Source organism: Rattus norvegicus, chromosome 14, assembly GCF_036323735.1.
Source record: "Rattus norvegicus strain BN/NHsdMcwi chromosome 14, GRCr8, whole genome shotgun sequence".
In the NCBI taxonomy this organism is placed as follows: Eukaryota; Metazoa; Chordata; class Mammalia; order Rodentia; family Muridae; genus Rattus; species Rattus norvegicus.
In genome coordinates this window covers 98,343,111-98,472,344 of record NC_086032.1, presented here as the reverse complement: position 1 = coordinate 98,472,344, position 129,234 = coordinate 98,343,111, and the positions used below count along the sequence as shown (strand labels likewise).

General features: G+C 47.4%; 1 protein-coding gene, 1 long non-coding RNA gene and 1 other non-coding gene across 5 annotated transcripts; 1 reads left to right on the top strand and 2 right to left on the bottom strand.

The window, feature by feature from the left end:
- Window positions 1-9,430: 9,430 nt before the first annotated feature.
- On the bottom strand, window positions 9,431-9,511 carry Trnap-agg79 (transfer RNA proline (anticodon AGG) 79). The gene has a single exon. It is a non-coding gene; the product is annotated as a tRNA-Pro (tRNA).
- A 10,690-nt stretch (window positions 9,512-20,201) lies between these two features.
- On the bottom strand, window positions 20,202-121,768 carry Spred2 (sprouty-related, EVH1 domain containing 2). 2 transcript variants are annotated; one of them, NM_001047094.2, is given in 6 exon segments: window positions 20,202-23,482; window positions 26,319-26,456; window positions 35,635-35,699; window positions 38,010-38,178; window positions 44,498-44,675; window positions 121,259-121,768. In NM_001047094.2, coding segments are annotated over 6 exon segments (1,233 nt in total). In that variant the 5' UTR covers window positions 121,285-121,768; the 3' UTR covers window positions 20,202-22,825.
- A 2,419-nt stretch (window positions 121,769-124,187) lies between these two features.
- On the top strand, window positions 124,188-127,788 carry LOC120096681 (uncharacterized). 2 transcript variants are annotated; one of them, XR_005493442.2, is made up of 3 exons: window positions 124,188-126,392; window positions 126,734-126,848; window positions 127,641-127,788. It is a non-coding gene; the product is annotated as an uncharacterized LOC120096681 (long non-coding RNA). The 2 variants fall into 2 exon arrangements; XR_010057744.1 differs by having other exon boundaries at window positions 126,734-127,788.
- The last annotated feature ends 1,446 nt before the right edge of the window (window positions 127,789-129,234 follow it).

The following is a 129,234-nucleotide window of genomic DNA, read 5'->3' as shown; positions in this document are numbered from 1 at the left end:
TTATGCCTTCTTCTTCTTCTTCTTTTTTTTTTTTATGCTTTCTGAGCCAAGGTCTTACTGTGTAGTCCAGACAGATCTAGGACTTAAGTGATCTTCCTTCCTCAGCCTCCGCACGCGCGCACGCGCGCGTGCACACACACACACGCATGCACACACACACGCATGCGCACACGCACACACACGCATGCGCACACGCACACACACACACACACACACACACACACACACACACACACACACACACACACACGAGGGCATTAGCTGTGCCCACTGTACCGCTCCCCGGCTTACTCTTTTGGGACTGAAGTTCAGTGAAGAGTTCAGTGAAGAGTTCTCACTGAACCTCTAGGCATTTGCAGCCATGCCTGCCTTTTTAGGTGGGTTCTTGGGATTTGAATCCAAGTCCTCAGGCTTGCCTTCCAACTGCTCTTACCCACAGAGTTATCTTCGAAGCCTCAGAGCTCTGTGTTTTTAAATAGGAGGCAGTGAACATACAGTGTGTCTGTCTGTGAGCGTAGGAAACGAGGCTGTCCTCCATCTCCTAAAACAAATGAAGAAATGTGAGTGATTCCCTAGGGAGCAGACCTCATGGCTCTGGCAGCAAGGGATCAACACTGCCTGAGAGACTGCAACTCTCTGTATGTTCTCTAACCGTGGGCCACGCTAGAGCCCAAAGGTCAGTCAGCTCCTGGAGACTCCCCGCTCTGGGCAGATGCCTGGTGGCCCCTGCCAAAGTATGCATCTGTCTCAGAGCAACGCCTGATGTGTAGGAAGTTGGGTAGGCTGCATCCTACAAAGACTCCTCTTCCTGGCCTGGCCACCATCCTTGCTGATGCAAACTCTGTCTGAGGCTGCCTCAGGCACCCTTAGTGAGCCCCACCAATCAAGATTTCTAGGCTCAGGTCAGACTCCAGAGAGCATGGGTTTCTTTCCTTTCTATGCCGTGGCCTTTGTGCCCATAGTGCAACTGACCCACTTCTTCGTAGAGAAATGGAAAATCACCCTGTCGGATGAGAGGAGATGAAGCAAATGCTTGAACGTTCAGACATAGCTCTCCTGAGGGAGGGCGGTGAGAAACACTGGCCTTGTCTCTTCCCAGCATTTGGGGGGAGGGGGGACTTCCAAAATACCAGAGGATGAGGGGTAAGTGCAAAGCAGTCTGTCTTCTAGAGAGGGATGAGTCATGCAGAACACGTGAATCTCTGCAAATGTATTCTTATTGAGTGTCATTTTACATGTGCACCTTAGATCTCTCCCTGCCCCCCACCTTCTTCTCCCTCCCTGTGAAATCAAAAACACCAGCTGAAAACCCACTGCTTCCCTCCTGTCTGCTCCCCTCCCTGTCAAAACTGCTGTGGCAGGAGGCGGTGGCAGCGGATAGCCAGGCCCGGTGCTCTGACTCAGGCCTCCTTCACGGTTGCCTGCTTTCTGCAAAACAAACTCAGAAGCTGATGAATGGGTTTTCGGGGCATGTATGCATCCAAGGAGGCGAGACATATGTGCACAGGTGCACATTAGGCTTGCGGACTGGAAGACCCCACTATGTAAGTCTCCGGGCTCTGGCTACCGTGATGTACTTTCAAAAGGGCACTAGGCTGGTGTGGAAGCAAAGACAGTCACTAAAAAGCATCATGTAGGAGCCACACCACACTTCCTGGGCCCAGATAAGGAGACTAAGAAGGACCAGTTGCCCAGGGCCCTGACTGTCCTTTCTCTGTCGCTGCATTGAACAGGATGATTTTGTGATGCTGTAATTGTCAGCTTTTAAGGTTGGGCAGACAGGATCGATTTTCTTTCTTTTGGCAGGGAGAAGGGTTTTTTGGAAGCTACCCAAAAGGCAACCATAGTTACCGTAGGAGCGTGGCAAGCATGAGACGGAGGTAGTTATTATCCAAGCCTGACAAAGAGGGAAACTACGTGGGTTGACTTTTGCATCAAGCCACAAATATCAATCCCAAGGGCTCCCAGAGGAGTGTGGATGCAGGGCAAGATGCACCTGATACAGCTCAGGGTATGCCTGTCAGACTGCCAGGCATCTCACAGGAACCAGAGACCTGGCAACAGCCCTCAAGCAAAGACAGGTCAGGAGCCGGCGTCCCGGCGTCCCGGCAGGACATCCATTTACTGGATTGTCTTGGGATTCAAGCAGGAGAAGAGTCTCAGATTTCCTGCCATTCCTGCAGCCCCTCTGAGCCAGATGGGCCCAGGGGTGAAAGGACCAGTTTCATTTCACCCAATCCCTTGGTTGATGACCATCTTCCTCCTGGGTAGAAATTATTTTCTCCTGGTGTTTTCTCTCGTTGGTTGTGGTGCTAAGGATCAAACCCAGTGTTAAGCGCACACTTTACCAACAGAGCCATATACCGATCCCCCCACCCTTCCCTCAGAGAGCTAGCTTTGAGCACGTGTCAGCTCCTCAATTTGTTTGGTTGCCAAAAGAAGTGAAAGACATAAAAGAGAGGTTAGGGTGTGGAAGGCAGCTGCTCAAACAGGACAGGAGCTATACGGAATGCTCTGCCTTAAGGATCCCAAGAGATGGGCGGCAGATCCAACTGTTGGCTGACTCAGAAATATCCTGGTAACAGTCCCAGGCATGAACATCAAAACTAAGCAGGCATAAATCTACACAAAGGAGCTGCAGGCACCCATTCACATTTGCCTTGTCTGATGACCAAGGCTGAGCCACATGGGTCCCTATGCAATGGAAAAACACCAACAAAGGGCCAGCAGAAAGATAGCAGAGCTGTCCTCAAGCCCCGGAAGTCACACATCTCCCTGAATGAACTAGATGCTGGGTTCAGATAACCCCGTTGTGACAGCTGCGTGATGCTGGACCGGAACTCAGTGGACTTAGAACACAGAACTAACGGTTTGAGATAAGATACAGAGAGCAGAAGTGGATACAAAGTAACGAGAACCAGAGGAGGCAAAGCCACTCTCCATGCCAAGACAGCAAAGAGCAGAATTGACTGAATGCAGAATCACCTGTCTGTAATCCCAGCATTTGGGAGACTGAGGCAGGAGGATTAGGGGCTCAAACCCCTTCCTTCTTGGCTACATAAGGAATTCAAGGCTAATCTGGGCTACAGGTGACCCCGTCTCCTAAAAGGATGAAAAAAGGAAAAAAAAAAAAAAAAGAAGGTGGAGGGGATTGTTCTCTGGAAGTAAAGTGCTTGCCATGAAAACAGGAAGTCCTGAATTCAGATCCCCAGAACCCACATAAAAAGCCTTGGGAGCAGGAAGTTAGGGGACCCGGGAGACAGGTGGATGGCTGATGCTCATTGGCTAAGAGATGAGTTCTAGGATCACGGAAATAACTTCTCAAAAAGGGGTGTGGTAGAGAGAAATTGACACCTAATGTCAAATTCTGGAAGGACACACACACACACACACACACACACACACACACCAAGAAAAAAAAAGAGGGGTTGGAGATTTAGCTCAGTGGTAGAGCGCTTGCCTAGGAAGCGCAAGGCCCTGGGTTCGGTCCCCAGCTCCGAAAAAAAAAAAAGAACAAAAAAAAAAAAAAAAAAAAAAGAAAAGAAAAAAGAAAAAAAAAGAAAAGGAAGGGGCTGGAAATGATCACAAAATAGGAAGAGGACAGAATTTTTTGTTTACAATATATTTTTATATTCCTAAAAGTTATTAAAAGTTCCAAAAGCTCTTGTGTAGGTACACACAGATATTTTATAATTTACGTTTTATTATTTTATGTGTGTGGTGGCTTGCTTGCATGTGTGGATACCATATGTATACATTGCCCAAAGGCTCCAGAAGAGGTTATCAGATCCCCTGGAATTAGAGTTACAGCCCATTCAGAGTCACCCTGAGGGCTGAGATTTAAACCTGGATCCTGCACATCCAGTCCCACAAGACACAGAGGAAGCCCAACTCCCAGGTGCTCTAATACACCCAAGATCACAGTCGCGGAGGCCACAACAACTGCCCCAACACCTGGAGTATCTGGGACCCCTGGGATCCAAGGACGAAGGAACCCCCACCAAGCCAGGGGCACAGATTCCTTCCGGTTTGAACCTGCACCGGGAGCGGACCTGGGGTGCTGGCTCTGCATCCACTCTTACAGCAACCAGAGGGAGCATGACTCTCAGTCACAGGATCACAGGATCACGGGATCACGGGATCACGGGATCACGGGATCACGGGACCACGGGACCACGGGATCACGGGATCACGGGACCACGGGACCACGGGATCACGGGACCACGGGACCACGGGATCACGGGATCACGGGATCACAGGATCACGGGATCACGGGATCACAGAATCACAGAGGAAGTTCGGTTTCTAGGAGATCAGACACACCCAGGAGCACCGGAGCTCTGACACACTCAAGATCACAACATCTTTCCCAACAACCAGAGTAAGTAGGACTCCCACAGTAACTAGGGAAACACAAACCATCTCCAAGCCAGAGGCACAGGTTCCTTCCAGCTTGCACCCGTGCCTGGAGCAAACACAGGACTCTGACTCCCTGTTGGCTCCTGCAACACTCAGAGAAAACTTGACTCCCAGGAGCTCTGACATAACAGAATCTCACGAGCTTGGTCACACCAGGATTTCAGGAGCCCAGAGGTGGCTTGACACCCAGCTCTGACAGCCCCAGGATCTCAGGATCATAGGGTCCCAGAATCACAGGATCACAAAGACAGCTGGACTCCGAGGAGTTCTGACACAACCAGGATCACATGAGGGACAGGCTCCAGTCAGAGACAGCAAAGGCAGGTAGCACAAGAGATAACGAGATGGTGAGAGGCAAGCACAAGAACGTAAGCAACAGAAACCAAGGCTTCTTGGCATCATCAGAACCCAGTTCTCCCACCACAGCAAGATTCACATTGAAAAAAAAGCAAGGGCTGGAGAGATGGCTCAGTGGTTAAGAGCACCCGACTGCTCTTCCAGAGGTCATGAGTTCAATTCCCAGCAACCACATGGTGGCTCACAACCATCTGTAAAGAGATCCGATGCCCTCTTCTGGTGTATCTGAAGAAAGCTACAGTGTACTTATATATAATAAATAAAAAAATCTTTAAAAAAAAAAAAAGAAAAAAAGCAAGATTCAGATATAAAATCACATTTCATGATGATGATAGAGGACTTTAGGAAAGACGTAAATAACTCCATTAAAGAAATACAGGACAGGGAGGGAGAGCTGGACCTTCGGAGAGGCAGACACGCCTGGGAGACCAGAGGAGACTGCACTCTGTGCACATCCAGACGCCAGAGGAGAACACCAAACGCCATCTGGAACCCTGGTGCACGGAGGCTCCCGGAAAGAACGGCGCAGATCTTCCCGGTTGCTGCCGCCGCAGAGAGGACTTGGGCAGTACCCCGAGAGCAAACTTGAGCCTTGGAACCACGGGTAGGACCAACTTTTCCCCTGCGAGAAACCTGCCTGGTGAACTCAAGACACAGGCCCACAGGAACAGCTGAAGACCTGTAGAGAGGAAAAACTACACGCCCGAAAGCAGAACACTCTGTCCCCATAACTGGCTGAAAGAAAACAGGAAAACAGGTCTACAGCACTCCTGACACACAGGCTTATAGGACAGTCTAGCCACTGTCAGAAATAGCAGAACAAAGTAACACTAGAGATAATCTGATGGCGAGAGGCAAGCAGGAACCCAAGCAACAGAAACCAAGACTACATGGCATCATCGGAGCCCAATTCTCCCACCCAAATAAACATGGAATATCCAAACACACCAGAAAAGCAAGATCTAGTTTCAAAATCGTATTTGATCATGATGCTGGAGGACTTCAAGAAAGACGTGGAGAACTCCCTTAGAGAACAAGTAGAAGCCTACAGAGAGGAATCGCAAAAATGCTTGAAAGAATTCCAGGAAAACATAAATAAACAAGTAGAAACCCATAGAGAGGAGACACAAAAATCCCTGAAAGAATTCCAGGAAAACACAATCAAACAGTTGAAGGAATTAAAAATGGAAATAGAAGCAATCAAGAAAGAACACATGGAAACAACCCTGGACATAGAAAATCAAAAGAAAAGACAAGGAGCTGTAGATACAAGCTTCACCAACAGAATACAAGAGATGGAAGAGAGAATCTCAGGAGCAGAAGATTCCATAGAAATCATTGACTCAACTGTCAAAGATAATGTAAAGCGGAAAAAGCTACTGGTCCAAAACATACAGGAAATCCAGGACTCAATGAGAAGATCAAACCTAAGGATAATAGGTATAGAAGAGAGTGAAGACTCCCAGCTCAAAGGACCAGTAAATATCTTCAACAAAATCATAGAAGAAAACTTCCCTAACCTAAAAAAAGAGATACCCATAGACATAAAAGAAGCCTACAGAACTCCAAATAGATTGGACCAGAAAAGAAACTCCTCCCGTCACATAATAGTCAAAACACCAAACGCACAAAATAAAGAAAGAATATTAAAAGCAGTAAGGGGAAAAGGTCAAGTAACATATAAAGGCAGACCTATCAGAATCACACCAGACTTTTCGCCAGAAACTATGAAGGCCAGAAGATCCTGGACAGATGTCATACAGACCCTAAGAGAACACAAATGCCAGCCCAGGTTACTGTATCCTGCAAAACTCTCAATTAACATAGATGGAGAAACCAAGATATTCCATGACAAAACCAAATTTACACAATATCTTTCTACAAATCCAGCACTACAAAGGATAATAAAGGGTAAAGCCCAACATAAGGAGGCAAGCTATACCCTAGAAGAAGCAAGAAACTAATCGTCTTGGCAACAAAACAAAGAGAAGAAAAGCACACAAACATAACCTCACATCCAAATATGAATATAACAGGAAGCAATAATCACTATTCCTTAATATCTCTCAACATCAATGGCCTCAACTCCCCAATAAAAAGACATAGATTAACAAACTGGATACGCAATGAGGACCCTGCATTCTGCTGCCTACAGGAAACACACCTCAGAGACAAAGACAGACACTACCTCAGAGTGAAAGGCTGGAAAACAACTTTCCAAGCAAATGGTCAGAAGAAGCAGGCTGGAGTAGCCATTCTAATATCAAATAAAATCAATTTTCAATTAAAAGTCATCAAAAAAGATAAGGAAGGACACTTCATATTCATCAAAGGAAAAATCCACCAAGATGAACTCTCAATCCTCATCTTCGGTTGGTTTATATACAAGTGCGCAATTTCTAGGCTTGAAAGTAAAATGATGCTATCTGGTGCTGGATAGAGGAGCATTATTTTTTATTATGGCAGCTTGCTATTTTTGTAACATGGTGATTTGGTTGAACACAATAAAGTACAGTAGTAACTGATCTCCCCTTCTTCCTGGATGAGTGAGCAGATGATTAAATGTTGATGTCAGCATCCTTGAGCATATTCAGATGAGCTTCTGCTTCTGTTGAAAATGATGCTGTGTTTGATTGTGGTCCGAAGCTTTGAAGCACTACTTGGCATCTCCTTCCTTGGAGGTCTCACTGTTTAAACATAACAGATTTGATAGCTTGTTGGTAAGGTGAGGTCCAGCTTGTCTCCACTAGGTCATCTTCATGTGAATCCGGTGGTTATACGGTTTTGTTTTAGGGATATTTCATTTTTTTAATAACGGTTTTAGCTGACATTCATGGAGAGAATGAATCCTTAGAACTGTGCCACTAGTGAAAGGAAATCCTGTCTAGAGTATGTTTTTTTACAAAGCTATGTCACACCATCCTTTGGGCCCTCTGCTGGAAAAGTAGAATCAAGTCTCAAATAATGCCTTTTAAATTGTATCCTCTAGTATTATAGATGTAGGACAGTACTGTATCATACCTCTGTGGATGTAAAATAGCTTGTACCTGCTTTATGATATGTAGTAGTGACCGTGCTTTATCAGAGCTGTTTTTAATGATGTTGCTCAGAATGTTTTCTTCCCAGATGATGATTGAGAAGCTAATTTAAAAAAAAAAATGGTGCCAGGTACCACAAGAGTAACAAAACTGTGCTGTTTTCTCGGGTTTTGTTTTTTTACTTTTTTTTTTTTTAATGGAGTGTGCTGGATGTCTCTACAGTTTTGTTCAGATGACTGCAGAACCTGGAAAAGCTGTTGCTGCTGTTGATGCATAACACACTGCTATTATTGGTCTTTTTATATAAATATAAATATATATATACAGATATATAATTTGAATTTTTGGAAACTTTAGCTGTGCTGTCAACTATGGAAAAAAGTATCCCCGTTTACTGTGTTGAGTTGGCACTGTACAGAAATTAACAGCCATATTGGTCTAGAAATGTTGAACTTAAGTTTTTTCCATTTGTACAGGGGTAACGCACTGTATTAAATATGTAAGGTCTTATCTACGTGGGTTTGATTACAAAAACTAATAAAGTATTCTCTAAATAAAAAAAAAAGAAATACAGGACAACACAGGTAAACAAGTAGAACCCCTTAAAGAGGAAACACAAAAATCCCTTAAAGAGTTACAAGAAGGGGTTGGGGACTTAGCTCAGTGGTAGAACACTTGCCTAGCAAGCGCAAGGCCCTGGTTTCGGTCCCCAGCTCCGAAAAAAAGAAAAGAAAAGAAAAAAAAAAGAGTTACAAGAAAACAAAGCCAAACAGGTGAAAGAATTGAACAAAACCATGCAGGATCTAAAAATGGAAATAGAAACAATAAAGAAATCACAAAGGGAGACAACACTGGAGATAGATAACCTAGGAAAGAGATCAGGAGTCATAGATGCACGCATCACCGACAGAATACAAGAGATAGAAGAGAGAATGTCAGGTGCAGAAGATTCCATAGAAAACTTTGACACAACAGTCAAAGAAAATGCAAAATGCAAAAAGCTCCTAACCCAAAACATTCAGGAAATCCAGGACACAATGAGAAGACCAAACATAAAGATAATAGGTATAGAAGAGAGTGCAAATTCCCAACTTAAATATCTTGAACAAAATTATAGATGAAAACGTCCCTAACCTAAAGAAAGAGAAGTCTATGAACGTATAAGAAGCCTACAGAACTCCAAATAGATTGGACCAGAAAAGAAACTCCTTCCATCACATAATAATCAAAACACCAAATGCACAAAACAAAGAAAGAATATTAAAAGCAGTAAGGGAAAAAGGTCAAGTAACATATAAAGGCAGACCTAACAAAATTACACCAGACTTCTCACCAGAGACTATGAAAGCTGGAAGAACCTGGACAGATGTCATACAGACCCTAAGAGAACACAAATGCCAGCCCAGGCTACTGTATCCAGCAAAACTCTCAATTAACATAGATGGAGAAACCAAGATATTCCATGACAAAACCAAATTTACACAATACCTTTCCACAAATCTAGTCCTACAAAGGATAATAGATGGAAAACTCCAACACAAGGAGGGAAATTACACTCTAGAAAAAGCAAGAAAGTAATCTTCTTTTTTTCTTTTTTTTTTTTTCTTTTTTCTTTTTTTCGGGGCTGGGGATTGAACCCAGGACCTTGCGCTTCCTAGGCAAGCGCTCTACCACTGAGCCAAATCCCCAACCCCGAAAGTAATCTTCTTTTAACAAACCCAAAAAAGATAGTCACAAAAACATAATTCTACCTCTAACAACAAAAATAATAGGAAGCAACAATCACTTTTCCTTAATATCTCTTAACGTCAATGGACTCAATTCCCTAATTAAAAGACATAGACTAACAAACTGGGTAGGTAAACAGTACCCAGCATTTTGCTGCATACAGGAAACACATCTCAGTGACAAAGATAGATACTGCCTCAGAGTAAAAGGCTGGAAAAAAACTTTCCAAGCAAATGGTCCCAAGAAATAAGCTGGTGTAGCCATTTTAATATCAAATAAAATCAACTTTCAACCAAAAGTTACTAAAAAAAAGTTAAGGAAGGACACTTCATGCACGCCAAGGGAAAAAAAAATCTACCAAGATGAACTCTCAATTCTGCATATCAATGCTCCAAATGCAAGAGCACCTACATTCATAAAAGAAACCTTACTAAAGCTCAAAGCGCACATTGCACCTCACAAAATAATAGTGGAGACTTCAACACCACACTGTCATCAATGGACAGATCATGGAAATAGAAACTAAACAGAGACACAGTGAAACTAACAGAAGTTCTGAACCAAATGGATTTAACAGATATCTATAGAATATTTCATCCTAAACCAAAAGAATATACCTTCTTCTCAGCACCTCATGGTACCGTCTCCAAAATTGACCATATAATTGGTCACACAACCAGCCTCAAAAGATAAAAGAAGATTGAAATAATCTCCTGCATCTTATTAGATCACCACGGACTAAGGCTGGTCTTCAATAACAACAAAAACAACAGAAAGCCCACATACACATGGAAGCTGAATAATGCTCTACTCAGTGATAATTTGGTCAAGGAAGAAATAAAGAAGGAAATTAAAGACTTTTTAGAATTTGATGAAAATGAAGGTACAACATACCCAAACTTATGGGACACAATGAAAGCTGTGCTAAGAGGAAAACTCATAGCTCTAAGTGCCTCCAAAAAGGAACTGGAGAGAGCATATACTAGCAGCTTGACAGCACACCTAAAAGCTCTAGAACAAAAAGAAGCAAATACACCCAGGAGGAGTAGAAGGCAGGAAATAATCAAACTCAGGGGTGATATCAATCAAGTAGAAACAAAGAGAACTATATAATCAACAAAATCAGGAGCTGGTACTTTGAAAAACTCAACAAGATAGATAAATCCTTAGCAAGACAAACCAGAGGGCACAGAGACAGTATACAAATTAACAAAATCAGAAATGAAAAGGGAGACATAACAACAGAAACAGAGGAAATTAAAAAAATTATCAGATCCTGCTACAAAAGCCTATACTCAACAAAACTGGAAAATTTGGAGGAAATGGACAATTTTCTAGACAGATATCAGAAGTTAAATCAGGATCAGATAGACCATCTAAATAGCCCCATAACCCCTAAAGAAATAGAAGCAGTCATTAAAAGTCTCCCAAGCAAAAAAATCCCAAGACCAGATGGGTTTAGTGCAGAATTTTATTAGACTTTCTTTTTTTTTTTTTTTTTTTTTTTTTTTGGAGCTGGGGACTGAACCCAGGGCCTTGCGCTTGCTAGGCAAGTGCTCTACCACTGAGATAAATCCCCAACCCCTATTAGACTTTCAAAGAAGACCTAATACCAATACTCTTCAAACTATAAACAAAATAGAAACAGAAGGAACACTACCCAATTTGTTTTATGAAGCCACAATTACGCTTATTCCTAAATCACACAAAGATCCAACAAAGAAGGAGAACTTCAGACCCATTTTCCTTATGAATACTGATGCAAAAATGCTCAATAAAATTCTTGAAAACTGAATCCAAGAACACATTAAAACAATCATCCATCATGATCAAGTAGGCTTCATCCCAGGGATGCAGGGATGATTCAATATACAGAAATCCACCAACATAATCCACTATATAAACAAACTCAAAGAAAAAAACCATATGATCATCTCATTAGCTGCTGAAAAAGCATTTAACAAAATTCAAACATCCCTTCACAGTAAGAGTCTTGGAAAGATCAGGAGGAATTCAACCCATACCTAAACATAGTAAAAGCAATATACAGCAAACCAGTAGCCAACATCAAACTAAATGGAGAGAAACTTGAAGCAATCCCACTAAAATCAGGGACTAGACAAGGCTGCCCACTCTCTCCCTGATTATTCAATATAGTACTCAAAGTCTTAGCCAGAGCAATTTGACAACAAAAGGAGGTTAAAGGGATACAAATTGGAAAGGAAGAAGTCAAAATATCACTATTTGCAGATGATATGATAGTATATTTAAGCAAACCCAAAAATTCCACCAGAGAACTCCTTTCAGCTGATAAACACCTTCAGCAAAGTGGCTGGATATAAAATTAACTCAAACAAATCAGTAGCCTTCCACTACACAACAGGCGGAGAAAGAAATTAGGGAAATGACACCCTTCACAGTAGTCACAAATAGCATTAAATACCTCGGTACAAGTCTGACTAAGCAAGTAAAAGATCTGTATGACAAGAACTTCAAGTCTCTGAAGAAAGAAATAGAAGAAGATCTCAGAAGATGGAAAGACTCCCATGCTCACAGATTGGCAGGATTAATATTATAATATCTTGCAGAAAGCAATCTACAAATTCAATGCAATCCCCATCAAAATTCCAACTCAATTCTTCATAGAGTTAGGAAGAACAATTTTCAAATTCATTTGGAATAACAAAAAAAAATCAAAAACCCCAAAAACAAAACAAACAAACAAAAACGAAACGAAACAAAACAAAAAACAGGATAGCGAAAACTATTCTCAACAATAAGAGAACTTCTGGGGGAATCGTCATCCCTGACCTCAAGCCACATTACAGAGCAATAGTGATAAAAACTGTGTGGTATCCAGCAGAGGAATGGATACAGAAAAGATGGTACATTTACACAATGGAATACTACTCAGCTATCAAAAACAATGACTTCATGAAATTCTTAGGCAAATGGATGGAACTAGAAAATATCCTGAGTGAGCTAACCCAGACACAAAAAAAAAAAAAAAAAACACACACATGGTATGCACTTACTGATAAGTGGATATTATCCTCAAAGCTCAGAATACCCAAGATACAATTCACAAACCACATGAAGCTCAAGAAGAAGAAAGACCAAAATATAGATGTTTCAGTCCTTCTTAGAAGGGGAAACAAAATACTCACAGGCGGAAATACGGAGACAAAGTGCGGAGTAGAGAGACTGAAGGGAAGGTCATCTATAGACTGCCTCACCTGGGGATCCATCCCATATACAGCCACCAAACCCAGACACTATTAGGGATGCCAAAAAGTGCATGCTGACAGGAGCCTGATATGCTGTCTCCTAAGAGGCTCTGCCAGAGCCTGACAAATACAGAGCCAGATGCTCACAGCCAACCATTGGACTGAGCACAGGACCCCAGTGGAGGAGTTAGAGAAAGGGCTGAAGGAGTTGAAGGGGTTTGCAACCTCATGAGTAGAACAACAATCTCAACCAAGCAGACCCACCAGAGCTCCCAGGAACTAAACCACCAATCAAAAAGTACACATGGAGAGACCCAGGACTCCTGCCGCATATGTAGCAGAGGATGGCCTTGTAGGACATTGATGGGAGGAGAGGCCCTTGGTCCTGTGAAGGCTCGATGCCCCAGATGCCCCAGTGTAGGGGAATATTAGGAAGGGGAGGCAGGAGGGAGTGGGTGGGTGGGTGAGCACCCTCATTGAAGTAGTGGGCGGGGGATGGGATAGGGGGTTTCCGGAGGGGAAACCAGGAAAGGGGATGACATTTGAACTGTAAATAAAAAATTATGCAATAAAAGAGAAGAAAAAATGTTTAATAGAATTTAAAAAACAAAACAAAACAAAACCTAGATCCTACGGAAGAGCAGCCCGTACTCTTAACTGGTGGGATAACTCTCCAGTCCTAAAGGTCTTTACAATTCTGTTCTTTTTTTTTTTTTTCCTGGAGCTGAGGACTGAACCCAGGGCCTTGCGCTTGCTAGGTAAGCGCTCTACACTGAGCTAAATCCCCAACCCCCCCTTTTTTTTAAAAAAAAGATTTATTTATTATATATAAGTACACTGTAACTCTCTTCGGGTACACCAGAAGAGGACATCAGATCCCATTACAGATGGTTACGAGCTACCATGTGGTTGCTGGGATTTGAACTCAGGACCTCTGGAAGAGCAGTCAGTGCTCTTATCCACTGAGCCATCTCTCCAGCCCCAAATGAAAAGACTTTTACTTTGCAAATATTTTTAATGGAATGGAGCTGGATTCTCATAACTGCTTGTGAATTCAAGGTGTTGTGTATGTGTTTTTAAAAATGTATCTTATTTGTGTGCATGAATCTCTCTCTGTCTCTCTCTGTCTCGTGTGTGTGTGTGTGTGTGTGTGTGTGTGTGTGTGTTGGAAAGAGAGAGAGAGAGAGTGTGTGTGTGTGTGTGTGTAGTTGCAGGTGGTTGTGAACCATCAATAGGTATAGGGAACCCACCCTGGGTCATCTGCGGGAGGACTAAGTGTTCTTGGCTGTTGATCTGACCTCCATCTCTCCGGCTCCATGTGTTATTTTCATGATGTACATGTTGAAAATCTGAGCTCAGCCTGGTATGTTATGGGAAAGGTAAGAGGATTGGTGTGTGTGTGTGTGCGTGCGTTTCAATTTCTTTTTTGTTTTCCTTTTCAACAGGGTTTCATTAAGTAGATCAGGCAGCCCTTGGAATCATAGACATTTACTTGCCTCCGCCTTCTGAGTGCCACTAAGCCTGGCTAGTAAGAGGATTTTAATAATTTCCGAAATCTTGTGCCTAGTTCTTTGGTAGTAAGTCAAACTCACAATTACTAGTAGCCTTTTCTTTTCTTTTTTAAACATTTTTTTGGATTATTTGGAAAAAATTCCCATAATGCACCCTGACCACACTACTTCCCAGTCCTCCCAGGATCTCTCTCTCTCTCTCTGTCTCTCTCTCCCTCCCTTCCTCCCTTCTTCCCTCCCTCCTCCAAAACAAAGAAGAAAAGAAAAAAAAATGCCAAGTGCAATTCCTGTCCCCCATATACTCACCAGAGCAGGTCAAACTCCCAGTGGTCTGCCCCTTTAAGAAAGCTGAGTCCTTCTCTACCCCACTCCTTCCAGAAGCCCTCAGCAGGGAAGAGGTACACTCCAGCATCTCTACCACAGCCTGGTTTTTGTGGGGTTTTTTAGATTCATTTATTTTATGTGCATATGTGTCTTGCTTTATGTATGTCTGTGTGGGGATTCCAGGTATCCTAGAACTGGAGTTACTGGAATTGAACCCAGATCCTCCGGAATTACAGCCAATGCTCTTAACCACTGAGCCATCTCTCCCTGACTCACCGAATAGCATCACTTTTTTTTTTCTTTCCTGAGACAGGTCTCAATGTAGCCCTGGCTGTCCTAGAACTCGATCTGTAGATCAGGCTGGTGGTGAACTCAGAGACTTGCCTGCCTCTGCCTCCCCAGTGCTGGGATTAAAGGCGCAGGCCAACACTTCTCGGCTCTTTATCGACACTTTTAAGATTTCAGTGGCTTGGGGCTGGGGATTTAGCTCAGTGGTAGAGCGCTTACCTAGGAAGCGCAAGGCCCTGGGTTCGATCCCCAGCTCCGAAAAAAAGAACCAAAAAAAAAAAAAAAAAAAAAAAAAAAAAAGATTTCAGTGGCTTTCAACTTTCAACGGCTTCCTGTTCAGACTGTTTCTTTTGGGGTGGCCCGTGGGGGTAGGAGAGAGAAGTGGTCACAGAAGCCGTCTTTCTAAGTCTCTCATTCTCAAATGTGAGTCTGCACTCATCGATACCACTGCAGAAGAAGCTTCCTTGCCCTTCACAGTCAGCAGCAGCAAGGATCATGGACACCCACGTGGTTTCTGGCTACGGCATGGGCCACGGACATAAGCGTGGCTCTAGGTGGCAGCACAGAGCACGGACAGTTCCATGACCTTCCGTGGTAACAAGGACCATGGACATTAACATGCCTCCACCCCACCTCCCACCCCAGTGGCAGCACAGCCCATGGACACCAACATGGCTCCAGGCAGCAGCTCAGACCTCAGACATCCACTTGGCCTTTGGTGGCGACTCTGGCAAGTGACAATTTCTTTTTTTTTTTCCCGGAGCTGGGGACTGAACCCAGGGCCTTGCGCTTCCTAGGCAAGCGCTCTACCACTGAGCTAAATCCCCAACCCCCTCTATCCCCACTTTTTTTTTTCCTTTTTCTTTTTCCCCGGAGCTGGGGACCAAACCCAGGGCCTTGTGTTTGCTAGGCAAGCGCTCCACCAGTGAGCTAAATCCCTAACCCCTATCCCCACTTTTTTAAAAAGGTAACCCAAGGTGACCTCAAATGACCCTGACCTTCTGAACCCCCAGCCTCTGCCTCCAGAATGCTGAGATTACAGCAAGGCATGGGCAGAGACGCCATCATGCGGGACAAATTCCCGTTTCTTTCTACCACTCGGTTGACACGCCCCTCCACCGTCCCAGTCCCTGTCCGATATCCCGGAAGCCTTACACTGATATGCAAAGTGACAGCAGGTCTCGGACCAAGGATGAGATCACAGGCCCAAAGGTCAGGAGAATGGTCATTAACTGCATTGTTCATCCACCACAAGGAAAAACTACTGGGCAACCGGTCAAACACGTTTTTCCAAACTCACCTTATGTGTTTGAACGCCTGAGTTTTACCAACACAGCACATGCTGGCGGCTGTCTTCCTTGATTATCAGACTCACTTTGCTCATTTATTAAAAAAAAAAAAATTGAACTGTTTTCTTTTAGAGACAAGTCTCGCTTGCTCTTATGCAGTGAGACCTCGCACTGGGTGGCCTTAACCCAATGGAACCCACCTGCCTCTGCCTCCCAAGGGTTGGGATTAAAGGTGGGCGCACATAAAAATATTATAAACCATCCAGTGGTCTGTTTGGTTCTGGGGAAAGAACCCAGTTCCGCATGCACACAGCTGAGTTCTACCTCCAAGCTAAGCCCCAAAGCGATACAGTCGACTTGCACTGAGCCCCCCTCCCCCCTTTCAGTAGTTCCTGTAACTTTGACTCAGCGCTGAAGGGAAGAAAGCCCTTTAGAAACCACCTAGCCCATCACATCCAGAGTTTGGGACAAAGCATTTATTGTTCCTGGAGAAAAGGCAGCTTAGCTGTAACTAAGGAAGGGCTTAGCACCCCCTGCAGGGAGACCTGGCTTCCTCAGGGACCACCGCCCTGTCTTGAAAACAAAACCACACCCACTGAATATCCAAGTTCATTTAAAGAATCTGAAGAGGTTCCTCGGTCCTCAAAAGCGGATGTCCAGGAAGGTATTTCTCCAGGGTCCGCACACAGGCTGGGTGGGGGTGGGGTGGGAGTGGGGGTGGAGGGATACGGAGCTTGTCAGTGCCGTCCATTGGTTGTTGGTTTGCAAGATATGAAAGGTGCAGATTGGAGAGGTGGTGGAGAGCAGCTGAGGCCTGACGCTGTGGCAAGGTGGGCTACCTGCATTTCAGGGATCTGGCTCAGGCCTACCCACATGTGGCTAGGGTGGGCCCTCAGCCTGTACGAGGCCCTAGGTTTGACCTCCAGCATGGCCAGGAGGGAAAGCAGATGCAGCAGGCACGGGGTAGATGACTGTCTCATTTCACAACCAGAAAGCCCCAAGGCCTGCGGTAGAAACACCTGTAGTTCAGGCTGATTGCACAAGACCTTCCCCAGCAAACGGCAAACTGTCCTGCAGATCCCTTAAACAGGGCTTCAGAGCCCAGGCTTTCCCCTCAGAAGTGAGTGGCCTCATTTTGGGGATGGGTGTCCACCATTCAGGGGAGCAGTGGCAAATTCACTGGAGGTCTGACTTACAGGAGAGGACCCCAGAGTCCATGGAAGTTCAGAAAGACAGTCCCCTGAATATACTGTGTCCCCATCTTGGGCAAGTTCCTCCGAGCTGGTATCAGGTCTCTCCACAGAACTGCTTTGACAAGCGGTCACAGGCTTTCTACAACATGGAACATGTTGTATATTCTGGTGGCCCAAATCCAGTGAGCTGCGGGCCTCTGCAGACATCACTGACTTAAGATAATGCCTAAGTAAGGAAGGAAGCGCAACCAAATGGAGAAGGGCGGTTAAAAAGAGGATGGGGTGATTTGTGGATAGATTGACAAAGTTATCTGCCACATGCTTCGGCCTACGGTGGTGACTTCAGCGACCGTCTTTCCTCAGCGCCCAGAACAAACAAGAACTGAGGAAGTGATCTGGTTCCGCGGATCACATTACGGAACCTCCGAGGGCAGGGTTACTGTACTTGTCCAGGACAGCCTTCACACCCTATCTCACCTCACCCGACCCGTCTTCCACAAGGAGGGGACATGTTTTCTTTGGGCAGCCACTCCTGCGGCCTGTCCACGTGTGACGTCCAGGGCAGGAACAGAGGGAACGGATCAGTGTGAAGAGCAACCCCGGAAGAAGTGGTCCTGTTCTGAGGTGTGCAGAACTGAAAAGCGTCTCGTGACTAATCAATTAGGACCCCTTGTGTCTTTTTGTGCAGGTCCCCACCTATGAGAAGGCACCCGATAGTCTGTGCAAATCTGTTGCCTTCCTGGAGAGACAGCTTTTGGACACACTAGCTCAGGCTCCTGGAATTCACTATTTAGCACAAGCCGACACTGAAGTCAAAGCAATCCCCCTGTCTCAGACTTTTTTTTTTTTTTTTTTTTTTTTTTTTGGTTCTTTTTTTCGGAGCTGGGGACCGAACCCAGGGCCTTGCGCTTCCTAGGTAAGCGCTCTACCACTGAGCTAAATCCCCAGCCCCCTGTCTCAGACTTTTAAATGCTAGGATTGTAAATACATGTCAGCAATCTTGCTTAAGGTGGGTTTTGTTGTCTGGTTGGTTGGTTTGGTTTTTTTTTTTTTGCTTTTCTGAGACAAGGTTTCTCTGCAGAAGACGTTTGGAACTCGGAGATCCTCCTGGCCGTGGGATTAAAGGCGTGAGCCACTACTGTCTGGACTTAAGGTGGTTAGGTTTTTTGCTGTTGCCCTTCTGTTTTGTTTTAGATTTTTATTTTTTGGGTATGAGTGTTCTGCCTGTATGTACGCATGTGTACTTGATATGTGCCTGGCGCCCACGGATGGCCTGGAACTGTGGATTATGAGTTGCCATGTGGATGCTGAGACCTGCAGGCAAGTCCCTGGGTGGTGAGTTAAGTGCTCTTAACTGCCGAGTGGCTCTGCAGTCACTGTCTCAAGGCTCAGAATTCCCAAGTCACTTTAAAAGGGCATGTTTTATATAACTGAATAAATTCAACAGATGTAGGGGGTGGACAGAAATGACAATGGGTTAAAAAAAGGAGGCTCAGTGCTTAAGTGTCCATGCCTGTCTGCCGGACTGGGATTCAATTCCCAGCACCCATGCTGGGTGGCTCCCAACCACTTAGAATTCCAGCTCCGGGCGATCTGATAACTCTCTTCTGGTTTCCATGGACACGTGCATATATTTGCACCAACATATAAAAAAAAAAACAAAACCAACCCCCCCCCAAAACCTCCAAACATAAATAAAAATAAAACTTACTAAATAAATGAATAAATTAATGAAATGAATAAGGTGGTAGGATTTCATCTCCCTTAGAAAGGGGGAAAGGACCAAGTAGCTGGATTTGGGTTCTGTAACATTTATACCAGAGGAAACGGAGAAAGGCAGCCATCTGACAGATTTTCCAGGAGCTTGATCGAGCGACATCACTCTATACAGGCCTCCTTAGTGTGACTGGAGCACGGACCCTTCACTTTTTGGAGGGAGTAGAATGTCACAGCCAGAGCCAGTCTGGTTCCTGGTCTTGAAGTCCCTGTCCATTCCTGAGGCAGCAGGAACAAGTGGGGCACTTTCCACGTGGGGAGGGACCTGGAAGCTTGGGATAAGGCCCTTTACAGACACGGAGTTTGTCACTAGCCTGCACAGGCCCTCTGCCTCGTTGACTTTAGGATCAGCTCAATTCCCATTCTTAGCTTTGGTGTCATGACTGTAGAACACTGGGAAGGGCATAGTCAAGTGTGGTTCAGGATGCCCCCCATACCAGCTCTTGGAGGAACCTTAAAGATCCCTGTTTCCTAACTTTGAGCACCCATCTTGCATTTGATATCTACTAGTGGCTTAGAAACACCCTCCTTTCTGGAAAGTTAAAACTAATAAGATGGGGATGGTGGAATTCTGTAAACCTCATTTTAAAAAAGAATACCATGAAGTCCTATGAAGAAACCACTTTTCCTCTGTAACCCTCAAAATACCTATTTTTATTTTCTCCTGGGGAGGCCATTGTAGCTTTCTGGTACCCAAAAGAGCCATTGGGGAAGTGAGGCAGGAGCTGCCCCAGGACCATGGGCTGGTGCAGTCTTCCGCTGTGTTCTGGGAGCAGCCTCCCATCCCCATCTCCATCTGGGCTTCTGCTGGGCCCAGTGGAAAACAGCTCAAAGGAAGTACAGCCTCTCTCCCCCAGGAGAGCTTGAGGGAAGACTGGCTAGGAGGGAACTGTGTTCTCCCTGTGTAAGGAGGGGCCATTTTGTCCCTCCCCCACCAATATAACCACAGGTGGGAAGGGACTCAGAAAAAAAGACCCACATCTCATGTTCTTCTTTGAAGGTAACCCCATCCCGTCCTGTGTGTGAGGACAGACAAATGCCCCGAAGCCAATGGTCTGATAGGATGTGTTTATATTTACATGGTACATTTCAAAGCAATGGCTACATTGGTCATACATATTAGAAACCATAAAAAAAGTTAAGAACTAAAATGTACATCATACACTTGTATATATATATTTTTTTACAGAGGTAAAAAGGCTTATTATAAAAAAAAATCAATACAACAGGGGTTTTAGTGTACAGGTAAATGAATTTTGCTTCAGGCACTTTAATTTGTTAATGTGAGCGAATAGCTTGGGATAAGAGTCAGGGAAACTTCTCAACAGGAAACCTTTTGGTTAGGTTTTGTTACCACGGATATAAAAATAAAATCTGAATAATTTCTCTCAAATGATTGACGTCAGTATGGCAAAGCTGACTGGGAAAATACTACACACCGTTCAGCTGCAGTGTGGCAATTAAACGTATTTACATAAATGTCCCCATGGCTATCTTTGTGCCCTTAACCGCTGCCTTCACGAACCAAAAGACGATGATGCACGGAGTAAGATCCACTAGCATAACTCTTAGGAGGGTGGGAACCAGCAAGGGAAGAGGGAAGCACAAACGAGGACAGAGGCGACACTGCAAGGCGCGGGACACTGCGGGTGCCGGATACGGCAGAGCGGCGCGCGACACCGCGGGGCGCCGGACAGGGATGCGCCCGACACCACAGGGCGACAGACAGGGATGCGCATTCTTATCGAAATAAATAGGGGCACTTGAACAGAGGTCTGAGGAAACAGATTAGTGTTGTGCTTTGTAGAGAGGTGAGAGGGCCCAAGGAGAGTCCCTCAGGCTGGGACAGTCTCTCCACAGCACTGGAGGCTGGCTGGAGGCAGTCTAGAGTCTCCTAGCATGGAGACCCCTCTCTCCACATGGCGGAGATGGCAGCCCCCTGCACCTTTCCTACGACAGCCCCAACCAGTCATCCCAACAAAGAAAAACACCTCCCAACGAACGCAGAAGCATGCTGATTCTATCTACACCGATGATCCGTCTGAAGAAACACGGCAGGCTGTCAGGCGAGCAGAAAACATTGCCAGGAAGGTATGCATGGCTAGCATTTTCCCAGAGTGATTGACAGACTGGAAAAATAAGGGGGAGAGGGCGGTTTAGGGATTAAAGGGGACTGAGTCGGCCCTCCACCGTTAATCACTATAGGAAGAACGGCCAGTGGTGACAAGCCTGTCCCCTACAGTCCCCATGAAATTTAGATTGTACCATGCTAGGTATAGGTAACCACTTTTGCTTGTCTTTTTTCAGTAAGAGTTGGCTATTCCTTTATATATATATATATACCCCCCCCCCGAATAAGAAGCCTTTTGTATGGCTCGGCGACAGGCATAATCAGTTGGTGACCTACCCTTATCTGTGCACCCCAAGTGGCAAATGTGGGTGTGGAGTGGTGGAAGAAAAGACACTTAGGCATTGAAAGGGTTTTTTTCTTTACATATGGCCTTGTTTGTTTGTTTTTCAAGTATAAATAAAGAATTGAGCCTCAAACTAAAAAACAAAAGCCTCCAAAACAAAAACATTCACCTAAAAAAAAAGAGCAAGCCACCGCTCTTTGAATCGATGGTATTTAAAAATGCCCCCCCCCCTGAATAATGTAAAACAGTGTAGGGGGCTGGGAATGGCTACGGTTCTATCCACAACTGTAGTGTTTTCCAACTGGAACTTGTTCACAGGACACTGGTTTTTAATTGAGTAAACCGATTTGGTTTGTAAAATAACGAATAAAAGTTATCTCGCTGATGTGTTACTAGGATTTTAGAAGTGGCGATGGGATTCTAAAAAAGTCCTATTTTACGGGGTAAACTGGGCAGGCTCATAGAAACCCAAATCCCCTTGCAAGCCCTGGTCCAAGAGGATGCAAAGCAATTTGAGGGATTTGTTCTTGATTCTCACAAGTTAATCTGGAGTTAAGGCTCAAAAAAGTCATTTAAAAGGTGACTGTTTTGAATCAGTGAATGGGTTCGTGTGGGGGGAGGGGAGGGGAAGAGATGATGGCGGATTAAGGGCCCCCCACCCCCCCACCCCCCCGGGCATCACGGGAGATTTGGCTTTAGGACTTAAAGTATTATTGTTTTATGGTACAGACTTGTTATCTAGCTCATCTCCTCGAATAACAACATCCTGGGTGATGGCTTCATCATTCGGTCACATCTCTGAGGGACCTATGATAGTTAGCGACAGGCAAGCCCAATGGGGAGAAAAGAAAGAGAAAAAAAAAAGGTCACGGGGCAGGGGTGGGTGGGTGGGGGGAAATCAATAAACCCCTCCAAGACAGCAGAACCAGAAAGGTAGGGAGGAGGGGGTTGGAAACCAACACTCAGGAAAGACAGCATGATTATAGGCTGGAAAAATACACGAGTCTATGCCGAAGGCTCCTTTCCTCAGAACACTGCAACACGGGGGGGTGGGGGGTGGGGGGGGGTGGCAGCTACCCCGGGTTTGGAATGATGTCACCAAGGGACCAGAGCCTGGCCTCCTCTGATTGGCCTTGCCTTTTGGAGTTGGAAGGGAGCCAGGGAGAAGATGGGGGCGGGGTGGGTGGGTGGGGTGGGGCTGTACGCAGGAGACGAGATGCCTGTGGCTGTGGTTGGAGAAGGGGAGAGGAAGGAAACCGAGTCACGCAGCGGCTTTGTGCTTCCCACCACAGCACCTGCACATCACTCCACAGTGGTGGCAGGCCCGGAGGGGCAGGTAACAGCACATACAAGGAGCCAAGAAAGACAAGGCAATTAGTGCCATCCACCGGAGGCAAAACTTCTCATCGCTTGTGTCGCACGAACAAGGGTCAGTGTAGTCTCCCTCGGGGTCGGACATGCAGTGGTACAGCATGCTGTCCGCGCACCACATACAGCTCACCCGGCGAATGCACGTTCTCACGGCGTCGGGCGCGTCTTGGCAGTGGCCCCTTCTGTTCTCTTCGTGGTTGAACATGTCCCTGCAGTACACGCACCGCGACCGTTCGCCGTTCTCCTTCCGCCGACGGGACTTGGCCCTGGGCGGCTGTGTCTTGATCACATTGCCTTTGGGATCCTCGCCGAAGCCAAAGTCCGAAGAATCAACGTAGGGATACGTATATTCGTGTTTGGGGACTTCACCCTTGGCGAAGCGCACGTAGGAGTCTGCGTCTTCGGTGCTGTCCAAGTATTTGCCGCGGACTGGCGCGTGCCGGTAATCTTCGTAACCCGTCATCCAGATCTTCTCTCGGGGGTTGATGCGTACTATCTCTTCATCATCTTCCGGGAAGGTGACCTGGGGGTACGACCGCGGCAAACGCTGTTCAGGGAAAAAAAAAAAAACCAGACAGTGTTACAGCCCAGGGCGCCACTGACAGCCGCCGGCTGCCAAAGACAGCCGCAAAGAAAGATCCCTGGACTCTCCCGTCAGCGCGTTTTCGCAAGAGACCGAAACCAAAATCAACTTGCCAGATCTACTTGCTTGCCTAAGCTAGGAGCCTCCAGTCCGAGTGACCGCGTACATAGGATGGTCGGCCCGCCTTGCGAGCACTTTTGAGCCTGGCTGGTAATTCTTACCCAGCAGCATAGAGCCCTGGAGTCAATCAGTCCTCAGAAACCCCTAAATCCCACACGGAGACCACGGCCAGGACACGGGAGGTGGAGCGAGCAAGGTCATCTTCTGCTACACAGTGAGTTCTCTGCCAGCCTGGGAGACAGGAGAGCCCCGTCTCAAAGCGGAGTACAGTTTGGTAAGTCAACCCTTTCTACCCGAAGAGGAAAAACAGTCGTTACTTCGAATCCCCACCTCCTGTCTCTCAGGTCAGCTGCTCCCAGATGCTGTGCGGATCTCTAAAAGCGGCCGGCAGTTCTGTACTCGTTTTTATATTGTGTGTACTCACCGTGCAAATGACAGTTGCTTATTTATTTAGACGCGGTCTCACTGTGTAACCCGGCTGTCTTAAACCCCAGAGATCACTCTCTTCTTAAGTGCTGGGATTATGGGGTTGGGGATTTAGCTCAGTGGTAGAGCGCTTGCCTAGCAAGCGCAAGGCCCCGGGTTCGGTCCCCAGCTCCGAAGCAATCTCTGGTGCTTAAAAACAAAATCAGAGCCACGTGTGGCTTTGATCCTAGCACTTGGGAGGTAGAAGCAGGCAGATCTCTGTGAGTTCTAGGACAGCTGGGGCTACATAGTGAGACCTCATCTCGGCTTATTTATTTTGTGGGTGTGCATTCCCCAGCACACATGTAGAGGTCAGAGAGCCACTCTACGGTCTCTTGTTCTACCCTTTATGCGGGTTCTGGGGAATCAAACTCAGGTCTCTAGGCTTATTACTCGGCAAGCGCCTTTGCCGTAAGGGATGCCTCCCGGCCCCTTTACAAAAGAAAAATATTTTTAAAGTGAACTTTTTTTTTTCCGGAGCTGAGGACCGAACCCAGGCAAGCACTCTACCACTGAGCTAAATCCCCAACCCTGAAAAATATTTTTAAAAGAAAACAGCATTCGGGGCTGGGGATTTAGCTCAGTGGTAGAGCACTTACCTAGGAAGCGCAAGGCCCTGGGTTCGGTCCCCAGCTCCGAAAAAAAGAACCAAAAAAAAAAAAAAAAAAAAAGAAAAAAAGAAAAAAAGAAAACAGCATTTGAGGTTCACTAGTTTGCACTGATATTGCAATCTGATTGGAAAACAAAACAAAACAAAAAAAAAGCTGCACAAATGCAAAAAAAAGATAAAAAGTTTCCAGATACTGATCAGATTTGACTCCTCCAAGCTTCCTTGATGGTTGATCTCAAAGGTCAGTTTGGTGAGAATCACCAGAGAGATAGATAGCCCTATATGGGTTTATCTTGATTAGGGAGAGAGATACACCACACCCACTATGGGCAGTACAATTCCCTAGGCAGGAACTCGGGACTGTATAGAAAGGTGAAGGTGACCTGAGTACAACTATTCCTTAGACTGTAGATACAAAATGACCTGGCGCCTTAAGCCTGCTGGCTTTTTCCACCACAATTGGCTCCCTTTCTTTCTTGCTGTTTTTAAAAAAGGTATTTGTATCACACAGCAATATCCTCCAAGTGCTGGGATTGCAGGTCTGTGCTACCACACCTAGTTTTTTTTTTTTTTGGTTCTTTTTTTCGGAGCTGGGGACCGAACCCAGGGCCTTGCGCTTCCTAGGTAAGTGCTCTACCACTGAGCTAAATCCCCAGCCCCCACACCTAGTTTTAAAATGAGTATTTTGTTGCTGAATTTTTTTTTTGTTTGTTTTTTGGTTCTTTTTTTTTTTGGAGCTGGGGACCGAACCCAGGGCCTTGCGCTTCCTAGGCAAGCGCTCTACCACTGAGCTAAATCCCCAACCCCTGAATTTTTGTTTGTTAAGACAGAGCCTCTCACTTTTAGTTCAACCTGGCTTGGAGCTCATCATGTAGCCCAGGCTGGCCTACCTTAGCCTCCCAAAGTCAGGATTAAAGGAATATGCCACCATGACCAGCTAATAAAAGCACATTTTAATGTCAAAATACTAGAAAGCACATAGTAAAACCATCTGAAAACAACAACAACAACAGCACAAAACAAAATCTCCCTGCCCAGTGCTTGCTTCTTTTCATTTCAAATTAGCCTAGAGGTTATGTAACCCACACAGGCACCAATCCATACCCCTGATTTATTTGGGAATTTGTTCTGCAAAAACAGCCACTCAGTAAATATTTGTTGAATTATTGAATTCAGACCACAGCTACATCTCCCTGAGCAAGACTGGTTCTGGAGCACACATGCCAGGGGTGCAAGCAGGAGTGCAACATTCTTTAGCTTTGACTGGGGCCCTGTACTTTCGCAGCTAGGAGGCCCCTGGGAGGGAGGAACACAGAGGAAGCCTAGCAGAATTCTTGCCTAGGATCTCCTTTCCCCTGGGCACCCCACAGGTCAAGTTCTCACTGATAAACAACAGGCGCTTGCACCCTGCCTCATGGGGTGATTTGGATTAAGCCAGGCAGAGCGCACACAGGGTGAGGCAAGGTGTGTGAGGCTAAGCTGCTAGAACCAGTGCCATGGGGAAGGGGAAAGGAGGCGGGCAGAAGTGACTTGGGCTGGGGAGAAGGGAGAAGGCCAGGGCAGAGGCGTCCTTGTGTTTCCAGAGGAATGAAGGGTCCTGCTCACCTGGTCGGGGTGGTAAAGATCCATGGGGTACGGGTCAAGGGTATAAATCCTCCGGTGCTCGCACGATGTGGGGGAGGAGATTGTCCTTGTATTCGGCTCCCTCTTCTGCGAGGAATTAGAAGAACTGTCTGTGGCAGTCTGGAGAGAAGCAAATAAAGAAACGGTTTGTGAAAAAAACCAAAACCTAACAAGCCCTGCTGAGTAGATAAAATACCTGGAGCATGAGATACCACTTCTTAGAACCTACAGCCCGAGAAATGAGTACCAAATCTTGTCCTTTGACCTCATTTGCCATAGCACACACGAGCACACACGCAATGAAAACTCACACCCACCCCACACACGTTCTAACACGCTAGTACTAATCTGAACACTATTTCCTGGCTGAGACATCTTTCTGGACCTCACGAACCCTGTAATTTATGCATTTATTTTTGAGACAGGGTCTGGTTGCATAGCTCTGGCCGGCCCGGAACTCATTACATAGCCCAGACTTGCCTCTGCCTCGCCAGTGCTGGATTAAAGGTGTGTGCTCGGGGCTGGAGAACTACTAGCCCAGGGGTTGAGCACATTTGCTGTTTTTGCGGAAGACCCAGGGTCTCATCACCCATATCAACACAGCTTCTACTGCCTATTACTCCAATTCTGGGGGGATCTGATGTTCTCTTCTGGCCTCCATGGGCCTAGCTTATTTCATTTTTAATAATGTGCATGTGAGTGTAGGTGCCCACAGAGGCCAGCAGAGGGCACTGGGTCCCTTGGAGCTTATAGGTGGGCAGTTCTGAGGCAGCAGCCTTAGCTGGTGCTGGGGCGGGGGAGAAGGGGGGAGGAGGAGGAGGAGGAGGAGGAGGAGGAGGAGGAGGAGGAGGAAGAAGAAGAGGAGGAGGAGGAGGAAGAGGATGAGCTTTTAACCTTTGAGCCATCTCTCTCTGCCTCTGTTCCCCTTCCCTCCCTCTCCCTATGCTGGCTTGGTTTTCTGACCTTACATCTCAAGTGCTGGGATTATAGACTATGAACCAACACTCCTGGTTTTCCAACCCTGAGTTCATCTTAGACATGAGAATGACCAGTCTGTCTCAACCTGAGGTAGTTAGCCCAATGGTTGGAGAGGCCCAGCAGCAAGGCCTTGGAAAGACAAGACGGTTTTTCTAAGATGTCAAATGGTACTGGGCCAGGGGAGAAGGCTAGATACTTGACCACTCTGGTGTGACCCAGCAGGGCCAATCCATTTGTGACCTTGGCTTCTAGACATCATGATGAAGAGATATATATTAAACGGAAATAAAAGCCCACTCCCAACTTCCTCCTGGAGACAGCAGGGTTTGTCTATGCAGCCCTGGCTGTCCTTGATCCTCAGGAATTGGCCTTTTCCTGGTGAGGACTAAAAATGTAATGGGTCATTCTTGTGGGATCTTGGAAGCTAAAAATTTTGAGAAACATGGACAACAGAGTCCTGGTCCTTGGGGGTTTCAGAGGGTAGCAAAGACACTATCTAGACTTGGGAGAGGGGGTATTACTCTCATCCTTTGGCTAAAAATACATGTGTGCCGATCATCTGGGGCTCAAGAATCAACAGTGATCAACAAGAGATCAACACCACTGAGGTGAACCTGTGCCTGCCTGGAACAATGGGATGCTGGTCAAGCTGAGAGTCCCTACAACTATTTCTTAGCTGGGTGCTGGTGGTGCACTCCTTTAATCCCAGCGCTCGGGAGGCAGAGGTAGACAGCAGATCTCTGTTGAGTTCAAGGCTAGCCTGGTCTTCAGAGCGAGTGCCCACAGAGCTGGTCCACGGGAGGCAGGCTGTATTCTGTACTTGGGAGCACGACTTGGCAAACCGTACGTGAGCACTGTCTAGGTAGTACCGGGCTCAAGGCGTGAGGCTGTCACGTAGAGTAACTGAGGCAAGCATCGGAGAGGCCGCTGGTGAAAGTGGGGCCTCAGGTGCTTTGGAGACCCCAGGATACTCAATTCCAGGAGAGAAGCAGGTATCAGTGGAGCCAACATAAGACAAGCCGGCTGGCTGCTGACCGCAGAGCTGGAGAAGTGGAGCCCGTTGGAGCCAGCAGACCACAGAGGACTAAGTTCCTGAAGCTGGATGCAGGATTTTCCACTTATACCGCCGGTTTTTATTTATTTTTAACCTAATCATTTTTAATGCCCTGGTTCTTCCCTTTTGGAATACGTCTGAAACTTATTCTTAGTTTTACAGGATCCCAAAGCTAAGAGAATCTAGATTTAAGGCTGTATTTTATTTTATATTGTGATCCTAAACGCAAGAAGATCTTGAGACAAGGTTACAGTTTAGACAGGTTTCTGTGTCAGGTTGACGCGGGTGGAGGGCACTGGTTAGCTTTAACTGTCAATGTTATAAGGCCAGCCACCTGAAAAAGAAGTCCCCATTTGAGGGACTGCCCAGAACAGACTGGCCTGTGGTCATCAATGTTGGGGATTGTTAACTGGCAGAGGAGGGCTCAACCCACTGGGGGCAATCTAGTTCCCCGGGCCTGTGAGCGTGTAAGCAAGCCAGCAGACGGTATTTCGGTATTTCTCCGTGGTTTCTGCTTCCAATTCTTGCTTGCACTCCCCTGATTTCCCTCAGTGATGGGCTGTGATCTGGAAGCTCGAGCCAAGTAAAAATCTTTGCGTCCTCTCAACTGCTTTTTGCTCATGGTATTTACCACAGCAGTAGGAAGGAAGGAAACTAGGGCAGAGGCAAGGCAAGAGACGACGAAGGCACAAATTACTTCCGGTCTAGTCTATCAGACCACAGACCTTGCCAAGTGGCAATGTGACAAGGACATGCACCTCGGAACAGGGTCACCTAGCACACCCCATGGCTGTCAGAGTGAAGGGAAAGTACCCTAGAAAGCACGCATGGACACACATGAGTGGGAAGACCCTTACGAATTCCAAGTGACTTGTGCTACCGTCAACTTCAAGACCTGACTGTCCATCAAGGCTGTCCCTAATCCGCCTTGCTCTTGGGTAGGTTTCAGTGAACTAACAGAGGCTCTGTATCCAAGAAGCTAGAAGCGGAGTTCTAATTACTTGTGCCTGGGACCCGAGGCTCTTGAGAGAGGCAGCTTTATTAATAAGTTTCCCAGCCAACCAACAGAGACAGCGGGATTAGGGTCAATTCATTAATGTCCCTGGCTGGGGACTGGGCACAGCCCTAGTCACCTACACATGTAACTTCAGAAACAACCTTACCTCTGCACATCACTGACACAGTGTCAATACCCATTTGGTAATAAAGATGTCTAATTAAGACACGTAGAGCCTACAAAAGACATAAAACAACGGGAAGTGTATGCCTCACATGAGGCGCTGACCAGCAGAAACACAACACAGTGGAAGGATCTGTTAAGGGTAGTAGGGTCTGGGCTGGAGGGATGGCTCAGTGGTTAGAGCACCGTCTGCTCTTCCAGAGGTCCTGAGTTCAATTCCCAGCAACCACATGGTGGCTCACAACCATCTGTAAAGAGATCTGATGCCCTCGTCTGGTGTATCTGAAGACAGTTACAGTGGACTTATATATAATAAATGAATAAATCTTTAAAAAAAAAAAAGGGTAGTAGGGTTTTTTCTGCTCAGGTAGACTATGTTGGTGTGATGCTCTCTCTGCGAATTAGTAGGTGTGATGGTTGAATTAGTAGGTGTGATGGTTTTATATATGCTTGGGCCAAGGAGTGGCACTAGGAGGAGGTGTGGCCTTGTGGGAGTAGGTGTGTCACTGTGGGCATAGACTTTAAGACCCTCATCCTAGCTGCCTGGGAGCCAGTCTTCTCCTAGCAGCCTTCAGATGAAGATGTAGAACTCTCAGCTCCTCCTGCACCATGCCTGCCTGGATTCTGCCATGTTCCCTCCTTGATGATAATGGACTGAACCTCTGAACCTATAAGCCAGCCCCAATTAAATGTCCTTTATAAGACTTGCCCTGGTCATGGTGTCTGTTCACAGCAGTAAAACCCTCACTAAGACAGTAGGTATAAGATCTTAGTCAGGGTGGCCTGTTTACTCCCCACAGTTTTCACATCTGTAAAATGAGGCTAAAATCTTTGAGGTTACTTTTTAAGAAATGAAACAAGGTGTAAAATGTCTGGATTAGCTACTTCTTTACTGCTGTGACAGGACGTCAGGACCAGGTATCATAGAACGAACACTTGAGAGCTCACATCTCGAACTGGAAAGCAGGAAAACAGAGAAACTCTGAGCGGCTCTCAAGACCTCGAAGCCTGTTTCCAGGGACATGCTTCCTCACCAAAGCCACACCGCCTAAGACTTACAAACTTCTCAGCTGCTGGGGACCAAGTATTTAAAAGCCCAAGACTTATGGGGGAACGTCAATATCAAACCAGTCCACTCCACTGCCTCTCCCCCATAACTCATGGCCATATCATAATATAAAAATGCACTTAGTCCAACTCCCAAGGTTCCACAGCCTCCCTCAGCACTACTGTCTTCCAAGCTCTTACTGGGATGGCCCAAAAGCTCTGCTTCGAGCATCCAACCAACTTGTCCAGCCCACAGTCCCAAAGTCTTCCACATTCCTCCCAGACACTGCACGGTCAGGCCCGTGTGCTGACTCCTGTATCAGCTACCGTCCTACAGCTCTGGTAAAACACCATGACCAACGGAACGTACAAAACCTCTCAGATTTCCTCCCATCACCCAGCTCTTCTTCTCTGGCCCCAACCCCTTTGTCTCTGAGCCCTGATCTGCAGAGGTCCAAGGAGGAAGTCAGCTGGAGAGCAAACCCGGTAAGTGTGTTCCTGCAGCTCAAGTGTTGGTAGCCCAAGCTCACACAGGCTTCCTGGAGAATGGCCAGGCTGCCACAAAAGTGACTTTGGCAGAACCGGCTGAATACAAGTCTCCCAGCTGGGAAGTGGCATGGCTAAAGAAAGAAGTCAGGCCCTCAAGCAAGCCTGTGATTTCTCCACCAGGGAGCTGTTGTCTTCAATCCTTTATAGAGTTCATAAAGGTGCTCCATGCCATAGCTGCATCCTTGAAGAGAACTGAGTCCCATAAGTTACCTCTGATTCCTGCCATCTGCAAGTGCACATAGACACAGACAGACAGACAGACACACACTGTAAACACCCCCCCCCCCCCCCCGCCTCAAGAATTAGCACAACAGACAGAGCAGCAGCTAGCCAAGCGTTTCTGGTGAGGCCTCTGGCAGGAAAGACGCGGACAAGCACAGGTTTGAACACAGGCTTGAAATAGAGGGGAGGCTGGGGGGTGGGGCAGACAACCACGTTGCCAAGGTCAACACTATGTACAAGCAGGTATCCTCCTGCAGGAAAGACAACCTGGTTTCTCATTCCGAGACTCGAATAAGACACGTTGGTTCCAAGGACAACCACGACAGTTGGGGAAAGTGTTCCGGCAAAGTCAAGCCAATGCTTTGTGAGCCCACGAGGTCATATGACCATTCCACGGGGCAGCTAGGTGTACGCTCCTTTGTCTAGATCTATTCTACGTAGGTTGACTTTTCTCTGTTACTAAAACAGAGCACAGGAGGCTGGCTGCTTCGTATAGCATTCTTTAACTCATGGTTCAAAAAATCATAGAGCCGCACTGGGTAGGCTCTGGTGAGGGCCCCACCTTCGAAGACTATGACGGTAGAGACCCAACACGGTCTCACAAGAGTAACATCAATCTCTTCTGAGGGCAGCTTCCTACCAGGCCCTACTTCCACCAACTCAACGCCGCCACACTGGGGGCTGACTAAGCAGTAACATGTGAACCCTTGGATGGTTGGGGGGCATTCTAATGGTGTCTTCAGTATGCAAGTTAAGCAATGTATGCCGTTAAGTACCCACAGTGTCCATAGCATCCTGTGCTCCCCATGTCCCAAGGAATGCTGAGAACTAAGGAAACCTCTGGCCCCGGTGGCAGAGACAGAAAACGGGAATGCTTAAACTCTTCAGTTATAACTCTGAGGGTTTCCCAAACACACATGGTCGCCTCTGAAAAAAAAAAAATCGAGAATCAGAAGAAGGGGATGCTTAGCGGTATTTACACCCTTTCTGATAAGAATTCCACTTGTCTTCCAAAAAAAAGTCTCAGAGCGCTGCACCCACCCAGGGAGCGGCTGGCTACTGGGACTGTAAAACACTGCTTGTCTCCTTGGCTCACACTTCAGATGCCATTGCTGTCTTGGGACAGAATGTGTAGTTACAGGGGGCTCAGCAGCGAATGGGAAATCTGGTACGCCAGACCCTACCGCCCTCCCGTCTTTCCACAGTCCAAGGCCTCGGAATGGAGACGGACCTGTTATAAATAGGCCCGTGTTTGCAAAGAGGCAAGCGACCCCATAAACAGGGTCTGCACGGAATGCAATCTGTTAAGGGCGCCTTGCTCCAGAGTCAGTCTTTCCCCCAGAGCAGCGTGTGAATCCCCTGCAGCTTAAAGGACAAGCGGGATTCTGGCATCTGTCACCCTTCCCTCTCCAGCCTTGCCTCTGCCTATAAATCACTTTTGGCAGGTAGGTGGGAAGCAGCTGCAAATTACAGAGTTTGCTCTAGAGCACAGGAAACCACCTTTAACCTGCCTGCTGTCGTCCATCTCCCCAAACGTGACAAAAGAACAGATGTAAGCAACCTGCCAACTGCTGAGAGGATTTGCTCCAAGCTCTGGGGGAAGCCTGTGTAGAGCCATATCCACCAGTAGCACCAAGGAAGGACCACCACGTTCATTTCCTGTCAGCGCCACATGCAATGCTCACACTCCTGCCTCGGCCTCTGTACCCAGAGCTCCCTAGACCAGACCCCTTTCCAGAATCCTGTGTAGATGTCCGTGACGTCCTCTTCAGGCACGGGTCATAGTGAGGAGTTTTCTGAGGCCTTGTCTTATATGTAGACTGGACTACCTTCCTCGGTCTGCGCTCTGCCCATTCTTAGGCTTCTTGTGGGTCAAGCTCAATTCTGTACACCCTGCTGTTGGCTGTGACCACTGGTGCCTTCCCTTACACACCTGTACAGTCCCCAAAGCAGTGTCTTCCCCACTGATGGCCACAGAGCAATAAATACAGAGAATCGAATATAATCAACTACTCCCAGTATTTGAAAACGTGAAGTTAAAACAGACAAAAAAAAAAAAAAAAAAAAAAAAAAAAAACCCAGCTTACAAAAGGGGAGTCTTGGGGCAACTGGGTAATTATAGGAGACATCAGACGCCATCATGAAACCTCAGTGCTGTCATTGTGTGGTGTAGATGAGGCCTTATTACATTTAAACACCATCACTCAACTTTATTTTCTGTTTTATTTTAGGTTTATGAACAACACTGATACAGGCACCGAGATTCCCTATATATTCTCTGCTTCACCTATTAGCAGTGTCACCCACCAGACTGCGTTGTTAAAAATCAGCGAACTGTCCAGGTGTGCTGACGCCCTCAACTCACCCCAGCACCAGGAGGCAGAGCAGAGGCAGGTGGATCTCTACCAGTCCAAGGCCAGCCTAGACTACAAAGCAAGTTTCAGGTTGGCCAGGGGTACACAGTCAAACCCTTTCTCAAAGCAAACAAACGAATCAAAAGAACAAGACAAAATCCCAACTACAAAGTCAGTGAACTACGCCAGCATGTTATCCCCTGGATCTCGGTTTTCCTTACGGCCCAGTGTGGCTGTTACATATTTTGTGGGTTTGGAAAGCTGTATAATGACTACGACCAGAATAAATTGGTCACACTATTATCTACCTCTGTGGATGTTTTTTTTTTTTTGTTTGTTTGTTTTGGAGCTGGGGACCGAACCCAGGGCCTTGCGCTCTACCACTGAGCTAAATCCCCAACCCCGATGTTTTTTATTATTATTATTTTTTTCCCTTTTTTTTTCGGAGCTGGGGACCGAACCCAGGGCCTTGTGTTTGCTAGGCAAGTGCTCTACCACTGAGCTAAATCCCCAACCCCTATTATTATTTTTTAAAGGGGGATGTGTGATAAAGAAGGGCTGGAGGGATGGCTCAGTGGGCAAGTACGCTCTTCCTGAGGGTGGGAGTCTGGTTCCCAGCATCCACATCGGTGGCTGCCAACCATTGTAACTATAGCTCCAAGAGATAGGATTCCCCTCTTCTGGCATCCAAGGGCACCCAGACACATGCAGTGTCCGTGCGCATGCACACACATATACAGACAAACATACAAACGTAAAAACCAACCGAGCAGTAAGAGTATAGGAGAATTTACATTGAACTGGATCAGTAAAACATTTCTCTGTGTGTACATGGGCCCTTGTATAGGTGCGTGTTGGCACTCTTATGGTGACTACTCAATGCTGGTCTGTGAGACAGTCTGCCAACGGAGTGCTTGTCATGCAGGCCTAGAGACCGAGGTTCGATCCCTCAGTCCCCACCTAAAGGTGGTGGGAGAGAACAGACTACACACAGAACCCTGTGGTACCCAGGCCTACCTTCACAGCACGCACAGAGAGTAACACGATAACAAAAAAAATTAAGGAGTAATATACTGATATAATATACTGAGTGATACACGACACCGGTTAGAGACTGACTGTACCTAGGAGCATACAGCTCAGGCTAACCTCTGGCTGTGCTGTGAAGCATTATTTTCATTATATTAATGAGATGGGACGATCCATCTGACCTAATGGCAGCATCACTCCCAGGCTGGGGTCCTTGACTAAACAGAGCATGAAGTCAGCCAAGCCATGGCTCTCTGCCTGTTTCTCAATGGCGGATGCCACGTGACCCGTCTCAAGCCCCTGCCGCAGTGACTTTCCCTGCTATGATGGCCTGTAACTAACCATGACCTGTGAGCACTGGACGAAGAGCTGTGCACGCACAGGTACGACGCCACTCTTTACCACTCACTGCTCCAAGCCCAGTAGACGAGCAAACAACCGTCTTCGGAAGCAGAGGAGTTCCGTGGAGAAGGAAGTGGAGCGATCATTTTGTCCCAGTTTCATTCATTAACCAAAGCGCTATCTATACGCTAACCTGACACTGTGCCTTCCCCATCAGCATGCTGACTCTCTCGCTAGTGCTTCGCGTGCCTCCCCTGCCCTCTTTGGTTTTCCTTTCAGCAGCAGAACTGTCCTGGGCAAACCAGAGGAGATGCCCTGCCCTGTGAGGGCCAGGAGCCCTTAGACCGACACTGATGGGCTGCACGGTGGGCCGCGTCACTGCAAGTGTGAGCGAGGGTGTCAAGACCAGAACGTGAAAAGCTGGGACGACAGAGTTGTCTCTAATAACAGCCACGCAGCAAACGCCACACTGGAAGTGTGCTCGACGGGCAACTTCTCCAAGAGCCATCACCTAACGAGAACCAAAGGGCGAAGGATACTCACTGTAAAAACGTCATCGTCTCCGAGCTCAGCTTCGTTATGGATCGTGGAAGAGGAGGTTGTTGAACCTGAAAAGACGAGAACGCAGTGAAATCAGTCAAGCTGTGGAAACCTGACCTCAGTCGTTTAAAAAGCACTAAGTGTGGTGGTTGGTTTTCCTGTTCTGGAAGCTATGCATGTTAGGCAGGGTCTCTACCCCAGTCACACCCACAGCCTTTAAAAGATGGCGGTACCAGCGATTGACCCCAGAGCGTCATGTACTCCAGAGGCTCCCTACCACCGAACTGTCCCCAGACTTACTTTTCAGTCCATTCACCACGACATATAATCCATGGGAGCTCAATGCTCTAACTCATTCCTCTTGGCTCCAGCCAAGAATGAGTTACACTAACTTTGCCTGCTCCGGTTCCCGTTATCCTAGCGTTTACACAGAGGCTGAAGAAGCACAATGGAGGAACTGAGGAGAGCCTTCCCACTCTGCTGAAGCCAGGCGACCGGACGAAGGTCCCAGCAGCAGAGTAGGGGAAAGGCTACAGACCTCTCACTTAGACCTGCTAAGCCCAGGAGAAGCTGGGCCTTGCTTCCTTGATAAGGAAGTTTCTACTGATAAGGACATCCTGACCGACTAGCTCATGCCGGTTCTGAATTCAGGCACTGCACTGTCTCTGGCCACACTGTGGGAGCCGGGTTATGCTCCCAGCCACCCGGCTTTGCTTTTCCAGGTCAAAATTAAGGTTTCTGCTACAAAATGCAGCTAATCACACAGAGCCTGCACCTCCAGGCACAAACAGACCTTTCTACCTTTAGCAGATTGACCGCGTTGTCTCTGCATAGCTCCTAATGGTTAAAAACAGGCTGAATTATCATTTCATGATACAGTGTTCACTATTTTCTTAAAGCTTGTGTGTGTATGTGTGCATCTATGTTTGTGCACTAACTGTGTGTTTGGTGTCCCTGAGGCTGGAAGATGATCCCCCAAAACTGGAGTAAGAGATGGTCATGAACCAACGGTGCTGGGAATCAAACCCAGGTCCTCTGGAAGAACAGCGAGTGCTTTTAACCACTGAGCCATCTCTCCAGCCCTGTTTCCCTGATCATCGAATCACCATTAGAAATTCAGTAACAAGGTGCTTTCCCTCTTAAAAATCTTTCTCCTGTATGAAATAATGCATTACTGTTAGTAATGGCTGGAGGCTGTTGTTAAGTAAGTATATTTTAAAAGCACTTTCTGTTTTACTTTTCTTCTATTTTATTTATTGTTAGCATGATTGTGACGACAGGTGTGACTGACTGTGCCACAGTGCCTGCGTGTGGAGGTCAGAGGACAAGTTAGGGAGTCCCTGCTCTCCCTCCCTCCTCTGCAGACTCCAGGGATGATTCAGTTGTGAGACTCACACATCCTGCTTTGACCAGGAGAGTCGTCTCTTGGTTTCACGTTATGCTTTCCTATTCCGGTTTTGAGACAGGGTGTCTCTACGTAGTCCTGGCTCCTGGCTGCCCCAGAACCTTACTTTGTAACTCAGAGATCTTCCTGTCTCCGCCCACTGAGTGCTGGGATTACAGATGTGTGCCCTAGCACCCAGCGCTTTATCCAATTTTAAAATTTAAATATTAATTTGAAATAGTACAAGAATCCTACTGTTCTTATTATTTTTGGTTGTGAGCCTGGTCTTTAATGGCCGAACCATCTCTCCAGCCCGAATCCTATTGGTCTTAAAAATAAAGAAAAAAGAATCCTATCACTTATTGTTCGTGTACAAGTAATTCTTGCTATGTAAACCCACGTATTCAAACCACAGGCATGGCTTAAATTTCTTTTAAAAATTAAAAAAAAAGGCACATGTATGGGTGTTTTAGGTTGGGTACCATGTGTGCACTACCTGTGGAGGCCAGAAAAAGGGCATTGAATCCCTCGGAACTTGGGTTACTGGTGGTCATTAGCCAACTTTTGGGAACTGGGAGTGCTAGAAACCTAAGCCACGGCTCTTAGCCACTGAGCCATCCGTCCAGCTCCTGCTTACGATCTGTTAGTGGAGCCTTTCATGTTATAGATCAGCCACTTAAACCGAACAGGAAATATCTCAAAGGCAGCTAGAGCCCCGTGTTCCACTGAAGAGGTGAAATGGATGAAGGCCACCCACGGGGACACTCAGAGGTGCCTGCTTGCTTATGGTTCAGGACGCAGTTCGGCCAGCTAGGCCATTCAAGCTGAACACCCCATCCCACAACTGCTCACTCTGGGCGTCTGCAAAGTTTTTGTCATCCAATGGCCCCAACCCCTGCCACAAACAAGTCAAAAATATAAGATGTCAGACTGTTGAGTGAAAAGTAGTCTGGACCGTTTCCACAGCCCCACTAAGTGGTGGCAAACCCAGTACCTTCTATAAGGTCTTCGATGGCTTTTCTCACGCCCCTGTCAAAGGCTCGTGCATCCGCAGGGCTTTGGAAAGTAAGTCCAAACTTCCTATTATCAACCTTCCAATGGTGAAACGTCGGATTGGCTTTGGTGTAGACCAAGTCCTTTCTGACATAGCATTCCAATACAACCTAAAGGATTGAAACACAGGCTGGTTACTTATGCGACAGCCGTTAACGGTGCCTGCTGTAAACCCGATCGAGAACCATCGCTGATGGCAACTGACCCTGGCCTCCACGTGTGTACTTTTCCACCTGGAATGACCCGCTGACCCACTGACCCACTGACACCTGCTGCTCACTGTCTGACTGTCTCCCCACACCACTCCTCTTCTTCCTGCCCCCCCCGCAGTGTTGGGAGGCCTGTGCTAATGTCTGTCTTCCCTCCTGGTCCCAGTGGGTGTCTGCCCCTGTGTCAGTGAACACAAGTGGGGAATGAGTTCATCTCTCCTGACTTTCTCCTATTTGGCAACGCCAACCAGTCTGCACATTCTCGCTGGCTCAGAACTCTCGGCTATCCTCACCTCCTGTTTCTCCGTTCAGTAGTCACCATGCCCATTTCCTGTGTCCTCCAATGTGTGTAGTCCCTGCAGCTCTCCTCTGGTGGTGTTATTACCAACAGCGCAATTCCATGTTCCTAACAACTGAGTCTAAGGAATGGCTTCTGATCTTTGTATTAAACCCAATACTGTTTACCTAGGGTGGGAACTACAGCAATGTCAGCAACGAGAAGAGGGACGTGGTGTAAAAACACTAAGGAAGAAAAAAATCAATAGCTCACACTCCCTCCCCGGGACATACCCTACCCAGTTCTTCTCCCCACACTGACAATCACTCAGCGCTCGGTTTAATATTCTCTAATAGTGTCTTGTGGTTTAATCTTGATCGCGTAATTAGATGGCAAGATATGCCCATCTAATTCAGAGCTCTTGCTTGACAGGCACCAGAGCTGATGTCATTTCATAGAAGAGAAGCCTTGCAGTCGGGCAAATATCAACTTCATGTTCTCATTAGAAACGGTCTCAAACCGTATTCATTCCCATAGCTCTATTACAAACACCAAAGCGATTTTGCTGGGTTTTAAGCCTTGGGATCTTGTTTTGTGAAGCTCTGTCATTAACACACGTGGAACTTGTTAATCTATGCCAGGTGAAGGGCAAGAGTAAAGGCTTATGTAAATTAGGATAAATCTAGATTAAAGAACAGTGCAAATTTCACTCTGTACTAATAACGCTACTCAAACTGGCTTATCAACAGCAGCAATGAGTTTAATTTTATAACGCAGTATTGAAAGGGGACAGCCCCTCAAAATTCTTATTTTAACTGCTGATCACGGTCATTTTCCCCTAAGAATATCGCAGGGACTAAATGCCAGCCCAGCCTCATTCCACACTGGGCAAGTCCAAGTAATCCAGGGTTTAATTAACAAATGCCATCCATTTTAGGAACTAAACGAATGCTTCCATTCAAAGTCTCAATCTATTATCATTACTATTTTACCTTATGGTTTTGCCAATAGAGAGACTCAGTTTTTTTTCCCATATTTTCAGAGTGAAAAAAAAAATTAGTTGTTTGGTTATCACTGTCTCTGTCTCTCTCGTCCAGACTAGCTTTGAACCCTCCATGTAGTTGAACATGGCTTTCCAAATCCCCCTGCGTGCTGGGATTCCAGCTTGTGTCACACTGTGCCTGGTTCATGCCACGCACATGCTGGAACCCACAGCTCCCGGCTGAGCCCCTGCCCCAGCCTTAGAATTGGATAATGTCTATGGATGCCAGAGACCTCAGCCTTCTGTTTCTCCCATCCCTTACCCAGCATCTCCTCAAACCTGTCACCTACCTCGCCAGTCTCTTGTGCCTGCTTTAGTCACATACACACAGAAGTTTGTATTTTAGTTTAGCCATTCCTATAAAGTGCTTCCTTCTGCAACTTGTCTTCTGTCTTTCCTAAAAGTGTGCCTTATCCAGCTCCCCGCATCCACGTGGTGGCTCATAACTCCAATTTCTAATGGACTTGACACCCTCTTCTAACCTCCTTGGTTACCAGGGCACACACGCAAATGGCAGAACACTCATAAACAGAAAATACTTTTTAAAAGGTCATGTCTCAGGGTGTGTGTGTGTGTGTGTGTGTGTGTGTGTGTGTGTGTGTGTGTATGTGTTTGTATCTATGCAGCTCAATGCAAAAGCGTACACTTAATATGCCTAAGGCCCTATATTTGAGTTCTAGCACCAAAAAATGAGAGGAAAAACCAAACAAAGAACCTAGACATTTTAGAGATAGGGGGTTCAATGATGGTATGGAGTCGGGCGCAAGACGTTCACTCCAGCGAAGGATTAAATAGCAGGCTTTCAAGGAAGGGAGCATAAAAAAGGTGTGGGCTGAGGGCATAGCTTAGCTGAAGGATGCCTTGCTACCGTCCCACAAGCCCCGGGTCCTCAGCATCAAATAAAGTGGGCATGGCAGTGCAAGCTCGTACTCTTGGGGGATGGAAACAGAAAAATCAAACATTCAAGGTCACTCTCACCTAAGAGGTCAGGCCGCCGGGCCTACCTGAGCCCCTGTCTTTTTTTAGTGCAGTGTCTCCTTAATCCCAGTACTTGGAAGGTAGAGGGAAGTGGGTCAACCAAGTGTTTGAGGTCAGCCTGGCTAGGCAGGGCTGCAAATTTTTAGTTTACATATAATTTCTCTGGGCAACCTGATTTTCTCTACTACCACAAATCCTATGACTAATTAACTTGTTAGCATATCTATGTAGAAGCCACATCAGTTAAACGGGCTCGCAGGCTCCGATGCATAACTAAAACACGCACAGTACCTCGGAGCCCCTCCACATACACTGAAGAAAAAAGAAGAGCACTTCATGCACACCCCAGCTGGGTGAAACTAAGTTTCCATCCAGAGCTTAGCCACAGTCCCTTCACCTCGCTCTCCCCGCCTCTTAAAGGGGCTTCCTTCAACAACCCACTCCCCTTCAGAGCTGCCGCAGAGGCTCACTGCCTTATAGAAGCTGGGAGACCAAGGAGAGGCCACTGTCTCTGCAAATGGTGTGGGGCAGGAATCAGGGCGAAACACAAAGTGGGGGGTTAGGAAGAAGAAGGACAAGCAGGGGGTGGGGCGGGGGGGTACAGGCGTTCGACTCAGGTACACAGGGCACGGAAGCAGAGTCACACACTTACAAGGGAACAGGGAGAGGGGCTGGAGAGATGGAGAAATCTGAAGGTGGGTCAAAAGGTGGGAAGAAGGCATTCCTCAGAAACAGAGGCTGATCCACAGTTCCATTGGAGGTGACAGAGTGTGGCCCATGTGGCTGCCACTTAGGAAGCAGTGCACTACATAAGGTGGAGACAATCTCACAATCTCTCTTCCTCCCTCCCCTTTCTCTCTCTCTCTCTCTCTCTCTCTCTCTCTCTCTCTCTCTCTCTCTCTCTCTCTCTCTCAGCTGTACGAATATAGCCCCTTGGATAAAAAGGTGGATTTATACTTACTATGTCTAAGTCATTGGGAAGACACGAGTTCACAAATGCAGTTTTAAAAGGAAGGGGCTTGGTTAGACAGTCTCAACAGCTGTTTTGAAACTGGGTGTGTTGTGTAGTGGTTAAGGATTAGTCAATCCTTCAAATGCAAGAAATGAACAAATAAATTTTTGGCTCAAAAAAAAATTAAAAAAAAATTAAAAAAAAAAAAGAAAGAAACTGGGTATGGTGGCACCTGTCTGTAACCCCAGAATCTGGGAGGCACAGACAGGAGGATTAGAAATCCAAGGTCATCCTTAGCTGCCAAGCCAGTTTGGGCTACAGGAGAGGCTACCTCAAAAAGCCAGAAATGAGAACTATTCTAAGATGACATTTTCTACAGCAAGCCAGAGGAATATCAGGAAAAACGGCTCTAAGGATACAGGACCCTTCACGAAAAGACAGCCTGCTAACTCAGACTACAAAGGAGGAGGCAAGAGAAACAATTCCTACTGAAATTCTGTAGGAGAGGAATACCAGCAAAAGTGCAAAAGCCAAGACACAAATTATTAAAATGTATCAACGGTTAGTATGTTGGTAAAAATGAATACCTTTATAATACCACACATACCAAGAGTGAAGTGCTAATAGATAAATATGCAAGAGACACTGACAGATAATTCAGTCATAATGAAAAGAACCAAACCACTTATTGATGTGTGTGCACTTGTGTATGTGTACATGCATGCGTCTGTGTGTGTGTGTTTCACGCATGTGTCATTAAACACATGTGGAGGTTGGAGGACAATCTACAAGAATCTATTCTCCTCTACGGTGTGGGTGCCGGGGACTGAACTCAGGCCATGAGGCTTGGTGGCCTGTTACAATTTTTTTTTAACAAGCAGGAAACCATATAAGGCCACAAGTAATCAAACGAGGTCACTGTCATTCTACCAAACTGATAGAGATTTAACATATATTACCTCAGAATGTTAAAGGAAAATCTCACACACTAGTAGCATCCCATATACCAAAGGTTGTGAAAAGCAGGCTCAATGATTTCTTAAAAGACACGGAATGTTCTTAAAAAAAAAAAAAAACACGTGGTTAGATGTGTCTGCGTAGTACCACGGGGCCACTAAGGAGAAGAGCAGAACGCCACTCGAGTGTGAGCGACATGGGAAGGTTCTTAACGTAAATGACTGTGAGGGAAACCTGGAGCGCTTGACAAACCGATAAACAGTGTGGGGATGAAACAACGCACAGGAGTGCAGTGTGCCTCTCTCTGTCTTGGTTTTGGCACCTGCAATGCTGTAACAACATGGTCCCCAAGAACAAGAAACCTTTCCGTGAGTGTCACCTAACTAAAGGGACAGCACTGTACTCACGGGTACGTGTCAGGCACACGGCTGTTACTCCACTTTAAAAAAATAAATCGATTGACTGATGAGGGTGGTGGTGGTTTGTTGGGACAGGGTCTTACTCTATAGTCCTGACGGGTCTAGAGTTTGCCGTGTAAATCAGGCTGGGATGGCCTTGAACTTAGGGCTCTGCCTGCTTCAGCCTCCCACGCACTGGTATTAAAGGTGTGCACCACCGTACCTGGCCACTTCTTTATAGTGCGGTCGCGCTGCCTATACTGAGAGCATTCTTAGAAACAAACCAAGTGAGAAGTGTCATTTCAGCTACTGGATTCGTGATATTCACAAACCCCTCTGTCTTATCTGTTTGGTAATCTTCTTTAATCCTAAGAAGTGGCTGGGAAAAAAAAAAAGAGACCGATCTATACACACTTCACACATTCCAGGGTCTCAAATGTGACAGCAACAGAGAGTGGAGCCATCTGCATTTCCTCTGGAAGAGCCTCTATCACCGATCACATTTTCAGACACTGTACATTTCTCAACATACACTTCCAGAGTCAGGGGGAAGTAATTATGTTTAGAGTAATCAATCTCAAGGAGGCTTAGGACCGGGGACACGCAGTGCTCTACAGAGAAAGTGCTTGCCCACCACGTGAAGGCTCTGGGTTCAATCCTGAGCAAGCGAGTAAAGCAAGAAGGGGAGCTAGGCTAACTCGCACTGGGGGAGCAGTTAGGGTTAAAGTGCACGTTCAGCATGCGTGAAATCCTAGGTTTGAGCTCTGGTAATTCCCCTACTCCCACCCCCCAAAGAAGAATAAACTGGACTTGGATGGTTTTCCTTTCTCCTTATCATAAACCTACACAACATAATCCAAGACTCTCTGGTACTCGCCCTTGCTGTCTGTAAGAATCGCTTCCCCCCTGCACTTGTCTACAAGCACGCACAATTACTTATGGAAGTGTCCTGCTACTGACTCTTATAATCCTTTACCAGAGACACTTCACTAATTGCTTCTGACATGACAGTTGTACCTGTCTGTGTCACGTACGTGTGCTTTGTGAGTGGAGGCCAGAGGGAGACATCAGATACCCTGCTTTGTCACCCTTCACCTTATTCACTGGACCTGGAGCTAAGACTGGGTTCGTTAAGCCCTGCTGATCCTGTCTCCCAGAGTGCTGGTGTTAAAAGGCCGTGGGTACTGGGATCCGACTCAGTTCGTCAGGTTTGCACGTCAAACACTCTCACAGCACTGGGCCATCTCCCCAGCCCTAGCTCTGGTATCTTTCATACAAACATTTATTTAGAAAGAGCCAATGTAAGGTGATACTCTCGCACACGTTATCTTCTACCCTGACTCTACAGTTTGTCATTACATGACTTGTAATAATACCGAACATACTTTTGCTTTAAATAAATACCCGTTATAACCTTGATTAATCAAAGATGCAGGCAAATGGTCAAATGGTCAAATACCCTTGTCCACAGGCACTCTGTATGGTACGTGGTTAACAGACTGGACTGGGAAGGGAAGGAAGGCCATATTAAAAATATCAAGGGGAAATGGGCTGAAACCTATGTACAGAAATCGGCCGTCGCTATTTTAACTGCCACGATGTGTGTCTGTCATTACCAGTTTGTCTTTCTGTCGTTCGCCATGGATGAGAAAGCCGCTCCGTCCGTTGCCTTCAGGGTGCATGACCTTACACACCCCGACGCGACTGATCCCGCCTCCTTCCTGTGGGAACCATCCCCCGCTGGAGTCATCTCTGGTCATAACCACAGCCTTGACACGCACAATATAGCTGTCACTAAAACGACAACAAGAGAGGGCATGACAACGGTCTAGTAGCTGTAGAATGTGCATCCTTCCCAGGGCAAGACAGCCACCAGCTAACACTTCTCTTGACTTGTCTGCAGAAATATGCCTCACAATAACCCAGGATGGGGGCCCCACCTTGACATTTAGGAAAACCATGTAACACAGTATCAAAGTCCATCTTTTTCCCTTTTTTTTTTTTTTTCTGGAGCTGGGGACCGAACCCAGGGCCTTGCGCTTCCTAGGCAAGCGCTCTACCACTGAGCTAAATCCCCAACCCAAAGTCCATATTTTAAAAGATGCCCACTAATTAACACATTTTTTACTTGTGAATCTTTGAAGATGCACACAGGGATAATATTATTCTCCAGTTTCTGAGTGTTAAGCAGTAACTGATGAATAAGTTAATCTCTAGAATTTGACCCCGGATTTGGAAAGCCAAGCCTATTACCTAAAAGGATGTTACCACTTAAATCGTTTTAAACTTAGTTTACAGTAGGTGGACCGACTTTAGCATTTTAGGAAGCTAAGAATCTTAGCAAACAAAATCCACTTGTGAATCGCCAAGTCCCCATGCACCACTTCCACGGGTGGGAAAGGCTTCAACTCAACTCTACCCACCTGTGGCCTTTGCTTCTGCTCCCCCTTTCCCGTCTCTATGGATGATTTGCCCCAAGCTCTAATCTACCATTGCCAAAAAAAATCCTCTCCCCTCCCCAAGACCGACCTTCTTTTCATTCTTGGTTGGTTTAAGACAAGAGTAATTACATACTCAATTGATGTTTTCCTTCCTTTTTTTGGAGCTGGGGACTGAACCCAGGGCCTTGCGCTTCCTAGGCAAGCGCTCTACCACTGAGCTAAATCCCCAGCCCCGTTTTCCTTCTTTTTAAAAAAAAAGACTTTATTTATTTTATGTATGTGAGCACACTGTAGCTGTCTTCAGACACACCAGAAGAGGGCATCAGATCCCATTACAGTGGTTGTGAGCCACCATGTGGGTGCTGGATATTGACCTCTGGTTGGCTGGGAGAGCAGTCAGTGCTCTTAACTGTTGGGCCATCTCTCCAGCCCAAGGTTTTCCTTCTTTGCATGTAATTCTTTTTTTCCCCATAAGAAACATTCCCATCTTCTGTATGTCAGGCGCTGTATGCGAGAGTTGAAAAAGCAAGAATGGGGAGCGCCCTTTAATGTTTCCCACCTCAGCTCTCAGGGACAGGCTTCACAATGAGAAGCCCTGCATGTCTGTTTCAACTCACCCATCCCAAAGGTAGCGTCACCCAGACTTTTTGTGATCTGCTACTGTGACGTCACTGCTTTCCCACACCCAGGCAACATCTGCTCCCTCACGCAAGTTCTGTTTGCTTTCTTCCTCTAGACTCAGTGGAAGGTGCCCTTGTGGCCGCTCTCTCGGGTAAACACATTGCTGCCCTGATCTGAGACGTGGGCATGAACCACTGGAGCGGACACCTGCTTTCTTCAGTTCCTTCTTTTATTCTGGAGTCGAGGCCTTGCCCTGTAGCCTAGCCTGGCTTTGAACTTGAGATCCTTCTGCCTCAGTCTCAGAGTGGTGGTGATATTACAGGCACGTTACTAAACTTTACCAGTCAGGCGAAACGGTGCCAACATTCTGCATGCATCCTATTAACATTTCAATGCCCCTGAGGATTTTGCTGACACCTCAGCACGGAGGGTTCTGGGACTTTTCCAATGTCTTTGCACCCACCATAGCTGTCCATGCCCAGGGTACCAAGTCAACCCCTGGGCTTACCACCAATATGGACACTACCCACAAACCTCATTATTCCCTTTCTTTTAGTCTCATGAAACTAAAGTTGGTCTCAAACTTACTTCATAAATGAGGCTCGTTCTCTTGACCCCATGCCCCCTCCCCTCAGTTCTGGTATCTGATCCAGGTCCTACTCTCTGGCCAGCACTTCCTGGTCTCACAGTTCCGTCCTCCAGGCTCTAGCACTCTCCTTTCCTCTAGGACCAGGAGTCTACTGCTCCCTATGTCCTCCCCACCTGTTTTCACTCCTCTCTACCCCACTCTCCCCCTCTACTGCTCTACACAGTCACAGGACTTATGCTAAGCCCCCATGGGCACTGCTACATTTACCCTCTCTCCAAGAAGACTTCAGCTAGTCTCCTGCCTCTAAGGTGATGCATGCGCGATAGTTTTGTTGAGAAAAGCCAACAGTTGGTTGAGACCTGCCCCCGCCCATCACGCCCATCCCCGCCCACCATCACGCCTTCCTGTCACACAGGCTGACCCATTCTCCATTCCTCCGCCTCAGTCAACAACACCCACCCTCACATTTCTAGCTGGCCTACCTACCAAGATCTAGACCAGTGACAACAGTGGATGAGGACATATCTCTCTCCGCTTAGAGGTCTAAGTCATCGCTAGCAACACGTGTCAGGTGAAACTCTTCCTTCCCAGGGTCTTCCCACCCTTGGGGGTCTCCCTTCATGGTCTCTATGCTGACCCCACCTTGCCCTGAGGCTACTATACTGGTACCACAACTGGCATCTTCTGTTCATAGCTGTCTAGTTTCCCCGAGAACGGAGGAGAGGATAATCTGATTGCTTCCTGTGCCCTAGCAGCCCAAATCTTACCTCCCGAACGCCACTCCCATCCCGATGGTTTCCTGGCTGGCCCTGCACCTTTCTCTGCACACAGCAATCAGGCACACTGTATTGTACAACGTCTTCCATTAGAGTTCTTTCCTGACATCTTCTGTAAGTGGCACCCTGGCCCCAGTCTCAAACTGCTGGCTCTGTTCCCTGTTTGCCTGTGAGGATAAGACTCAGTAGGGCCCCTCATTGGCCACTTCCGTTCAGCACGACAGAGCCTACGATGGTATCTAGCCTATCGATAGGTCGTAGGATCAATGGACTGAAACCGTCACATGAATAGGCTTTTAAACATTGAAGCTAACAAAGTCTCTGTATCAATACCCACAGCAGCTTAACTGAGACACGAGAATAGGCTTTTATCCAGGGTGGCGTTGGGAATTGAACGCAAAGCTCTTGTGCATGCCAGGCAACTGCATGAGCTGGAGCCCATTTTTCTAAAATTCTACGTAAATTTTGTGTTTAATTACATTTATTTATGTGTATGCCCCTGTGCACGTGTAACAGTCAGAGGACAATTTGTGGGAATTGGTTCTCTCCTTCCACCAGGTGAGTCCCAGGGATTAAACTCAGGTCAGGATTGGTGGCAAGCCCCTCTATCCTCTGAGTCACCTCCGTGACCCAGCCAGTCCTTTGTATTGTTTTTAAGACAGGGTCTTACTAGGCTGCCAAGGCTGGGCTTGAACTTGTGATTCTCCAGCCTAAAGGCGATGATGAGGTATCACATCACAGAAACAGGAACCTTCCCAGGTAATTGGCCTGCACAGAGTAACAATAGCTAGGATCCTCAAGGCTGGCTGGGGTCACGGGCATGCATTTCCAGTTCTGAAAGGTTGGGACTTCGTTTCCGTTAATTGGTAACCTGAATGAAGTGTCACAGGTTACACATGAAGATGTGCATGCAGATGGCACAAATCACGCCTGTACTTTTATTCTTAGAGTCTGCTCACCTCCAGAGGATGGAGAACACTGGGTATGAGATGGCTCAGCAAGCAGAGACACTTGTCCCCAAGCCAGACATCCTGAGCACCGTCTCCGGGATTCATGTGATGGAGGAGAGAGCAGATGCCCTTAAGTTGTCCTGGTCTCCATACATGTACCATGACACATGCCCCCCAAATGTAGTAGTAGTGATGACAATAAACCTACTGGGTGCTATGTACAACAATGATAATAAACCTACTAGGTGCCGTGTGTTTAGATTTTATGTGTGTGTGTGTGTGTGTGTGTGTGTGTGTGTAAGCAATTTTGGAGAATCCCCACATTTTCTCCCCATATGACATCAATTCCTGAAACAATAAGAATTCCTAGGATTTGTAATTTCCTGTACACACTGTAACTTCGTCAGATTATTCCATGAGGGCATTACGAGCTCAACACCACAGGTAATTGCTGAGGTAGGAACTGAAGCTCTCTACACTATGGTTAAAGGCACACGTTTTACTTCCCGAAGCTCCAGCTGTGCCTCCTTCATCTGAGGGGATAAAGGAGTCATGAAAAGGGTAGAGAGATACATCAAGAGCGTTAGTGCCACATTAAGTATACATTTATTAGAGATTTAAAAAAAAAAAAAGTACCCAGCTCCTTGTTCCCAGGCTGCAGACTGTGTGCTCTGCACTCTCAGGCCTATAGCCTTCCAACTTGATTACTCCTACCAAGTGCCTTCCTTCACGGGAGGGCAGGGAGGTAGGGGCTTAAAAGCAGACATGAGCATGCATGACGTCTGGGTATTCATCTGTAATGTCAGGAGCCAACTACTTCCTATCTGTGGCCCACCAAGGTTCCTTGGCCACCCCACACACTGAGCAGGCTTCTACAGTCAACCAGCTGCTCAAAATCCAACAGTACAGAGGGAACTCCCTGACCTTTCTCCTTCCCTTCTTTGTAAAACTAATTCAACAGTGAGTGGTGAGGGGTTTATTATTCAGGGCTGTGCAATAGGAAGGTAAAGGACAGGTCCACTTAAAAATTCTCTCTCTCTCTCTCTCTCTCTCTCTCTCCCTCCCTCTCTCTCTCCTATTTAAAAAAAATCAAACAAAACAAAACAAAACCTCCCCAAACTAGCAAACTTTGGATGTGGCCCCGACATCAACTGAATGAAGCCCAGGTCAGAATGTGAACTAACCTGAAGAGCCAATGTCATTACCAATAAATGACATTAGGTGACAACCACTTGAGCCAAACTGGCTGGACTGGGGACCTTTTCATTTAAATGTGCTTTCTTCAAGGAAAAGCACTTTTTGGTCCCTAACATGGCTGACTAATTTGTCCTATAACCACTCAAAATCAAAAGGAGGCAGGTAAGATCCTACGGCAGGGTCAGAATGCTGGGACTTCCTTTTCCTTAATGCGTAACCTGAATGAAGGGTCACAGGTTACACATGCAGGTTACACATGAAGATGTATTTGCACGTGCATACAGGTAGACGTAATCGCACGGAAAGTAATTCCAAAACTGCGGTGACATTTTCATTCAACTCGAAGCAGGCCGCATCCCAGAAGTAAACCGAGGAACTGAGGGAAGCTGTGGAGAGCCTCCATGTTCCCCATCTTATGGAGGATGTGTGCTCCTGACTGCCCTGCTCAGCCCTGGCCCACCTCCTCGGCTGCCGAGAACATTTCATTGTGATTTTCATTTTCTTTACAAAAGGAAGGCAGAGTCTACCCTGAAGTAAGGCACGATGAAGGCCACTTGTCAGAGACTCTGTGGCTTGTTTTTGCTGGCAGGCTGACTTTAATACCAAAGGTGTGTCCCTAAACCACAGCACTCCTGCACCCTGAAGAGTAAGTCTGCAGAGGGAAGGCTCTGCCGGCTGCCAGGCACCTGAGGGGACAGCGTAGTGGGTGCAGCCTCAGCAGCAGACAAGGTCATAAAACCCGGGATGGATGGCGCTGCAGGCTCACCTGCAGAGGAAAGGGTTCTGTCTGCCATCTGTGACTCTCTGCCTCCCTCCCCCACCTCCTTCAGGGAGGGAGCCAATTTCATAGCACCATAAATCCTTCCCAGCACACCCCACGGCTGGCGGGCGGCTCTTATCGGATCACATGGCTTCTTTATCTCTCCATCATGCCTAACGTCGGGTTTGCTTCCTTCCAGGCTCTCCACCACTCCACCAGACCTAGAGAGGGATTAGCTAGGTCCCAGGTCCTCTTGCTTGAATTCCTGCTTCCTGAGCTTCTCCTGGAGCTCAGCACACACTCGCTTCATTTTACTCACGCACCCGTGCCCCAGGCCTCTTGGTGCCTACAGGTTTATAAAGGTGCTTAGATTTCACCAAATTGCCCATATATGTGTGTGCTGTGTTCTGCGCCTAGCGAGCTCTGTAAAATCAACCATCGACATGCCATGGCAAGGTCAAACATGTTGAGAAGCCGAAGGTGCTGGTCACAGTCCACTCCTGTCGCTTTTTCAAGCGCTCCTCTTGAGCCACAATTACTTAAAACGTCATAAACGATGACTGCCTTGGTTTAAAAATAAATCATGTATTCTGAACTCGATGGGCTAGAACAGTTACCCGTGTGGTTTTCTGAATGGTAGTTATGGGGTATTCTGCGGCATCCAAGGGAGAGAACATTTGCTCTGCATGCTTAAATGCATAGGAAATAAGGCTTTCGGAGTCATTCCTTTAAGTGGGTACTACATGTCTGGTTGGTAGCTCATTATGGAAAACAGCTTTAACGAAAACCTCCTGTTGGATAGAAGATTTAGTTGCAAAGACACCATTTCTGGCAGGGGGCCCCCGTCTGGGAGGGCAGTTGTCACTCTTCTCTCAGAAGCTGCTGTGAAGCATTCGGGTCCCTTTCTCAACACTAACCCTTTGGCTTCACAAGAAAAATGGTGTTCCGAATGCCGGCAGATCACTTCAGAAAAAGGCTTGCCCGGAGATATTTCTGATCAGTGAGGCCGACCACAAAAAGGAACTCAAGAGTCATCTATGAAATTGCCCTTCCCCGGTGTCTGGGAATAAAAGGTCTGTGCACTTGAGCGGCCCAGTCTTTCAGCTGGGACTCAGTGCCGAGGCACAGAGCCATTCTGAGAAAAAGCAGGCCTCTTGCCCACTTCACTGCGTCCATCCCTCGGTTTCCAACCCCACTCCTGGTAACGGGTGCCTTGCAGAGCTTCTGACTCACCACCGTACGGTTCTACCACAAGGCTGACAGCTTTTATCCTCAGTGTCTTTCTTATTTAATCATACAGGGTAAGTTTTCAGAAATAGAGCCCCCAAATATAAAATGGCATCTAAAATATGGTAACAAATATAAAGCGGAATCTAAAATACCAAGAACTCTGACTTTCACCCAAGCAATTAGGCCAAGAGGTCCTGCTTACACTGTAGGAACCCCACCCCCCTCTGGGGTGCAGAGTTCCATCCTTTTGCTCTGAACTGGCCAAGAGTCTATGACTCTAAACCATTTAATGAAAACATTTAATAAAATCCCATTGTAGCCTTGAACCCATGACCCGGAAGCACTGTTCACATTTTACCCTTGGAAGGTGAGGGCAGTCCGTGTACCTTGATGCAGACACGAAGCTGCCACACACTTCCTGTGACAAGGAGGCAGCGTGAGCAGCCTCTCACACTCACAAAATATTCTAGCGCCCATGGGGCTCCCGCTCTACCCGGTATCAAAGACAGCATACAGTTTGGTAATCGAACCGAATTATGAGTCATTCTTCAGAATGAATCCTAGCAAGTCAAAGTTTGTGAGCGCAGTAGGCCGTTGGGGCTTTAATTTTCCTCCCGAAGTTTCGATACAAAGCCATTGTTAAAAACAGCTACGAACTCCTCTGTTACGGACTAGTAATTCTGAGGAGAAACTTCGTTCGCCCACCCCTTAACACGCAGGGCTACTGAGCATGCTCACACTTTTACCCTTCGCATCATAATAACAAAAGATATATTGCTGTAAGTGTGTTTTCCAATCTGACCTTACATCTCCAGGGCATGGAGAAGCCACAGCTCCAGGGAGGCTGTGTATGCACACATTCTCTTGTGTGGGGCCTACTGCCCTGGTCCTACAGACTTCTGGGGCTGTCCCAAAGTTGGGGTACCAGCCAGTGTGCCACTAACCAGTCTGGTCTGTGGCCCCTAACATCCAGAAGGGACAAAAAGAAGCTGTATGTGAACCCAGGGAGCTTCAGAGATGGAGGCCCTGGGGGGGGGGGGTGGTGGTGGTGGTGGTGGTGGTGGTGAGTAGACAACCACGGATCCCTGTAAACACCAACTCGGGCTCCTAGTAAGCCTAGACGATCTATGGCACCCGGACAGTTTGAGTTTCCGTGGCTCCCGATAGCCCTTAGTCAGAGTGCCCGTTCCAGGGGTGAACTCGCAAGCACTGAGCATGGAAAATGTAGCTGCAGTGTGAACTCACACTGGGCATTCCTTCACAATGCTAGTCTGGGCTACTTTGTGGCTGCTAACAGAGTCGTGTTCTTACTGTTCAGTGCTGCCTATGACCTGAACATTCTACTCTGTCTTACCCAGTATTCTGTTCTGCCATGTTCCCTCGGACCACAGCGCACCCTGGCCAGCAGAAAAAAAACAACAGTGAAGAACCTGGTCTGGAGGGGAAAGGATTATCAAAAATTCAAAACTACATCTTTCATTGTGTGGTGGTGGCGGCCCATGTGCCTTTAATCCCAGCACTGGAAGCAGAAGCAGGCGGATACTCCGTGGTCAGCCTGGTCTACAGAGAGTTCCAAGACAGACAGACAGGGCTACACAGGAAAAAAAGAATCCTGTTTGGGGAGCGATGGGGGAGGTACCTCTTAAAAAGGCAACTTTAGACGTGTTGTCTAAGGCAGGTGACCTAAAATAAAATACTCTTGGGTCACCCTCAGTGTCAGTGTTACCTGAGCGCTCCCAGAGTAACCAGGGAGTAAAAAGTCCTGTGCAAGTGATTTTTCATGGTTTCTTTCGGTTTCTACTGCTTTCTTTTGGAATGCCGGTATATGCCGCATGCAGTACGCCGGGAAGGGACCCTTCTCTGGAAAATCTGAAGACTGCTTTAATCTATACAGCTGAAGAGCTCATCTCTCCACCCCGGGGCCGCAGGGAGCAGAGACCATGAGTACAGTGACCACGGGCACAGCGCCTCCTCCCCCTCCTGAAACAGCCACGTATTTCCCTCAGCTGCAGGCTGCAGGCTGCAGGCTGCAGGCTGCACCTGTAATTACCGCGGAGTTTGAAACACTGGCTCCAGGAAGTTGAGCTTGTGATCTCTGGCAACAAGAACAGACCCATCCGCTTCACATGCACACGCCAACCATACGTTTAAAAAAAAAAAAAAAAAGTCAAGATTCAATGGAATTCAAGAATTCTTTTAAAAGAGAAATCAAGAATTATTTCTTTTTTTAAAGAAAAGGTTAAAAAGAAAATGAAAAAAAAATTCTCTTTAGTACCAAGCACCAAATAATTCTCCACCCCACCCTAGGTGGGAATGACAGGTACAATGACAAGGTCACATCAGGCTTCTTCCCAGCCAGCACGGTGCTCCCTCCAGGATGCTGCAGTGCTCCCTCCTCCTCACCACCCCTCCCTAACTGTGATTTCCAGGCTACTGGCTGCAGTTACTTCAGGACCACAAAACTCCATGCCTTTGCTGTGCCTGCCATGCTGTTAAATCCACAGTACTATTCACAACCTTCTAAAAATGCTAACCTAGGCATTTCTGGGATACCACATAAACATTTTATTCTAATAGTTTGCTAACATTCAAAACACCAGTTGGAGGTAGCCCAGACGGTTTTGTCCAAAAACCACTAAAACATAATAAGTTTGACATTTATTTAGTTTTTTTTTTTTCAAGAATTTGTCTTATTCTTACAGACTAAGTATGTGACCTAAAGGGGTGAGTTTCGGGGTGACTAATTTGAAAAGAAGTGGGAACTAGAGAGCCCTGGGAGGTCAAAGGGTCAAAACTGAACCAAGGTTTAGGACTCAGCCTTTATTGTCTGTTCTGCACAGCCTGGGGTCAGCGTTCATAATTAACCAAGATCTAAGGATTTCCATCAGAAGACACACTGACCCGCCCTGAGAAAACTCTTCTCTCCTTTTACCTGAAAGCAATCACGCTCTTGGGTTTTTCCCTTCACTCTTGCGCAAACCATTATTCCTGGTCCTGCTTAGACCTCGAGGCCAGTTAACAGAGACACTGACTCGCTGAACAGAAGGGCTCCCACCCCCGTGAAAGTACACCGGCAACAAGACAAAAATCAGTTCTTCAAAACACAAACGGCCAGGGGAGCTGCTCAGAGTTAATCTCCAACCCAGGGCTCTGACCTGCAGCCAGGAGCTTTCTCTGTCTCCTCCTCTTGACTGTTTCTGCCCTCATCATTGGAGAAAGCAAAGGAAGTGGAGTGTCAGCAAGAAACTAGCTGACAGGGGCCAGGGAGTGTGAATTCGAGGTACACACTTCATCAATACTGCCCCTGAACAGCTTGACTACTTCCGCCCAAGACACAGATGTATTCCCTCCCCCTCCCACTCCTCCCACGGTCAAAAGGTCAGGAAATTACTTTACCAAATTCAAAAACCTACAAACTCTTTTACAGGCCAGTCCTTAAGATCTCTCCCAAACAAAAGGTGATAATTTAACCCACAGGAAGGAAGGAGAGCCAAGGGCCCACAAGCCACAGGCAGGGTTTTTTTACGAGCCTCACTTTATATCCTAGACAGATCCACCCATAGGGTGTCCTTTCAGGTGGCGAGAGTTAGTGATTCATTTAGTGCTCTTTCACCCCATTCCGGGTCCCGCCACCTCCTTTACTGCGGAGGGAGAGACAAGCAACAAAGAAATGTGTTCAAGGTATCTGGTCTGCACTGGGGGCCTGAGTCTCCACTCCCCAGCGGACACTGGCTAGAGGCAGGTGGTGGTTATCCAATCATGTGGTGAAGAGGCACCCTTTTTAAAGTTTAGTTAGGCACCCTTTTCAAAGCTAGAAAGAACATGAGGGACTGAGTAGGATTCCTCATTCGGGGAGAAAAGGGACTGTTCAAGGTTACTGACCTGGGGCCAGAGGAAGGGTGGTCCCCCCCATCTGCCCACACTGTTTACAAACAAGGGCTCTGTGCTGTGGGAAAAGTCCCTGGATTGGTGCTGTTGGGATTTTAAGATTTACTGGCTTAGTCAACAACTGTGAAGGAATTTTAAGTGAGGAGGAATTACTAACAGCCCAACTCCGGGTCAAAGCAACAGCTGGAGGGAGGGAGGAGGGTGCGGGGGCCATCTTGGCTGTTCCTCCTGGACAGAGGTCATTCCATTTGGCATTTATTAGTTTAACTAGACCGATCCTGTAACACATCCCCTCCTCACAACTGGGTGTGACACTGATTCCACTACCGAAAACGTATGCAAGACAGGGGGCAGGAGCCAAAGGGCTTTTGAGGTCTCTTTACAATGTCTGGATTTTTTTTTTTTTTTAAATTGGCTTTACAGTCCCTTAGTGTTGCCAAGGGCTTTAGCAAACACATGCTACTGAACATCCTGCAGAAGCAGAAAACTTGTAGTGGTAAAATCCAACAGAATACATTTAATAGAGGAAGACCAGAAGCCACCAAGACCCAGGACCACAACATAGGCTCAGCTCCTTCACTCAGCATGGACTGGCTACCCAATCATAAAATTCCCAGAGCAAGGGAGTCCTACCGGAGTCTTTGAAAAGGAAGAAAATGGGCCTTCAAATGTAGCTTGGTGGCAGGGTGCATGCCTAGAATGTGCACAAACACACACACACACACACACACACACACACACACACACACACACACACACACACGCATGCACGCACGTGCAAGCACACAGCACAAAAACATTTTAAAAATGAACTTAATAAACTGCGTGTGGATGAAAGGCTGTAACTAGCATAGGAGTTTTTAACGTGTTTTGCGTGCATGTGTTTGTATGAAGATAATGGAGTTATATACAGTTGTGAGCTGCCATATGGGAGCTGGGAATTGAACCTAGGCTCTCTGGAAGCACTAAGCCATCTATACAGCCAGCCCCACCCTTTTTTAAGATTAATTTTTTTATTCTCTGTACATGAGCTGTCTTCAACCACCACAGAGGAGGGCATCAGATCCTATCACAGATGGTTGTGAGTGGGAATTGAACTCAGGACCTCTGGAAGAGCAGTCAGCGCTCTTAACCATGGCACCATCTCTCTGGCCCTTTTTAAAAAAGGCAGTCTCACTGTATATTCTGGGTTGGCCTAAGACTCCCATAAGTACATCAGGCTAACCTTGAACTCACAGAGGTTGACCTCAAGTCAACGTAATAAAGCCATCACAGTGAGCAATGCTTTGGCATCAAAGGAAAGAATAAAAGGTCTCTAACAGGAGGCCTGCCAACACCCAGCTCCATATGCAAAGGTGTGACAGCAAGGCTAAGGCAGAGCTCCTAGTGTGCCTCCTCCTCTCTCTCTTCTCCCTTTTAAAGATTTGTCTATTCAAATCTACCTGATGGTGTGGCTTGAGGATGTTCAGAGCTCAGGGCTGCCTATGGTTAGCTCTTCCCTTCTACCTGGAGTGCTACAAGGGCAAACTCAGGCCGTGGGCAAGTGACTTAGGAAGAGCCTTCATCTTGGCTCTCTGGGACTGTCACAATTCCCAAGGCACCACAAACAAACCACCTTGCCTCTGGCCATTTCTCCAGTGAGGAGGTCTAGAAAGGAGTTCTGTAAACCTAACAGATTAACTCTAACTGGATGCTCGGTGGGCGCCCCCCCCCAACTCCTTGTATTTGCATACCATCAATCAACTTTAGCCTTTATTAAAAGGCAATTCCACCTCAAAAGACTTATTTCAAACACATTCTCACTCCAGTATTCGCAATAAACCAAGAGTGGCAATAATCTAAAATTCACTCACCCAGATAAATCCATTCCATTCCGAGATGACTGGTTAGACAATGTAGCAAGGATCACCGTTCAGCTTTAACAAAGAATGGAGCCCACAATGGGATTGATTTTTGAGAAAGCTAAGCGAAAGAATCCAGTCAAAAAAAAGAAAACAAGCTGGGTGGATGCGGTGGCCACGCCCTTAGTCCCAGAACTCAGGAGGCAGAAGCAAGTGGACTCTGTGGAGGCCAGCCTCATCTACAGAGTGAGTTCCAGGGCTACACAGGGAAACCCTGTCTCTTAAAAATAAAATAAAAGGGGTTGGGGATTTAGCTCAGTGGTAGAGCGCTTGTCTAGCAAGCGCAAGGCCCTGGGTTCGATCCTCAGCTCCGGAAAAATAAAATAAATAAAATAATAAAAAGGCCACTGTACCATCTATTGTTTATATTGTTATCTAAAAGCCACAGAAAAAGAAACAGAAAGTAGTATGGTGGTTGTCATGGCTGGGGAAGGGGGGTGGAGGTGGGGGGAGTCAACCACCATGCGTGGAGTTTCGGTTTTGCAGAGTGAGGTCTAGAGATCTTAGAGTGCATAATCGCTGTCCCCATGCTGTACACCAAACAGTCGCTGAACTGGTAAACTCTGGGTGGGAAAAAAAAACTATTTGTGTGTGTGTGTGTGGGGGGGGGGCATGTCACAATGCAGATGTGGAGGTCAAAGGGTAACCACCATGAGTTTGTCCTCAGGCTTGGTGACAAAGCACGGAGCCACACCACTGGCCCTGCAACCTGGTTCCTGCCACAGTGAGGAGGTACCTTGAGAAGCGAGGAGTCAGGTGAACTGGGCTCAGAACGTGTGGGAACGTCTGGGCTGCATGAGGGAACATTCCCAAAGCCGTGAAGGAGTGAACATCACCAACGCCAACTGCTTCCACTGCCAACATCAACCCCACTCTGCTCTTTTTCGTGCAAGGCAGGCCAGACACAACTCAAACCTTTTAAGCATTGGCTTTATTGACAGAAAGTGCCCCACTGTTCTATTCTAAACTCTGAGGCAACATTCAAAAAAAAAAGAAAAAAGACTCATCATGGGTTATGTGTGAGTGGCTGCATGTATGTGTGCATATCACATGCATGTCCCCAAGGGTGTTGGATCCTCAGGAACTGGAGTTACACAAGGTCGTGAGTCGCCACGCGGGTGCTGGGAATCGAACCTGGGTCATCAGCAAAAGCAGGCAGTGCTCTCAGACGCTGAGCCTTCTCCCCAGCCTTGACAACAGTGTTCCCAGTGAACACTGAGCAGCCTACAATGCAATCCACAGATCTCAGGGGTATTTTTATGATTAGACCCTTTTTATTCCTTGATTTCAGTTTTAAAGATGACTAAAAACAATTACAAGAGTTTTCTAACATTTCCATTTCTTTCTCCACGGGAGTTAGCCATGTTTTTAATAGTCCTCAAGGCAGGAAAAGAAAAAGGGACTGGCTTGATCCCCCCTCCCCCTTGGAACATGTTCCTGCCAGGTTTTGCACACGCAGCTCTTTGTGGAGGTGATGAGAACACAGGCCCACCCACGGACACTAACTCTGCTCATCACCCTCCCTGAGCAGCCTCGGTGACACATGCTGTTGTGGGGAATGGAATTCAAGAGCCCCAGTCAGGGGACAGGGCCCTCGGAGCCAGAGCAATGGCAGGCAGGCAACGGAGGAAGCCAGTGTTTATAAATAAGGAAGGGAAGAAAGGAAGGGAGGGAGGGAAGGGAGGGAAGAAGAGAAGAGGGAGGGGAGGAGAGAGAGAGAGAGAGAGATCCCATTCTTTACAATTGCATGATTTAGCACTGAAAACAGTTACCTCTTGATTAGAATCTAAAGATAGCATCTTGCTGAAATTTTCTTCCACAATGACCTCTGAAGACAGCAAGTATAGCTGAGTCCCAGCACCACTTCCAAAAGGAAGGTTGCGCTTATAATCTAAGCCAAAAGCTTTTTCAAAGAGAGCTGAGGTGCCAGCCTCCTTCTAAAGTATTGGTTTTCTCTATGGTTCTCAGGAGCCACAAGGAAATGGTACTTACAGCTCAGCTCCTGTACATGGCTCCTGTAACTGCCCCTACTTTCAACCCCAAGGCAATCTAGATGTTCATGCACCAAACTGCCAGCAAGCTTACACCCAGGAAAAGGACCAGTCCACAGTGCCTAGATAAGAGTGTACTCATTTATACTTCAGTGTGAGGCCTTGTGTCTTCAGAAATCCACACCATGCTTGTCTTTGGCTTCTCTGAGCTACACAGAGAAACCTACAACTTTCAAATAACGACACAAACTTGGAGTGTGTGTTGCAGACGTAGGACAAGTGTGGTGGCCTGACACAGGCGATACACAGGTAAAGCCTCTGGTGGGAACCGGGCGTGTTCTCAGCACACACTCATACATGTGAACAGCAGGAGCAGGCTGCAGACTCCAGAAACAGGGCTCTCGAAAGCACGTGAGTATTTTTAAATGTTGGCAGCTGGTCTATAGTGGTTTTAAATTAGCTTGTTTTTATGAAATAGTTACTGAATTCATATAGCTGTAAGTGTGAATATAATTTTAATAGATCCTAAAAAGAGGAGAGTCTTCCAACCGGCAAAAACCGGGAAGCTGTCTGTTCCACTAAGATACCATGGGCACTATGATCTCTTAGAATAAATGTGCTCCCTGACTACCACCTCCCAAGAAACAGAGTGGGAAGGAACATCTTTTGTCCACAGCCATGTCTGTTGGCTTGGTTCAGAAAACATGGATACCAAAACCACCGTGAAGTAGATTTTGGAGTAAAGCAACCAAAGTTAAAAGGGTTTGAGCCTGGGTCCAAGTGCCTAGCCCATGCCGCTCAAGGGCAGCAAGTTCAATCAATATCCACTGACTACTTCTAAGCTGAAGAAGCAGCAGTGTCTTTGCACTCTTAGAAGAGAAAGAACTCTAAAGACATCAGTCACCCTGGGCCAAGGGCTCACAGTGCTCGACATCAATGGTATCTCCGGTAGCAGCAGCCGAAGTTCATGTGCGAAGCTCAACAGAGATCTGTAAGAACTGGTCCTCACCTGGGCTAGTTCCAATAAGACAAAGAATGGCAAAACAGAATATTTTCATAGAAAACACCAACCAATCAAGAGATCTACTCTTTGAAATACAAGTCTCCTTAGGTAGCCTCGGGTGGCCTGGAACTTGCTATGTAGCCCAGGCTGACCGTGAACTTGAAGACAGACAAGATCATATACTGTAGCCCAGGCTGGCCTGGAATTTACAATAATCTGTCTAACCTCAGTCTCCCGTGTGCTAAAATTATAGGCAAGAGCCACTATGCTTGATGACGTTTGGCAAAGTGAACCCCAAATTGAGTATGGCTTTTACCAAAATTCTGGGGGACCATGTTCACATTTATATAAAAAAGCTACCAAAAACATGTGTTCTAAACAAGTTAACATGCTCGAAGCAACCTTCCTGACCTTGGAACAAAATCTTAATGAGAAAGAAAAGGGCCCTCATTTTGAATCCGAAATATTTTTAATATCAGCAAGTGTTGTTGTTGAATGTGTACTATATATACATATATGCACATATGCACACAAAAATAAACACTACAGATGTGGGCAGGGAATTCTTAGCCAGACCCCCACATACTCCAAACACCATTCTTCCTCATTATCGTCCTTGACCAAAATTAGCAAGTTACGGCCTAACAGGTGGCTCTCATTTATAGAATGTAAAATTAATGAAATTTAAAGGAGGTCTGTCTTGAAAAACAAGCTGGCCGTTCTTTTTTTTTTTTTTTAAGGGGGGGGGAAGCACACTTTAATCTATAATCTACAATCTACAAACTCCTTCCAAAATTTCTGAATGTGCTAAAAGCAATAAATGAAATAAATCTATTTATCAGGAGTTTAAAATTCATACACCTGAAGAAAATTAGGGTATTACTATAGGTTCTATGATAAAACAGGAACAAAGCCTGCCTTGCTCTCTAGTTTGGTAATTCCAGATCTGTTCAATGCCGCCTCTCAACAGCAGGATTTATACCCCAGAGAGGACTGTGTAGTCAACGCCTCATCTTAGGCAATGTATGGGCAACGGTATTATAGGTCCTGACCCAAGTGTGGAGAGACCGTCCAGCAAGGCAGACATAGCACAGATATAAACTAACTACAGCATCTGTCCTGGACAAGAGGGACTTAAAAAGTGTCCTTTAAAAATATGAGGAGACACTGAACAGTCTGTCAGCACACATAGGAATGTTTAATATACTCAAATAAACAAGGCATGTGCCCCCACTAGCTAGGCATTGTTTAAATTTAGTGAGTGAAGAAAAGAGAGAAGGTCAGACAGGCAGTCACAGCCTCCCAATTATGTGGAATGATCCTTCAGGTCATGTGGAAGCTATAATTAAATGTTGCTACCAAATCCTCACTCCCCTTTCTTCTACCTTGGAAAAGTTAATGCACTGATTCAGTACAAGCAAGTCGTGATCAGCAAACATATCCACCCAGGAGAGGAAGAAGGCTTTCTTGCATTAAGCCACATATTAGGGGGTGGGGCAAAAGGTACCGATACCAAAAGACATTCATAATTAGCCTGTTAACACCAGATAATATCCTTCAGCTACCCCCTCTGCTTATTCATTGTTTCAACATTCTAAGCTACCTACAGAGAAGGTCTGTTGTCTTTCTGTTTCAAGTAGCATCTTTAAAACTTATTAATATAAAATGATGGGTTAAAGCCATTTTGATGTGAATCTCTAAGGAGAGGGATGAGTGAAGAAAAACTATCCAACAGAAGATCGGTGGTTACCTGTCTCTGCGTGTGGGTAAACACTCACATGTACACACACACACACACACACACACACACACACACACAAACACACACACACACTCACCCCACCCCCAACACACATACAAAGGTTCCTGAGGATAAATTTTTCTCCCTTAAGAATGTTTCAAGTAAACACTGGGAAGGTTCAACACAAGAGGAATACAAGAAGAAACTGCAATCCCAGTAAATAGTCGGCACGTACCTGCCCGGAGATGCCATTTCCTCTACATTGTGGAGTCCAAGGGCTGCCCATTAGCATCATCGCTACTATAAAGCTTCCGATAAAAATGGATCCTCTCTGGCTGACCTGAGAACCAGCTGGCTGCTGAGAAGTAGTTTCCCCCATATATGATTCAGTCTCCTTGACAAATATACTGCATTGTACCGGATGAGTCATCGGCGGGTTAGAGTCCGCATTTTACAGGCCCGTTGTCATTACTCACCAACAACACCCTGATCCTCAAAAGTAGAAACCGGGAGGCTGACAGCTGACAGATGCCTTGGGTTTTTTTTTTTTTTTAATTAAAATATTGTTTTAAAAAATTCCTGTAAGTTACAACGATCAGTCATTGACAGACATTCAAAATGCACAGGAAGCCAAGCTCATACACGGCTACCTGAGATTCCAGTCTGTAGACTCACAAGTGTGAGCTGTCACCCTGCCAAACCACGTAACTTTGTTCAGATTCATCTCTCTGAAGCATGAGGTTGGGGCTTTGTTGATTCCTGTGTTGCTTTTGTGACCACTGTCACCATTTAATCCAGCCTGGCCTCAAACTCACCATCCTCCTGCATTAGTTTCCCTAATGCTGATATTACAGGTGCATGTGACCATGTCTTGCTTGATTCTCGGGCTATAGGATTACCAATTACAAATTATAAAGACCTATACATAAAAATAATTTTTGGAGGTGGGCATAGTAAAACAGTCCTGTGGTCCTGTAGCCCTTAGGAACTGATACAGGAGGACTAAGAGCTTGAGGCCTGGCTTACACAGTGAGACCTTTTCTCCAAAGGAAATAGATAAACGATCATACAGGGAGCTGAGAATGTGCCTCCATGGGTAAAGTGCAGAAAACCTGGGTTCAGTTCCCCACACTACATAAACCTAGGTGTGGTAGCACATTCTTCAGCACTAGGAAGGTACAGACCGAAGTATCAGGAGTTCAAGGTCAACCATAGCCACAGAGAGCTTGAGGTCAGCTTCGGATGAGACCTTGACTAAAAAAGTACAATTACTGAGATATGTCAGGAGTGATATGAAATGATGTATGAGCTCTGTTATAAATATTTTACTCCTACACACACACACACACACACACACACACACACACACAGAGTAAGTAATATAAGGGCGGGAGGTAAAGAAACAGCCAAACCCGAATAAACTGCTGTATCTGAGACTCTCTCAAGTTATCTTGGACAGTTTGCATGGAATATTTACATGCATGTTTTGTTCAGTCCCCAGGATGTGAACCAGAACAAGGTCCATTTTTTTCTTGGGCATGAAGCTTCCATGCATGGAGAGGAGGGACAGCCTGACAGCCTGACAGCCTGACAGCCTGTGGGTGTGGGAGCTGAGGTGAAGCTCAGGAAGTTTTCCAGCTGGTATGAACCACATGCCCTTAGGTCACTGTGAAGGAAGGCTCCATCAATCCCCGGAATGAATGGCTGTTACTCCTCTCTGGCTGATGAGAGCTTCCTTGTGCTCTGAACCCATGTTCATGAGCTCAGTGGTAACACAACGAGGGAGAGGCGCCATTCCCAGCTTCCCTGTATGGCTTTGGCAATGTTCCCTGAGAACGTATATAAGTCACATCCCTAGTCACTTATGCCAACAAAGCTCTAAGGTGGCAATGTTGGCTCAACTTACTTCATGCTCCAATCATCTGGAGAAGAGAGCTTTTGATCTCATAGCTGAGAAAAAAAAAATCCAGCGGTTTTGTTTGCATGCTAAGCAAAACTAGATGAAACCAACCGTCACTTCAAACACTCTCTGTGTTGATGAACTGTGGAGGCAGGGCAAGCCACTCTAGGAAACAGATGCCCTACTAAGTCCCAGATCCCTCCCTCAAATCCTGAAACTGACAGCCACCTCAGCCAATCACCAACTCCAAGTATCAAAGGGTGTTGCTTAATGGACTGCAAACTGGCCATAAAAGGTTGGACAGTGCCATGCCACACCAAACCTCACTAATCCACAATGATTAGGATGACGTATGGGACCTAAGGACAGCAAGCTTAGCAAAACACTTCCCCACAATTCCTGACTTATATACACTGGCCCTATGCAACAGGCGGTCACATGGAGGTCGACACCTCTCTAGTATAAGGAGTCTATTACAAATTCTAAAGAAATAAACCGATATAGCTCTTTAGGGAGTTTTATAAATTAGGGGCTAGGACTGCAAGCTTAGCTAGAAGAGTGCTTGCTTGGCATACATAAAACACGTATTCCATCCCCAGGAATGTAACACTATTATAATAATATAACATAACACACTTATAATCTCAACACTGGAGAAGGAGGTGAGAAGACCAGAGGTTCAAGATCATCCTCGGTTACATACTGAGGATAGCCTGAGCTATATGAGACACTAGTCTTAGAGGGTAGGGGGTGCAGGCTACTGCCCATTTGAGGATCATAGTTAAACACCTGGAACCCATGTTTAAAAGCCAGGTGCTGCAGTGTGTGCTGCTAACCCCAGGGTAGGGGACCAGGGAAGCAAGCACAGGAACTGCAATACTACAGAGGCTGCCAACTGGCCAGCCGCCCTAGCCCATAGGTGAGCCCCAGGTGAAAGGCCCCATCTCGAAATAATTAAAAATAAGCTGGACAGAGCCAAGGGACACATGGGAGGTTTCTTCTAGCCCCAACATACACACACACTGGCACCTACATGCCCACATGCGCGCACACAGACACCGCGAAAAACTCAAAGAAAAATAAACAAACCCAGCAGTAAATGTGTGTGTCCACAGCAAGAAAAGAACCACAAGGTAAATCAGAACTGTAGACACTGGGACAGGGAAAGGGAGTGTTCATGCCACTGTGGTCACTTTTCTACAAGTATGAAACACTTCAAGATAAAATTAAATACACAAAAGAAAATATATAACTTACTAGAAAAACCATGGGTTTAATAATCACAATAGGGGCCGGAGAGAGGGCTCAGTGGTTAGGAACATTTGCTGCTCTCCCAGAAGACCTGAGTTTCGTTCCCAGCACCCATTTCAGGTAGCACACAACATCCTATAACTTCAGCTACACAGAATACTATGCCCTCTCCTGATCTCCACGGGTAATAATCACACACACACACACACTCAGGGGAGGAGGGGACGAACTAGATTCCTGTTATCTGCGACAATATTATTTGAGCTTGTGTAGCCTTGAATCCCTGGGGTTTACGTGGCCAGAGAACAAATGCATCCCCCTAAGGGTATCCGACACAGAACCTGGACCTTTGGCAACTCCATTCCACACCCTCATCATCCAACTCTGACCTAGCAGCTGTCCATGCTTACCTGTCCATCTAGAGTGGCCCCTGCCACCATCTCAAACAGCCGAGGGCCCTAAACCTGTGAGGAGGACAATGGGTTGGCAGTTGCTGTAGTTTGTATGAGAAATGCTCTCCACTGGTTTGGTTATTTGAGCATTTGGTCCTGGTTGACGGTGCTGTTTGGGGAGGTTATACGAATAGAAATGTGAAGCCAGCTTCTATCCGGATGGATGCCCGTTGCCATGCCTACTTTGAAATCACCCTTGAAACCAGAGCATCATCAACTCTCCTGTAAATTGTCTTTGGTCATGGAATTTTATCACAGCAACCAAAAGTAACTAATACAGAAGTCCGGGTTGGTCAGTGCTGACATTCTGACAAGTGGACTGGCTCTGCAGTGGCCATTTTGAGGTGCAGGAACACGGGTCTATGGAGATCGGCTGGGGTATTTTGGGCCTCTGGGCTCCCATACCTTCATGTTCACTTTCTAGCATGGAAGCCAAACCAGCCAGGAGAAACACAGCAAACTGGCCCTAGTTTCTCTCCTTTCTTTTAAAAATCTATTTTTTATTTCATGTACATTGGTGTTGTGACTGCATATATGTCTGGGTGAGCGTGTCAGATCCCCTGGAACTAGAGTTACAGAGAGCTGGGCACTGCCTTGGAGAAGCTGGGAACTGAACCCAGATCCTCTGGAAGAGCAGCCAGGGCTTTTAACTGCTGAGCCATCTCTCCAGCCCCTGGCCCCTGGTTTCTTCTATTTTTCTAATAGACTTCTTTTTGTTTGTTGTTGTTCTTTTTTTTTTTTTTTTTTTTTTGAGACAGGGTTTTTCTGTGTGGCTTTGGCTGTCCTAGATCTCAATCTGTAGACCAAGCTGGCCTTGACTTACAGAGATCCTCCTGCCTCTGCCTGCTGAGTGTTTGTGTACTCTGTGTGTGCAGTGCCAGTGGGGCCATAAGAGGGCACCACACCCCTTGGAACTGGAGTTACACTGTGAGCCACTGTGTTGGTGCTGGGGACTTAACCTGAGTTCTTGGCAAGGTGCTTTTAGCCACTGTCACCCCTCTAGCCTCATACAGCCTTAGTTTAAGGCTCTTGCCATGTTTGAATTTGTTGTTTTTGTTTTATCCTTCTTCTTCTTCTAGGCCGTTATATTGTATTCTGTCTTTTAAAAACATATACAAGCCAATGTCAAGATCTGAAAGTCATCATGGGTAGCGAGACACTGTAAGTGATAAATACAAAATGCGCTTGGAACCCAGGTGTCTTGGCTTAAAATCCAGGCTTATTTTGTCTTCTCGGGAGCCTTTTTCCTTACTGTAAAATGTGTTTATATTATGGATAACCTCATGAAGCCATCCCTTTTCAGGTAAAATGTTATGTTTACTTAAAACTTAATTCCTAGCTGAGTGTGGTAGCATGTGCTGTAATCCCAGCACTCTGGAGGCTGGGGCAGGAGGATCAGGAGTTTAAGGTCAGCCTTGGCCAGCCTGGTTACCTCAAAGAGAGGGGGGAACGCAAGGAGGGGGGAGAGAAGGGTGGGAGAACAAAGTAACCAAAAACTAAATAAAATAAAACCTTATTTTCATCTTGGGTATGAAAAACACAAACTCCACAAAATGGTCATTTTATCCTGTAGCTCACAAGTATATGAAACAAAATTTTGCTCAAATGTTTATATATTTAAGGAAAGAACTACATTGGAGAAAATATACATTGGAGGGGGAGGGCTTGGGCATAGTTGGCAATGATCCATTCTTATAGTTACCGCCCCATTAAAACCACAGTGCTTAACAGACGACCTGTATAAAAGGGTTGTGGAAGCAAGCCAGGTGCATTTACCTGAGTTAGGGGACAAACTCAGAATAGGATCAGAAAACAAAAATAGGTTTCTCCTGTCAAAATATGTAGAAGCAGCTGAAGAACTCCGACTTCCTCAGGCAATGCTGTTTTGAATGGGATAAGTGTGCTCGCTTAGCACAGGGTCTGGCTCTTCAGCTCACACTCACAGAGGTGGGCCAGCTGGAGCCACCATATTACCCTGATTATATATTGTGTTCCAGAGGTGGCAAGTTAGAGCTAAGCAGCTATGACAGAAGTAAGTGACCCTCTCACTAAGATCCAGTCTGATGACTTCTGGTGAGTGGCGGCAGCAGCGGGGGTGTGTGTCTGTGTCTGTCAGCAAGACATACAAATAAAAGTTAAAAAAGAAAAAATGCCAGGCAGTGGTATTGCACACCTTTAATCCTTTAGTCAGAGGCAGGAGGATTTCTGAGTTTGAGAACAGCCTGGCCTGCAGAGCAAGCTCCAGGTCAGCCAGGGCTACAGGGAGCAACCCTGTCTCATACCGCCTCCCCCTCCCAAGTGTCTGTCGTTCATTGGTCCCTTATTGCTTAACACTGCAATCTAGGATCAGATACTCAAATGTTATCTATGGTCCTCTGTAACTCATGAGCTATACCGCTCAATGAGAACACCCCACTCTGCCTTCCCGCAGGGTGGAAACTAAAGCCCATTGTCTTGTTTGCTCAGAGAAAGTCCCCTCCCCACTTCAGAGTTTAGTCCGCCAGCTGTAGTGTGCAAGGCCACAGCCATGCCTCCCTCCCCCAAGCACATCTGTGCAGTTTGCAGAAACCACACATGTCCCCGGAGTGTGAAACAAGAGGTGGAAGATGATTGGAAAGGCACCCTCAGGAAACTGAGCAAACAGGAGTGGAGGATGCTTTCTCGGAGGCTGGACAGCCATGTGAAGTATTGATAAAACTGCCAAGGGCCTTAGGAAACTAGGGCTGTACAACACTGTGGCCATAACAGAAAGGGCCCCACAAGGAGGCAGGTGCCAGCCCAGGGAGATGAAAACCATGCCTCCAAAGACGGCCCCAAGACATCCCTAAGACAGCCCTGCATCCACTCACGATACACATTTTCTTTGGCAGGAAAACTTGTTTATTTGGGGAAAAATGAATCCACGGAATTAATGGATACTGCAGGTGAAGGGACCCCTGGGATGAGTCTCTGGGAGGGGAAACTGGAACAAAAGAAGCCATTCTCTTAGGTTCTCTTGAAAACAAAGCCTTGGCCAGCTGCTAGGACACGATGAACTCTGGCGTGTATGAGAATAGCTGTCTTTCTGGTGCTCACGAGCTGCTTTTCCAGCAGGCATGGCAGCTGAAGGAGGTATAGATTTATATGGCTACCTCCCTGAGAGAAGAGTCAGATACGTTAGCACTGTGACGAACAACCCAGGCAAATTCAGTACTCTGTGGTACTGACCTATGACTAACTGGCTCTCTGTGGCTCATCTCAAGAAGAGTTTGGATTAGCCACCATCAGAGGCCTCTGCTGATCAGATGCATAATGGGCTATTACCCTGAACGGTTGTGACTGTTTTCCTTTCATGAGATCCTATGATGTGAAGACCCGAGACAGGACTGTGGGCTCAGCCCAGATATCCCTAAGAAAAGGTGAAAGGAACCCACATGTACCCCATATCCACTCTATGGGGTCACAGCATTTTGCTTACAAATTCGGTTCCTGGGTGGCATGGAGCAGACATAGGCTGCATCGGTACACTGATGCCCTCTACAGAGTCTGTGGCACAGAGCATTACACAGAAGGGCTTTGACAAGTCACTCTGGAAAACCGCAGGAGAAGCCAAGGGCTGGATTAGCAAGGAAAAAGGGAAAAGCCTGAATTCAAAGTGCTGATTCTAGGCTCAGCTTGGGGATCAAATGTCTGAGAGACTCAATTCCCCCTTCAAGCCAAAAGCAGGCATGCAGAGGGCCATTCAGGGCCAAGCCTAAATCCTCCCAGGATCTGGACTCTATATCTAGGGCTGAGATAACAAGTTAAAGGGGTGGGGCAGGCTTAAAGCCTAAAAAGGCATATAGAGGCATCAAGGGGATGAGTATTCCATGTATTTGTTACCTTACAGTGATCTCAAACCACAGGGATCACAAACTGGTGCTGTACTAAATGCCATTCTGATCAGACCAGCCCACCCTGTGCCTTTACTACCTCCAAGCTGTACCTGAAGCTGCTCATGAGTATACAAGTCCAGGAACAGGGCTGGTGAAATGGTTCACTGAGTAAAGGTGCTTGTTGCCAAGTCTTATGACCTGAGTTTGATCCCCAGGATTCACATAGTAGAAGGAGAGAAATGGGGGCTGGGGATTTAGCTCAGTGGTAGAGCGCTTACCTAGGAAGCACAAGGCCCTGGGTTCGGTCCCCAGCTCTGAAAAAAAGAACCAAAAAAAAAAGAAGGAGAGAAATGACTCCTCAAAGCTGTCCTCTGACTCCTACACAAGTTCCCTCCTCTAAAAGGAGGCGGGGGAGTTATGGTGGTGTACACCTTAATTCCAGCACAGAGGAGGCAGATGCAAGCAGCTCTCTGAATTTGAGGCCAGCCTGGTCTACATAGCAAGTTCCAGGCCAGCCAGGGTTACAAGGTATCTCAGAAGAAATGTTTTTTATTTTTGTTTTTTATAAACCCCCTCTTCTGGAGAGAAGTCTACTGCTCTATTTGAGATCAATCACCATAAAATTTTATCCAAGACTTGGGTGGCTTCCTAACAGAATGAACCTTCCATGAGGAAGCCATCTTTGTCAAATGGTTAGACAGATATTTGGCCAGTCTCTTCTGGGAATTCTCAGCAATGCCCCTTATAATTTATCTGTATAAACAACATACAATTCATAGGATTAAAAGGCCTAAAGTTCATTCTATGAGTGGCAGTCAGTATGGTTGAGCTCTGTCACTAGTTAAATTTAACATGAGTAAGATAGAGATAGATAGATAGATAGATAGATAGATAGATAGATAGATAGATAGAATTGGGGGGCATGATATATGTGAGAGTTGTATTCCAACTTTACAAAAACCAATAATCAACAACAATCCTAAATTAAGTGGTGCATACCTGCAAGCCCCAGACCTAGGAGGAATGCCTCCAATTTGAAGGCAGCCCGGACAATACAGTGAGTTTTCTGCCATCCTGGACTAGACAGCCTATTTTTAAAAACCACAACTAGGCTAGTATGATGTGGTAGTCCATGCCTTTAATGCCAGTACTCAAGAGGCAGAAATGAGTGCACAGATCCCTGAGTTCAAACCCCACCCCCACATAAGAATCAAACAGTAGCTGACAAGGTAGCTCAGCAGGTAAAGGCCCTTGCTATCAGGCCTGACCACCTGACTTTGATCCGCAGGACCGACATAGTGGAAGAAGAAAAATAACTCCTTGCAAGAGATCTTCTGACCCTCCACATGTGCCCACTCTCACTCCCTACCTTTAAATAAGTAATAAACAAAGAACCTTGTTGGGGCTGGAGATGATGCTCAGTAGTAGATGGCTGGGATATCACATGTGAGGTTCTATGGCCTTCCAGCAAAAGAATGAAGAGAAGGGGAGGCAGGGGAGAGATGGAGCTCAGTGTGGCAGTCAAGATGGACCTCACTTACAATTAGTTAACTTGCAGATTCAACATACTCAGAAGCGATCAAGAGATATTCAACGGTGGGTGTCTTCCACACCTGCTAATGTGACCTTGGCTTTGTGCAGGAAGGCACAGTGCAAGCTCATCTTCCAGCACAGCTCCTAAATGTCAGTGTGTCGCTGTATCTGTACTCAATGACTGGCATGTCCCAGCACCATGTTAGTATAAGTCCGACTTGTTCAGATTGTGTTCAGTTGCTGCTGCCAGGCTCTAGGAGCCACCAGCAAGGGTGAGTTCTACCCTGTGTACAACTCTGTACAAAAGAGGCTGATGTTGCTGGGAGAATAAGTCTCTCAGTGACACTTATTTAAGGACTGAAGGTGGGCAGGCAGTTAGTTCACCCACTCCCTTCACTTGGCTGCCATTTACAAAGAAATCAGGTTTCATTAACATAAATACCAGGTACTAAGCAAGAAAAGAAGGGAGAATGGATGGCTAATGTGGACTCCACCCACTCAGGCTAAGATCAGGATGCTGGAGCAGGAAGGAAGACATTTCAAGACTTGTAGCAGGGCTTCATGTACTTGAATTTGTCTTCCAGAAAAACATCAGACCAAGGCTTACTCTTTGACTAAGGTTCTTGTTTCTGATGCCCTAAGATCCTTTCTCCCTTTCTTTCTCAGCTCAGGAGGGAGGAAAGCTTCCCTGGATTTCAGGTTTGCTTCCTGTGAGCCCTGCCATTTTGGAATGAAACCAGTGTGAAGGACAAGTTTCAACATTTGAACATTCCAAACTACCAGGCTGGGTCCCATTTTGCTGCCACTCAGAAGCTGGAAACAAACACAAACACACTATCAATTTGGTGGACCGGATGCCAACAGACAGCAGCTAAACAGTCCCCAGGCAAAGGCCACGGCCCTCCGAAAACCTCAGCTAACCACACTCGGCTCAGCTCTGTGCCTTCCTTGTCCCCTACAGTTAGTCTCCAGATGCTGTTGGCTCCTCTTGTGTTTCAGGGTGAGGAAGGGAAAAGTCTGAGGGCTTCATAACAGAACTGAGTATGTATCATCTGTGGCCAGATGAGGCATTATGGGAAGAACAGGAGTCACATTCCATTGGCCAATCATAGCCTCGCTGGGGTCACAGCAGGGCAGATTCTGAGGTGTTTTAGCATGCAATGGTCAGAACCTATAACATAGATTAACTGGGACATAATAAAACCACCAATTTATCTGACAACATAAATACAAATAATTTTAGCTGATTGCTCTCTGATTCATAAATCAAAGTTTAAGAAGGTGCGTTCTATCACAGTCTATAATCTTACCCCTTCTCTCACCCACCAAGACTACAGGAGCCATCTTACAACTTTTTGGTAGGCTGGGATATAGCTTAGTTCGTAGAGCGTCTGGGCAGCAAGCAAGAAGCTATGGGAAGAATCTTCCCCAGCGTGACACAAACCCAGGTATAGTGGCACGAACCTGTGGTCCTAGAACTGAAGTGGAAGGGGAGGGCTTATGAAAATCTACCCCCTTCCCAACATACTTTTCATAGTCTTTCGGACCTTGACTTTTTTTTTTTTTTTTTTTTTTGGTTCTTTTTTTTCGGAGCTGGGGACCGAACCCAGGGCCCTGCACTTCCTAGGCAAGCGCTCTACCACTGAGCTAAATCCCCAACCCCGGGACCTTGACTTTAAGAAGTTGATTTTATTGTTTGTATTGGCCTATCTGTGCACCATGTGAGGGGGTCAGAAGAGGTTGTTGGATCTCCCATAACTGTAGTCACATCGCAGTTGTGACCTACCACCTGTGTGCTGGGAATTGAACCTGGGTCCTCTGGAAAAAATCAATGCTCTTAACCTCTGAGCCATCTATCTAGTTCCTGAACCTTGTTTTTTATCCCTTTGATCTTTCTAAACTAGAACACAAACCACCCACTCGATTTTTTTCACAGCTGCACGCTATTTACTATAAGGATACACCATGACTTTGTTGAGCAATTGTTCATCTTTGTGGAACTGGGGGGCATGAGACCCAGGGTCTTTGTAGGTTCAAGTGAACTGTGAGTGAGCTACAACCCCAGTCCTGCATTATGGAAGAACATTTGCATCTTCCTAACCTTTTTTGCAAGATCAGTCATGAGATGAATAACATTAGAGATGTCTTTAAATATCAAGATGTGTGCTTTCTGCTGCTAACCACCTGACTGGATACGGAAAGAGAAGGAAGAACAACCACCCCCACCTCTCCAGCTGCAAATCCATTCCAACCCAAGACCGAGAGCCCTTGGGGAAGGTCTGATTTGCTGGGTTAGAACGTGTGTCAAAGACGCTCAATAGAACTTTGAGGAAGAAATGAGGGTTCAACCACCGAGTGCCTGTTCTCCATCCCCATCTGTACCCTCTTCCTGCTGACCACCCTCCCCACCTCTCCATCCCATTTGCAGGTATCTTGGCATCCGTCACTTTAAAAAGTTCTCTCTGGAGGTAGTGGAGACATAGTATCTCAGTACCTGGTAGGGAACTTCCGGAGTCTAGGCTTCATAGTAAGACCCTGTCCCACAGCAATGAACAACAGAACAAGTAAACTTTACAAAGAAAAACATTGTAACAAGTCTGGTGCCATTGGCGGTCATAGTTTACCTGGGAACCTGGAGACCCAGCTGGAGGTCAATTCCACAGGATTCACTCCAGGGGAGCAAGGCTGGATTTCCCCTCCACAGGAGCACAGTTTCTGGGGGGAACTTTCAAAGCAAGACTCCTTGACAGAGCCCAGGAGACCATCCCTTCTTAGCTATAGCTTCCCGCAAAGCTGTAAACTGTCTGCAGAATGGACCCCACTGTCGTTCTTTATCTTTTCTCGTGTAGTTTATGCTGGCCTTGAGTCTCTTCCTCCCAAATGTGGGACTACAGGGGTACACTATTATGCCTGGTTTGTGGAGTGCTGGGGGAAATCAAAGGAACCTAGGGATCCCTTCACGTTAGGCAGACACTCTGTTTTTGAGCTACACATCCCCAGTCAAAACCCAGACGTCCTCTGGCATCCTTACAGTATTGGGAACTTACAAAAGGAGCCTGCCTCTAGGCCTAAGCACTGCGGGGACACTACAGTTGGAGGCTCGATGAATCTTCTCCCCAGAATCATGGTTCTCAAGAGCCCTCTGGGTGTCAAATGACCCTTTTACAGGGGTCACATATCAGGTATCCCGCTATCAGATGTTTACATTACAATTCATAACAGTAGCAAACTTACAGTTATGAAGTAGCAACAAAAATAATTTTATGGTGGGGAGTCATCACAACACAAGGAACTGCATTAAAGGGTCACAGCATTAGGAAGGCTGAGAACCACTGAACTAGAAGCTGGCTGGCAAGGGCCCTCCAGAGGGGCTCAAGAAGGCAGGAAAACATCCTGGAAATGTCACTTGGGCCAGATGCCACAGACGACACCCCTTTCCAGAAATGCACGCCCATTATCACCTTGCGTGTACATCATTACAATGTCCTGACCACGGGGTCAAAGTCAAATTATTGAAACAATTTATATTTTGGGGGCCCTAATTAGAAAAAAAAATATTGTGAAGGTGTCTTTAGTCCAAGTGGAGGGAATTGAGCAGATTTTACTTTAGGTCTTCGGAATACGCATGGCCGCATTTACATATGAAATCTGCACTTCCCTTTAGAGTGGTTATCCACTCCCAAGACCACATACTCATTACATAGGTCCAATGGAGTGACACTTCCCTCAATGAGTAGAATTTTTCTCCCACCAACAATACTAGTTCTTAATCTTGGTTACACATGGTGGTAACACGTGATGTTTCTGTTGTTCTTTTCGGTGGTATATTGTTTGGGTACAGCCTGGCTCCTGCCTTTTCAAACTTCCTGGGTACTGCTGATGTACTGCAGTGGTTAGGAATCAGTGCTGTGAGAACCTGTTGGGGCTCAGTAAGAAGCAGAGGTACCTTGAAAGGGCATTGGCGGCTGGACACTGACTGGCCTTCCTGAGATCTGGGTCAGCTCCTCTGAATTACTGAGGCTGGCCAGGAAGGATAAACACTGGAGCTTAGTACAAACTAGGGAGCTGGGGAACTGATTAAAGCCAGAAGTCAGGCCTACTCTACGTCAACATTCCACTGGCCCCACGCCCCTCTTGCTTACACGCGCATTAAGTAGCAATGTGCGTCTGGTCGGGATCAGCCCATGCCCGGACAGATAAGGTCCTGTTTTAACTAGCGGAAGGGCTATAAACATCCAATTCGCTACAGCAGCCTAATAAGAGCCAGCCTCATTCAGGTAGAGAGGCGCCAGCAACTCCCTCGGATCAGCAAGCTTCACATCACAAGGGACCGCGAGTTGCTGCGGGTACTGTATTTTGATGGACAGCTGTGAGCCTCTGCCCACTTTCTTGTGGTTACGTCTAGTGTCGTCCTCAAATGAATGTTTCCCTTTCACAGAGAGGAGTGAGGCCCAGGCGACCCTGGTTAGCTACTATGAGTAGATCGAAAAGTTGTAGAAGCAGATCTAACCAAATTCCAAAGCCACCTGCTCCTTCACAGCCCTATCCTTAGACCCAAATTTCAGGACAGCCTGAACACGGGACGCAGGAAAAACCCAAAGGTTGCTTGGTAACTCCACCCACGCAAGCGAGCCTGAAGGTACAAGCCCTTTTCTAACTTGCTCTCCTGAGTCTCCGTGGAGACAAGCCTTGGTCCTGCGCCCCTGATGAGCCTATCTGTGCTGTTCAGGAACGGTCTAGTCCCAGCATACCAGAGGCTACTTACTGCCTGTCCCACTCCAACTCTAATCTTTATTTCTGAGGTTCTGGGGATCAAACCCAGAGCCTTGTGCATGCCAGGTTCTGAGCCACAACTACGGCCCCTCCAAAGCCTCAGTCTTTGCTCTGCGATGGTTTTTTTTTTAAGACGGAGTCTCCTTATGTTGCCCAGGCTCTCACGCTCATGGGCTAAAGAGATCCTCTCCTTGGGGGGTCGGAGACTGCTCTTGCAGAGGACCATTGTTCAGTTCCCAACATCCATGTCAGGAGATTTACAGCCACCTATAACTCCAGTTCCAGGGGGATCTCCAGCGCCCTCCTCTGGCCTCCACGGATAACCGCACTCATGCGTGTATGCCCTACTTCCCAGACAACATACACATACACATGATTAAAAATAAATCTGTTGGGGGTTGGAGAGATGGTTTAGTGGTTAAGAGCACTGGCTGCTCTTCGGAAGGAGCCAGGGTCAGTCCCCAGCACCCACATGACAGCTCATAACTGTCTATAACTTCAGTTCCAGGGGATCTGACACCAATGCATATGAAATAAAATTAAATAAAGTTATTTTAAAAAAGTGTTCTTTAAGAAAAATAAAATAGGGGAGTTGGGGATTTAGCTCAGTGGTAGAGCGCTTGCCTAGGAAGCACAAGGCCCTGGGTTCGGGCCCTAGCTCCAGAAAAAAAAAAAACCCAAACAAAAAAAGAAAAATAAAATAAAGATGTGAGGCCATGGTGGCACACGGCCTTTAATGTCAGTACTTGGGAAGTAAAGACACGTGAATCTCTGTGAGTTTAAGGCCAGCCTGGTCTACACAGAGTTCCAAGGCAGCCAGGGTTACACAGAGAGTCTGTCTCAAAATAAAAGAACAACAACAACAACAAAACAACAACAAACAACAAAACCCCCTGAAAAAAAACTTTTTAAAATTATTTTAAAAATTCTTCTATAAAGAAATTCCCCAGGATAATGCACTGCCCAGACTCACCCAACTTTGAGACCTAGGTAAAACTGCAAAGCCCTAAAAGTTCTAAAAGGACTCTTGGAGGTGTTTCCAGCCAATGGCTTTAAGATCATGGTGAGAAAGAAACCTTCCCAGGTGAGACCCCCCCCATCATCTCACCCCCACACTGAAAGATAACTTAAACGCACAGGCCCAGGTCCAGGTGCACAGGCACAGGCTCTGATCATGTTTCCTTTAAACAGAAACATGTTCAAACCAAAATGCAACATGTTATCACTGTAATCCATCACAAGGCAAAGAGCATCATTACGAAGGTCAGCTGACAGTTACCTGATGCGCCAAATATAACCTGTCTGCCTTAAACTCCCACAGGTTCCTTAGTCTCCCTGTTTTGAGGGATGGAGAAACTGGGCTATGGAGAGAATGACAGCAACAGACTGAGCCAAGGAGGGCACAAACCACAGCAGTCTGGCTCCAGAGCACATGGCTCATGCTCTAAGCCTCACTGGGTGAGCTGTCTATGCAGCCTCTGCAGCAGCCACGGGGAACCCCAAAAGTCACACCACCCCTCTTCACACAGCCCCAAGCCCTCCATGGGAACCATATGTTACTCCTGTAGCTCATATCTCCAAGTCATGACAACCCAGGTATGGTGGCTCATACTTATAATCCCAGCACTTGGGAGGCAGAGGCGGAGGGATGGCTATGAGTTTGAGGCCAGCCTAAACTTCAGACTGAAACTTTGTCTCAAAAATAAAAAAAAACAAAAACAAAAACAAAAAACAAAGTCAAAGTAGCATGGGAGAGACAGCTCCGCAGTTAGGAGTGTCAGCTGCTCTTCCAAAGGTCCTGAGTTCAATTCCCAGCAACCCACAGTCATCTATGAGTTCTGACGCTCGCTATCTTCTGGCACGCATGTACATGCAGATAGAGTGCTCGGATACATCAAATAAACAAATCTCTTAAGAAAATAAGCTAAATAAACTAGCAAATTGTTCTAAAGGAATAGAAAAATGTATCCTCCACCCTTAGTTCAGATGGCCAAGGAGCCCTGAAGATAATCTTCCTGTGGTAGCCTACTCCAGCCTGTACCAACAGACACTGTGACACAAAACAATTAAAGGTGCCAACGAAATGAGGCTGACCCAAGCTGGACTGGGAGACTCACACTGTCAACTCAACAGCCAAATACAGGACTTGAGTCAGAACTAAACGGCGCCCACCCTTGGGTTCATCATGGGCCAACTCATTTGCGGGTCTACAAATAAGGCAATAACAGTGGCTACTTGGGCATCTGTGAGTTTGTTCTTTGTGCAGTGCTTGTGTACACCAAGCGTTCAACACATGCCTGCTCCCATGTAGCCGAGATTAAAAAATGGTTGAATACAAAGCACACCATGAAGTGGGCAAAAACGCAGTCAGTACTGGGCTACTGTGCCGGCCAGCAAAGCAGGTGTCCCCTCCAGCCCTGCAAACAGCAAGTGTCCAGGTAAACATGTTCTCCTGGTCAACATGGAATTCTTCATTGCAGCGGGGAATTATCTGGGGCTTTAGCCAGCGGCAGAACTTCCTCTTGTTCCTGAAACACCGGCAGACGAGGAGGGTGAGCCCAGTGAGTGGACTTCTGTACTTCCCAAAGCAGGAGTTTCCCAGGCCTCACAACCACCTTGTGTTTCCCCAGCGCATGCTCATCCTTGAGAATACACTTCAAAGGCCACACGTGTGTGCGCACACACCCAAGACACAACAGAAAGTCTAGGGACACACACACACACACACACACACACACACACACACACACGGAGGAAGGGAGGGAGAGAGTACACAACAGAAAGTCTAGGGTCCCACCACACACACACATACAGAGGACACAACAGAAAGTCTAGAGACCCAACACACACACACACACACACACACACACACACACACACACACACACACAGAGGGAGGGAGAGAGTACACAACAGAAAGTCTAGAGACCCAACACACACACACATACACACATACATACACATACAGAGGAAACAACAACAGAAAGTCTAAGGACCCATCACACACACACACACACACACACACACACACACACACACACACACCGCCCCCCCCCAACAGGACACAAAAGAAAGTCTAGAGATCTACCACACACACACAGGACACACATACACACGCACACAGAGGAAACAACAACAGAAAATCTAAGGACCCATCACACACACACACACACACACACACACACACACACACACACAAAACACAAACCCTCCCCTCTTCCCACACACAGGACACAACAGAAAGTCTAGAGACCTACCACACATACACACACAGAGGACACGGGGACACACACACACACACACACACACACACAAACACAAACACAAACACAGATGGGGGTGGGGTGGAGCGGGATGGAGACCCACCACACACAAGCTGTTCTGCAACACTGGCATCAGGGTTCAACTGAGCACCGGGTTTCTAGACGACCTGCCTACAGTGAACGGATGGACTGAAGGCAACCAGCCATAAAGTCTGACCCGGGGCAGGAGCACAGGAAGACTGTAGGATCTGAAAAAAGGCTTCCGGGAAGGAGGCTGCCAGCAAGGCTGACTAAGGAAAAAACAAAGTGTGTGTGTGTGTGTGTGTGTGTGTAACTATCAGCCTACAGGAATCGCTGTCCTAGGAAAGTCTTGGGTTAGGGCTCGGTCACCACCCAGCTAGGCTGACAGGGAGACAGCCCAGAGACTATGTACCTGTGGCTGTGCCACAGCAGGTTAACAACACAGAAGTGGAACAAGCCATACGCACAATCTGAAGTTTTTCCGTAGAGTTGCCGTAACTCAATATATCTAAAAGGTATATTTGTTCCCACAGGTAATCCAAATAAAATAATTACTAGTGGGATGCCTAGGCTGATTATAATAAAGCTTCAAAATACTCTATACTCTGCACTGAGACTACCTCTCAGGCCACACTGGCTTGTTTTAAGGGCTCAGAACCCAAATGACTAGTGGCTAGAGAACTGGACAGTGGTCTGGGGACAGTTATTACCAATGGTGTCACCTGGGTCTCTGGCAGGAGGGGTGGTGCCATGGGGTGGTAGCATTTAGAAAATGTGGCTGCCCCAGACCCACTTAAGAAAGGCCACTGGCCTCCCTCCAAGTTCTACAGTGGTACCTGCTGCCATCCACACAGCCAGGTCGCCTCAGCCTCTGTCTGTCTGTAAGACTCAGTCAAGGAAACGTACTTTAAAGTACTCAATGGAATGCCAGCCTGGGATTTCTATGTATAAAAAGCCAAGGAGACTGTCAGGGGCAGGAGGCCCAGGGCCAATGAGCTAAAATGTTAGCGCCTACTGGGCTATTTGTCCCCAGTTCTAGACTTGGCCAAACTTGTGGGTTTCTTTCTGCGCACAACCCTTCTAACTTCCTCTCTGTGAGGGTAGTGGCCCTGCTTACAGCTCAGAGACAGGAGCAGTCCAATAAGGGACACAGCACTCTTGAGAAGAACAAAGCTGTCTCAGCCGGTATTCCCCTGTGGTATTCACTGGGCGCTTGAGCATTCCTCACACTGGGTCCTTTCAAGTTCCTCCTTCCCTATCTCTAGGACTCTAAGAATCTCCCTAAGAAGCCACCTTTAACCTGGGTGGTGGACAGAAACACTTAAGTGGGCTAGAAAGATGGTCCGTCGGGCAAGGGGACTTGCCACCAAGCTCGATGACCTGAGTTCAATCCTCAGGACCCATATGGTATAGAGAACCAACTCTTCACTTTTCCTCTGCATACGTGTCACACACACACACACACACACACACACACACACACACACACACACACACCTGTAAACAGACAAACCACAAGCACTGAAGGTCACTCTCCACCTGCCTGGGTCTCCTCTGGCTTGGCTTAAGCCTTCGTCTCTGGGATTCCCAACTAAAAATCTTTCATAGGCTGACATACCAGGATGGGAAAAAAAAATCTCTTATCATTTGGAGAAAATAATTTCGGGCTGGGTGGATAAACACGTACAGGAAATACTTCTATAGAGGTCTTGATCCTCTGAAGATTAATACCCATGAACAGGAGACCAGCCTCAAACTCAGAGGAAATAGGCAAGTTATAAAAACAGGAAGAGCAGGAAGTTTATTTTTGGATGAATATTTGTTCTGGTGACGCTCTCAACACTGACAAGAACCTTGATCTGCAGGTCATCCGCTGCAGCTGAGCGGCTGTGCTCCATGTCTCCACGAGCCGCCCCTCCCGAGAGTTCCGAGTCTTTCTGGAAAGGGCCTTGCCTCACGACTCCTTTCTCCAGCAGCCCCGGAGTCCTGTGGGATCTCTAGCTCAGACAGAACCTTGACCACCCCAGCCCTAGCAAGCCCCTGTCCCTTCCACCCCTATCCCCCTAGCAGACGATCTCCATGAGGCCTGTCGATGAATTGCTACGGTTGGTACCTTCCCAGCGTTGCAGTGTGATGTCCCCAGCTACCCTCAGCAGACTGGCTATTCCCCATTCTCACTACACCATAGAACCTTCCCCGCTTTCCCGCTGCCTATGGAATAAAAACCAGTCTCAATCGTGACAGATATGTCTCTGCACAACCCCACCAGAGTTTGAGCCTCAACACACACACACACACACACACACACACACACACACACACACGGGCCCTCACCCATGGTTCCCTCTTGGTGGGGTCGGGAGCCCTGGTTTACAGCTGCCTTATTAGTTACCTCTCATGCCTCTCACCTCATTAGACTGAGCGCCACAGGGCTCCACTGCTTAGCCATCGCTGTGCCCTCCCTCTCTCCTCCGACTCCCCAAAACCCGCCAGGCACACAGTAAGCTTGTTGTGACTTCTACTGAATGGTCAGGAGGAATTCTGCTCTCCACTTCTCCTACATACACAGTCTCCTCGCCATGACCTTGGCAGATAAACCCATGATGGGGAAAGGAAGAACCTATGTGACATTTTCCTTTGACCTAGGAGGAAAGGCCCCGTCTGCCAGCTGCCAGACACTAGCTGTGACTCTCATGGGTGCACAGGGCAGCACAGCACAGTGGGGGGCGGAGTCTGTGTTTCTCTCTGCCCTTCCCTCACAGTAGCATGCTGACCCCGGAGGAAGAGCTTGAGTTAATGATGGATTATTTCCTTGCCTCAGCCATCAAAAGCAGGAGAGAAGCCTGCAAACGCCAGTGAACTCTCTCGTCTTCTTGGCCATAGGTGAGCTTTGCTGGGAAAATGGTTGTTTTGAGCAGAGGCAGTGAGGGAGGAGGGTTGGGGACAGAGGAGCACCACCTGGCTAAACAGCCAATGACGGCCCACTAGCAGCACCAGTTGCAAGTGTAGCCTGAACCCAATATGAAGCACTGGCCGGCCTCAAACTTGCAATGGTCTTTCTGCTTTCTGAGTGTAGGGATTGCAGATGTGGTCCCCATACAAAGCTTGCTTCATTATTTGTTTAAGAGAAAGAAAAACACTGGAGGTTCCAAATAGCTTCCTAACTGTGTAGGCAAAGTTGATTTTTCCAGTCATTCAGTGAGTATGGACTGTCCCCGTATCAGATGGCACGAGATGGTATTCTATGTCTGAAAGCTGCAAGCCTCTAGGATCAGGTCTTCATCATACTGAAGGAAGGACCCTTCGGGACCTCGACAGGCACGCCGTCCCAGTAAAGGCAGCTGACATCCAAGACGTTGGACAGACACCGGGTCAGGACAGGTGACTTATTCTGTCTTCTCTGAAGGCACTTGGGATCGCTTCTCGGCCTTTTGGCTAAGATCAAGTGTGAAGGCACTTGGGAACTCCACACTTCCCTTGTCCATCTGTTTCCACCCGTCCTTCAGAGTCCCCCTTTAAAGGACAAGGTGGCTTACGTCTGAGATGGAGAGCCACGCTACAGCCTGAGGAGGCTGGCACTTGTCAGATGTCTATCAACCCATTTTACAGACGAGAATGCATGGGCCTCGCCTGGCCTGTCTACCTGAGGGAGGCGGAGGCAGATTTCAGCTCCAGACCATGGCTTCTGCTGTTGCTTTCTCCTTGACGGGGATGGCCATTGCTCTGCAGCATGGATACCTGTCAGAAGCGGCTCACGTTCCACAGCTAATGACTAGAAGGCCTGACTGAGTCGCTGGTTTTTGCACAGAGAAAGGGTGAGGCCCCCCCCCCCCCCAGTTCCCGGTTCGTAGATGAGAGCTCGACAGGTAAACACACTCAGTCTTAGGGCCTACAAATGAAAACTAACATCAAAAACGTTCAGCGTGTCATAAATGCTTCTAAGCTATTTCGGAGCCTGACAGAACCTCACGGAGCGCTCACACACTGGTGCTCACATCGAATGGAGGGAGACACTACCGTACTTGGTCAAAACAAATTCAGAAACGTCTAAATACGAACACAAACGTGTCTCTCGTCTAGATCTAGCTTGTCAAACTGAAAGTGACTATGTAGGCATGTGCTTCGCTAAATGCTAAGCTAAGGACGGCAAGTCTCTAACCACCATTAACTATGATTCACCCAGGAGGCTCGTGCCTCACAGGCTAGCACATTACAGCTAAGCTCCAGCCAAGTACTCCAATCACCTACCTTAATACAAAAGCTTACGAAACTCAATCTGAGCCCTCGAGGTAGAGATGGCATGTCTCCCGTTAGAGGCAGGGCCAAAAACATTATCGGTGTCCAACAAATGATGTTGGGGTGGCAACACCACCCTGTGGGCTGGGCTTCTTCACCCAGCCTGGTGCCCCGTAAAATGGCAATGTCTGGTGACCTCTTACCAGCGGGATGTCTCTTGATCTTCTCCAACAACTATACCAGAACAGAGAAGGGAGCGAGTTTTCTCTAGCGTGCGCGCACACACACACACACACACACACACACACACACACACACACACACACACTCTCACACATGTCAACATATTCCCAGTGGACTTGTGAACATCTCCTGGGTACCTAATGCAAGGAATCGACTCCTGAGTATACAGTCCCTTACTAGACAGTTCGATTCTGAAACCCGGCTGTGTTTCTCAATCTACCCCATGATTTCCAGCGCTCCTTGGCTTAGAGGTAAACTGCCCTCCTGGCCAGTCACTCAAGCCTCCAGTTTAGCCAATGTCTACAGGCAAAGCAAAACACCTGCCACCATTCAACAAGCTTAGCAGATTGGCTGAGGGGGCTCATTCTGCATGGCTGGCCTGGTGCATGGCCCAGGAGCCATTTTATCTCTAGGTCTACTGGCTTACCCAGCCTGTCCACATGACTTCTGACGTCCCAGTCCTCTGCTCCCAAAGGGGGGAAGCCCTTAACTCTACTCTAAGAGTATTTACCTGGTCAGACCTGAGAACAATCCTGCTGTTCTCAACGCAAGAGCTATTTCATTCTCTTTCTCAGACACAAATAAAAAGATGTACTGTATGCATCATCCCTCCCTCCCTCTCCCTCCCTCCCTTTTCCTCCTTCCCTCCCTCTGAAACACCCGACTTAAATCTAAAAGCATCCTATATCTGCCCTACCTCTTGTACATTCGCACAAACATTTGCTTTTGCTTTTTGGTTTTTTTCCATGTGAAGAATTTACTTTTAACAGTTTCTTCTTTCCCCTTACCATCCCCTTTAAATTGTAAACTGGCTGGAGAGAGGGTTCAGCACCTGTCTGAGAAAAACTTAGATTTTTGTGGACTTTAGCAGAAGGTCCCGACTTCGGCTTTGATTTAAATGGAACGGCAGCCACAAGAAAGTGTCTACAAGCCAATCTTGTCAAGGACGGATTTCTAAGGCTCTCTCATACCTAAGAAAAAAATGGAGGAGCTGGAAGATGACTTCATGCTGCCTCCAAGCCTGTCAGCCTGTACCTGATCTCCTGGGCCCACATGATAGGAGAAAACAGCTTCCCACAAGCAGTCCCTGTCATCCACACACACACTGTGACATGCACGTACCTGTATTCTGCCTTGCCCCAACCCCCATATATTTAAAAATGTTAAAAAATTGATTCTAGGTGTCCACCTCCCCACTGAGGAATGCAGTGCCCTCCCATTGTTTCTTTAACATGAAGGAAAAAAAAAAAAAAAAGAAAGAAAAAGAAACCCAGGCAATTACCTGGGCTCTGGCACTGTCCCCAGCAAGGTACAAGTCCAGACAGTCGCTGATGGTATTTCTTTTTGATACAAAAATGGAACTGCTCTAACTTGAATCCTAGGAAGATCTTTGCCACACACGGATTTTGAAGAAACTAGCAAATCTACAATGAGAGTAAAACTGTAGTAAATACACTTTCCAATCCTGTTAAACAGAGCAAGTTTACTAAAGAAACCATGTGTTAAGCTAGAGGCCATGAGGGTGAGCCTCAATGATACAATATTTGCCTGGCACTCGTAAAGGCCTGGATCAGAGAGCCAGGACTACTAAAGTCAAAGTCAAGGAAAAAATGAAACTAACAACAACAACAAAACCCCAACAGCCAACCAACCAACCAAATAGGCAAGCAAACACAGTAAGCATAGGTGTGCTAATAACAAGACTCAAGGGTCTAGGCCCAGCATGCATGAGGTTCTGGGTTTGACCCCCGCCCCTGCCGCCCCAAAAAAGAAACTAAAAACTCATTATACTCCAAAATCAGAAAGCTTCGAAGCACTGATGGCATACCACAAAGTAGGAAGTTCTGAAAAACAAAATTACTATTGTTGCTTTTTGAGAACAGGTATGGGCTGGCCTCAAACTTCTATGGGGCAAGGGTGAGCTTGGCCCTCCAATCCTCCTGCTTCCAACTGCAGTGTCAGGATCACAGATGTGAGCCATCGGCCCTGCTTACTGCAGGAAAGTATTTTAAATGTTACATAAATTAGCCTTTAGGCTATGGGTATAAGGTGTGCATGAAACAATGTAACTCTGGGTTTAGGTGTGAGAGCCATTCCTGCCAAGGACCAGCCTTGTCTTGGAGAAGGCTTCTGAGCAAAGGGTGTCTGGGAGCAGCGGAAAGAAGGATTCGAAGTCAAATCCTGGGTCTAAGCTGACGACCTGAGCTCTGTTTAATACAGCTTTTCCCCCCAGTCTACATCTATGTTGTTTTTTTATTTTTCCCGGAGATTTTTCTGTCTATATTTGTTATTTTAAGAGATGTCTCTGTGGGGGTTGGGGATTTAGCTCAGTGGTAGAGCGCTTGCCTAGGAAGCGCAAGGCCCTGGGTTCGGTCCCCAGCTCCGAAAAAAAGGAAAAAAAAAAAAAAAAAAAAAAGAGAGAGATGTCTCTGTGCATGCATGTCCCGTTGGTTATTCTAATCTCTCCGTGTCCTGTTGGTTATTCTGAGATCTTTTTAGGTGTCCTGTTTGCTTGTGTCTGGTCTCTGAGCATTTTCTTTTTTTACTCTAGTTTTTTTTTTAATTATCTTATAAACCAGTATCTCATGACCACAAATACATATTTTCAAACATTATAAAAATTTTAAAGATCTACAGACAATAAACTAGTGAGAGCCTATTCTAAAAGTATCATTTTCATCACGCCTAAGTCTTATTTGAGTCTTAGGCTGACCCTAAACTTAAAAATTCATCTCTTTATAAACATAAACAAAAACTTAACTAGATAAGATCTCCTATGATCACCATCCCTAAATCTCTATCCCCTTCCTTAATAATTTTCTAACAAGTTGACTTACAGAATGACTATTTTCATTCTTTTAGATTTATAAAGCCCCTCATATAATGTCTTTATTTTTTATATAATTAAAAAATTATATATTTTCAAACTCAGTGTTTAAGAGTTCTTTTCTACAGCCTTAAGGGCTGTCATAAGGGTTAGGGTTAGGGTTAGAGTTAGGTTTAGGGATTAGGGATTAGGGATTAGGGTTAGGGTTAGGTAAGACATAGTCATACCCTCAACTCCTAGACTTACTCTTTCTAATGATCACAAAGTCATTAATGTTAACAAAAGATATCCCTCAAAATATTTTATTATATATTATATGTTATTGTTTTATTATTACTATACAACAAGCCTGTACCTTCTTCCTCCTCTTCTTCCTCCTCCTCCTCTTCTTCTTCTTCTTCTTATTTATTACACCACAAACAAGCGTATGCCCACAACAGCCAGCAACACTCATACTCACACTGGGCCCTGTCCCAGAGACAAAACCATGTTACTCTGTCCCCACCAAGGCCACTGCGATCACATTATATAAGGTATAGAATTTCCCACAGACAGTAAGCATTTCCATTCACAACCTTTGGAGCAATCATGTATTTATTGGGGGCGGACACCCAGACTCCTGTCACCGCCTCCCTTCCCATGCTTGGATTTCCCCCTGAGTCTTCAGTCCTCTCACGTGAGATTGCAAACTTACAGAAATGCCTGGTGGGTGTGACAGAAGGTCTTCACTTGAGCAAGAACCAGTCTCGGCAAAATAAAGGAACGTGTGAGGGCTTCCAGAGATAGCAAGGCTCCACCTAGACCCCACCACAAGCCTGTCTTACAAAACTAAAAGGGCTCTGCATACCCAGAGACCAGCAACCTACCCAGGTTCCTTTTTGTCAAGGTCAAAAAGGAGTCACACAGGAGTGATTCAGATACAGGGTCAGGTCAGATATGATACTGCTGTTCACAAAACAAATACCAAATGCTGGGGTTCTGCAAAGATGTAGTAGTGCTCAGCAGCCTGGAGACTAGATCCAGACGGCCCGAGTTCGAATCCACCCTCTGCCGTGAGCTGTGTGATCCTGAACTGCCCAGTCTCTTCATGACTCTGCGAGTGAGATGTGTCACAGGTCTAGTTCCACGGCCATGATCTAATCACACCAAAGGCAGGGTGGGCCTTATATGAGCACCACTTAAACTTTCGCATAGGTCCCCTCTATTCTTTCTAAAAGAAAGCATTAGTTTTATCATCACAAAAGTTAATATACCATCCCAACTAGACCTGGTTACTCTGGCCCTTCTTGCTAAGTGCCACAACCTCATTTCAATGTGCATACTTGCGTAATGCTATATGGGGGTGATAAATTTTCTAGAATAGCATTTTAAATTACTTACACACAAGCATGTAAGCATACTCACACAGGTGTACAACACACACTCACACAGATGTACACACATACACACACACACACACACACACACACACACACACACACTCCATACAGATGACAATGACCAGTGCTAACACGATATTCCAGATAAGTTTTGGGGATACACATTTTAGGTGAAATGTGAATCCCGTCACACAGGCAGAGTTCTGTATCTTCTTTTCAGCCCACTACTGTATTTCTGGATTACCAACAATTCACTGCAGAGCTGGGGAGATGACTCAGCTGTTAAGGGCACAAACCACTCTCGGAAAGGACCCAAGTTTGGTTCCCAGCACCTACATTCAGTGGCTTACAACCGCTGTTAACTCCAGGTCGGGGAAATCCAAAGCCCTCTCCTGACCCCTATACAGAATACTCAGGTCCACAAACTCACACAGAGACGCACAAGTAATTAAAACAAAATCCTTAAAACAAAACAAACACCCCAGCAGGGCTTGGTGGCACATACCTTCAATCCCAGCACTCAGGAGACAGCCTGTGGATCTCTGTGAGTTCAGGGCCAGCCTGGGCTACAGAGTGAGACCTTGAACACACACAACACAACATCACAGCTCACAACACCAGTTCCTTGGCAGCCCCCTTTTGCCATGGCGACACAACACGTGGGTGTTCCATCTACCTGAACTATTTTATCTCTACATTTCTAGAAGAATGTTTCATGGTAGGGGAGGAAAAGACGGAATATAAACAAAACTTTTCCCCAGAAAAAGGACACTCAACTATACTTCCAACAAGTGTGCATGAAAAATATTTCTTACCCAAGCCATAACCTTAAAATATTTTTCCATTTGACAGAAAGTTGGAGGGAGGGGCTGTAATGTTTCATTACAATAAATAGTTTTGAGGAAGAAGAGGAGGAAGAAGACAAGGAGGAGGAAGAGGAGGAGGAGGAGGAGGAGGAGGAGGGGAAGTCGGCCTGGAAGATGGCTTAGCAGGTAAAGACAGTAACTATAAAAGCCAGACACCCCAACTTCTACTCTGGAACTCACTTTCTAAACCCTGCTGCAGTAGTAAACAGTAACAACCCTAGTGCGGCCAGTGAGGTGCGAGGCCAGACGGAACTGCCTGGAGCTTGGGAGTTCAGAGCCAGCCTGAAGGACTCAGCCCAGCACAGAATGGTATCGGAAACCACAGGAGAGATCTTGCCTGGACAAGGTGGAAGGCATGAGCTAACTGTTCAGAGCTGCCCTGACTTCCACATGCACACTGTAGACGCCTCGTGCCTGCACACGCATGTACACAATCAAAAAAAAAAAAAAAAAAAAAAAAAAGGAACCGTTTGTTTTGTTATTAGTTGTCTATTGTTTCTTTTGAAAGTCCCCAAATTCATAATTTTCTATTAACTCTTCGTGCATCGTACCCGAAATGCACCATTTCCTTGCTTCTTTTAGGTTTCTCTGTGATGCTGTAAGCAGTCAAGTAGGAAAACTCAGTAATTCCTCTGTGAGGTTTTTTTTTCTGGTACTTTTAGGTGTGGACAATTCTGCTTCCCCCCTCCATGATGAGGTAAAATATCCACCCCCTCGTGTGTTCGGTACTCTGGAGAAGAGGGGAGGGGAGGTTCTCCATCAGAAGGAAATCCCGAGAGCATGCTCCATTGTGGTGTGTTGAAGCGAGGAAACTGTCATAGTCAAAGCCCTAGGACACAAACTGTCTGTCTGTGTGAGATCCACTCATTACACAGCTCTGCTCAGTCACCACGATCAGCCTCAAGTTCTCCTCCTCCTGAGTGCTATGTAGTGCATTGCTGGGCATGGAGTGGAAGGGAGGAGCCACTTGTGACACCCATCCTCCATGTGTGACTCTACCTACAGTAGGCAAGATGCCACAAGTTCAAATGGGATCCTTCCCCAACTCCCTTTCAGAAGGCAAAGGTCACCGAACTAGTAGTTTTTCTTGTAGAAAGCCATTGTGACAGAGACAGAAACAAAGTAGCAGAGATAGAAACAAAGTAGCACACTGTAAAAACCACCCTCCTTAGAACCTCTAACTACCGCGTTTTTTAAGCGTATGGTTATTTGTTTGTGGAGATGGAGGTCTGGGACCACTTGCAGGGATCTTTCTCTCCTTCCTCCTTTCTCTGAGGTCCCCCCTCAGTGTCATCAGGACATTAAGCTGTTTGCTGAGCCTCTCACCAGCCCTCAAGCACTTTTAGAACCCTCAACATAGATAAACGGGAAACTCCAGGCGGGAAACACAACCGTCTGTCCAGCTCACCCTTCTACCTGCATCTTAACTGCTTTTCCCCAAATACCGAGCTGAAAGGCGTAATTTTACCCGATATCTATTTGTTGAATAATCACATAACCTTTACCTTAATAGTTATGAAGAGACTTAGCGGGAATAAAGACGCTTTACTGGTGTTGCCTTTTGCAAGCATATTTGAAAATATCCCAAAAGATCTCTCGGACTAGGGAGGATAGGAAGCAGAATCCTTTGTCAGCAACGGAGACAATCGCTAAAAGTGTCCTGGGAGGAGGCTCTCTTCTCGGAAGGATGTTATAAAGCACGTGTCTTAGTTAGGCTTTTATTGCTGTGAACAGACACCATGACCAATGCAAGTTTTATAAAGGACAACATTTAATTGGGGCTGGCTTACAGGGTCAGAGGTTCAATCCATTATCATCAAGGAGGGAACATGGCAGCACCCAGGCAGGCCTGGTGCAGGAGGAGCTGAGAGTTCTACATCTTCACCGGAAGGAAGCCAGGAACAGACTGAGCATCCTCAGGCAGCTAGGAGGAGGGTCTCCAAGCCCACCCCCACAGTGACACATCCACCAACAAGGCCACACCTTCTAATAGTGCCGCTCCCTGGGACAAGCATATGCAGACCATCACAACATGTCTTTGCGGTCCGCAGCATACCGTGTTAAAGCCTCTGTGTGACTGGTGCTTGAGTTGGTGTTGTTACACTAACATCACCCCAAATAGGGTGCCATTTCTGGGTGACGGACATTTTTTTCAACTGCATTATAATGTTAGCGGCCACTGCTGCATATGGGCACGCCAATAGAAATACGGTGTACAGCATAGAACTCTCTTCTCTAAAGCCTTCTTGCATCCATTCATGCCTCCTGTCCGCTCCTGGCCCACTCCAGACAAGAAACAGGAAGGCAGTCTGTGAGCCTGTGCTCCTCATCACTATGGGTATAAAATTATGTGTAAAAAAAGTATGGGTATAAAATTATGTGTAAAAAAAGTGAGAAATGTCCGGGGACAAGTAAAACAGGTGAAGGTTTTAAGTGAGAAAACTGATCTTTAAAAAAAAAATCAATAAGGAGCTGGAGAGATGGCTCGATGGTCAAGAGCACTGGCTGCTCTTACAGAGGACCCAGGTTCTATTCCCAGCACCCACACGGCAACCATCCAGTTCCAGACAATTCAATGCTCTCTTTGGGCCTCCGTGGGCACTGCTCGCGCACACGGTGCACAAGCAGATATAGTATGCCAAGAGCCATACGACACAATTTAAAAATAACTCCCAATTTCTTAATTAAAAAAACAAACAAACAAACAGTAAATAAGGCTACATTTGGGAAAAGTCTTTCCCCGTGTCTTATGCACTGAAAGACGAAATGTCTCCCTCACAGAAACATGTTTTGGTTTTGCTTTCTAACCTGCACCAAACGCTAGCCATGGCGGGTTAATCCCAGTGCTTGGGGGCGGGGGGGGGGGGCAGAAGCAGGTTTGAGGCTAGCCTGGACTACACAGTAAGGCTCTGTCTCAAAATACCAAAAAGTGCAGCAAAAATAAATAAATATTCATAAGTTAAGTGTAGCTCTCATTTCTTCTCAGCCTCTGCGAAAAAATAACTGACCAACAAGAGCCACCCACCCAGCTCTGTGTCTGAGCAATTGCCTGGGGGGAGGGTGTTGGTGCTGCAGCTTGCCTCTGCCCTCAGGCCGGGGGCACAGCTTTTAGGGGCTTGCTGGTGTCCTGCAAGGGGCCACTGTGTGACTGAAGGCTGGAGGGTTGTGAATGGCCAGCAACCAGGCTTAATGGACCACTCCTCTCACGGTGGCCTCGACTGAATGCTAGAGCTAAGGAGCGCCTCTGTACTAAGCACATATTTTCTTGTCATTCAATCAACCTTCACCTAACTCCTGGGGAAGAGACTCCGCCCCCCCGCCCCCCCCCCCCCCCCCCCGCAGCAGCCAGCCCTGGCCCTACTGAGCGCCCTGAAGACCTCCTCCCTGTTCTGTGTGGCTTTCACCCTGAGAGCCCTAGGAGCCATAACAGTTCTGCTTCTCAGAACGATAGAGTCAAAGAGGCCATGATGCAACAAGCGGGGTGAATTCAGGCTCCAACTAAACCCCCCCCCCGGGGGGGGGGACTTAAAAGCTGTGCTGTGTTTTCACATCACTCGACTCCTGTCTTTCTTAGGAGACCCTGTGGCAATGACAGAATGACAGGGATGGGCTTTGATGTCGGTTCTCAGGCAGGTTGGGATGGCAGGCTTCAAACTCGCTCACCACAGAGCTAGAGATCACATTGAACTCGTGTCTGCCTCCGCTTCCCAAGGACTGGGATTCCACTCATGTGGTGCTGGAAGCCAAACTCGGTGCTTTATGGACACTAGGTGAGAATTAAGCCACATCCTGAGCCACACCAAAACCATGGTGACTTTGACGTGTTTTCCGAATGGGGAAAATGGAAGACTGTCTCAGGCTAAGGCTGGCTGGCCCTAGTGACAAAGTTAAGTGCGCGGGGATGTCAGGGACCCAGTAATTTCTCTCCGTCATTTAGCTCCTTCAGGATCTCAGGTCACGCACCGCCTATCCAGCTGTCCCTCTGCTACTGCCTCGGAATGTTCTCCAAATGTCCACTATTGGACATTTAACTCCCAAAGTCATAAGCCAGTGTATCTGAAGGTAGTGTAGATGTGGTTTCAGGAAAGGGGCCGCGGGCTGCACTAGAGATTTTTAAAGCAGGAGAGATCTAAGCTAGCACTCCGTCTTGACATGTAGGACCCTGCACTGACTTGCAGCAATAAGATCCTTCCCGGACCCGGCCACCAGGTCTTTAACTTTTCTGCCTTTAGAACTATCAATAAACAAACATTTATTCTTTGATCGTTGCTAGAAACAAACCAGGCCCAAAGACCCACCCAGTCCTCTAGCGCCCTATCCACCTTGAACTATAACCCCCAGACATCACATCTATTTCCTCTCTAAAGCTGAATTCTGTGCAGATCTCTCTGACCACTGCCCTTAGCTCAAAGTCATCAGTCCGACCTTTGGGCAAAACATTCAAGTCTAATTCTTCACTTGTGTTGAGAAGGTACCAAGGAGGGGACTTGTCCCTTCTTCCTCTTTAATCAATACTAGCATCTTACAGAGAGGATCTTTTATCAACACTGGCATCCTGCAGGGTGGAGATTGGAAGCCTCTGCCATCTGACTCATCCAGCCTCCACCATCAGACTCTCCCAGCCTCTTCAGTTACACCCCAGCCTCTCACTTATCCCACTCCCTGCCCCCCCCAGCCTTCAGTATTTGCTCAGGGAATCTCTCCAGTGACCTTTTTGCTTTTGACCTCAGGTTCACCTCATATAGCAATACTCAGTTTGCTTCGGGCCAGTCCTCTAGCCTCTCTAAACTTGCACTGACTTCCATTAACAGGTACAGTGGGTATCCACAACACCTACCTCACAAGGAGAGTGCCAGGCTCAGGGACAGTGTCTGGCACATAGTGATGAACTCAGATGTTTTTACAGGTATGGCTGAAAGACCTGCTGTAGTCATGCCACACCCCATTAAAACACTCTCCATGGCTTCCTGAAGCTTCTAGACTAGTTATTAGCTCAGGACTCCGATGGGGTCTTTCCCCATCCATCCCAAACCACATTTTCACCCTAAGCTTTACCTCTTTGGATTAGTCCTTCCCCCTTCAAGTATCCATTTGCTCTGGTGGGGAAAAAGACCACTCAGGCTTAGAGGCTAAAACCCTGTAGTGTGAAGTCAGATTGCCCTGGGTTCAAAATGTTCAAGAACTTATTTGTCCCTGCCCTCCCACAGGAAAAAAAGTTACTAAGAGGATTTAGTGGGATGACGTGGGTGGGCCCTCAGGCAAGCAACTGGCATACACAAAATATAGTGTGAATACTCCTCTATTTCTCTTCCTGGTCCTGTGCTTTCCACCATGTGGATCTATATGCTACACTTAAGAGTGTCCCTCTCTGCACACCTAAACCTGTTGTCCTTTAAGAAGATGAGGGAGGTGAGGTGCCCCTTTCTCCACCAGGAGTTCCCAGAATTCTACCCACCTAACCTCCCTGCCAAGAAATGCCTAGAGACACTCTAGCTCCCTGACCCACTTGCCCACCTCATATCTTAGTGTTCCTGTTCAAAATAGAGAGATAAGTGACATCTTTTTCTTCTTTCCCTTTCCTGAGGTCTCTGACTAGATCCTCATTTGGAGGACGACGTTGGCGCAGGGTCTGTATACCTGGCTGCAGCCAGCTGTCTATGGACATTCCCGGATCGGATTCATCTTTGAGCTTTGCATGGGTCCGTAAATGGCAGAATCCCCATAAACGTTAGCTGAGCGAAAACACAACTTTCTGGAGCAAAGAGGCGAGAGGCCGTTCCAAGTTTTAATCACCGGAGAACCAGCACTACTGCGGGTGAGCCTCTCCAGACAGAGATGGATCTGTGCGGGGCCACACTAGAGAAGGAAAGAATTCTGTATTCCAAAGGCACGCCGGAGCCAAACTACACAGCACTGAAATGAAGTCAGCCTTCTCCTGTCTGCTCCAAGCGAGGCATGGCTGTCTTCCTAGGGCCAAGGGTGGTGGCTTTTAAACAAAGGAGTCCCAGGCCTCTGGTATAAAGAACCGTGGATACATGGGCCTGAGGAGAGACTCTTACATACCACGGACTTGAAAAATTAGATCTCTGAGCCCAGGAGGCTATTCTAAAGTCCCATCCAAGCGTGTCTGCTAAGCAGCCTTGGTAGCGAGCACAGCTGAATTCCTAATCGCTTACACCCCACAGCCCACTAAAGATAGCTAGGAGAGGTCTGCTGTGTGCCAGAGTCTTCTTTTAAATAAGAATGCAAGAACTGTTCAGGCAAGAACATTTTAGTCACAGCCCTCAGAAAACGGAAAGAGGGGAAAAAAAAAAAAAAAGACGTGACCTGTCTCTCCTAGTTTTGAACGGAAACACCTTGGTTTTTAACATCAGGCTGAGACGGTGCTGGGGCTCACAGCCCCTACCCCTCAAGCATTTACCCACGAACACCCTGAAAATGATCCAAGCCTATCAGAAACTGGCCAAGACAAGGACGACAAGTAATGACTCCGGCCCTCATAATGTAGGCAATGCTGACTTTTCTTACTGGCGGCTTGGGCAGGTTGTGACTTGGAACATATCTCCTTTTGACTAAGCTTTACTAATTACCTATGGTGAGAGTCAGTTCTCTGCTCTAACAGAAGTTTTTCTTCAGCTGCCTAAACCGAGACGAACCAGCCTCTCTCTGCACCAAATTCCTATGGCGCGTTTTTGGACAGCAATCGGGGAGAGGCTGTATCATTTACAACAGGTAACCCACTCTTTTAACTCGCCGAGCTGCTTTTCTAAGTATGTTGCCAACTTCCAAAAGAAGTAACATCTCGCCTAGACCCCTGTAGAAACATCACCTTCCCAAAGTGTGATGGAGCCCAGGTCTCCTACTGCAGGGAGAGCTCAAGCTTACCCAGCTTGCCCAAGACCCTAAGTGTGATTCCCAGCATAAACCAAGGAATTAGAATAGTTAAGTAGACTGTTGACCATATAAATATGCACAGCTCATCTTGGGAGAGTGGTTTTGCCTTCATCCTTCTTTATTTTTAATTTAAAATCGTGCTGGGAGCTGGACGGTGGTGCCACACCCTTCTAAGCCCAGCGCTGGGGAGGCAGAGGCAGATGGATCTCTGTGAGCTCAAGGCCAGCCCAGTCTACAGAGTGAGTCCCAGGACAGCCAGGCTTCCACAAGAGAAACACTGTCTGGAATAAAAAAAGAATAGTGCTGGGCCTGGTGGTACACGCCTGTGCTGTAGAACCTTTTACTCCCAATCTGGGGATTTTAACCTACCTAGATCATTCAGTTCCCGGATAAATGACACACAACTTTTATTATTTACAATAAGCCTTAATCAGCACTACAGCTGGGCAGATATCTACCCTCTATGTTATTAAAATCTATTTTTTTTAATGAATAACTACAAGTTATTACTATGTTTATCTGGTCTGCTCTTATTGGCTAGCCCTTGGGGCCACGTCCTTTTGACTCCTAACCCATGGCAACATATTTTCTTTTACCTTTTTCTCCCTGGTAGTTCTCCTTTGACCTCCCCCCACCCCCAAGCTCAGGAACCCTAAAATCCACCTATGATTCTCCTGCCCAGCTATTGGCTGTTGGCATCTTTATTTAACAAACAGAAATAATTTGGGAGCAAGGTCACATACTGTCCTTTGGGTCTAAGTGCAGACTCTCCTGTCTCTGGGGCAACTAGGTCCTGGGAGCCACAATTAGCATTACAATATACAGCAAAAGAGCAAACTTCAGCACCCCTGTAATCCCGGTACTTGGGAAGCACATGCTGGAGAATCAGGAGTTCAAGGACAGCCTCAGAACACCATCCCAAGCACCCTCTTCCAAAAACAAAACAAAAACCACCACCACCACCACCGACGACAACAACAAACCCAGTTGACTCAAATTATACCTCAATGAGTTATTTGCCTAACCCATGAGAGGCCCTGGGTTAGATCCTCAGTGTGGGAAAACAAAACAAAACAATTCCTTGGTTATTTTTGCTGCTTCCTATGGTGAATTATTGTTTAACCCACAAACGGGACCAGAGCTGGCTGGAACATCCTGTGATTTGGGTCAAGAGCGTCCTTTGCTGTTCATGCTAATACTTCTAGGAGTACTGGTTCTCTATCCTGAGTCTAGACTGCTGGTCTCAGAGCTCCCATGTGTGGCTGTGGAGTTGGGGGGCAGGGAGGGCTCTTTCTTCCCTCTGTATGGGATACTATTCTGGAAAATTCTCTTTCTTCTTTGGTCCATTGGTTTTGGTCGTTATACACTCAACCACAGCCTTTGGGAATCCAGCATTTAGGCGCTGACACTCCGTCTTGAAGAATCTGTTATCTTGTTTCTGGGGGGTGAGAGGGAGTTGATAGTGTTTTTATTCTTTTCTGCTGTTTTGCTAGAGTTCTGGGCCAAAGCAGAGATGCACACATCTGCCCAGTTTCCTACATTTAACTAGAAGCCAGAGTCAATGTTTACATAGAACCACAGCCCAGTGCTGTGTCCCTTAGCCCCTGGGCCGACCCCAGTACCAAGTAGCAGAGACTTACAGTGAGCACTCGGGAGGAGCAGTTTTGTGAGTTACATGTTAAACAGTTAGACCGGCCCAATACAACTGGCAGGGCAATCAGCCCAGTGTTTCTTCTTGGGTGACTGAAGGGGCAGAGGCTTTGATAGGAACCTGACATCTCAAAAAAAGGACCAGGGACTTTATGCAGGGACTTTCTCTGGAAATTGTTTCTTTATGATGCAAAAGGACTGTTTCCAAGTCCTTACAGAATCGAAGCAGTAGTAAGACAATCAAAGCCATCAAGATTTCACGACAAAAGCCTCAGTATCTTGACATTAACTAGAGTTAAGTTCCGTGTCCACGTTATCTCCCAAGTCGGGCAAATGGAAATTCCGTAAAACATCTGTATCCAAAGAAATCATCTGACGATTCAGAAATGAGTAAAGCCCAGGAGGACTTCAATTCTGAAACACCACACAGATCCTGATTGGCCGTGTTGCCACAGGAGTTGGTGGCATGGTGGCACAACTTGAAGCCGATGCAGGAGAATCACCAGTTCAAGGCAGTTTAGTGAGATCTGCAGAACAAAAGCCTGACACATGGTGACCCACAGCAACAATCTGAGGACTCGAGGTGGAGACAGCAGAAAGAGTCCAAGTCTGAGTCTAGCCTGGGCTCAGTATCCAAAAACAAAAAATGAGTAGGCAGGAGGGAAAAGCAGCTCAGGGGGGCCCCATTGAGGTGCCGAAGGAGACTTGAGTTAGACAGTAAGGAGCACTTTTGAGTAAACTGAGAAGTAGAAATGAATCCTCCCATTCTGAGCATCTCTCATCCGCCTAAGAACTTCAGTGCGATCCCTTTGTGTGATCCCATCTGACCGGCATCCCAAAGCTAACATGCACCCCCAGACCCAAATACAGACAGCTCCAGGCTGCCCTGCGTCCAAGCTCTATCCAGGAGGTCCTGCAGAAAAGCATGGAGGTGCAGTAGTGACTATGGGCAAAAGGAACGACCCTACTCAGGAAACACCTATTCCCAGAAAGGATTATGCTCAGGAAGATTAAGTACACTAGAGTTCTTCAGAGCACAGAGAAAAACCTCAAAACACTGAAGACAAACTCTGGGGTGCAATCCTGAAACAAGGTCTCAGGTGAGAGCAGAGACCAAGAGGCCATTAGGGGCAGAATCTTGGCCCGCCCGCCACCCAGCTGTGCAGAAGAGGAACCAGTCACACAGCAAGACACCCCCCCTCCCCCCCGCCCCAGACATAGAAGCATAGCTGAGGAAGGCCTAGACCTCAGATCACCTGCTGCCACTGGTGGGTACAACTGTGCTGAGAAGACAGGTCACCATGCGTCACTCTACTCCTGAAGCTGTTGCTTCTGGTTGGTCTGCTAGTGGAAGATCACAGGACCCTGCCTGGGATGGCTTCTCTCCCTCTCTCCCTCTCTCCCTCTCTCTCTCTCTCTCTCTCTCTCTCTCTCTCTCTCACACACACACACACACACACACACCTGGGATGGCCTCTCTCTCTCTCTCTCTCACACACACACCTGGGATGGTGTATGTTTCTCTCTCTCTCTCTCTCTCTCTCTCTCTCTCTCTCTCACACACACACACAGTCTCTCTCTCACACACACAAACACACACACACACACATACACACACACACACACCTGGGATGGCTTCTCTCTGTCTCTGTCACACACACACACACACACACACACTGAAAGAGCCAATATCCATGGAATGTTCATGCTAACAATGTCCCCTTTGATTTAATTTGTCTTATTTTTGACCTGGGGATCCAACCAGGACTTTTTTTTTAAAGCACAAGTGAAGCACAACTTTTTTAATTGTTTTAAGAAGTGTGATGGCAAGCCAGCCATGTTGAGTCAAAATCTGTAATCAAATACAGTCACAAAGCTAAATATACAAAGTTGTTATTGGGGCTGGAGAGATGGCTCAGCACGTAAGAGCAAGGACTGCTTCGGCAGAGGACCTGAGCTTGGTTCTCAGCCACTCACAACTACCCCCCAAGTCGCGCTCCAGATCTGGCGCCCTCTTCTGGACTCCGCTGGCACCTGCACTCTTATGCACATACCCCACACAAACATATACACAATTAAAATTAAGTAAAAATGAAACGCATGGTAACTAGATATACACAAGTCTATACTATTTATCTATGACTAAACTGAGCTGTTTTGTTTTGGTTTGGTTTTTTTTTTTCTTCTTTTTTTCGGAGCTGGGGACCGAACCCAGGGCCTTGTGGTTGCTAAGCAAGCGCTCTACCACTGAACTAAATCCCCAACCCCAAAACTGAGCTGTTTTTTAAGATTTCCTGACTCTCTGTAATAAGTTTCCTTTGAGAACGATTCAACGTCGATCAATGTTTGTTCACACTGAGCCTCCTCTATCCACCTATCCATTTCTTGGGAATTTCTTGGGACTCAAGCGCACAAAACAGGATCAGATGCTTGGCCCTGCTCGGGGTCTCTGGTAGCTGGGGTCCACCGATGCTGAAGTTAGGGACACAAGGTCAGGAAGAAGGTCGGAACACACAAACAAGAGTCTGTGGGTATGGAGTCTAAGAATGAGGAGGCAGGAGGATCTCAGGTTTTGAGACCTGTGGGCAGTGGATGCATACGATGGGTTCATCTCAAAATAACAAGCACATGCCCAGTTCTTATCAATGGCGGCGCAGCTCTGACCTGCCAGGCGCCACTTGAGCCAGTATAGACTGATCTGCCTTTCTCTCTCCAGCAGGCCACAGCGGCTCACTGGAGGACCAGCCTCCCTTAGCTCCAGGCCCCTGCTTCCCGCCACACCACGCTTTCCTCATGTTCTGCCTTATCACCACACCTGGTACGTTTGTCCGCTGTCACATGTCTTTGTGAATGTGGTTATGCTAAAAGGCAGCTTGCGGATCCGCCCTCGTGTGCCTAGGGTATTAACCAACCACACAGTCACATACACTTCGGTCCTTTTTTTCAGAAGAGAAAACCAAAGCTCATAGTCTACGTAACCGCCCCTGGGTCACGTGGCTAACAAATGGTGGAATGAGAACCGCCCCAGACTGCCCCCTCTCCAGCTTGATGAGGAGAAACGTAGTCGACAGGATGCACACAATACACCCTAATGGAGGAGATTTGGGTCCGGGTAGCTACATCGATGTCCTTCAAAGAACAAACAATGGGGGGGGTCAGTGGGGGAGGTACCCCTTGCTTCTCCTCTGGGAACTCTTACTCTGACCCAAGTACTACTATTAGCTAAAACGCTCCACCCCGCTTCCTTTTCCTTTTTCAGACACTTGCTACAAATGCAAAGTCACCGTGAACGAGGGTCCAAACTCTGCCAATGGAGTCCAGCTCACACACACCTGAACTTAATGGGATTCAACACCCCCAGAAGATTAATCAGCACCGTGGGGCTCCGGGAACACAAAGGCTATTGGGGGGGGGGAGTGCTGCAGCCACGCAACCTCCTTTTCTGTGATTACACCTCATTGTATAACAATGTTCAGACATTTGGTCCGAGCAGGCATAGTAATTACATTTCTCACTTGGAACTAATTTAAGCAGCCACATCTGAGTTCCTCCACAAGTCCTCCGGCTGATCCACCCTCCCGCCTCCCACCAGGAGCGCTCACGCCCGAGAAAACCGGGACTTCTGTGAAATGACTGGCCCTTTTGCGTCAGGCGCCCTTGGTACTCGGAGGCTCCCTTCAGAGCCCACCTCGCTTTATGTCAGGAGTAATGAAGTGAACCGTTAAAGAAAAGAGAAGAAACCAGGGCACCTGAGATGGCTCAGAGGTTAAGAGGACTCCGCCGCTCCTGCAGGGAACCCAGGTTCAGTTCCCGGCACCCGAGTGATGGCTTGCAGCCATTTTTATCTCCAGTTTCAGGAATCCAGTGCCCTCCTCTGGCTCCTGAGGCACCAGGCCACACATATAAACAGGCTATACAGACATACGTGCAAGCAAAACAAGCATGCACATAGAACCACATAAATCTTAGAAAAGCCGGGGAGCAGGAAAGCGGGCAACTAGCAGCATCTGCCCCTGCCACCTGACTTTGCTAGCTGTGACCACACTTACCCCATGCCCCCTGATGCATGAAAGTTTTATCTCTGAGACTGCAAAAAGCTCTTAGAAAGGCAGGGACAGTATCCCATTGTACTGCTGTGGTCACCTGACATTTTATATCTAGGGAAGGGGAGGGGGGAGGGGAAGGGGGAGGGGAGGAGGGGGAGGGGAGGGGGTGATGACAGATAACACACAGGTCACTTTCCTTCTGGTTGGTAGATCACTTTGCAACCCTGGGGGACAGGTCACGGCTAATACCAAGCTTTTCTCCTATTGGTGGGAGCTAGCCTGCTCCACCTGACTGCTCTGATAAAGGGAATACCTTTTCTTTAGAGGCAGGAGGATACCCCGTCCTGAAAGCTTGGGAGTTGGCCAGGGCCACCGCAGCTTCTGGTCCCAGTGCTTGAAGCAATGGAAGAGTCTAACCGCTTTCTCAAATGGGACATTGGGCTCCTTCACACCTGCCATTTTGTGGTGGCTGCTGTTGTTGTTTTGGGGCTGAGTCTCACGTAGCTCAGGCTAGCCTCCAATCTGTTATACAGGAGGCCGACCTTGAACTCCAACAGCCTGGGTGTAGTAGCTTGTGCCATCACAACCTGGCTCCTAGTAACGTCTTCACCAGGGACTTGAAGGGGTTATATATGGGTTCTGCTGCATCGTGGGGTGTGCCTAAAAGCGATGGCTGTAGTCAATGACCAGACAAATAACAAAAGCTCAGCACGACGCATTTCGAAGCCATCGACATTGTCCTTATCCACTAGATGTGTGGTTAAGGCTCTAACCCATTGCTACATGGCCAGATTTGAGAGGTGGGGGGGGGTGCACATAGCCTCCCCTTCTCTGTGCAGCCTGGGCGGGAGGCAACTGCATAGCTGAACCCGGCCTTGGCTGGGTCAGAGCACAGCAAGCATCACACGTCCACCTGTCCACTTGCTTTGCAAACCTGAAGTTCGATCTCTGGCTGCTTCCATCAAAAGACCAATCAGAACCAAGTGTGGGGCTCACACCTGTTCTTGCAAACTGAGGCAGGAGGACAGCCTCAATGTCAAGGCCAGCTTTGAGCTACACAGAAGATCCCTGCCCTAAAAAGGAAAGGGGTTGGGGCTGGGGATTTAGCTCAGTGGTAGAGCGCTTACCTAGGAAGCGCAAGGCCCTGGGTTCGGTCCCCAGCTCCGAAAAAAAAAAAAGAACCAAAAAACAACAAAAAAAAAAAAAAAAAAAAGGAAAGGGGTTGTCACAAAGCCCCACCCCTTGTTGAGGATCTACAGCCAGTTAACGGTTGCCAGGGAAGGGAGAGACGTGTTCCTGAATGCTGTAGCTCTGAGAAGTTACTTACGCTTCTGTAAGTTACCGTAAATTAAGGGTATTGGCTTAGGCCAGGGGTTAGTGGTGCACCCCTTTATACCAGCGCTGAAGAGGCAGGAGCAGATCTCTGAGTTCCAGGCCAGCTAGGACTACATAATGAGACCTTGTCTCACACAAATCAGTTGGATGGGTAACACGTGAAGAAGCTACCTGTCCCTGCCTCACCTTGTGTGAAAAGAACACAGGAAAGCAAGCAAACAGCCTCCCCAGAGCTTGGCTTTGAGGACAATGCTCCCTTGGGGCTCTGGAGAGCCCCCACCATGAGAGACGAGGACATTCTGGGTTCTTCCACTTTCCAGGACAAACAGCAATGTGGGGCGAACTATGAGGAACGGAGGACTGGGGTGGGGGTGGGAGCAGGAAAAGGCCACGGGTACACCTGTGAGGAGCAGCGTGGCAGGAAGGTCGCTGGGCTTGCTGGCCACAAGCTCCACGTTCAATGAGACACTGCCCCGCACGTGAGAGATGAAGGAGGACACCCACGGAGGACACCCACGAAGGACACCCACTGGATGTCTTATCGCTCCACACTTTCCTGTTGTCCCCTTCGCACCCCGGACAGTCACAAAGCCGTAGCAGACAGGCCAGCGTGGTGGCTCACGCCTGAATTCCCAACACTCTGGAGGTTGAGGCAAGAGGAGGTCGAAGCTAGACCGCCCCAGCACTTGAAGGTCATCCTTGGCCAAGTTCAGAGACAGAGGCCAGCCTGGGCTACCTCAGGTCCCGTCAAGACAGAGCAACGGTCTGTCAAAATGGGAACCCACTCACTCTGGGTAAGGTTCTCTCTCCGTGTAAGAGGCACAGCTGCCCCCGGATGGCTGAGGGTCCCTAGCCAGACCTAAGGTTGTTTTGCCTTGTGTTACTGCACTGTGGGAACGAACAACCCACCTCTTAAGTCTCCTGGGTTAATTCTTACGTTTTTGCCATCAGCTGCTCCCCCTTCCCCCTTAATCGTTCATTTCCCACGGACCAGCACATTGCTTCATTGAATCCTACAGTAATCCTTTCAGGATTCAGAGAAGCTTCCGACTTAGGGAAAGTGCCCATCGTGGCCGCACAGTTCCATCCATCACATTCTCTTAAGCGGCGTTCCCACGTGACGGCACGGCAAGTGGCACTTCCGCCCATGCGCTTTACCGGGCCGCACGTGCGTGCGAGGGTTATGAGGAGGCACCGCCGAGCTGCAGCGGAGGACAGAGTGAGGGGTGGAATGTCGGCTGAACAGCTCACTTCCTTGCCCTGACTGGCATCCGTCTTCCTGGTTAATTGGCTTGGAGTTAAGTACCTTGCAGGATGGACCTTTGGAGCGGCCAGCCGGTGACTTGGTGGGTAAATACGTATTTATGGACGTCATAAAACGCAGTCTGTGTAAACACACACTGGAGAACGGTTCAGAGCTCTGGGTGGCTGAATATGGCACAAGGGTGGCCTTTAAGGTTGCTGAGTGCTCCGTGGTTAGATATTTCAGAAAACGAACACGCGAGTATAGTTTCAGTGTAGGGGATCTAGCTATCTATAGTTTCAGGGTAGAGATCTCACACTGGCCTGCAGGGAGCGGAACCACCTGGGGAAATCACACCAGAAATGCAGATCAGGGCTGGGGACACAGCTTAGGTCATGGTGTTCCTCAGCAAGCATAAAGTCTGCGACTCCATCCAGCACCACACAAAACTGGGCATGGTGTGCATACTGGGGAGGTGAAGCCTGAAAGATCAGGAGTTCAAGGCTAGCCTTGGCTACGCAGCAAGTCTGGGGCTAGCCTGAGCTACATGAGTGAGCACATGCCCGCGCGCACACACACACATACCCCAAAGCATACTGCAGCGCACACACCCGTAATCCCAGTACTCAAAAGCAGAAGTAAAAGGACTGAGTTTAAAGCCCATCCTGGACCACACAGTAAGCATACGGTTAGCCTGGGCTACACACAGAAACTCTTGTCTCAAAAAGCAAGAGAGGATGCCCGGAGGTGGTGTGCACACCTTAAGTCCCAGCACTCAGAGGCAGAAACAGGAGGATCTGATGTTCACAGCCAGTCTGGTCTACAGAGTGAGTTCCAGAACAGCCAGGGTTGCACAATGAAGTCCTGTTTGGGAGTGGGGGTTGGACAGAGTTTTAACAGGAGAGGGAGAAGGGAAGAGAGAAAAGGAGAGAGGGGAAGAGAAAAGAGAGAAACAAAGGCAGAAGAGCACTGCTGTAAGGCTGTCAGGACTGCTCCCTCGGAGGCCCAAGCCCCATCAAGATGACCTTGTCAAGACGCTGTAGGATAGAAACTTAAACTTTGGCAAACATCCGGGGCCCCAATAACAAGGCAAGGATGAAATGAGAGCTAGAAACCTGTGAACCTGCAGTGTTAAAAATGGGAGCCCACGGGGTTGGGGATTTAGCTCAGTGGTAGGGTGCTTGCCTAGCAAGCGCAAGGCACTGGGTTCGGTCCCCAGCTCCGGAAAAAAAAAAAAAAAAAATGGGAGCCCAACCTTGGGAGAGCACATGTGAACTCAGGATTGCATCTTCCACCCTCTCTCTCTCTCAAGCATGTTCATCCAGAACAGCTGGCCTCAAGCCTGTTCTATAGCCAAGCCTGGCCTTGAACTCTTAATTCTCCTTCAGAGAAGGCCGGGTCTTTCACTGGGATTAGAGGTATAAGTCAACCATGATTGTTCCACTTCTTGAAAGAAAAAAAAAAAAAAAAAGGTTTCTGGAGTTCCAAGCTGTTGGTTGACACTGTCCTATTTAAATGTCTCTCTCCGTAAGTCAAAGCGCTTGCCACACAAGCTGAAAGCCCAAGTTCTCTCCCTGGAAGCCAGGCACATGGCTGGATACAACAGCTCACATGTGTAAACCCAGCAAGCACTCCTACAAGACAAGAGACAGAGACAGGAGAATCACACGGAAACCTACGGCAGCAAGGGGATTGGGGGGAATCCAGGATTGCTGGCTGGCTGGCAAGGCACCATGGCACGGTCTGTAACCCTAGCACCCAGGAAGCTCAAGCAGGAGAAATGCCATTGACTTTTAGGTCAGCCTGGGATACACAAGGAAAGCCTGTTTAAAAAACAGTAAGGGAAAACATTCTCCCACCACCAACAGAGCAACACGCCCTTCTTCCTCTTTGCCGGAATGGCATCACGAACTGTCATAGCAATGTGCCCAAACTACCACCCATCCCAGCCTGGCATCCACTGCCCTTCACCGTGGAGACCAGCATATCAAATACTCCCCCCTACTGTCTATGACCACACGGCCTTGGCAGGAAATACCAAAAGCTCGCACTGGTATAGACGTGTGGGTTGGAGAGCAAGAAAAAAAAAACCCGTAGGTAGCCACAGAAGTGCTCCTCCTGGAGCCCAGAGGCAAAATCCTGGGAACTTTATTTCAACTGTTCGAGGGCTCATCTCTCCCGCAGGATGGCCATCTGGACCCCCTAACTTCCTGTACCCCCTGCCAAGCCACAGGCGACACACACAGGAAGAGCATTTGGAGGCTCATCTATCTCACCCTTGCACAGCATGTGACCGAGGCTAGCAATCTGTCGAGTTGATGCTTCAAGATCTACGTGGGCCACATGGATCTGAACGGATGTCGTCTCCATCCTCTTCCTTTCTCTTGGGGCTGACAGCTCGGAGCCAATGAAGGTCACAAGTGTTTAATATAAAACCCAAAACATGATGGGACCAAGACCAGATGCTACCTGCCTCTCCGACATAGCTCAAACCACACGCCATGGCTGTATGACCTAAAACTGCCTTGCCAGACTACCACGTATGTGCTGAAGAGGCAACCTAAACTCGCGGCTTCCCAACGTCTCCCCCAGCTCTGCAATGCTGGGGTGAGTAGCATTTGCTTTACCCTACTGAGAAAGAGTGAGAGGAGAGGCAGCGATAAGAGGCTAACACACCAGAAAGCCTCCCACAGTACTAAGGAGGATGTCCGACTTTCAAAGTCAAAGCAAGCCACTTTACTGTTCTGAATGTCACACCTTCCAACCAGTGACCTCTCAAAAAGACAGACTCCTCTATCCTAAAGCCAAACAGCAAAGTCCCATCCTACCCGTCAGACACGGTGACTAGTGACCCCACCGCCAACCTAGCCCGCACCCTCTAACTAGTTTGTGGTACCAACTTACTGCTTCTCCATCTATCTGCATGCTCCCAAGTCCTCAGACAAAAGTCCCAACACAACACCACTTTCTTGGTTTCAGCAATCTCCAAAGTTCACCTCGGTGGACCTGACTGGTTTTCTCCAGCCTCGCCTAGAATTAACTTCCAGATGGGGTGTCCTGTTTGTAGAGGAAGCCTATGAACGAGAGCTAGCCCATCTCCATGTCTGGTCTGCCTCTCCCTGCACCCTCCCGCCAGTCTGCAAAAACTCAAGACTTTGCTTCGGCTAGTATAGTCACCGATTAATCGATTGATCGATTGATTGATAGATAGGCAGGTAGACAGATCCGTTTCTTTCTTTTTCTATTTAAGAGGGAAACATAGAAAAATCAAAGTTCGTTGTATTTTTAAATTTCTTTTCCAACTTTTGAAACAGGTTTCCATTACGTAGCTTTTTGGCTGCTCTAGAACTCACTACATGCACAGCAACCTCTCTTCTCTGCTATTTGGAATCCATCTAAGCTTTTAGAGTTGGGGCAGCCTCTCCTCCATTATAAAGAGGAAAAAGGCACCGCAGAGAAAGGCTGCCTTGTTCAATGGCTGAGGGGTGGAGAGATGGACGGAGCTGGAAGAGGCAAATTCACTCCAACACCTCCTCCTTTAATCAGAAAACCAAGTCCTGACTCATGGTCAACACTGCGGCCACCTGAACTGGTCCTTTCCTCTCCTGCAGAGCTTGTCCGTCTCGAGTCTGACAGCTGGCTGCCTAACCACAAAGACTGTGAGGAGGAAACTCAAGGAGCCCCCATCCCCGGCACCCACTTGAGTGACTATTATACTTGTATCTCTCCTAATGATTGCTAAGTTGGAAAAACCATGAAACAAATACCCACTGTCATTTCAGCAATACCTAATGAGGCTCTATTTCATTATGGTAAGAACACTACTGTGTGCTCTGAAAAAGACACACACTATGTGTGTGATCCTGCTGATGCAGTTCACCCACACTTAGATTACATAGAGGATCCTAACTACTTGTTGTGAGCCATCGGGCAGCTAGTCAATTCAATACTTGCAGATTAGGGCTGGTGGGGCAGCTCCCTGGGTGAATTCTCATGGCCTGAGTTTGACTGATGGGACCTACATGGTCAAACGAGAGATCAACTCCCAAAAGCTGTCCTCTGACCTCTACACCCACACTGTGGGGCACGCATGCCCACACGGGCACACAGGCAACCAAAAACAAGTAGCAAGATCCGCAGGAGCTGGAGAGGGGTTAATAGGAAGAACTGCTCTTACAGAGGACCCAAGACCATTACCTGGCACCCAAGCCAGGTTGCTCACCACTCCAGCTCAAAGGGATCCGACGCCCTCCTCTTCTGGACTCCCCATGAACCCACACTCACAGACACATAGCCACACACACATGTACAGTTTAAAAAACTATAAATCTTTAAAAAAAATAGTCTTAAAAAGAGACTTCCTGGGAATGGATCTTAGGTTCTACTCATGATCCTCCGAAAGGAAAGTATGACAGGCTACTAAACCACAGGGTCCCACCTCCCCCTAGGAGAACTGCAGGCTTGGGTATTTTTAGTGCTTCTTTTGGGGGGGAAACAAAGAATCTCTCACTTATTTTAGCCTTGCCGTCTATTCTTAGATCTCCAGCAGCCAGGCCCAAGTACAGCCCTCCTTCTTCCAATTCATAATCCAGTCTCTTCTCATTCCTCACCAAGGAATTACCTCAGAAGAGTTAGGGCCGACAAGTGACAGATCATTTACATTTTAACCCTATTCAGACTTAGGTAAATGGCTTAATACGCACGCTAATATTCCATCATTATTCCAATTAAGGGAACTATTATGCTAAAATGTTTAATCAGGAGAATTAGGGAGAGCTGCAGACACCTAAAATTAACCTCTAATAGTCTTGACAGTCACCCCATTTAAACACTTGGCTATAAGCAACATTTACTTAAGGTTTCTGCTTAGGCACAGAGGGATTCCTGATAAGACCTAAAAGCAATTCATTTCCTAACAAGATTGCTGTCTAAAAGAATAAACTAAAAGGGCCACGATTTAAATACAATCAAAGCCCCACGCCCGTAACATGCCAGGAGATTTAAACATCGTCATCTTGATCCCTGTTAACAACAATGCTATCCGCATCAGAAACAACACAAGAACTTCCTCTTTCTCTGACCTTCTCTGTTTAATTATTTCCTGTGATTTCTTCTAGGGCCGAGCTTGCGTGCTGCCCGGGGCCACCAGGCTTTCCGTACATGACTGATTTCTCTAGAGAAGCAAAATGCCAGCAGCCTGTTGAGACATTATGCAGTTGGGGCCCTTCACACATCTAAGTGACAGATTTCTTGGCATGCACAAACAACTTTTTTGGTTTTTCTGGGGTATTCTGGGTTTTTTGTTGGGGGGGGGCATGTTCTTTTCTTTTCTTTTTTTTTTTTCTTTTTTCTTTTTTCTTTTTTTTGGAGACAAGGTCTTTCTGTGTAGCCTTGGCTGTCCTGGAACTTCGCTATGTAGACTAGGCTGGTCTCAAACTGAGGGATCCTCCTGTCTCAGTGTCCTAAGCGCTGGAATAAAGAGTGTATACTATACCACCATGCCTGGCTTGAACTTTTATTTTTAACCCCCAGAAGAAAACACAATGTTTTCCTCAACTCATTCCCATCTAAAGTCAAACAGGAAATTCTGCCAGGGACAAGAAAAGATAGTTTTGGGGCTGGGGATTTAGCTCAGTGGTAGAGCGCTTACCTAGGAAGCGCAAGGCCCTGGGTTCGGTCCCCAGCTCCGAAAAAAAGAACAAAAAAAAAAAAAAAAGAAAAAAAGAAAAGAAAAGAAAAGAAAAGATAGTTTTGGCACTACCTCACCTCCCGCCTTGCCCAACGGGCCTCAACAGATGAATTACTGATAACACCAGGTGTGTTCATCATGTCTTAGGTCTGGACTCATATACACAACATAAAAAAATTGTAATTCCTTCCGAAAACACGCACCATCTCAGGCCTCACCTAGTCAGGATCCCGTTCCTAGACCAGCCCAGTACCACAGCCCTTTTGAAAACTACTGTTTCTTGTCAGCTGGCCCAGGTAAAGTATGCCCTTTCTTCATACACTTTCCATCGGGATACGGAGGGCAACCCGTTCTCTCTCTGAGTAAGAACTTACACTGTTAATACTGCAGGCAGAGGACAGCTCATTCACAGAGCTCGTGTCCTGCCTAAATGAGGTCCTAGGTTCAATCCACAATGAAGGACTGGCAAAGAGATGTCACTTAGCATTAAAATGCTTACAAGATTCTGAGTTCAGCTGGGCAGTGGTGTGCACACCTTTAATCCCAACACCGAGAAAGGAGACACAGGCACATGTAAGAGATCTGAGGATTGGCCAGCCTGATCTACAGACTGAGTTCTAGGATAGCCAGGGTTACACAGAGAAACCCTATCTAAAAAAAAAAAAAGAAAGAAAGAAAGAGAGAAAGAAAGAAAGAAAAGATTCTGAGTTCAAATCCATTTTCTTTCTTTTTTTTTTTTTTTTTTTTTTTTGGTTCTTTTTTTCGGAGCTGGGGACGGAACCCAGGACCCAGGGCCTTGCCCTTCCTAGGCAAGCGCTCTACCACTGAGCTAAATCCCCAACCCCTCAAATCCATTTTCTTAATAATAGCAATTCAATGTTTTTTTTTTCAATACCTTATTCAAGAATGTATGGTCCTGGGGGCTGGGGATTTAGCTCAGTGGTAGAGCGCTTACCTAGGAAGCGCAAGGTCCTGGGTTCGGTCCCCAGCTCCGGAAAAAAAAGAACCAAAAAAAAAAAAAAAAAAAAAATGTATGGTCCTGTGAAGTTGAGAGACACAATGGTCTTCCATAGAGAAAAAAAAAAAATCAAAAGTCTAGACCGTGGTTAAAGTAACAAATCCTGGGTGTGTTGAAATGGTTCAGCACTTGGTGCTCTTGCAGAGGACCTGAGTTCAGTTATCAGCACCCAGATGGTGGCTCATAACCATCTCTCTGTAACTCCAGTTCCAGATCTGAGGCTCTCCTCTGCCTTCCTCAAGCACCAGGCACCCATGTGACGCACATAAATACACATAGGCAAAACACTTATACACATAAAATAAAACTTCTATAACTAGAAAAATAAGCTGGGTGGTAGGATTGCAGTTCATTCAGTACTCAGGAGGCAGTGGCGGGTAGATCTGAGTTCAAGGACACCCTGGTCTACAAAGTGAGTTCTAGGACAGCCAAGGTTACACAGAGAAACCCTGTCTCAAACAACAATAATAACTTTATAAATTATTGTGATTACTAATAGTAATAATAGTAACAGTAACAGTAGTAATAACAACCAAAGTCCTGCTAGGCCAGCTGGGCCACACCCATACATAATCCTAGCACGGAGGATACCAGGGTAGAATGCGCGCCAGGACACTGAGGCTAACCTAGGCCACAAAATGAGACCTTATTTAAAACAGAACAAAACAACAAAACCGCAAAAAGCATAAATCCTGCTGTGATCAAGCAAGATAAAAACTTTTCACTGTTTATTAGCATTGTTATTTTGTGCGCGCGGTGCTAGAGATGAAAAGGATATTAACGCTACAAAATCTTTTCCACCTACAGCACAAGGCTGCTGGAGGGTCCGCTGTACTCCCCACAGGCAACCATGGACGCACGCTTAGGTACAACACAACCCCGGCGTTCTTTACAAGCCACTCAAGGGGCTTGCCCGCCAGGGGCGCATGACGTCATCAGGCAGCTCCTAACAACTCTCAGATCCTAACAACTCTCGAGGTTTCGGGCGAGGAGATCCGGGAGGCTGGTTGGCAGGTGAGAATAGGAGCAAGTGTAGCAATCAGTGAAACCGAGAAGACAATGCTGTCCTCATACCCGTAAGGCACGAGAAAAGTGTCTTAACATCCTAGAACGTAAGTTCCCCAAGGGCAGGGACTGCCTGAGTCACGCTCTGACAAGTGGGTGGATTAGAGGTAGGTGTTAGGCGCTCCGTCTTCAGTGACAGGCAGTAGCAGCTCAGCCGGTCACTCTGTTCCGCAGCTGCACCCTGCACTCTTTGTTTCTAGCTATGCAATAATTCGTATGTGGTTTTGCAATTTAGGGCCCTAGGCACAGCCACCAGAATCTAGTGTACCACCCACAATATCAACACCTGCTCTCTACTGCTCCTAACTTCCCCTGGAACAACAACCAGAAAACCTAAGTAAGGACAGCAAGGCCCACAAAACCAGTAAGCAACAGAAGATTCTTATCCTGAAACCTGGTACACATTGCCCAGGGCAGAAACAGGCTTGACTCAGTCTTAAGCAATGAGTAACTATATTAAGGCTGTTTACCCGTATAGCTTCAAAAGGTCTGCCATATGAACCAAATTGTTGAAATATCTACTAAATTAAACTGGCCCAGCTCCACAGTTGTTTCCTTGGTAGGAAATATAAAATGAAATACCAACGAGACATGTGAGTAGAAAAAAACACATCCTAAGCCAACGTCATCAGGGGAGCCCCGAGCCTCACCTCCACCTCCCAACCCTACCGATCTTCACTTTAGAACCAATATGGAAGCGGTCAGTAGTAAGATTTTTAGACCATACATACGGGAAGGGCAGAGACTGCCAAGGACGTTGACGACTGGGAGGGTAGGTAAGCTATGAAAGTCAGAATCCCCCCAAGCCCCTTGGCTCCTCCCTCTAACCCAGCACGGAAAGGCTGATGCAAGGAGGATTTTAGCACAAACGTGAGTGGCCTCAAGACCAGGCCCATCGAGAACATAACAAGATCCTGTCTCAAAGCAAAACAGAATGACAGCTGGTCATCACCAACGATTCAGAAATAAAGGAAAGGAATGTTTTATTCCAGAGGATTCTACCAAGACATGAGAGAGGCAAAGGAACCAGCAGAAAATGACATTCGCCAGCCAGTTCTCCTTTCAGAAGACCCAAGGAAGGCCTCACAAGGGGCTCCACTTTAAAGTGTGAACAGGCCATGGATACTTGACACAGAATTCAGAAGACAAGAAGACATCTTGGCATACAAGGAGCCACTCGCTGTGAAGGGATCCAGTGAATTCCCAGCGTGAGATGTCTACTGACAGCACACCGGGCTTTCGCACTTCCTACTCAGTAAGAGCCGGGTCTAGACCAGTCCAAAACAATGAGCTTCTGCACGTGATCCAGAGCTCCTGAGTCAGAAAGGGGACAGAGGTAGAGTCTGTCCAAAGCCATGTTTATTCTGCTTCCTTCATGGTGGCCTCCCTCTTGGGTTTTGGTGGTCCCATGCTAGAGGTGTCAGTGAATGTCTTTAATTCTGGCACGTGGGAAACAGAGACAAAAGGATATAACTTTGAAGCTTATCTGGGTTACAGTGAGTTCTAGGCCAGCCTGGGATATATAAAGTAAAAAAAAAAAAGTGTCTTAAAAAACAAATGGGGGGTGGGGGTGGGGATTTAGCTCAGTGGTAAAGCCCTTGCCTAGGGAGCGCAAGGCCCTGGGTTCGGTGCCCAGCTCCGAAAAAAAAAAAAAAAAAAAATGGGGGCCAGAAGGGGTCAAGTGACCCACACCTTTAGTCCCACCACTTGAGCGGCAGAGGCAGCTGAGTTCAAGGTCAACCTGGTCTACATGGTAAGTTCTAGTCCAGCCAGGTTTACATAGTGTGACTCTGTCTCAACAAAACAAGACAAAGTAACAAACATGGGGTTGGGGATATTGCTTGGGTGGTAGAGTGCTTGCCTAGCATGCACAGGGCCTTGGGTTTAAGTGTCAGAACTGGGTATGTAGTAATTCAATGTCATCCTAGGCTACATGGTGAATTCTAGGCCAAACTGAGCTACATGAGAACCTGTGCGATAAAGGAAAAAAAAAAAAAAAAGAAAGAAAGAAAAACAGAAATACTTTTTTTGTATGCAAGAACAAAGTGAAGCGAATTATCATTAAATGTTTATGTAGGTGAAATGATTTTTTAATGAAGAAAACATTAACTTCCATCAGCAGGTCTACAGGAAGCCCTACTGGCGTGCACTGTCAGGCCATGGATGTAAAAGTCAATAAAGTCTCCAGACATCATGGGAAAAGTCTCCCTGTGCACCTGCAGTCCCTACGGAACACCAGGGTAAGCCCTGCCAGGATTATCTGAGCTAGCAGGGCTAGAGGAGAGAAGGATCCAGGGCTATGCAGCAACGGAAAGAAGTAACAGAATAAACCACGAAGGCAGAAAGGAAAGGATCTTCTCGTCAGATGAGTCGGGGAAAGACAATCGACATTTAGCCCGGCACACTTCTATGCATTTATGAATGGATCTGCCGACAATCTAACTATGAACAATATAACCAGATCTGAAAAGAATTACTATTGCAGAAACAGAAGGAATGAGCCACAGACATACGTTTCGGAAGCTGCCTATGTCTGTTCTAGTATCTTCCATCAAAAGCACTCCATACAATCATGCGTGTCAGCGCACATTAACCCCAGCACTCAGGAGTCAGAGGCAGTTAGATCTCTGAATTCAAGGCCAGCCTGGTCTACAGAGTGAGTTCCAGGCCATCCAGAGCTAAAACAGAGAAACCCCTGTCTCAAAAGACAAACAGATGTCTTACATAAAGCAAAAGAAAAAAAGAAAAGGTAACCAAGTGGTCATAAACAGTTGCCTTTTAAGTGGGTGGGCTCTTACGCCTGTCAGTATCAAGTAATTCATTAACCCTAGCAGGTTTTCTTTCCATGACCTGGGATACCTGTCAAGCCATTGAAGTACACGCCGACTCCGGGGCAGACATGTAAAAAATACTCCTCTTCTCCACCCACACACGCGCAAACCACAGTGAAACGCAGCAGGCCAGACATACACCCAAAGCACATGGGTTCCTCAGAGACAGTTTAGAAATACCCTGAACTAGCCAAGTGCCACAGTTAATATCACTGCGTTAGTCCACAGGAAAAGAACAGCAACTGGGGAGGGGAGGGTCCAACGGGAAACAAAAGGACAAGAGGATGATGGATGGGGGATGTCTAATGAACAGAGCATATTCTATGTGTGGGCACGAGATTGTGAAAGAATAAATCGAAAACGCATAACACTCTGCCACGCAGGGCACTGTGTGTGCATCCGTGGAAAATGTGCTCAGGAGCTCCAGAAAGAGCCCCCACGTCGCTAAGGTCTTACCTTTAAGGTCTAATTTCCTTCTGAGCCGATGAGCCAAAACAAACAACCGCACATATTAAAACTTCCTGCTCTGCCTCCATCAGCTCTGAGGATCTGCTGTTTGTGTGTGTTTGTGTTGAGCCAGTGATATCGGACCTCTGCCAGTACTGGGGTTCATCAGCACAGCTCTCTCCAGCATCAAGTGAGAAGACTTCACCGGAACCCCTGCAGCTACCGCAAATTATTAATATTGTGATTTCTGCAGGGGTAGAAACACAGACCCATCTTCCTATGCCAGAGATGTACTTCTAAGCTGGAAAATGTGCTCATACAGTGACACAATGTCACAGTCCAAGCTCTGGGATAGAGAGGCAGGAAGAATGAAAGCTTGAGTTTAAGAGTTCAAGGCTAGCCTCGGCAACACAGTGAGGCTTCCCTAACCCCCGTCTCTAAAAACCAACCAATCGAACAACAGTAACAACTGCTTTCCCATTCTAACCTCGACGACTGCAGTCAGAATGGTGCTGAGTCACCCATGACGGATTACCACTTTCTGACAGTGCCATATTGCAAGTCCATGACACGGAGCCCTGTGTGCACCCTCCAAGCAGGTAAGTTGCTCAGAGGGCGGCTAACTACAGCCTAGGCTGACACAACTATAATTATTACAGTCTTCCCAAGCACATTTTGTCTCAGTGCATGTATATGCATGTGTGTGTGTGTGTGTGTGTGTGTGTACGTACGTGTGTGCACAACACCTCCATGATGTGTGTGGTCATACATGGACCATGGTGTTTATGTACAGGTCAAGAGACAACCTCAAGTATTGATCACTACCAACGGGGTGTTGATCTCTCTTTACTTTTTCTTTTATCTATACCACCTGGATGGATGGATGGGTGGGTGGATGGATGGATGGATGGATGGGTGGATGGATGGGTGGGTGGATGGATGGGTGGGTGGGTGAGTGGATGGATGGTAGGGCAGACGGGTGGGCGGGCGGGCGGATGGATGGATGGATGGATGGATGGATGGACGGACGGACGGACAGATGGACAGATGGATGGGTGGGTGGGTGGCTGGATGGGTGGATGGATGGATGGATGGGTGGGTGGACAGGTGGGTGAATGGATGGGTGGATGGATGGATGGATGGATGGATGGATGGATGGATGGACAGATACCACGTGAGTGCCTGGTGCTCACAGAGGCCAGAAGAGCATACCCAAGTTACAGTTAGTTGTGAACTGCCATGTGCGAACTGAGCCTGGGTCTTCTTTAAGAACAGCAAGTGCGGGGCTGGAGAGATGGCTCAGCGGTTAAGAGCACCGACTGCTCTTCCAGAGGTCCTGAGTTCAAATCCCAGCAACCATATGGTGGTTCACAGCCATCTGTAATGAGATCTGATGCCCTCTCCTGGTGCCTGAAGACAGCTACAGTGTACCCATATACAATAAATAAAATCTTTAAAAAAAAAAAAAAAGAACAGCAAGTGCTCTCCACACCTGAGCCACCTCTTCAGTCCCTGGGGTCTTTTCTTTTGCTGCTCTGAATGCCAGGCTGCTTGACCCACAAACTTCTGGAGCTTCCTGTGTAGACCTGTCAACAGAAGCACCGAGATTCCCAATGCACTACTGTGTCCAGCTCTAGACGGGCTCTGGAGATTCTAACTTAGGTCCTTGCAAGCTTTTACCTACTGAGCCATCTGCCTCCCCAGCCCCAAAGCAGCAATTCGAAACAATCATATCTATGACTTTCCTCAGCACACATTTATTAAGCAAATACAATGTCCTCAACGGTATGGGGCCAGCAGCAGAAAACTAAGCAGTGGACTTACTAAGCAATAACCCTGAGTCCAGAAAGTTCACAGTCAGAGGCAGAATCTAGCCAGTGAGAAACCCAGCTACGTGGTAAGAACAGAAGGTTAAAAGACCACACTCACTGGAGGTGGAGGGGGGAAGTCGTGGACAGCCTCCCAAAAGGAAGGCTCAGAGAGGCTGGAAGGGTACGTAGCATTCGTCTATGAATGGGAAATAAAACGGAATCCCCCAATGAAGAGAAAGAGTCACAGTAATCTAACAGTCGTAAGTTCAAAGCCATCCTCAGCTACACGGGAACTTCATGGTTAGCCACAAAAAACAAACACGCAAAAGCAGCAACCTTATGTAAGCTGTTGGGGCAAAATAGCCGTTGGTTTTCCTGCTCCTTTACGTACAGGTTTTACTGGTTAAGGCAGGAGGAAAGCGGATGAGACTTGCTACAGCCACAAAGAAGGCAGCATTTTCTAACCAACGGACCAAGGTTCCAACTCTGCATGGTCCACTCACACTTTCGTCATCAAGGGTTCTTCGCTACTTGTAAAGACTGCCTGGCACAGAGACTCAAACCTGTGAGTTGCAAGCCAGCCAGTGCTGCAGAGCAAAAGCTGTCTCAAAAAACATAAAAACAAAAGGCCCTGCTCACACAGAATGGAAACACTGACTTTTAAATATTTGCCTCTGCTCCCAGCCCCAGGGAGGCAGAGGCTGGAGGTTCACTGCAAGCTCAAGGGTAGCCCTAACTACATTAAGTGTCAGGTGAGCCAGGGGGACATTGTGAGACTCAAACAAACAAATGCATGCTAATTCAGTCAGCTGGGCTTAGTGGTACACATCTGTACACCGTCTCCAATACTCAGGAGGCAGAGACAGGAAGATTTAAAGTTCAACCTGCCTGGAGTACAGAGTGAGTTCAAGGCTAAACAGAACAACTTAGTAAGGCTGTTTGAAAATTTAAGAATTTTTTTAAAGATAATTAAAAAAAAAAAAAAAACAACAAAAAACCTGAGTCTGGATGGTGAAGAGCATTTGCTGCTCACCCAGAACTGGGGTTTGTGTCCAGCACTCACATGGGGGGGGGGGGGGGCAGCTCACGCCTGCCAGCCACTCCAAATCTAGAAGACCCAATGCTCTCTTCTAGACTTCACCAGCACCTCGCTCACGAGTACAAATGCACACCCGAACTAACCGTAAATAACCCCAGCACTTAGAAGGTAGAAGTGGGAAGATCAGGGAGACGTTGGAAACCAGCCTTGGCTGCACATGGAGTCTGAGGCCAGCCTGAGCTCATGGCACCCTGTCTCAAGAAAACAAAAATCAGGGTTCTGTTGGGGGCCGGTGGACGGCTCAGTGGGTGAAGTGCTTGCCAAGCAAACCTGATGACCCATGTTTGGTTCCCAGAATCCACATAAAGGAGAAAGGAGAGTATCGATTCCACAAAGTTGTCCTCTGACCCCTACAGTAGTAACACGTCACATATGTGTACACACACACACACACACACACATACACACACACACAGACATTTTAAACCTTTAAAAAGACAGAATGCCATATGGCTCAGCACTGACTGTATGGGTTTAGTTTCCCCAACTTGTTTTACCTTCCTAAGTCCAACACTCCAGTAATACTATCTTTGAACCTCCTTCCATAATCTTGGGAAGGGGGGATACAGAATTCTCATCCCCAAGTTTGATTAACGTCACTTTATTTGACATGTTCCTCATACCCCATGAAAATGGAGAAAAACCATGGCAATGAGAGACTGTCACCCATTTAGAACAAGCAGGGACCAGGGAGTGACTCACAGAAATGAGGTGACTATGACCAGGAGGCAGGGAGGGCTACAGCCATAGTGAAAAGCATCCGCCTAGCTTCGTGAGACCAGGCTCATTAAGGCTAGCCACCACAGTTCAGATACTAGCTGGGAGCAAAGGGTTCTTCCTGAACCCGGCTGTTGGGTGAATTCTCTACTTCAGAGACTAAAGGGATGGTCTTGGACAAACTACTTAAGCTCTCCTCAGGTTTCCCAAAATGGAGATTATTCCATGGTGAGTCCTACAGGTTCCATTGCTACAGGAATCACATTAAGAAACTCCAGAGGCCAGTGTGGGGAAGCAAACCTGTAATTTTAGCACTCGGGAACCTGAAACAGGAGGATCCCTCTAAGTTAAGAGTCCAATCTGGTCTACACAAAAAGTCCCAAGCAGGGTTGGGGGTTTAGCTCAGTGGTAGAGCGCTTGCCTAGCAAGCGCAAGGCCCTGGGTTCAGTCCCCAGCTCCGAAAAAAAAAAAGAAAAGAAAAGAACAAAAAAGTCCCAAGCTAGCCAGGAGATTTCATGGAGAAGCCCTGTCTAGACAAGAACCAAAACGTGACACCCCCCCCCCCCCCCCAGAAATCCAATTCAACGGTGAAGACACCAGGGCTCTCTAACCGTCTGAAACTACAGCCCATCTCTAAGGCCTACTACCTCAGCAGAATTCGCAGTCTCTTAGTCCAACCTGACCTCAAACTCATGACAATCCCCCTGCTTCAGTCTCCAGCTGCTGGAATAACAGGTGTGATCTACCAACTTCAGCTTCAACAAGCCTTCTGACGGTAGTTAACACTGACCTCTCTCCCCAAGACTGGAACGAGGAAGCATCCACTTAACACTGGTGTCCTCACCTGGATCCTTTCGTTCGGGCTAACGAAGGTGGGAAGACACAAGGCTGACCAGCTGCTGGAGAACAACATAAGGCAGACCCTACACTCCCAGTGGAAGGAGCCAGGAACCTACCGCACACTGGGCAAAGCTCTCCCAAGAAGCCCCACCATCGTAGGTGCTGTTCACTGCCCCTAAGGCTACTCCTAAGTGCAAGTACCAACGAGGACCCAGAAAAAGAACTGTTTATCAGCCAAGTTCCAAAAGGGGAAGACCTAGCAGATACTCCTTCCCTTCTATGCTTTTTTAAAACCCTCCCACTTTATGATTTCAATGACAAGTATAATGAGGCAAAATAAAATGTCTAAGACAGCATGAAGCTTGCAGTGGGAGTCGCACAGCAGGTGGGAACCTCTCCAGGGACAGGTGTCTTGACAGATTAGGGTTACTGCAGTCAAAGTTCCCTGGGGATGCACTGAAGGAAATTCCCTTTGCAGAACATCAGCTTCCTTCCACCCAGCCTGACAATGAAGGTTACAGGATAAAAGGCCATTTAAAAACAAGCGAGGGCTGGGCTGCAGCTCAGTAATAGAGCTCTTGCTTGCCTGGATGTGCCAGGCCCTGAGTGCGAACTCCAGCACCGAAAACAAAGGGAGAAAAAAGTGAGATTTCTTACAGTGGTACACAGGATTCTGCCACCTGCTACAAGAACTCTTGAAGCCGCCCGGTGGCCCAGTCCTGAGTCACTTCCCCTCTCTGCACTCTAGGGTATCAATGGCCATGGGGAATGGGGGAGCGGTGGACACATAGAAGCAAAAGACTCATGGTTTGGGAGCTAGTCTCCAGCCACTCCCGCTCCACCGCCCCAGGTCCCCCTCCCCTCTGCGTCCCCGAGACTGCTGACCCATTCTGGAGTCCAAGCAGGCGCCGCTGCTACCTTGACTAATGGCAGCACTGAATGAAAGGAGCCGAGGCAGGCTTCAGGATTTATGAATGTGCAGGGGAGGAGGGATATCATGTGACAATAAAGGAGAACGTCTTATTCACAAAAAAAGAAAAAAAGTGGTGAGCGAATACAGCCACTGAACAGCACAGGACCCCTGGCTAAGTACCGGCCAGGGCAGACCGGCAGCCCCGCCCCCAGCGCCCCGAGAGGGAAACGCCTCGAACCCGAGAGCAAGATCTAAACCTATGTGCGACTAAGGCGGGAAGCAGCTGCTACTTGGCCCAGAGACGCTGACAAGCCCCGGTCTCCCCGAGGGGCGAGCATAAGCACCTCTGACTAAGCACCGAGAGCTTTGTTCCCCTCGGGCCTGCGGGCCGGGCACACGCACGGGCACGCGCTCTCCCTCACATACAAGTCAGGAGCGCGCTTCCCCGCACGCTCTCCCGCCCTCGCTGCACACGCTTCGGATCCGCCCCCAGAGCTGCCCCGACACTGCGGGGCGCGTGTGCCGGCCCACACGCGCGTGCACACACTCACGCGCGCCGGGACTCGGCAGGCTGCTCCCGCGCTCTGGCCGCTACGCGGACCCAGGCGCACAGACCCTGAGCAGAGCCCGACTGGCCCTCCCCCAACTCCTCCGTGTTTTTATGAATGAAAATGTGGTATGCAAATGAGAGCGATTCAAGAAAACGAAATGGCGGAGCCCGGGCCCCAGAGGGCTCGGGAGAGAGCTGTGAGGAGGGCAGCGGTGCCAGGAGTCACAAAGTCACTATGCACACAGACCCATCGACCCCGGGATGCCCCGCACGGAGGGCGTCAGAGCTTCCGCTCTCGCAGCCCGAAGACCTCCCGGAGGTCATTTGCGCGCCCTTGGCCGGGGCTGCGACCTGGACTTGCAGACCCCAGGCGGTTTCTGCCGCCTCCCCCAGCCCAGCAAAGAGCCTCGCGCGCAGCCTCGACAGCTTAGCCAGCGACTGCACCCCACGCCAAGTTCCCCCGACGAGTCCCCTCCTGCGTCCTTGGCGGCGGCCCCCACGCCGCCCCTCCGGGCACCCGCATCCCACCCGCAGCGAACTTACTCGTCCGGGTGTGTTTCTTCGGTCATTTTCTTGTTCACCTAGACGCCTGTCCCGCGGCGTGCAGCCTGGCTCCCTTCATCTTCCTGTGCGCTCGCCCCCCTTCTTCACATCTCCGACATCTCCTGATTTGGTGGTGGAGGGGGGAGCTAGAGATGAAGGGGGCGCCGAGGCAGGCGGGGAAATGGAGAGCCCCGAGCGCAGGGCGAGGTCTGGGAAGGGGCGCACCCGGCAGCGGACGCCGTGGGCCCGCCGGGCGCGGCCCCGGGGCTCCGAGCGGGTGCAGGGGCGAGATTTGGGAAGGGGACCGGGAGGGGAAGAGCAGCAGAAAAACAAGCACGCTCGGGGCGGCGGGCAGCCGGCTGTGCTGGGGCCGGGCCGGGGTCGCCCCCGGGGACCGGGCCAATCAGGGTTCCGGGTAGCACTCGGCAGCCGGGGGAGGTGCGCCTGGGAGGCGGTGCAGGGCGCCCCGTCCGAGCCCCATCTCGCCACTCCACCGATTTACTCCATATTGGATTCTCAGCGCCGCCAACAGGAGGAGGAAGTAGGGCGGAAGCGATGACGTCTTCCCAGCGGCCAGAGGTGGTGGAGTGCAAAAAGCTTCCTACTTGCGACCAAAATAAAAAAAAGAGAGAGAGAGAGAGAAAGACACAGAGGGAAAAAACACACTCACAAAACACTTTGTCCCTCCTACTGAGCGTGCCCCTCTTCTACTCCCCCTCCCGCTAGCTTCCACTCCGGGAGGAGCCTCGGAACGGCATGGTTGGCACTGCGTTGGTCGGGCTCCGAATCCTTGTCTCCGGGGCTCCGGGTTTTAGGAAGCCCAAGAGGGAGGAGGCGGGAGCCGAAGACAAGAACACATCTGGCTCCCGTTTTGTCCCCTCCCTCCGTCCAAACCTTTGGATTAAAAATCAAGGGGGGAGGTGGCGGAGGGCGGAGATGGGGAGGAGTTTAGGTGCAAGCCAGAGAGTTTGGTTTTGGAGAAGCAGAGTGTGGGAGGGGGTTGGGGGGGCAGTGCAGGTGGCCTCTGTTGGCCTCCCCATCCCAACTCTGATAGAAACCTTGCAAGGAGAGGGATTTGGACTTTGCCAGTGTCCTGTATAACAGGGGAGGTTCAGTTTCATGAGAATCTTGCAATCTTTTTTTTGTCCACAAAGAGTATTTTTCTAGCCTGCATCTCAGGGTGGCTTCAAACTTGCTGTGTAGCCGAGGCTGCCCTTGAACTCTTGGCCCTCTTGCCTCAGCCATCCAAATGATGGGATAACTGTTAAGCAACATCATGCCCACCAAGAGCGGACATTTAAAAATAATAATAATGTGTACACAGAAAATAAAAGGCACGCAGCCAAGAAACTTGCATTGCAGGCAGAAATGAAGTTTAAAGGTAACACCAAAGTGAATTAAATTATCCAGTTGGTGAATAATGTTTCTTGTTTTCAGCCCTTAGAAGTCCATAGTTTACTGAGCCACAGATTACTGCCTTTGATGGGCTTTGGCCAAAGAGAAACCCGGGAACTCCTCATTACTCCATCCCTGGCCGGCTTCTCTTTTTTTAAGAATGTGCAGGGGCTGGAGGAGAATGGGTGCTTGCTTGTCAGCAGAGTGGGTGGAGGGAAGAGGATGTTGGGTCCCCTGGAACTGGTTGCTCCCTCCATGTGGGTGCTAGGAATTGAACCACAGTCCTTTGGAGGATCTTAACTGCTGAGCCATCTCATCTCACCTCTCTTTAAAGTATTTTTCCTACCATGGCCTAGGACCTGCCTGAAGTTTTCTGAGAGGACTCATGCACCATGTAGACAATGAACAGGGCTATGCCCAGGGCTCAACTTGTGGATCTGCCTGGAATCTGAATTTTTGGAATTAAAACCCAATACAATTTTTGAAGGGGACACCATGTTTTCACTTGACACTGGATGCCACTGATTACAGAGTCATTGGGTATTTTCTGAGGTCTTGCCAGGGAACAAGGGACATAATCCCTGTCCTTTTTCTGCTCCTCAAGACTAATAGACATTTGTACCCCCCTGAATATGCCACTAGAGACATTCCACTTAGATTTTAAATAGCTATGAAACAGACGAGGGGAAGAAATATTTGCTTCAAAATTAGAAAACTGCCGGACTGGATAATCCATTCTACCGAGGTTGAGGCAAGAGGATCGATAGCAGTTCAAGTCCAGCCAGAGAATCCTAGGCTAGACAGAGCTAGTAAGCAAGATCCAGTCTCAAACGAAACCACAGAAAATGAAAAACAGCCAGGCATGATGGATCATGTCCGTAATTCTAGCATTCTAGAAGCAAAAAGGTAGGTGGATCTCTGTGAGTTTGAGGCCAGTCTGGCTTACACGATGAGTTTCAGGCCAATCAGGCTACAAGGTAAGACCGTGAATCAAAGTAGTGGTGGTAGTGGTGGTGGTGATGGTAGTAGTAGTAGTAGTAGTAGTAGTAGTAGTAGTAGTAGCAGCAGCAGCAGCAGCAGCAATGATGATGATGATGATGATGATGATGATGGCCATCAACAAACAAAACCTATACACAAAACAGACAGACCTCTTAGAGGTCTATGCATATTGAGAGTTCCACAGGGGCTTGAAAAACAAGTTTCACCTTTGAGTCAGGTAGAAACCGGTGGTTTCATGCTTTTCACAACCACAATCATTGTGGACACAGATTGAGGTTTGAACGGCACTAGATTTCGAGTGCTTTGTGACAAGTAGTGGTGAGGGTACCAGACCTCGTGACCTGCATTTTGGTATTCTCTTAGAAGACCTGAGATCCTGATGTAAACAAAGCAAACCTTGTCTTTCTTTGTCTGTTTGATTTTTGGGGTTTTGTGTGTGTGTGTGTGTGTGTGTGTGTGTGTGTGTGTGTGTGTGTGTGTGTGTTTCAGGGGATGTTTTGTGTTTTTTGTGGAGGGGGTGGTTGTTGTTTGCTTGCTTACTTTAAGGCCATGAAGAATATGAGACATGCTGGGTGTGGTGGTAGACATCATTAATCTTCCCAGCCTGGAGGTAGAGGCAGGTGGATCTCTTGAATTCAAAGCGGTCCTAGTCTACAGAGTTCCAGGACAGCTAGGGCCCAATAGTGAGACCTTGGCTCAAAAAGAGTCTGGGGGTTGGGGAATGGCTGTAGACTTGCTTAGTGGCTAAAAACCCTGGTTCTTTCAAAGGACCCAGGTATGATTTGTCGCACCCATATGTCTGCTCGAAACCTTCTATGACTCTAGTTCCAAAAGTCTGACATCCCCATCTGGCCTCCAAGGGCACGAGGCACCAAGGTAGTTCATACATGTTTATACATACAGGCAAAATACCCATACACATAAAAGAAAAGGAAAAAAAATAGATGATAGGTTAATATGGTTCTTGCTTGCCATTCGAGAACCTACGCTCATCCTTAGCACCCACATTTGACGGCCTGTAATTATAGTTCCAATGCTGGAGAAATGGAGACAGGCAAATCCCACAGGGCTTACTAGTCACTCCTGACGAGTTTCAGATTTGAAAAGCAAGGTGGGGCTGGAGAGATGGCTCAGCGGTTAAGAGCACCCGACTACTCTTCCAGAGGTCCTGAGTTCAATTCCCAGCAACCACATGGTGGCTCACAACCATCTGTAAAGAGACCCGATCCCCTCTTCTGGTGTGTCTGAAGTCAGCTACAGTGTACTTATATATAATAAATGAATAAAATCTTAAAAAAAAAAAAAAAAAAAGAAAAGCAAGGTGGAGGACTCCCAAAGAACAATAAAGAAAGTTAATTCTCCATCATCCTTGTCTTAGGAACTACTTGGCTCACGCTGATCTATTTCTAGAGTTTGTTGTAACATCTCAGAATCTATCTGTTTTGATTTGACCCATCGATGTCTTACTTTTCTTATTCTGTTACTCCCACAAACTATAATAAAATCATGTTCTTTCTTAGAAAGAGGGAGAGGAAAAGGGAGAGGGGAAGAGAGAGAGAGAGATTCAAAAATAAGTGTTAGTTTGTCCTCATTTTAGATTTCAATATAGAAGCTGCATTATCATTAATCTGAAAATACTGGGCACGGTAGCATCACCCGTAGTCCCATTAGTTGAGAGACTGAGGCAAAATAATCACAGTCAGTTGGAATACACAGTTCCAGGCTACTGTGGGCTAGAGTGAGACCCTGCCTAAAAAAACAAAACACAAACAAAACCAAAACAAAACAGACAACAACAAAAACCAGAGTTTTTTGTTTTGTTTTTTGATACAAGTGTGTGTAATGGTACAATCTTTTATCTCAGGAGGCAGGAGGGTCAGGAGTTCAAGGTCATTGAGCTCCAGGCCAGCCTGAACTACTTGAGTGAGACTCGGTCTTTCAAAATAAAGCTTTGACTCAGTAAGATCTTAAAACTTCAAAAGTGCTATCGATCTGCTCACAACTTCACGGAAACCCAGCACAGCTGCCTGCCTCTTAACGCCGCAGGATGGGCAGGGGAGGCCCCGTAGCTCTTTCTTTCCGGGGGGCTGCGGGAAAGCCCGGAGCGCCCCTCGGCGGCCGGATCAGCAGCGGAGCAGGTCCTACTTTTCGAGCAGGCGGCTCGGCAGGGCGCAGTGCGGAACCGGCACTTAGGCCTCCTCTGCAGCCCGCTCTCCTTGCCCAGGCCGGGCTGCCGGCTACGCGTGGGATCCTAGGCCAGGAGCCGCGGCCCCGGGGCTGTCCTCGCCTCACCCCACTCTGCCCCTTCGGTATTTCTCAATGACCGGCGCTCGAGGACACTTCCGACGCGGGGGAGGGGTGCCACTCGCGCGGGTTTATCAGTTCCTTCCGGCCGCGCCCCGGCCGCTGCAGCGCCTGCATCACTACGCTCGGGCGAGCAGCCGCGGGTACCCGCTGTGCCAAGGGAGCCCTGGACAGTGCAGACGTAGTGAGAGGCGCCGCGGCCCTGCTGGGTGAATGGCTCGGGCCCATTGCACAATCTCCGGTATAATTAGCCAAGGGCGGCGGTGCAGGGCTCATCCCCCAGGCGGCACACTCCAGGATCATTTTCCCTTTCGGTTGCATAGCCGGGATTTTTATTAAACAGACGAAAAGCCTCCGCCCCGCCTCCCTCCACGCGGGTGCAAGTATTATGAATGAAACGCCAACCCCGCTGCGGCTGAGGTCGCCACTTCAGGTAGGAGGGTGGCTCGACCGCGCTCAGCAGCTCACCAAAGGCTCGGGTATGCATTTGCTCGGGAGAGTCAGAATGCAGGAAGTAATCGACTGAGCGAAGGAGGAAGCATTCTTTGTGTAAAAAATTGTAACCGCCAGGGTTTGCCCCAAGTTTCAGTTTACAACTGTACAAGCCTCAGCTAATTTAAGAATGGGTTATGCAAAGGGTCTTTCGTCAGTGGCTGCTCACCTTCTAGTTGGCCGCCGCTGGGTGGGAAGGGCTGTTTGTGGCAAGTTACTACCCACGGACTCTAGCAAAGATGGGAAAGGGTGACCTTGGGGTACACTCTGAACTCTTAACAGGAGGCAAGAGGATTGCAAATTGGATCTTGTCAGAGTGTCAGAAACAGAGGAGAGGAGACAGAGAGAAATCCTCCCCTAACAATTGCAGAGGATCAGAATTTCTGAGTCAGGCTGGGTATGTGGCCCAATTAGTAGAGTGCATTGTAGCATTTATTGTGATAGTGTGCATGAAGCCCTAGCTAGCTTCGACTCCCCAGCTCCTCATTAATCCCGCCTGTAACCTCAAGGTTATTCTCACCTACACCGTTTTGAGAGACACGGGAGTCCTTAATGTTTTCACAAAACAAATGAAAACAAATGAAGACAAATTAATTCAGAAACCGCAGTAACTGAAGCTAGGAGCCATGTCCACAGTTGAATGAATTTTAAATCTTGCTCTTTAAATCTTGCTTTTTTGTGTATTTAACAAGCATGTGAAGGAAACCCTGCCACTGCCTCCCCACCCCAGCCCCCCTTCCCTGTTTTGGCAGCGTCTCTATGTAGCCTTGGTTGGCCTGCAGCTCGGCCTGCTTCTGCCTCTTGAGTGCTGGGATCAAAGGCATGCATTACCACATAGGCAGAGAAAAACTTCATTCTAAAATTTAAAACCTAATTTTTTCCTCCTCCTCTTCCTCTTCCTCCTCCTCCTCCTCCTCCTCTTCCTCCTCCTCCTTCTTCTTCTTCTCTCTCTCTCTCTCTCTCTCTGTCTCTCTCTGTTGTTGTTGTTGTTGTTTGGGTTTGTTTTTTTTTTTTTATTTGTGTTTGTTTTCCAGACAAGATTCCTCTGTGTAGCCCTGGCTATCCTCAAACTCATTTGGTAGACCAGACTGGCCTTGAACTCAGAGCTCTGCCTACCTCTGCCTCGTGAATACTGGAATTGCAAGTATACAGGACCACTTCTGGGCTCAGCTAGATTTCTTTTTTGCAGATATGAACTGGTATGTTTGTGAAGACGAAACGGAGAGAAGTCTAGGGTGCTGGTTCAGCATTCTACCACAAGCAATGTCTCTCATTTCTCCTCCACACATCATAACATAAATAAAAGAAACAAGCCCAGGAGCTTGTTTTGTCCAGCAGTCTAGTCTGAAACCCACCACTCTTTTCTCTCAGCCTCCAGAGTAGCTGGGACTATCGCTGTTTACCGTCATTCCCCAGTGCAATTTCATTTCCTAAAGCACTAGGTTTTCACGAATGGGTTTTTAATGGGCAATCATTTTTCATATCCACTTAAGGTTCGAGGTATTCTATGAAACCACGGGGATACCAAGGCACATGAACCCAGGTCCCTGCCCTCGAGGGTTGTGTGTGCCAGGCATCTAAAGAACAGGTTAGGATTTGTGGCCCATGGCTGGTGTTTGTGTGAGTGGGGTAAACCCCAGAGTAAGCTGAGGTCAGAGGAAGGCTCCCCAGAGGCTGGGAGGTTTGAGTCAAATCTTGGGGTATGTGATGGGGGGGGGGTGTGGATGGATAACTGGAACAAAAGATAAAGGAAGGGAGTCAGGCAAACACAAAGGTCCTGAGGTGCAGACCCTCTACGGGGGTTAGAGGCAGGGAAGAATCAGGGCCAGGGTGGCCACAAGGTCCAAGCTAAAGGTTCAGTTTTTATTTTGAAGTCATGAACCTTCTTTAGCCAAGTCACAACTAATCTTTGTTCAGTCCCAACTCCTTGCCAGGTCCATCTGAGTTATGTAAATGCAGGGCAAGTAGCACCCATTGTTCTGGGATTAGTGAATAAAACCAAAGTCACAAACTGACAGCTCTTGGGCAGGATAAGAAGACTCTTAGACAAGTTTGGTTTTTGACTGCCTTTCAATTTTTTTTTTTTTAATTAAAGTAAAACTGAGCCTAAAACTAGAATATTTTATATAAAACTTGAGATCATTGGTTCCTCCCGGAGGAGAAAAAAAAGAATTAGGGAGAAAGGCTTTAGCAACTGAGTGCCAAGCTCTAGTAGGTAAAACTTGGTGAGTAGAAGCTGCTCTTTCTTGCTGGCCCCAGGAGGCATTTGAGCTGGTGACCCTTGGAATAAAAGAACATTTTGTGACTAGATCCAAACTCCTATTCCTCATTCCAGGTAGCTAGAGATTGTTACCGAGTGAAGCAGTTTGCATGGAAGGAAAGACACTGATCCCCCACCCCCTTCCCAGAAGGCTGCATTATGGGTGGGCAGGCCGTGCACAGTGCATTCAAGCAGGCTTGGTCACAGCTCAGTGACAAAGAACAGTGAGGCTCCTAAAATAACAGCTAGTGCCTAGCCCGGTTCAGGCCCTGTTTCTAAGATAACCTGGCTGTCTGCCACTCCGTAGGGGGTTTAAGTGACCAGCTGAAAAAGTCACCAATTGGATCCTGCTTGTACCTAACATTTTCAGAGCAGGGAACACAGGTCTCGAATTTACAGTTCTGAGGGATTTGATTACTCCTGGCACAGTCGATGGTTTGAGGTGAAAGAAGTCAATTCCTTCCAAGACATTTTCTTCCAAGACCAGAAATTCCAATGCATGACAAAGCACAGTGTCGGGGAC

What these genes read in the sequence shown, in the direction of transcription:
- Spred2 (XM_063273235.1), bottom strand. An exon ending in CATCGAAGACCTTATAGAAG is followed by an intron (nt 35,700 to 38,009) that starts GTACTGGGTTTG and finishes TCGTCTTTTCAG; the next exon opens with GTTCAACAACCTCCTCTTCC. An exon ending in ATCTTTACCACCCCGACCAG is followed by an intron (nt 23,483 to 26,318) that starts GTGAGCAGGACC and finishes TTCCCTGAACAG; the next exon opens with CGTTTGCCGCGGTCGTACCC.